At 44.5% G+C, this 141,520-nt stretch overlaps 5 protein-coding genes across 11 annotated transcripts; 3 read left to right on the forward strand and 2 right to left on the reverse strand.

Annotated features, from left to right (window-relative positions):
• The first annotated feature begins 14,722 nt into the window (after positions 1–14,722).
• On the forward strand, positions 14,723–24,980 carry MATK (megakaryocyte-associated tyrosine kinase). Of its 4 annotated transcripts, none has more exons than XM_020971403.2 (13): positions 14,723–14,864; positions 16,927–16,977; positions 17,376–17,489; positions 17,663–17,781; positions 18,021–18,240; positions 18,904–18,997; positions 20,091–20,156; positions 20,469–20,568; positions 20,970–21,054; positions 21,545–21,618; positions 22,047–22,242; positions 23,867–23,953; positions 24,284–24,980. In XM_020971403.2, exons 2-13 carry the CDS (start codon positions 16,969–16,971, stop codon positions 24,512–24,514), a joined length of 1,395 nt encoding a protein of 464 aa, XP_020827062.1. In that variant the 5' UTR covers positions 14,723–14,864; positions 16,927–16,968; the 3' UTR covers positions 24,515–24,980. The 4 variants fall into 4 exon arrangements, 3 of the variants coding, with proteins under 3 accessions (XP_020827062.1, XP_020827063.1, XP_020827061.1); XM_020971404.2 differs by having other exon boundaries at positions 17,666–17,781; XR_002321483.2 differs by having other exon boundaries at positions 14,830–14,864; positions 23,797–23,953; positions 24,284–24,371.
• A 466-nt stretch (positions 24,981–25,446) lies between these two features.
• On the forward strand, positions 25,447–34,559 carry RAX2 (retina and anterior neural fold homeobox 2). 3 transcript variants are annotated; one of them, XM_020971407.2, is made up of 3 exons: positions 25,447–28,747; positions 30,135–30,364; positions 33,500–34,559. In XM_020971407.2, exons 2-3 carry the CDS (start codon positions 30,143–30,145, stop codon positions 33,908–33,910), a joined length of 633 nt encoding a protein of 210 aa, XP_020827066.1. In that variant the 5' UTR covers positions 25,447–28,747; positions 30,135–30,142; the 3' UTR covers positions 33,911–34,559. The 3 variants fall into 3 exon arrangements, with proteins under 3 accessions (XP_020827066.1, XP_020827067.1, XP_020827064.1); XM_020971408.2 differs by having other exon boundaries at positions 25,447–27,975; XM_020971405.2 differs by having other exon boundaries at positions 25,447–30,364.
• Positions 34,560–44,986: 10,427 nt separating this feature from the next.
• On the reverse strand, positions 44,987–48,861 carry MRPL54 (mitochondrial ribosomal protein L54). The gene is made up of 3 exons (XM_020971310.2): positions 48,707–48,861; positions 47,048–47,207; positions 44,987–45,450 (listed from the first exon to the last, which is right to left on the reverse strand). Exons 1-3 carry the CDS (start codon positions 48,822–48,824, stop codon positions 45,318–45,320), a joined length of 411 nt encoding a protein of 136 aa, XP_020826969.1. The 5' UTR covers positions 48,825–48,861; the 3' UTR covers positions 44,987–45,317.
• A 2,389-nt stretch (positions 48,862–51,250) lies between these two features.
• APBA3 (amyloid beta precursor protein binding family A member 3) lies at positions 51,251–60,098 on the forward strand. Its single transcript, XM_020971309.2, has 11 exons — positions 51,251–51,435; positions 52,332–53,052; positions 53,148–53,187; positions 53,671–53,816; positions 54,508–54,594; positions 55,653–55,808; positions 56,072–56,251; positions 57,356–57,568; positions 57,860–57,979; positions 58,259–58,399; positions 58,527–60,098. The coding sequence occupies exons 2-11, from the start codon at positions 52,405–52,407 to the stop codon at positions 58,596–58,598; spliced, it is 1,803 nt and encodes a 600-aa protein (XP_020826968.1). The 5' UTR covers positions 51,251–51,435; positions 52,332–52,404; the 3' UTR covers positions 58,599–60,098.
• Positions 59,787–110,029, reverse strand: TJP3 (tight junction protein 3). 2 transcript variants are annotated; one of them, XM_020971308.2, is made up of 21 exons: positions 109,881–110,029; positions 78,441–78,497; positions 77,878–78,002; positions 76,315–76,417; positions 75,674–76,040; positions 73,827–73,930; positions 73,328–73,490; positions 71,372–71,480; positions 70,028–70,065; positions 69,516–69,588; positions 68,781–68,937; positions 65,670–65,778; positions 64,872–65,097; positions 64,288–64,502; positions 63,966–64,061; positions 63,360–63,430; positions 62,865–63,075; positions 61,812–61,912; positions 61,218–61,472; positions 60,411–60,457; positions 59,787–60,061 (listed from the first exon to the last, which is right to left on the reverse strand). In XM_020971308.2, exons 2-21 carry the CDS (start codon positions 78,486–78,488, stop codon positions 59,959–59,961), a joined length of 2,721 nt encoding a protein of 906 aa, XP_020826967.1. In that variant the 5' UTR covers positions 78,489–78,497; positions 109,881–110,029; the 3' UTR covers positions 59,787–59,958. The 2 variants fall into 2 exon arrangements, with proteins under 2 accessions (XP_020826967.1, XP_020826965.1); XM_020971306.2 differs by lacking the exon at positions 109,881–110,029 and adding an exon at positions 88,910–89,145.
• Positions 110,030–141,520: the final 31,491 nt, after the last annotated feature.

Here is a 141,520-nt window from a genome sequence, read left to right on the forward strand (position 1 = left end):
GGTAGAATGGGGTAAATTATCTCACACACACAAAAAAAACAGAAAAGAAAAGGCTCTTACAGTGGAGGGGAAACAGGGGAAGGTGAGAGGGAATGAGTGAATCTTATTCTCATAGGATTTGGCTTAAGGAGGGAATAACATACACACTCAATTGGGTATGGAAATCTGTCTTACCCTATAGGAAAATAGGGGAAGAAGGGGACAAGAGAGCAGGGGAATGATAGAGGAGAGGGCAGATTGGGAAAGGGGGTAAACAGAAGCAAACACTTCTAGGGATGGCCAGGGTCAAAAGAAAGAATAGAATAAATGGGGTCGTGGGATAAGATTAAGGGAAATAGAGTCAGTTTTCCACAACATGACTACTATTGAAGTATTTTACATAACTGCACATGTATAACCTATATTGAGTTGCTTGCCTTTTCAATGAGGGTGGGTGGGAGGGAGGAAGGGAGAAAATTTGGAACCCAGAGTTTTAAAAACACATGTTTAAAAAAAAATGTTTTCACATGCAACTGGGAAATAAGAAATACAGGAAATGGGGCACAGAAATCTATCTTGCCCTACAGGAAAATGGGGAAGGGGATAAGAGAAGAGGGGGGAGATATAGAAAGAAGGGAGGGCAGACTAGGGGAAGGGGTATTCAAAATGCATGCCATCTTGGAGGGGGGGAGGGGCAAGATGGGGTGAAAATTTGGAACTCAAAATCTTGTGGAAGTAAATGTTGAAAACTAAAAGTAAATAAATTTTTAAAAAAAATTTTAAAAACACACAGGCAAGAATATTAAGAGTCAGAAAAAAGAGAGAACTAGGAAATAATGACTTAGCTTTACCAGATTTCAAAATGTAATGAATAATTATACTTAATAAAATGTAATCAATAATTACAAAACCGATCTGGTACTAAAAAAAAAAACCAAAAACCAAAAAAACAAACCAAAAAATGGCAATGGAACAGAAATAGAGCCCAATGTACATAAGAAGTTAGTGTCTGGTAAACCTAAACTTAAAAAACACAGGGGAATGGAATAACTTTTTTAATGAATTGGAAAGATCAGACAATCTATCGAAAAAACTGGGTTTGGGCCCATACCTTATAATACTACACCACACACACACAAAAAAAACCCTCTAATTGGATCAGAGATCTAAACATTTTTAAATCATTTTTAAACTAGAAGAAAAATGAATAATATATTTGACTGAACTACTGAGAGGAAGCATTTTTTTTTTATCAGCAAAGCAAGTGAAAGAAATTATGAGAAACAAAGTTGACTGGTTTACGGCTTCCAGTTTACTGGTTTCCCTTCTTCTATAGAATATAGTCTGTACTATTTCACTAGGTGATGTCATCAGTTCCCATGGATTCAGTTATCATCTCAGCAGATGATTCTTTCTTTTTTCTTATTGAATTTACCTTACTTTTAATAGTATTTCCCAATTACATGTATAGATAATTTTTAACATTCAGTTTTTTAAAATTTTGAGTTTCCAAATATTCTCCTTCCCTTCCTCACCTCCCCCTTTCCTAAGATGGTAAGCGATTTTATGTAGGTTACATATGTGCAATCATGTAAAACATATTTCCATTTTAGTCAAGTTGTAAAAGAAGGAACAGACCAAAAGAAAAAAAAACCATGAAAAAATAAAGTGAAAAATAGTATTCAGCAAATGATTCTTTTATCTATTTGTCTACCTCTAACCTCACTCCTTACATTTAGTCTCACATCTTCAAGTGCCTATTTGACATCTCAAACTAGATGTCCCATAAAACTCTCAAGCTTAATATGTGCAAAATGGAACTAATTTTCTTTCCCTCCAAGCTAGCAACCTATTATTGTTAAGGGTACCACCATTCTCCTGGACCCCCAGGCTCGCTCCCTAAGTTTCATCCTTGATTCCTAACTCTTTCACATCCCCCCATGCCCAATAAATGGTCAAGTTGTGTTGATTCTACCCTCCTGATATCTCTAGTTTACTTCCCTTTCTCTCCTTTAGCACAATCACCACCCTAGTAAAGGCCTTTATCACGTCATGTCTGGACAAATGTAATAGTCTACTGGTTGCTCCGTGCCACCAGATTCTTCCCATTCCAGTCCATCCTCCACTCGGCTGTCATATTGATTTTCCTAGAGGAATCTGATCTGACCATGTTACTTAAACTCATCCTTCCAAACTGCTCCCATTCAATCAACTCTAGTCACTCCCCATCATCTCCGGTATTGCATATAAAATCCTCTTTTCTTCATATACCTTATTCTCTTAGTTCAAATCTTGTGGTCCTTCAGCTGAACTATTACAATAACCCCTGCCTCTCTCTCTTCCCACCCCCCCATCCATCCTTCACATAGCTGCCAAAATAATCTTCCTAATGCATAAGTCTATGTCATTCCCCTGTCCCCAAATCTTTGGGGCTTCCTTTTGACCACAGGTTAAAATGGAAACATCTTAGCTTGTCGTTAAAGGCACTCTTAAATTTGGCTTCAACCTATCTTTTTAACCTGATTTCACATACTGGGTGTTCAGCCAAACTGAACAACATCACTTCCTAGACATCATTTCCATGCTACAATACTACATACCACTACATACTACAATCCAGCCATCCTCCTCATCTATCCCTACCTCTTCCTCCCAACCATAACCTTATATTCTGCCCCTGGTATATGGAAATTTGAGAGATGAGCTTTTGCCTTACCCTACTCACTCTGGAATTTCCCTCATTTACCTGGGGCCTTCTCACCCTGAAATGTCCCTTCACCTCTGTCACTGGTGAGTTCCTCTTGGGGTCTCCATTTGGGGAGAGGGGCCTAGGCTGGCCATGCTTCATTTCCTCCTGGATCTGCTTTTGTCTCTCTGGACTTTGCCCCAATCCTCCCATGTGAGTACCTTTCTCTCTCCCTTTAAGCTCTCTATAAGTAGTATGAAACTCAAATGGGATAACAGATGTAAAGCACTTTACAAACCTTATTGTTATTGCTAGTGTTGTTATTATTATTAACCTACAGTCACCAGGTCTCCAGTCTGGGATGACTTCATTACTCGAACCTTCTTGTCCTGCTGCTACACTCATGTGATGTTTATAGAATAATAGAGGGGTCCACAGGTAAATGTTTAACAACTAGGCTTTCTGAAAAAAAAAAGTATCCATATATTTCAAAGTTTAATCAGCATTATCAACATTATCTTAAATCTAAATAATCAAAAGAACAATAAATCAAACCCTGATTTGCAGATTACCAATTTTTGAGGTGTAAGTGCTCTCATTGAAAATTTAACCATCCACTTTCACAAGCTCATAGAATTGACTCCAGCATAGCTCTACTCTTTCCCCATTAAGTTTTTAGAGGAAGCTGTTTTTCTTTTTGCTTGTATTTGGATTCCTAGCCCATAGCACAGTTTTGAGCACATAATAAGTGTTTAATGAATGCTTGTTTCCTGCCTTACCCTGAACCAGACCTTCTCTGCCCCCATCCCTGGCCACCATTTCTACGTCATGACTTTGTCCTCCCCTTCTCTCTAATTTTAAATTCCCCTTTACGTATTGTCTTCCTCCATTAAAATATAAGCTCCTTAAGGACAGGAAATGTTGTGCGTATTTGCATTTATACCACCAGTTAGCACAGGGTCTAGCACACTCAATAAATGTTTTATCTATCTTTCCCAGATTTGACAGGCCGTATTTTGTTTTCTTGTGATAATGAAGGATGTTTCTTCATACTTTGCATGTACTCTCCCTTCACATTTAAGTTGTCAGCAAACATTTATTAAGCACTTACTATATGTGAAGTACTGTTCTAAGTGCCCCAGATATGAAGGAAAGCAAAACCAGCCCTACCTTCTTGGAGCTGACATTCTAACTAAGGAGGCAGCATGCAAACAGCTACGTACACACAAAATACATACAGGGCAAATTGGAGACTCTCAGAGAGAAGTCACTAGCATTAGGTAAGACTTGAAAAGGCTTCTTGCAAAAGGCAGAATTTGAGCTGAGTCTTGAAGGAGGACAGGAGGCAGAGATTAGGAGCAAGAGTATGCCAGGCATGGGAGCAGTCAATGAAAAGACGGAGTCAGGAAATAGAATGTCACGTTTGAGTAACAGCAAGTGAGTCAGTAAAATGTAAGAAGACTGAAAATGGAAAGATGGACCAGGTTGTGAAGGGCTTTAAAAACCAAACAGAGGATTTCATATTTGATCCTAGAAGAAATAGAAAGACACTGGAGATTGAATATGGGTATGCATGGTCAGACCTGCAATTTTTTTTTTGGCAATTGATGTTAAGTGACTTGCCCAGGGTCACACAGCTAGTAAGTGTCAAGTGCTTAGTCTGAGGCCAGATTTGAACTCAGGTCCTCCTGACTTCAGGGCCGGTGCTCTATCCCCTGCACCACCTAGCTGCCCCAGTGAAGCATAATCATTCTTGCACTAGTTATCATAAAGAGCAATTGTGAGACACAAATAAAATAGTGCATGAAATGTGTTTGGTAATTTTTTTTTTTGGCTAGGCAATGGAATTAAGAGACTTGCCCAGGGTCACACAGCTAGTAATGTTATGTGTCTGAGGCCGGATTTGAACTCAGGTCCTCCTGAATTCAGGGCCAGTGCTCTATGTACTGCACCACCTAGCTGTCCCTCAGACCTGCATTTTAAAAAAATAACTCTGACAGCTGAGTAGGTGATAGAGTGGAGTCAGGAAAGACTTGAAGCAGAGACACCTACTGATGGAATCCTAATAAAGCTGCCCCAAGTCCCAATATTCTAACTTCCTTATGGGCTTCATTGAACAGCACGCATGTTCTGATTTGACCCCACAATCTGACTTCAACCACACCACAGGCTCTTCGGACCCAGTATCCCAAATATACCTCATTAGGACAGCAGGCATGTCCATGTGATGGAATCCTAGCCACTGCATCTAGCTGGTCACTGCCCCCAGACCCAATTCTCATATTTCTCACAGAAACGGCAAGGGTGTCCATGCACTCAACCACAGCGACATCCATCTAATCTCAGACAGGACCACAATAGCCAGACAATTAGAAAGCAGCACCACCAGGATGCTTGAGCAAGATGTGGACCCCAAAACAATAGAAGGGATTTTCCCTAAGTAGCACAGTAATAGCAAAAGTTGCACTTTAGGTGAACTTATGATGTAGAAAGACTTATTATAATATCATACTTTATCATATCATTATTATAATATCAATATTAATATACATACATGCTCTTCCCCCATGGGTTTTTCTGTATGCATTATGGAGAATCAAACGCACAGTTGCACTGAGGCTGGAATCCCTCCTCTATTAACCAATCCCTTGACAAACCCCTCCTGCCTTTTAACATTCATATAATCTGTTATGTTATTGCATCTTTTGCCCTACAAAAATCCCCATCTCCCTCTGATAAGTTGCCAGTTCCTTTTGGAAACTAGCCCACTTCCTGAGAAACACCACTCTCAACAAATGCCTTTTGCTTGGACTGGAGATGGTCTGAGTCTGTCAATTTTTTCCAGACGACCCCCCACAACACACCATGAAACTATAACACTACCAGCAGCCTATTACAATAATCCAGGCTTGAGGTGATGAGGGCACCAGGACAACATTTATGTCAGAGGAGAGATGAGGACACATATGAGAAATGTTGTAAAGGTAGAAACAACAGAATTTTTGTTTTCCTTCAAGTTTCAGGTCAGGTGTCGCCTTAATCCTGTAGCCTTCCTTAGCCTACCCAGTTGACAATGCTTGGCACATGATAAGGAATTAATAAATACTTGGTCTTTTCTTTCCTTCCCTTCCTTTTTCCTCTCCTCTCCTCTCCTCTTCTTTCCTCTCCTTCCTTTTCCCTTTCCTTCATTTGCTTCTCAAATTTTCCTGGAGTATTTTGTATCTATACTTTGCTTCCATCACACCGTATCTTGCAGTATTATGCTTACTTCTAACGTTAATCCCTTGAGGACTTCAGTGTTAGGCAGTATCGTTATTTATTTTCTTATCACTGGTGCCATGAACCAAGCTCATCTTAACTGCTTAGCAAATAAATTGTTGTTGCTGAGTGGAAATTATTTGCTTTAAAGGTGCTCACATATCTGTTATGTCTGTGTGTGTGCATATTTGTTGCCCACCCCACCCTCTTCAGTTTCATCTGCAAGTGTTCTTGGAATAATCTGGTTTATCTGAGTTTCACCTCTGATTTTCTATAGGTTCAGTTCCTTTTAGCTGGTCTTAACTCTTTTCTGAAGTCACACTTTAAAAAAATAGCAGGCCATTCTCTTCCTCTGTAACAGTGTTTTGCCAGTGAGATGGCATCTAAACCTGTGTTGCTCTTGGCTACTGAATCTCTCTGCCTTTTCTTTGCTAGCTAGGATAGCTTCTGGATCTCTCATGACAACTATGCTGTATTGTCTTAAACTTCTCTAAGAAATGATAATAAAGTTAATGTCTACTTTCATCTGTGTTCTATTTTTTCAGCACCTACAGTTTGTTTCAATAGGATGAGTTGAAAGCATTGTAATTATATGCAATGTTTCTCTTACTTGGTATTTATTTTGCTTTTTGTTCTAACCAGTTGACAAAGTGACCACACATATACCACTGAATCTGAAGTGACTGCTACAGCTAGCATCATTCACTTTCTCAGACAGGTACATTTAGGCCACAAGTATTTATTAAGTGCTTATTGTGGGCCAGGCACCATGGTAAGTACTTAAAACACAAATACAAGCAAAAAGACAGTCCTTGCCCTCAAAGAGCTTACATTCTAATGGGGGAAGAAATACATAAAAGAACTTCCTGTCTATTAAAATATGGTCATTTCATTTTTTTTTAAAGTCATTCAATTCTCTCAACATCTAGCACCTTCTAACACTCTTCAAGAAAGCATTACTCATTCATGGGCATAGGGCTTCTGAAAACCCTAGAAGCCTTTATCCTCTTTTATTTCTTTTCTTTTTACTTACTTATTTTTTGTTTTCAACATTCGCTTCCATAGGATTTGGAGTTCCAAATTTTCTCACCATCTCTCCTCTCCCCCCACCCCAAGACAGCTTGCAATTTGATATAGGTGCTACGTATACATTCATATTGAACCTATTTTCACATTAGTCAAGTTGTAAAGAAGAATTAGAACCAATGAGAGAAACCATGAGACAGAAGAAATAAACAAAAAATAAAAAGTATCCTCTTTCATTTCTTGAAACTGAATTATATTTAGCATTGTCATTCAACTGAATTTATGCTCACCTTTGCATTAACGTGGCTAAGTACAAAGACATATATTGCCTCAGGAAGATTTTGTCAACTTTCTCAGAGGATTTCTCTTTCTTCATCCTCTGCTTCTACAGATTTTGGCACATGCTTCAGTACTTTCATGGGGAAAAATAAATATTAAGCAAAATTATCTGATATAATGACAGCATCTAACAATATAGATGATGTTTTATGCTGGTAGACCTCCACCTCCACCCCTGGAGTGAGTGGGGAGGTGTGCCTCACTATCTGTTCTCAGAGATCATTGGATTTTCAGTCACTTACACTTTTGGGGTGAATTTTGCTCGTTTCTTGGCACATAAATTGCAGCAATCTTAAAAATGTTGCTTCCATAAACTCAGGAGCCCTGCAAAGCAAAGTGACCTAGACAACTAAGCACCTGTTTTGTACAAGGAACTAAATTTAGGCAGTAGGGATAAAAGAAACTCAAGATACTTTCATCATCATCATTATCATCTTAATAATAGCTAACATTTAAGGCTTGTAAAGCATTTTTATAAATTTTGTCCTCATAACCTAAGAGGTAGATGGCGAGAAAATTTGGAATTCTATTATTATCCCCACTTTACAGATGAAGAAACTGAGGCAGACAGAGGTTATGTGACTTGCCCAGGTCCATATGGCTGGTAAATCTCTGAAGCCAGATTTGAACTGAGTCTCCCTGGCTGCAGATTTCATGCTGTAGTCTATCCAATGGTCCACTTAGTTGCCTCCATGTTCTAATGAGAGCTGACAGTAAATTCAGAGATAAGTAGATACAAGGTAATTTGAAGAAAGATAAGGTACCAACAACTGGAGGAATGAAGGAAGACATCCTGGAAAAGGGCTCACCCACCTCAGTTGAAACTTGGAAGAAGTATACAGGAGAGATGGCAGTGAAGACGGAATGCATTCCAGGCAGATGGCTCACATAAATGCAGGGACACGTGAGATGGAAGAAATCTGGCAAACAGCTAGTAGTCTAGGCTGGCCAGAAGATTGAGTGTGTGAAAGGGATGAATGTGACTTAAGGCTCAAAAGGTAGGTTAGAGGCACACTGTGGGGGCCTTAAATTCAACGCTGGGGAGACTGTATTTTCAGCAGAGAAGCTATCTGGTATTGATTGTCCTTTTATCTTTTCAATGGATAAAAATATATTTTCTCTCTCCCTATCCCCTCATTGAAAAAGAAAGAAAAACAAAAGCCTTGTAACAAATATGTATAGTCAAGCAAAACAAATTCCCACATCAGCCTCGTCCTCTCAAAGTATGTCTGTCTCAGTCTTGAGTCTGTTATCTTTCAGGTGATGGGCAGAATGTTTCATCACGAGTCCTCTGGAATTGTGATTCATCGTTGATCAGAGTTTTTAAGTCTTTACAATGTTGAAGTAAAAATTTGTTTCCTGGTTCTGCTTATGTCACTCTACATCAATTCACATAAGTCTTCCCAGGTTTCTCTGAAACTATCCCCTTCACCATTACATTCATTGTTGCATACAATGATACCAACTCTACTAATCCCTTTATTCAGTACCCTGTGAAGAACTTGGAAGCTATCTTTCCATTTGTATCTTATAATTTATTTTACAGCTAGAATGTCAATATGAATGGGGCTCGGTTCATTTCAAGCCTGGTGTCTCTAGATTCCTTCAAGTCCTGGCTAAAATCCCACCTTCTCTTGGAAGCCTTTACAGATCCTTCTTAATTCTAATGCCTTTCCTCTGTTGATTATTTCCAATCTATCCTCTACATAGCTTGTTTCTACATAGTTATTTGTTGTTGTCTCCTGCATTAAATTGTAAGCTCCTTGCGGGCAGGAACTGTCTGTTGCCTTTCTTGATATACCTACACCCAGCACAATGCCTGGCACATAGTAGATGCTTAATAAATATTTCAAGGACCATTTATTTAAATGCCTACTTGTGCAAGACCCTAGTCTGGGCCCTGTGTATACAAAGATAGAAACAAAACAGTGGATACCCTCAAGGGGTTTCTATTCCCTGGGAAAGTATCACATGTTCAGAAGTAACTCTATACATACATCAATTTGCTGGTTGTTTAAATGAATGGTTTTAGACCATCTAAGAGCTTTGTGACTTGTAGCTCTCTTTAGCCACTCCACCACTGTCTCTGGGGAAGCATAAAGGCATATTATAGCACTAAGGATCTTTTTGTACTACCACCAGATATGAAAGCAAAAAAAAAAAGTATCTCCTTGGTGGTCATTCTTATGGTGAAGTATCTATCCACCCATTAGGAATAAGGAAATGCAGTTAGTCATTGACTCTTTATTCAAACTTTTACAGACCCATAGGACTAGCCATCATATCAGCTTCAAGGACTTAGGGTCATCTTCCATACCATGAAGTACGGGGAGACTTTGGCAGAGGAATTAACTACTCATAGCTCTTATTTTCCTTTATCTTTCTTTGCAAGAAGACCATAGTTCAGTAGAAAGGGCATGTAACTTAGAGTCAGAGAACTTGGGTTTAAATCCTGAGTCTGCTGTTTATTAGCTACCTAACTTTGGGAAAGAAATATACTTTCTGTAGACTTCAGTTTCCCTTGTGTATCACTGAGAAAGGATGTGGGCAGCCACCAGCTTTCAAGTCCAGGGAGGGGGAGGAAGGGGGGAGAGAGACAGAGAGAGAAACTGAGAGACAGAGAGAGAAAGAGAGAGACACATAGAGAGAAACAGAGAGAGTGACACAGAGAGAGAGAGAGAGAGAGAGAGGAGAGAGAGAGAGAGAGAGAAATTTTCTGAAACTGAGATGAATGCACAGTTTAAGAATAAGATGCAAAATACTATGTAGCTAAATCTTTCCCACTCCAAACAAATGAATGAGAGAAAGTTTCTACAGTTAAAATATCACTCTTCCCAAGACATGTATCTTCAGGATGCCCACCTGGTCTTACTGACTTGAGGAGGAGACCCAGATCTCTTGAGAGTGTGTGAGCAGAGTGTTTACTCAAATTTTTCAGTTGATATTATATTAGTATTATATCAATGATATTGTTATCAATATTATTATATCAACACTAATTGATTAACTAATAAATATTAATCCAATCTGATTTTTTTAAAGGATGCTCTTGATATGGTCTGCTAATTTCATGTGAATAGGGTTCAAATGATTACAGAGATTCCTAGCTGATTTACAATAAGGGTTTCAGCAGACTGAGGCACATTAATTTTGAAAACATTGAATCATGTAGGAATTTGTTTCATTTGGCTATGCATATTTCTTACAAAGGTTTTCTTTTTCTTTTTTCCCAGTGAGGAAAGAAGGGAAGGAAGAAAAAATGCTTGTTAATTGAAAAAATAAAAATTAATTTAAAAAATGCACATTAGACCAAATAATCTGTAGGAACTCCAGAGTGAAGTGAAAATCAGGTTATATATATATGGAGGGAGTCATTCAGGATAATTTTTAATGGAGTTTTAGATCAAGCTAAAGATGCCTCCCTCAGGAATTTGGGAATGCCAGGGTTAGCTGGTAAAAAGGACACTTGGAAATAAGCTAATAAGCCCCACCATTGCTGATCAATTAAATAAATTTCTGAATCAACGAGCACAGTGACAAAGAACTCAATATGGAAAGCTATGGTATTTTTCAGGGGAATATCCCCTACCTATGGGACTTGCCATGGAGATGATTACCAAGAGATAACTAACTGGAAAGGGAAGTAACTTAGAAACACATTAAAGCCTCGTCCTACTGACCAAAATTTAGGGACTAACCTTAAAGTCTTCATGGCAAGAGCAAGAGAGGATAATATCTGAGGTCTGCTGAGACAGGGAATAACCTCCTCCATATGTCAGTGAACCAGCACCTATACCCTCCACAGCCAATGATGGCAATGGCTACTCCAAAGAAGCCAGCTATCAGACAAGTGGTACGAGGGGCTCAATATGGAAATTTGTGCCATTTTTCAGGGGGCATCCCTGGCCATCAGGCTTTGCCATGGATCTGATGCAGGAGTGGCAGGAGATTAGTTCAGAGAAATGTGAGAAACTAAAGGAGAGCCTCAGGAGATATTGCCTTTAACTTTCTTAGAGATGGTCCTTAGAGATGCAACACCCCACCTTTGCAAGCCTTGAGAGTTTACAGAGGCCAATCCAAGAGTTTGCTGGCCATGAGAATGCATAAGGTTGCTATGTGAAGTTCTTGATCCCCTCCAACAGGAGGGAGAAAAGACCTCCTATTTTTTTTTTTTTTATTGAGGTTGTAGGTCCAGATCCTAGTCTGTCTGTAGGGCTCATGGACCATACTAGACTGGTCCAAGCAATTAGAAGACTACTACATGAGGACATGCTATGGATGCAGCTATCAATGCCTACATGCTAAGGATATCCTCTTGTGGTTAATCAGGAAACAGAAATGACAATCAGATCATAGGCCCAGGCCTATCCCTATTACAGCTGTAGTAGGACAAGAATATATTACAGTGGGACTTTCAGCTCCCTGACAGTGGCTTAGTGGTCCAATGGATAGAGTGCTATGCCTGGAGTCAGAAAGACCTGAGTTGGGGGCAGCTAGGTGGCGCAGCAGATACAGCACTGGCCCTGGATTCAGGAAGACCTGAGTTCAAATACGGCCTCAGACACATAACACTTACTATCTGTGTGACCCTGGGCAAGTCACTTAACTCCATTGCCTAGCTTCCCTGCCCCCAAAAAAGAAAGACCTGAGTTCAAATTTGACCTCAGATATTTACTTCCAGTGTGATCTTGGGCAAGTCACTTAATCTCAGTTTCCTCAACTGTAAAATGGGAATAATAATAGCATCTACCTCTAAGGACTGTTGCAAGGATAATAAAATGAGATAACCTTTATAAAGCACTTTATAACTCTTACAATGCCATATAAATGGTAGTTATTATTATTATTAGATGCTTATGTTAGGTTTTTTGTGCAGTATATAGAAGTGAGACCTGATCTCAGGACAAATCTGTTCAGTTTATCTCAACCCTAGAGGGAGAACTCCTTTACAAAGTATTTGAAAGAGTGTGAGATCCAGAGAAAGAACTATGGAGTCTGAATACAGATCCAAGCATACTATTTTCTCTCTCTCTTTTTTCTTTGTTGTGTTTTTCCCTTTTGGTTCTGATTCTTCTTTACAACATGACTAATGTGGAAATGTGTTTAATATGATTGCACATGTATAGTCTATATCAGTTTACAGTGCCATCTTGGGGAGGGGAGAGGAGAGGGAGGGGGGAAATTTAGAACTCAAAATCTTATAAAAGTAAATATTGAAAACTAAAAGTAAGTAAATATTTTTTTTTAAAGAGGGTGGGCAGGTCCAGCAGGGTCTCCAGGACCCTTAGGCATGTCTCTGTGGCCCTAGCTGAAGGGCAGACTCAAGAAGAGACATTGGGAGGGCAACTTTCTGGTGCCTAGAGAATGGAAAGGCCTTCTGAGGAAGAAATTCAGTTCTAAAATTGGTGTACCCTCAGTTCTCCTATGTGGTTTGTGGTCAAGGAGTGACAGATACAATCTGCTTCAGAGTTTCCTGACCCTGCTGAGAACAGGCTCAGAGCTTTGCTCTCTCTGAGAAGGAGGACCTCAGGAACTACCAGAAGGAATTACTAGCCAATGACCTCATCACCACAGAGGCCTCATCCATAATGGTGGCACAAAAGAGTTTGAGAATATTTGTTCAGGGAGATTGAATATTTTTTCATGGACAAAGCAATCAGGCTTTACTGATGACAGAAGTAGATAAGAAAGATGGGAACTAGGGCTAGGTGGGTGAAAAACACATACTCAGCCACCTATCTATGAGACTAACTCTAAATTAGAGACCTACCTGGATCTCCCCAGACATAGGAAAGGTCTCATCTTAGCTTGGGGTCACGCTTAGGGGCATTCATTAGCTCTGACTAAAGAACTGCCACCCAGAGGTTATGAAGAGAAGAAGAGTACTTATTAAAATGCAGCCAGGACCAAGGCCTCCTAATCGGGTCTTCCTGCCTCAGGTCTCTCCTCTCTGCTACCCATCCTTCATGCACTGGCCAAAGTGATTTTCCTAAAGTGCAGGTCTGACCATACCACACCACTACTCAATTCCAATGGTTTTCTGTTACCCCTAGGATCGACTATCAACTCCTTAGTTTGACATGACATCTTCTTTACAACCTGGCTCCTTCTTATTCTTCCCACTCTCTTCTGTATTACTTGTGCACTCTCATCCAGCCATACTGGCCTTCTTCACCCACATGACATCACATCTCTCTATCTTTTCCCTGGCTATAGACAGGCCTGGAATGATCTTCCTCCTCTGCCTCTTAGAATCCATAGCTTCCTAGCATCTAGACACCAGCTGCTGCTGCTTTTAAAGTTACTTTCCATCTGCTCTGTGCATCTATCTTAACATACCTATTTAAATATGTGTTGTCTCTCCCATTAGAATGCCTTGAGATCAGGGGCTTTCCCTCCCCCTTTCTTTCTTTCTTTCTTTCTTTCCTTTCCTTCCTTCCTTCCTTCCTTCCTTCCTTCCTTCCTTCCTTCCTTCCTTCCTTCCTTCCTCAGGGCTTAAATGTTTGTTGATTAATGCAACTTCCATTTTTATTTTATATTCTAATGTTTATTTTCACGGTACTTCTTTCTTGGTTTTGTCTAAAACCATTATTATTATTTGTTTACTCAATCTCTTTTGGTCAATTTTAAACTTCTTATAAAAATTTGTCACTACTGTGTCTCTGTTCCACATTTCTGTTGCTATTTTTGAGAAAGCCTAGCTACAGCCTTACTGCCTTGTGGCCTTGCTCTGCTCTCTTCTGGGAGATTGTCGTTCTAGAGTACTAATATCTTTAGGTCTAAAGTCTACAGAGATATATTTGTTTTGCTTCCTGGGCTTTAAGGCTAGGGGCAAAGGTATGTGAATTACACAAACTTAGCCAGATCATCTACTTAGACACCAAATGCCTGAGCTGGAAGGGACTTTAGAACATAGACTATCCAGAGCCGAAAGTTTGTCTGCGTGCCCCTTGCCAGTGTGACCTGAACAAAATCACTTCCCCTCTCTGAGTCTCAATTTCCTCGTTTTGCAAAAATGAGGAGGGTTAAAACTAGGTGAAGGTCATGATTTTAGAGGCCGTCTCATTCAAATGCTATCTCTATATTTTTTTAGTTGTGGGGAAGAGACTTGGTCTAATACACTCAAGAAAGTCTCTGTGGGCGTCAAAAAGGAAGGGGGTTGGGATGCGGTAGGCGCTTCCCATCTACTCCCCTCCTCCCACTCCCCCACCCCAAGGCAGGCTTGAGCGGACGGAGCCGGCGACTGGGACCGCAGTGTATGCATCCGGCGCTAGGACCGGCGAGGGCCTCCTCTGGGCTGCAGCGCCACCGCCCCTTTTCCACCCTGGGAGGGGAGGGAGAGAAAATGAGGAAACAGAGGAACTTGCCACAAGTTGTGCGGCTGTGGCCACCACGGAGCGCAGTGCCCACGACTGGGGCCCCCCACTAGTCCCAGGGAAGGGAAGGGGCTAGGCAGGAGAGGAGCCGGGAGTGGGGCCCCGGCGGCCCAGTCTGGCTCTGCCCGCGCCGTCCCCCATCCCATCCCACCCGGTGCTGTCCCGTGCGGTCCAGAGCCCCGGCGGCCCAGGCAGGGCAGGTGAGACGGGCGGGATGCTGTCCTGGGGAGGGGGCGCGCGCGGTCCGGGGGGCCTCACCCGCCCCTCGCCCTCCCAGGATGGGAGAGCGCGCCTGCCGGGGGGCCTGGGGTCTGCTCCCCGCCTCCATCCTCATCCTCACCCTCATCCGCATCCCCGTCCCCGTCCCTGTCCCCATCCCAATCCGGCGGCCGCCGTCTGGGCGAGGGGGGGGGAGGTGAACTCAGGGATGCATCTCAGGGTCTGGAAGCAGCTGAGCCTGCGCCCAAGAGCGGGGGTGGTGAGGACAGCACAGATTGTGCTGTTCGAGTACGACAATCACTGTGGTGGCTCCAAGTGTGTGACAGTCGCTATATGTGACTGCCGGTGTATGCCTGTGTGATCTTGTGTGGGAGACTGACATTTTTTGTGTGTGTGACAGTCTGCATAATAGATGGTGTGTCAGGTTGTATTTGACTACGGCTGTGGTTGTGTGGGCGTCTTGGTGGGTCTGCCTAGGTGCGAACCTGGGACAGCGGAGCGGTACGTGAATGGTGCTGGGGGTGATTACTGAGGAGTTCAATTGGGTGTGTAATGAACATATGTAGGGTGTGTGTTGTGCATACATGTCGAGGGGGGCTGTTCACCAGTGTTCTCAAACCATGGTGTAGAGTGTGGGCCTTCTGGGAATGTGTGTGCTGTGTGCCTAGCTTTCTTGTTGGGTAAATAGTGTGTGTATTTGCACTTTTGTAGAAAGGTACTTGAACCTGAAAGATCTCTCCGTTTTGTATTTTGTGTGCCTAGGCTAAGGGTGAGGGATAATCTTCCCCCAAAGAATAAATCAAAAGCCACCCCAGCCATCTGAACCTTAGAATTTGGGGACACAGAGGCCTCCCCCTCCCAAAAAGCTGTGTCTTCTCCATGACTTCTCCTTTCAGCTGTCACTGGGAACAGAGTGGGTTGGAAGATATGGGGTTGGATAGGCAACTCTGACTAAGGCTAGGGAGCCATGGAGAGGCCCAAAGGAATCCTGTCTTGAGACTTACTACCTGAGTGACCTTTACCTTCCTGGGGGTCAGTTTCCTTTTCTGAGGTCTTGTCCAGCTCTGATTCCAGGCTCCTTTGAGCCTGTGCTCCCAACTGAAGCAGAGGCACCCTCAAATACCTCCGCCAGTAGGTGACCCAGCACCCTTGAAGGGGCAGTTGGCCTTCTAGCCAGGGCTGCCAACAAAGTCATAGATCTCATATAGCCCTGAAGATGAAAGGAAATGGGGACTGGGGGACTGAAGGCTCAGAGAACAGCTGTTGGCCTTCAAGTGCACCATAGGAGCTAAAGCTAAACCTCAGGCCCTAGAGGCCTCAGGCTGTAGACAGCAAGGGGAGAACCCTGAGCTGCTGACCAATGTCCCCTGTGTGGCTTCAGAAATGACTTTGAGTCATCCCTTCCACCCTTCCACTGCCCCCCTTCCCCTGCCCTCCACATATCTACCTTTGTAAGAGAAAGGGGAAGAACTGAGCAGAAGCTAAACGTCTGACCTCCATTCCTCTCCCCATGCCCCAGTCAAATGGTGCTGGAGTCACCCACCCACTCATCTTGGCTCCAGTTCCCTTTTCCTAGGGGAATGTCCTAGGGGCTGAACTAGGCCAGGAGGAGGGAAAAATAGAATCCTGGAATGTAAGAGCTGGGAAGAGCTCTTAGAACATAGAATGTCAGATCTGGAAGGTCTTTAGGGAACATCTAGCCCAACCCCCTGATCTTACAGACTGAGGCCCAGAGAAGCAAAGTAACTTTCTCAAGGTCACACAGCAAGTAGGTGGCAGAGGTGGGACTGTAACCCAAACTTGTGGGCAATAAGTCTGGTGCAGTTTCCTCGTCTGTAAAATGGACACACACAATATATATGTATATGTGTGTGTATATACATGTATATACACATCTGTGATTCGCCAGTGACGGTGCATGAAGGAAGTGGGTGACAGCACTCCTAGGACCTCTTTACCAGACTCTCTTCTTGTACCCTGGGGAACAGCTCTGGGGCATGTGGGCCCTGCTTACCTGTTGCCTGCACATTCCTCTCATCCCAGGTAAGCCCCAGTAATCCCTGGATCCTCCACATCTCGGCCAAGATGCCAACGGTAAGCATGGCTTCAAACTGGGGCCAGGAATTTCCCAGCTTCAGGCTCTTCGCTGCCTCCCAGGCCCTCCTGTGGGTGCCCCTTGGTTGAGGTTGACTCATGTTCCCTCACTGGCTTCCAGTGATTAACTTGACTTCCCCTGGGTGCTGTTGGGGGTGGGGGGAGGATGGTGAAGCTGGGGATTAAGTTCAGAGATAACCCTCTCCTACATAGCCTGGGGGTCGGTGTCCACCAACAGCAGCTGGCTGTCTGCCCCACCCCTATGCCCAGGACCCCTCCCTCTCTTTTCCCATCTCTACCTTCCCCTGTTTCTATTTTTATCTCTCTGTATCTCTCCCTGCTCTTGTGGCTCTCTGTCTCTGTCTTTGAGTCCCACTGGACGCTATCTCTGGCTATAGAGACGCTGGACACCTGGTACTCAGTGCATCACCAAGTGTGAACACATGAAGCCCAAGCCAGGCGAGCTGGCCTTCCGAAAAGGAGAGGTTGTCACCATCCTGGAAGCTTGCGAGGTGGGAGCTGGGCCCCAGGTGGGGATGGAAGGGGCCCCGACTCTGGGAGATGCCTCTGGGGAGGTGAAGGTCTGCGGCCCATGAGCCAGGAGCTCGTGTACATCTCAGGGATAAGACCGGGCACAGCTTCGTATTCCCTCCCTCCGTCACCAGCTCTGGCCTCATCCCCTCAGCAGAGCAAGAGCTGGTACCGGGCTAAGCACCATGACAGTGGTCAGGAGGGGCTGTTGGCAGCTGGAGCCGTTCGAGAGCGAGAGGCCATCCCCACTGACCCCAAGCTCAGCCTCATGCCGTGAGTAGACAACATCCTCAGTGCTCACAGCTCTCACTGCCTCCAGGTGCCACTGTCTGTGGGATCTATTTTCCAGTACCCACTTGTGACAGTACCAGGATTCACACTGCCCAATGCCCCTTCAGTTCCTGAAGTCCAGGGCATTCTTTGCCCAAAGTACCCACATCCCCCTCCCTCTTCTCCCATTACCCCCAGGACTTCTGCTTCCAGTTCTAGGCCCTCTCCCAATTCACCCACAGGTGGTTCCATGGCAAGATCTCAGGACAGGAGGCAGTGGCCCTGCTACAGCCAGCAGAGGATGGGCTCTTCTTGGTGCGGGAGTCTGTGCGTCACCCAGGTGACTATGTTCTGTGTGTCAGTCACGGCCAGGAGGTGGTCCACTACCGAGTGCTGCACCATGGTGGACGGCTGACCATTGATGAGAGTGTCTCCTTCTACAACCTTATTGACATGATTGAGGTCTGACTGTCTCATCCTGTTCATTACCCCTAGTAACCCTACCATCCCTCAGTCCCTTCTATTAATCCTAGGGATCCTTCTCATCCCTCCCTCTGGCCTCCAGGAATTACTGATCTCCCCCAGGAACCTCCTTTGAGGGGTACAAATCCCTATGAGTCTCCCAAGACTCTGGACTTGAGACCCCTAAAGCCTCAGTCTCCCCAGGAATCTCCTAGTTCCCAACAACCCTGTATGGAAGCTAGAGTTCTACTCCCACCAATCCTGAGAGAATTTTCCAGGGAATTCCACCAACCCCCCAGCTTATCCCTACTTCCCTGCCTCCTGACCACTCTTATCTCTCTACCTTCCCATCCATTTCTCAAGATTCTAACTGGGATCTCAGCCCAGCTTTGGTTTCCAGGGAAACCAATCCAGCCGTCAGCAACTAGTGTCCATGGGAACCAAGCCCCCCTGGCTTCTCCAGCCTCTCCTCAGCTTTCTGAGGGTCAGTGGTCACCTAGGAGGGAGCTAGAACCGGAAACCCTCTCAATTAGCCAGATAGCCACCCCCACAGCCCCAGGAGAGAGAGTCCAGGCCCCTTTCCCTAGGAGGCTCAATAGCCTGTACCCCATGAGCATGTCCCAGCTCAAGCTGCCATCTGTCTATCTGTCCATCCATCTTCAGCATTACATGAAGGACAAGGGGGCCATCTGTACAAAGCTAATGAAACCCAAGAGGAAACATGGAACCAAGTCAGCTGAGGAGGAGCTGGCCAAAGGTGGGGGCTATAGGGTAACCCTGGGAAAGGAGGATATAGAAGCCTCTTTTTTCCCAACTCCCTACAGGGTAGAAACCTTAACAAAAGGTCTTATTGGGCAGGGAATCATAAGAGGGAAGGGAGGAGGAAACAAGCATTTCTTAAGCACCTATTATGTACCAGGCAGTGTGCTAAGACAAATCCCTTCCTTTCTCTGGATCCTTATTTCTCCATCTGGAAATGGGTACAGCAATGCCTGCATCAAGAGGTATTATTACTATGCAGTGATTAGAGAGAGTATCACCCCTAAAGTTAAGAAGACCAGAGTTTAAGTTGTCCCTCTGACCCACAGTGATTGTGTCAACATGGGCAAGTGACTTAACTTGTCTGTGCTCCCAGGCAGTTCTTTAAGGCTGTGTAGTACAGATGAATTTACTATCTGAACTAGTGGAGGGAGTTTCCATGCTAAGAGTCCTACCCTGATGAAATCCCAGGACTAGATTAAAAAAAAACAACCCAAAAACAAAATCCCAGATCCAAAACAGAAGTAACCGCTACAATCCCAGAGGGCTGTTGTGAGGGTCAAATGAGACAGTGGATGTAAACTGGCTTTGTAATTTTGTGAAGTGCTATTTTTGTAGTAATAATGTGTCCACATGGCTGGGACAACCTGTTGTACTTGTTGGTAGCATTTATATAGCTCTTTAAAGTGTGCAAAGTGCTTTACTTTGCATCTATTTGCATCTGTTCCCTCAGTACTGGCTAGAAGGCTGGTCTTTAAGCCAAGACTCCCTGGGTGCGTGTCCTTCTCTAGCATATACTAGCTGTGTGACCTTGGGAAATCAAATATGACCTCTTAGTGCTCTGGGTGGCTTTCTAAGCTGCAGAGCAGGTGCTAATATGCATTGTTGGAGGGGGTAACCTATCCGTGGAGTTCAAGCACAGTGACCTCACAGGACCAGTCCCTTTTCCTGTCCCTGTCTCCTTATGTTCAACCTAGCTGAAGGAGGGGAGAAAAGGCCCTCCTTGCTGGGTGGATGAAGTGTCTGGAATAGGGCAGGCCACTGCAGGGTCCTGGATCCCCCCGATTCCTGATTGGGCTTTTTCCTCACAGCCGGTTGGTTACTGAACCTGCAGCAGCTGACCCTCGGCACTCAGATTGGGGAGGGGGAGTTTGGAGGTAAGTGGGAAGGAAAGGGGGGGGTAGGGGAGCGGTAATTCCACTAAGGGTCACTCAGCTTCTCTCCCTGGAACCCCTGCCCCTCACCCCCACACACCGCTGGTCCCAGAGGCTGTGACACACAAGGGGAGACCAAAACCTGAAGAAATTCAGTAAAGTCTGAGCTCAGGAAAGAAACCCAACCCCGGAGCCTGAAAGAGACGTAGACTGTGGTGGGGGAAAGGTTCTGGCGTGTGGAGAAGATGGGAGTGGGGGCTTGGATGGGACCGAGGCCAAGGCTCAGACACCTTCCCGGGCGTGGGCTTGTCCCAGCCGTGTTGCAGGGGGAGTACCTGGGCCAGAAGGTGGCAGTGAAGAACATCAAATGTGACGTCACCGCCCAGGCCTTCCTGGATGAGACAGCTGTAATGACGTAAGGCTCAGGACCCAACTTGGAAGGCGTGGAAAGAAGCCCCACCTTTTCCTTCCCCGACAACGTCCCAGGGCGTGGGGGAGGAGGTGGCTCCCAGCTCTGGGGCAAAGCAAATGAAGCCAACATTTAGGGGCTGGACGTTCTCAGGTGTGTTTGGTTTATTCGGGTCTTAGAATGCCTCAGCTGGAAGGGACCTTATGGGGAAGAGTGAGTCCTGGGCTCCAGTCCATGTCCAGACCTGGGCGTTCTAGCCCTGTTCATTTACTGGGTGACCTTGGGCAAGTCCGTTCGACTCAGTTTTGTCATTTGTAAAATGAGAGTTGGACCCAGGATGGATGTGTTGTGGGCACCCCCTCTCTCATATGCACGCAACCTCCATCCCTCTTCAAATCTACCCCCAGGAAGATACAGCACAAGAACTTGGTGCGGCTGCTGGGGGTCATTCTCCACCAAGGGCTCTACATTGTCATGGAATACATGAGCAAGGTCAGCTTGAGCTCTGTCCTCTCCATCCCTCTTCTGGGGAGGGCACATGCCTCCAATTTTTCTGCTCTCTTCCCAGCTTATTCATTCTCTCCCCATTGCTACCCCACTCTTCCTTGGGCTACTCGAAACCCAGTCTTCCCCATTGCTCAGATCCCAGAACCAGTCTAAAAGGGGATGGTGGAATCTAGAGGAGGGGACAGGGGGCTGAAGAGATCTGGGGAAGGAGGATGATGAATGGGAGAAGAAGAAAGGATAGAGGGATTTGAGGGAGGGGGCACAAAGGACTTGAGGAAGGGGTGAGGATTGAGGGAGGAGGTAAAGTACACTCAGGGAAAGGGGAAGGAAATGGAAGGGGGAGGATAGAGGGAAGATGAAGGGGAGTGGAGAAACTCAGGATTTGGGGGAGGAAGTGGAAAGAATTGGGGAAGGAAGGAAGGAAGCAACACAGCCTATAGAAACCCCCCTCCTCTGCCCAATCTTCCCTCCATAGGGGAACTTGGTGAATTTTCTTCGGACGAGGGGCCGTGCCTTGGTACACAAGGCTCAGTTGCTGCAATTCTCCTTGTAAGTGAGGGGAAGGGAGCTTGAACCTTCACAGACATTTTCTGAGTCCCCAGGGAACTGTGGGGCAAGGCAGGCCAGGCCCCAGAAGTGGCACATTGTACAAAGAGTGCTGAAGTTGAAGTCAGAGCACCTGGGTTCTAGTCTAATCCCTGCTCTGTTACTTATTATGGTCATCTCCTTGGACAAGACTCTTTCCTTCCTTGGGCTTCAGTTTACCTATCTGTAAAATGAGGTGGGGGAGAAGGGAGGGGTAAATGGGAGGTGGGGGGAGGGGGGATGGATGGACCAATGGAATCTCAGGCCCTTCCAATTTTAATAATCTGATCTTCAGTGTGTTTGTGCCTTGTGCTGGGACCAGGGCATGGGAGACTATGGTATAAAACTTACTCTTAATCCCCGACCCCTTTTTCCCCCACTTTCTGAGCCAGACATGTGGCCGAAGGCATGGACTACTTGGAGGGTAAGAAACTTGTACATCGAGACCTGGCTGCCCGAAACATCCTCATCTCTGAGGACCATGTGGCCAAGGTTAGCGACTTCGGACTGGCTAAGGCTGAGCGAAGGGGCCTGGATACCAGCCGACTCCCGGTCAAGTGGACTGCACCTGAGGCCTTGAGACATGGGGTGAGAAGGGGTGGGGATCAGGAGGATCAGTCAGCTGTCTAGGGGGCCATTGGAGTGGGGGTGGAGGTTAGGTGAGCCCTCAGCTGAAAGTCCTAGAATTTCAGAGTTGGAAGGGACCCCAGCAGCTATCTAGTACACCCCAAAGAACTCATACCCCGCCAAATCCCCACTACAACATACTTGATAAGTGGTGATCTGGCCTTTGCTTAAAGCCCCCAACCCCCTTCGGACCCAATCCACTACCTCCAGAGACAGCCCATTACACTTGGTAAGCTCTTTGGTGAGGGTTTTTTTGTTTTTTCCTAAAGTCAAGCCTAAATTACCTGTTTGCCTCTCACACTCCCTGCTTTTAATCCTGATCTTTGGGGCCAAGCAGAACAGCCTAATAACCCCATTTCCATGTGAGAGTCCTTCAAATACTTGAAGACAGCTTTCCTTCTTCTCCCCTTCCCCCCTAGTTTTGTCAGGTTAGACATCCCTGGCTCCTTCCACTAGTCCTCATGGGGCATGGACATAAGTGCCTTCCCCATTTTGGATGCCCTCCTCTGGACACTCTCCAGCTCATCAGTAGCCTACCTAAGCCGTGGTACCCAGAACTGAACACAGCAGCCCAGATTTAGTCTGACCATGGCAGAGCACAGCAGGACCTTCAGCCCCTTCTTTCTGGAAGTCAGGGCCCTTGTTGCAATTCAACATCTTATTAGCCTTTTTCCGCTGCCCCATCACAATGTTCCTCTGACATGCTATGTGACCTTGGGCAAGTCACTTGATTTCTTAATGAGAAAATTGTTATCACCTGAATTAGATGACTAAGTACCTTCCCAGTTCTTACATTCTGTGTCCTAGGGATGCTCCCACCTCTCTGGCTGTCTATAATCTAAGGCCTCTCCCAAATCGAACATTATCTGTTCTAAGGGCCCTCCCAGCTCTGACATTTGGTGTCCTAGAGGGCCCACCCAGCTCTGACTTTCTGGGTTCTGAGGCCTTCCCAGCTCTGACCTCTTGTGTTCTAAGGCCCCTCCCAGCTCTGACCTCTTGTGTTCTAAAGCCCCTCCAGCTCAGACCTCTAGTGTTCTAAGCGTCCTCCCAGCTCAGACCTCTAATGTTCTAAGGGCCCTCCCAGCCCTGACATTCTATTCTAAGCATTTATTGAGCACCTTCTCTGTACCCAGCCTAGTGTGTTCTTTGCTATGGAGGAGACACACGGTTTCTGCACTCAGGGAACTCACAGTCCCACCAGAGATACAGGACACTCAGAGAAAAAACACCAAATAATCCAAGCCTTTTTTTATTCTGGACAGATCTGTGGTAGATTTGGAGTGGCAGGAGACCAGAGGAGGGAAATCCTTTAGATGGAATGGGATCAGGGCATGTTTCCTGGAGGATGTGGGACTTGAGCTGAGACTTCAGGGAGAATTCCAATAGACAGAGGGTGTGATGTGAAGAAGGACACATGCAAGGGAGGTTCCTTCCCCTCCAGATCCCTCCTCCTGTTTCTACACACCACCCTCTAAGGTCTTTCTCCCTGCCCTGACCTTCCCTGATGATATATAGTCTAGGGTCAAGGGATCCCATAGTCTTCCCCTCATCTCACCGGTCCTCCACTTCCAATCCGGACCTGCAGAAATTTTCCAGTAAGTCAGATGTCTGGAGCTTTGGGATCCTTCTGTGGGAAGTATTCTCCTATGGCCGAGCTCCGTACCCCAAGATGGTAAGCATAGCAGTGAGGTATGCCCTAAGATCAATTGGGCCAGAATACTGGGGAAGAGTAAAGCTTCAAGTTCACAATGGCAGGGCAGGGACAGGATTAGATGGGGGAACCCTGGAATCACAGAGAGAGGGTGTGTGTGTGTGTGTGTGTGTGTGTGTGTGTGTGAGAGAGAGTAAGTATAGTCCAGGGACAGAATTAGTGGGGGGCGGGGATATTCCAGGGTCACAGTGATAGAGTGAAGGCCTAGATTGGGGTTTGGGGGAGAAGCCATGGAGCTGAGGATGAGTCCAAGCATCCTTCGACGTCTCCTTCTTGTTGTCCCCAATTCAGTCTCTGAAGGAGGTGTCTGAAGCTGTGGAGCAGGGTTACCGAATGCAGCCCCCGGAAGGCTGTCCTGCCAGTGTTTATGCCCTCATGGGCAGCTGTTGGGAGGCGGAGCCAACTCGTCGTCCAGCCTTCAGGAAACTCTTGGAGAAGCTGGCCAAGGAGCTGAGGAACACAGCAACAGAGCCTGTCCCTGAGGGAAGCTCAGCTGGACCCCAAAGCCTCCAGGAACCTTGAACCTCTGGCCCTTGTGCCCCCAAGGCTGCACACCAGACTGTAGGATAAAGTGGAGGACTTCCAAGGGCCTTGCCCAGCCCAACCCCACTGGGGACTGGAGGGAGATTGGAGAATGTCAAAATATCTCCTCCTATCTCTTGTTCTCCCTGGATAATTCCTGGGCTGAGAGAGACACCCAAAAGGGGCCTGGGGTTGGGTGGGAGAGTGCATGGGGGGGGTGGGGAATGTAGAGCTGTGCTACAGTTGATACGTGCCCTCCCCCTCCTCAAGTTTCTGGTGCAATCTGGCCTCAGTTTCCCTGGACTACAGTCATTCCTCTGCTGGCAGTGCCTACTTGGGGAATAGCCAGGGGATGTAGGTGTGGAGATGTCCCCAGATGGCCTATAGAAATCAAGAAGCCCAAGGGAGGGCCCTGGCAACCTGGGAGAAGGCGATAAAGGACATGGAGGCTTTATTATTCTGAGAACTGGCTTCTGTGTCTCTTTGTCCCCTGCCCTTCTTAACCTCCCCAGCAGAGATCCTTACTGCATTACACCTGTCATAGTCAGCTTGGTGCAGGATCCCTTTGTCTGGAGCCCAGCTCTCATATTTGGTATTGCACCAGGAACGTCCATCCCTTCCCTAAGATCTTCCTGGAATCTACCCTGAATCACAGCTTTCCATGATCCTGCACCCATGGTGATCTTCCTGGTGAAAATCTTCTCCCAGGATCCTATCATGGAGATCTGCTCCCCTCCTGGTGATCTGATCTGGGATCACATGTCTAATTTGATAAAGGATCTGTTCATGGGATCCCACCACCCTCTGACTAGCAGATATCTTGGATCCCGTACCCACAGTGATCTAGCAAAGGAGGGCTCTCTTTCCTTCTGGAACTCATCCCAGGGAAGGTAATGCAGTGACTTCCCCCAGAGCTCCTGGAAGCCAGTGGGTCGGAACAGGCCTTGGAATGAGCTGGATGCAGTGCGATGAGCTGGAGAGGAGCTCACTGGGGCTCTAGGAAACAGAATCCCAGAGTTGAAAAGGATTTCAGAGGCTGCCTTATCCACCCTGCACCTGAGCAAGGAGCGTCTCCAGCAACTGGAAGGCTGAGGAGGGAAGCCTAGTGCTTCCTGAGGCTGCCCATTCCTCTTGGAGTAGCAGCAGCTCTAAGGAAGTCTTTCCTTTAACTCCCCCTCACCCCAAGTTCTGCCTCTTGGGCCCAGCAGAGCAAGCCTTCTCCTTCTTTCATAGGATAATCTTTCCAATACCTAAAAGATAGGTCTCACGTCTTCCTAAAGTCCTAAGCATTGCTAAATCTTTCAAAGGAGGCCCTTCTCCATCTTTTTCACCTGGAAAGACATAAACCATGCCCTCGCTTTCCCTTTGGAAACCTTGAGGCTCCTTCTGAAGAAAGCCCAGAGGATTGGGGTCAGGACTGGGGGCAAATGAGGGGCCATCACAGCACTGCACCCCAGCTTGAATGGCACCACTGCCTATTGGAGCACAGCCTAAGGGTCACCTGTCCCCTGTCCTTCAGGGGCCCAATAATCTGTGGGTTGGCCTTTCTCCTGCCCCCCCTCCAGGCCTCTAAGCTGACACAGCTGTCTGGGAGCATCAGCCTCCAGGGCATAAGAGGCTCAGGCTGGGGCTAAAGCTACAGAATGCCTTAACCCTCCCTGATACTACCAGCCTGCCCTCTTAACCAATTTGTGGCCAATTAGTGTAATTGGGAGACTTGTAAAGATGAAGCTCGTTAATGTTTTAAAGTGATGAAGCAATTAGGGGCCTCGCAAGGAGGGTAATTATGGAGGGGGCTCCCCCTCCCTCTCCCAGCCTGCTCTGATCTCCACCACTATCTCCACTGTCAGCCTGGACATACTGGCAAGGGCTATTGTGGATACAGAAGGTCAGAGCAAGAAAGGGAGACAGTCGAAATCACATAGGCCTGCTTTTATAAAGAAGGAAACTGAGGTCAAAGGAAGAAGACGCGAGAGCCTGGGCTTGCATGCTAGAACTAAACCCCAGGTCTCCTGACTCACAGCCCAGTGCATGCTACCCAAGTCCAAGCTTCCTCCTTCAGGAGGATGGCATGGTGGTCAGACCTGGGTTTGAATGCTGCCCTGATAATCTGTTAGCTATGTGACCTAGAGCTCTTTCTGGATGTCAGCTTCTTCATGAGTCAAATGGGGATAATAACACCACCTGTCACGATCCACACCACAGGTTGGTTGTTGGGGAAATCTTTTACAAACCTTCAAACCTGTTTATTCTTCAACCGACAAGTGTTTTACAATGCTGGCTGTCAGGCAGTGCTGAGCAGTGGAGAAGTAAAGATAGAAGCGGCCTTAGGCACCTGGGTTTGCTCTTTGGGGTAGTTGGAGGCCTGGATCTGGGGTGGAGACACATAATGGAGGTAGGCAAACAATTACCTAGGTTTCTCTTTGGCCTTGCACTATAGGAGGGTAACTCCCAAATATCTGGGTCCCAGACCCTAAGCCCATCTCTCCAGAGTCTCTCCCTGTCCTCCCTGTCCAAATCTTGGGGAGGCTGCTGGAGTCATCTGTGGTCTCAGTGGGAGGTAGTGAATGCAGCCTCTCAAGGCGGTTGGGGGTCGGGAGATGTCAGGATCTCTGAATCTGCCTCTTGGCCTAGCTACTAACTCGTCAGTGACCTTAGGTGAATCTCTGTGGCCTCAGTTTCCTCCTCTGTAAAGTGTGACTGCTTCACATAAAGTCCTCCTTGCCTTCTCTAACTTCCCTTGGGGTTAATGCCTCATCCTTCGAGTCATGCAAGCACCCTAGCTTCTCCAAGGCCAGATGAGCGGAGCACAAACTCTGGTGAGTCGTGTTGAGAAGGAAAGGCAGTGATGGACCATGCCAGACCATCCTGGCTACATTCAGAGAGGTGCAGTATGGTGGCTTCAGGGGGATGAAATGTGTCGGCTCAGCAAGTCTTGAAGACCATCTATCCATGGTGATCTGCTTTAGGTCCTTGGACGACTGAGGTTCAGGAACCCTGGGCTCTGATCTCATAGAAAGGATTCCTAGTCACAGACCAGCCCTTTCCAACTCTGAGATACTGTGATTGACATGCTCCCTAATGGCTTTCCATCCATTAGTCAGAGGGACTGGAGGCACAATGGAGGAAGTCTGCCCCTCTCCTCTAGTCTCCCACCTGTCTTATATCACTCTATAAGCTGCCTGTCTACCAGGACTTCCCCTTTGTCCATTCTACTCAGTTAACCACTTCCCCCACCCCCTACCACCTTCTAGACCCAGGGGGACATCAAGGGGTAGCAGCTGTCTGTCATCCTTAAAGGGGAAGGCCTCCCAATTAATCACTGGCTCTAATCTCTCTTCCAGTTCTCCTCCCATTGCTTTCTAGTCTGTAAGGGCTTAAGACAGGGGTCTGTAAAGATCTGCAGAGACAGGTGGGTGTCCCAGGGAGGAAGACTTGACTGGAAGAGCCCCCTGTTCCTGGTGAGTGCCATGTGGCTAAGGGGGTGGCTGAGACGGGATAGAGGTGGGAAGAATCGGGTGGCTGGCAGGAAGTAGTGTCAAGGGGATGGTTTGAGGGGACCCGGTGGAGTCAGGATCCCCAACAATGTGCCCCCCTGAAGACAACCCTGAGAGAAAGACAGACAATGGACACACAGGGAAAACAGATTGAGCCAGATAGAGACAAAGAATTAGAAAGCAAAATGGAGACAGATATTTGGTGGCAAAGAAAGCCTGGGAGCCAGAACACCTGAGTTCTAGCGCTGTGGAAGAGGGAGCAAATATCTGCTTTTAGAATCACAAGATCTCAGGGGCAGACAGGGTTTCAGAAGGCATCTACTCCAAGCCTTTCCATTCTTAGAAAAGTTGTCATCCAGTCTATAACTGAAAAGCTCCGGTAACAGCCACTTCCGGGGGCTTCCCATTCTGCTTTTGAGCAGCCCTGATTTATAGGAGATATTTTCTTTTATTGAACCAAAATCAGCTTCCTTCCACCCTCACCCTGTGGCTTCTTTCCTTTATTTCTTCCCTTTGTGGCCATAAAGAACAAGCTTAATTCCTTTCCCACATAGCCCTTCAAGTAATTGAAAACAATTAGCGTATGTCCCCTGAGTCTTCTTTCTCCAGGCTAGATGTCCCCAGGTCCATTAATTTCTCGTGTTTTCCAGTGCCCTTCCATCCCAGCTGCCCTCCTTTGGAAATGTTCTGGTTTATCAGTGTCCTTCAGATGTTGCCCCAGAACCACGAAGACGAGGTCTGACCGGGGTAGAATACAGTTGGATATAGAATACAGTGTTGCCTCTTTCTTTATAAACGCTCCACCTCTGCTAATGCAGCCCGGGATCAAATTCCCTTTTGGGGGCTGCCATGCTGAGGCCATGAATACACCTTATCCTCTAGCATTTTCTCCACATCAGGCCATAACCTGTAATTGGGCCCTTGAGTTTTTGAACTTGGTGGCATGTTTTTTATAATTATCCCTAAATTTGATCTTGTTAGATTGGACCCATCATTCTAGTTTATTGATATTGTTTTGAATCCTAATTCTGTCATCCAAGGCATTAATTTAGGCTCAGAATGCAGAACCTAGCCTACTGAGGAATATCTGCGGAAATAAAAGAAAGAACTAACAACTTGCAGCTGTCCAGCAATTGACTGGGCTTCCCTAGGAGCGAGTGTGTGTGTTTTTATTTAAACGCCTGAGCAAGGTTTCCAGGCGGTGCCTTTGCCCCTAATCCAGCCTCAATACCCCTGGAAGATCTCTAGTCTGTGGGATCAACAGCTTAGCCCCAAGCTGGCTTCAGAGAGAAAAGGGCTATTAAGGGGCTTCAATGATTAGCTGGCAGTGGGGGAGGGGATAGACCAGCCCCTTAGAAACATCCCATTGAACCTTAGACTCTCAGAGCCAAAAAGGCCCTTTGGAGACCCTGTAGAGTCCAACTTTTTTATTTTACAAATGGGGAAACAAAGGCTCAGTTTAAGTGACTTGTTCAGGATTATATTGTGAATGAGTAGTAGATTCTATTTGTAGTTTGCTAGAACTTAAGGCTAAACTGAGGGCCATAGAGGTCAAGTGATTTGGCCAAGGTCACAGGATTCAATACACACTTATTAAGTGCCTCCTATGTATACTAGGCACTGTGGATAGGAAAAGGAAAAAGTGGCAGTCCCTGTCCTCAAGGAAAGAAACAAGCAATTTATTAATTGATGACCTTGGCAGATAGGTGCTATTATGATCTGAATTTAACAATTGAAGAAACTGAGGTTAAGTGGCTTGCCTAGGATCTTGTAGTCAGTTAGTGGCTGAGGCTGGATCTGAACTCTGGTCTTCCAGATTCCAGGTCAGGAGCTCTATTTACTGCACCACCCAGCTTGCTTACATTCTTCTAGGGGATATGACATATGTACGTGTAAGCAAATGAAACATAATTTGAGGAAAGAGAGGGCACTAGTGACTGGGTTGATCCAGAGGGCCATCATGGAGGGGGTGGTACTGTGCTCAGCCCGGAAGGGAGATAATGACTCTTTTCTCCAAAGTGTTCTTCAGACAGGCCAGGGGTGGGCAGGGCTGGGGGCAGGCTGCCCATCTTCCTTCCTCTCCCTCCCCCACCTAATCTTCTCTTCTCCCACTGCATGCTTAGGTGGGGCAATGTTTCTGAGCAAGTGTGAGGGGGAGCCAGCTGAGGGAAGGCCCCCAGGCTCCTTGGAAGCAGAAGAGGCCCCCAAGAAGAAACACAGGAGGAACCGCACGACCTTTACGACCTTCCAGCTGCATCAGCTAGAGAGGGCCTTTGAGCGCTCCCACTACCCTGATGTCTACAGCCGAGAGGAGCTGGCCACACAGGTCAACCTTCCTGAGGTTCGGGTGCAGGTGAGACTGAGAGCAACGTCCCTCAAGTAGCTTAAGTCCTAACTGTCTTTCTCCTGCACTTCAGGTTGGGGGTGGAGGGGGCACCCTCTATAGAAGACAGAGACCCTGAATCCTGCCTTCAGGGAGCTCTCAATCTAGGTGAGAGACAAGACTTAGAGTTGTGAAAGAATCAGAGCTCAGGACAGGAACGGATACAAGCGAAGACAAACTGAGCCAGGAATTCAGAAGAGAGAGATATTGCTGGGCTGTGGTAGTCATGGGTGGGTCAGGAAAGTGTCCCTGGGTAGGTGGATAGGCAAAGCAACAAACTGGTATTAAGTGGTGATTATATGCCAAGCCCTGCGTATAGAAATACTAGCAAAAATAAAGATAACCCCTGCCCTCAAGGAGCTTACAGTCTTAATAGCACTAGGTATTAAGGGGGAGGCGCTAGCATTGGGGAGATCAGAAAAGGCTTCTTGAAGAAGGTGGGATTTTGGCTTAGTGGGACTGGAAGGAAAGCAGGTAAGCCAGGAAGCAGAAATGAGCAGGGAGAGCCCTCCAGGCATGGGGGGGCAGTCTATGAAAATGCCTAGAGTCTGGAGACGGAGCTCTTGTTTGAGGAACAGCAAGCAGGGAAGCTGGCATCACTGCATTGGGAGGGTGGGGGGGAGGGAGAGTGAAGTGTAAGAAGACTGGAAAAGCCATCTCCGGTTGTCCTGATCTATATCTTGTCACTGGACCCAGATGGCTCCAGAGGAGAGAGTGAGGCCGGTGACTCTGCACAGCCCGCTCTCACTCACATCCAATTCACTTGCATGTCACCACATCACCTTCCTGATGTTATGGTCCTCTTCAAGGGGCAAAGGGGGCAGCTAGGCGGCGCAGTGGACAGAGTCAGGAAGACCTGAGTTCAAATTTGGGCTCAGACACTTGACATGTACTAGCTGTGTGACCCTGGGCAACTCACGTAACCCTGATTTGCCTCACCCCCCCCACCAAAAAAAAAGAAAAAGAAAACAAACGACAAAGAGAGTTTATATTTGATCCTGTAGGTGATGGGGAACCATTGCAGTTTATTAAATAGGAGAGTGGTGTGGCCAGATTTGTGCTTTAGGAAGATTATTTTGATAGCTAAGGAGGGGATGGACTGGAGTGGGGAGAGACTTGAGACAGACAGACCAATCAGAAAGCTATTTCAATAGTCTAACTGAAAAGTATTGAAAGCCTGCCCCAGGGTGGTAGCAGTGTCAGAAGAGAAAAGAGGCAGTATATGAAAGATGTTATGAAGGTTAAATCAGCAGGACTTGGCAACAGATTAAATATGGTGGGAGAGAGGCAAGGGAGAGTGAGGAGTCCAGAATGAGTTGTCTTCCCCCATTGGACTACATGTAATGCTGCTGTTGATTCTCTCTAATTTACCCCGTATGTATCTTTTCTGCATACCGTTGTCTTCATGTCATCTTCTTCATTACTGTGAGCTTCTTGAGGGCAAAGACTGTTAAGCAACATACAAAAGGGAACTGGAAAGTAGGGGAGAGGAAGGGGCAGCAGGAAGATTCTAAGACAGAACAAAAGCTCTAGGTTGGGAATGAACCTAGGGGGCCTAGAAGAGGATGAGGAACCCATCTTGGCAGCAGTCGACGCAGTATTCATAGCGGAGCAGGGAGGGAGGAGACTGTAGATTAGGGCCAGAGGATGGACCGTATTGGGGTTCCTCTTGTAGACAGTGGGAACAACAAAAGGTGAGTGAGCTTGGGGAGGTTGTGAGCAGTGTGGTTTTTGGAGGACGACTGGCTTACCTGTGCAGGAATGACTGGAGGAAGAGAAAATGGAGGCTGCTGAGGAGGAAGTTGGGACAGACAGGATCAGATGGGGGCTAGACAGTGGTGGGGCTAGAGAGGAGAGGGTAGAAGTTGGGGACATTGTGCAGGGAGACTCATAGAATGTCATGAGTGGAAAGCACCTTAAAAACATCAAACAGAATGCCAGAGCTGGAAGGCCTCTTAGACAACATCTGGGCCGGAGTTCTTCACCTTGTTTGTGTCATGGACCCCCTTCTCAGAATCATGTTTTTTAAATAGTTGAAGAAAATGTTAAATTTTGTGTAGATATTAGTGAAAATGAAAATGTAATTTTTTTTCCCCCAGCCAAGTTCATGGATCCACTGAAATCTTCCCTGGACACTTCGGAAGTCTGTGGATTCCAGGTTAAAAACATTGGATCCAGATAAATCCTCTCATCATACAGAATAGATAGATAGATAAATAGATAAAGCATTTATTGAACACTTACTAAGTTCTAGGTACTGTGCTAAGTGTTAGAGGTACAAATACAAGCCAACAAAACAGTTTTTACTGTCAAAGAGTTTACGTTTTAAGGAAAGGAAGACAACATATATAGAGCCGCTGGAAAGTGGGGGTGGGGGTATGGATAAGGCAACTGGCAATGAGTCAGAGAAGTTTGGCGAATGAATCAAGCCAGAACTGAAATGAGAATGGTTGGGGCCCTTCAAGAAATAGTGAACCAGGGTAGGGAATCACCAGTCAGGAGAGTGAGCCTTAGGGTGGAAATTTCTTCTGGGTAAGAAGGCAGCTGGTGAAGCGGAGAAATTGAGGCCAGGAAATGCCGAAGAACTTCCCCAAGGTTGAGGCGGTGGTGGAGCCGTTATTGGATGTTGGGGTAACTGCTGTGAAGAGTAATAGGGAGGAAATTTGGGCTCTCCTAGATACCCCTTCTCTCCCCATGTTCATCAACCATGCCCCATTCCCACCCGACCCCAAGCCCTCCAAGAGGAAGGCAGACGCTTATAGGGACCGGGAGGCTGGGAGGTTTCTTGTCTGGGTTGATCTGATCCAGAGCCAAGAGCTTAGAGCCTAAAGATGAAAGTGACATGATTATCTGCCCTGCTCCCTGAAAAGGCTATTGTGATTGCCAGTATCCTTCAGGGAGTTAGAACTGTAGCAGAGGAGTTAAGTTTGATGCTAAGCTGAACTTTCCTGACTGGGACAACCTTGGAAAAGGTGCCTGAGGCAGAAGGGAGCCTCCTTTCCTGGTCTGAGGCTAGATGATATGGGATGGGCCACAGAAAGTCCCACTTAGATGCTAGAAAACAGGCACAAAGACTCCTATCTTCTGTCTCCACCATCCTTCTAGGTCTGGTTCCAGAATCGTCGGGCCAAATGGCGAAGGCAAGAGAAGCTGGAGGCCAGCTCCACAGCAGCAGTAGCAGCAGCAGCAGCTGCCACCAAACTTCCCGAGGCCCCCATGCTGGCCTTTTCTCGGCCTCCCCCAGCTGCCTCACTCCCCCTGGACCCTTGGCTGACTTCAGGTCCCCCAGCCATGCATGCCTTCCCAGGCTTCCTGGGACCAAGGCCTGGTCTACAACCCACCTATGGGCCTCACGCCTTCCTCCATACCTCCTCAGGACCCCCTCCTTTTGGGGAGGCCTTTGGCCCCCTGGCAGAAGCTGGGGATGCCCACGCTCGAAGCTCCAGCATTGTCTCTCTTTGTTTTCGGGCTAAGGAGCACGTCCAGACTCTTGATAGGACCTGGCAGCCTCTCTGACCCTTTGCTTGCCCTTTTTTGCCTTAGACTTCACCGAGGATAGCTGGGCTTTCAGGATCCTCTCTGCTGTGCTCTCTCCTCCTGCCCCAACCCACTTTGGAGCCCTTCAGGGATGCCCAGCAGGAGCCAGGCCCCGTGAACAACTGTTGACAAGGGCTTTGACCATGTTAAAGATGGAGCAACTGAGAACCAGAAAGCTCAAGAAACTTGGCAAAGGCAACACAGCTAGAAAGTCGTAGGGCCAGAATCCAAGAAGCAGGATTCTTCCCAGGGGAGGGCTGGTAAATGTTTAATAACCAGCTCTCTAAAGACAAAAAAAGTACGCATCCAGTCCTTTAAAATTGGATCTGAGTCATTAATGTTTTCTCCATGACTTTCCTAAGGCTAGATGATCAACCAATCAAGCTCCCATTTGTAGGGTTTGCCCATTCCTGACGCGTAAATGTGCACACTGAAAATTTAGCAGTCGGCTAGAGCTGCTCGAGTCACCTCCAGCAGATCAACCCTGGTTCATGGGGGGGGGGTGAGTGGGGACAGTGGAAGACAGGCCATTCGTTGGTTCCTTCCCATCTCTTCTTGCTGAACGGCAGGGGAATGGGGGCACCCTGTGTTCATGCTGCCTTCCCAATAAAGTTGGGTATGTACGAAAGGGTGACAACATGGCTCTCTGTCAGGGGACTGACTCTGGGGCAACCATGGGAAGGAGGCCCTAGAATGTCAGCAGAGAACTCGGGTCCTGAGTCTAACTCTGGCGCTCCGCCCTTTATGGCCCGCTACTTTGCAACACTGATCGTCAAAGCTAGAAGGGATTTCAGAGTCCAATTCACCCGTTCTCCTCCTTGATTTACATGGGAAAACAGCCAAGTAGGGAATAGATTCACCCAAGGTCATACATTGAAGCAGGGGCAGTGCCAGGGCTCAGGTCTTCTGGCTCTTGGCTAGGTATCATTTCACCTCTGGGAATGTGTCAAGCACTAAGTAAGGAGGAGGAGGAGGCAGGATTATTCCCTCCCCCTCCCCCACAACCGTAGACCTCTGCTATCCCGAACTTCCCATCCCAGCAGCCCTAGAGGTGTATGGGAGGATGAGGAATCCTAGAGTGGCAACAAAAAGGAAAATGGAGAAGTTGAACAGACGGCAAAGTGTTGGGAAGGGGAGTTGGGCAGCGTAAGGTACTCAGTGTCACAGAGCCACCAATGACACTTGGAGAACGTGGGCTCAAAGGGAGTTGGTGATTTGCCTTAATACGTATCAACTAGGGACAAGAGTGGAGAGGTAGTACCCTGGCATGTGTGCTGGAATGGGTCAGCAGAGATCAGGATCGGAATTCCACTTCCTAGACCAGCCCACTTTCTATCCTAGCCATGATCTAGGGATCATGGGCAATACATTTGATCTCTCTGAGCATCAGTTCCTCATCTAGAAAATGGGCATAATAGGGCAACTAGGTGGCGCAGCGGATACAGCACTGGCCCTGAAGTCAGGAGGATCTGAGTTCAAATATGGCCTCAGACCAAACACTTGACATTTACTAGCTGTGTGACCCTGGGCAAGTCACTTAACCCCAATTGTCTAAAAACAAAACAAAACAAAAAAAAAACAAAAAAAAGAAAAGAAAAGAAAAGAAAATGGGCACAATAGTAATACTTGTAGGATCTACCAAAAAGTGATGTCAGGTTCAAACAAGGTAACACATGTAAAGAGATCTGCAAACCTTAGATCGCTACAGTATTAATACAAATAGAATCTAGTCATCCTGGCTTCCAGTCCAGAACTCATCACTCCTGCTGCCACACCAGCTGTCTAGACTGAGGTGGCCCCACTTACATCCTTAATGACTAATTAGGTGGAAAAACTGGGGCCATCCTCTCTTGGGACGATGCTGGGGACAATGAAGTCAATGAGGTGGAAAGAACTTGTCTTGATGTATGTCCTGGTGTTACCCTGCTGCTTATCTCTTGGCCTGGCATGGGGGGGGGGCTACCCTCGGCTGTGGCAGATCCTGAGATTCCTTACTCAGAGGAAGCATCTCCCCTCATTTCTGCACTCACCACCACTTGGAAACACTAGGGATCCTACCCTTACTTATCTGGACTGAGTTGGAGTTCAAGGCCGGGGCTAATATTGATGAAAGCCTTTTACATCTTGACCCTCAACACCTCTACTCACACCTGTCTCAACCTATGGTCATGCTTGGGTGTCTTCACACCCATGTCCACAGCTGAGCCCCGATTTGTATTCACTATTCACCCCCAATCCTGTGTCCTAATTGTGTAAAATCGTATTTCAAGAACTGGCCCTTCGATTCTCTGTTCACATCCAGACCTCCATACCCTGGTTGCTCTGAACATATGGAAGTGTATGTGGAGGTGGCGCCATCCCCTTTCTGCCCTTGTGGACAATCAATCCCCCGGCAGAGGGAAGGGAGAAACAATGTCATGAACACCTGTTACCCAAATTGTGCCATCTTTTTGGCAGTGATCACCAGCTAGCCAATCAAATTACTTACTTTATTTACACTCTTGATGGAATTAACTCATCTACCCATAATGTAGTGGCAAAGTGGCACAATGCATAGAGTGCAGGGCCTGGATGCAGAAAGACCTGAGTTCCAATCCAGGCCTCAGACACTTGCTAGTTGTGTAACCCTGGGCAAGTCACTTAGTCTGGTTTGCTCAGTTTTGTCATCTGTAACACGATCTGGAGAAGGAAATGGCAAACGACTCCAATATCTTTGCCAAGAAAACTTCAAACGGGATCATGAAGAGCCAGACTGAAAAATGAATGAATAGTAACAACGACCAGTCATGTCTCACCTGCCACCTCTTCCCCATGACCCTTCTTTCCTCCATCTCACTGAGGGGTATGGTGGCTCAGGAAATCTCTAGCCCTGACGTGCTTGGTAAGTAGGGGAGGTAAACCCAGGGACAGGGGAACTTCATGAGACCATTACAACCAATTCGCACAATAGTCTGGGAACTCGATGGATCTCAAAGGTTCTTACTTGCATTCAGCACACAGTAAGCATGTGGACCAGGGGCTGAGTGAATTAGGACCAGGCTGGAGTGGGAGCTACCACCTCCTCCCTCAGAAATGCCAGATTGTTGATGGTTATTTGTTTTTCTTGACTCTGCCTATTTGTTATGAGGGTCTTGTCTTTCTTCCTCCCTTCCTTCCTTGCTTTTTCTTTCTCTGTCTCTCTTTCCTCCTTCCTTCCTTTTTTTTCCAGGGGGAGAGTGAGGGGAAAATTAAATGCTTGATGACTGAAACAGATAAAATTTAATAAAACTAAAAATTGGTTGCAGCTTTGATGGTCTGCAGCTGACTCAACCTGCCCCATTCCTGAATGATAAACAGTCATTTAGAAAATTCTTACCTAATGCTCTCCTCCTGTAAAGTAAAACCCCTCCCCTGAAGCCCTCCTTGGTAACTGAAGTTTATTCTGCAGTATTGTGTAATGGTAGGGGGTGGGGGTGGGGAAAGCAACTTCTGGAGATGGTAGACTTGGGACCTCTATGAGTGTCATTTTCATCTATAAAATACGGATGATGAAATTTGCACCCCCTACCTTGTGGGGCTGATGTAAAGAAAGCATTTTGTAGACCACCGAGTCCGAGAGCAACATTGACTAGAGAATGGAGACCAGCTCCTTTCTATTTAACATTGTCTCTGAGCTGTCGTGGAGGTGATGTGGAGTAGTGGAAAGCACACAAGATCTGGAGTCACAAGACGTGAGCTGCTCTTGTTTTTATTCACAGCAGTCTTATTGTTCCCACCAATTCTCCCCTTCCCCCCTCTTTTATTTATCTTTTCATAGTCAAGCAAAACAAGTTCCTGCATTGGCCAATCCAGAAATGCATGTTGGAGGTGGAGTTGGAGGGAAGTGCCTCATCCTGCACCCTGAGTGAATCACCTTTCTGCCCAGAGGTATGCAGCTGACTTCATCACAGACCTTATGGAATCCTCGCTGCTTGGTCACTGTGTCGATCAGAGCTCTTAAGGCTTTCAGAGTCATTTGCATTTATAATGTTATTATAGAAATTGTTCTCCTGGTTCTACTCATTTCACTTTGCATCAGTTCGTGTCTTCTAAGGTTTTTTTTTTTTTTATGAAATCAACCTTTTCACCATTTCTTACAGCACAACAGTATCTTGTCACATTTCTATAGCTTCAGTGGGTACCTAGGTGGCACAGTGGATAAAACTCTGGCCTTGGAGTCAGGAGGACCTGAGTTCAAATCCAGCCTCAGACACTTGACACTTACTAGCTGTGTGACCCTGGGCGACTCACTTAACCCCCCCCAATACCTCACAAAAAACAAAAACATCATTTCTATGGCTTAACTTGTTCAACTATTCCCCAACTGATGGGAACTCCCTGAGTTTCCAATTCTTTGCCACCCTCAGAAAAGCTGCTATAAATATTTTCATTCATGTGGGTTCTTTTTCTTTCCCTTTGATATCTTTGTGGTATGGACCTAGTAGTGGTATTCCTGGGCCAAAAGGTTTCTTTGCTTTACACAATCAGTAGGTCTCTGAGCTGGAAGGGACCTTAGATCCCTAAGTAGTATCTAGTTCATCCTATACCTGAGAAAGAATTCCGTCTTTACCATCCTGTGGAAGTAGACAAAGCCTTCTCTGCTCCCTCTTTTAGAAATGTTAAGAGATCATTAAAAACTATCTTATTCTGAAGCTAGGTGGCACAGTGGATGGAGCTCTGGGCTTGGAGTCAGCAAGACCCAAGAGCTTCAAATCTGACCTCTGACAGAAGCCATGTGACCCTACCAGCAAACTGACAGTGGCAAGTGACAATCTGGATTAACAATAAAAAGTCACTTTACAATAAAAAAAGTCACTTAATCTCTGCCTCAGTTTCCTCGATTATATAATGAGGATCATAATAGCACTTAACCTCGCAGGTTCAAATGAGATAATATTTCTAAAGCACTTAGCAAAGTGCCTGGTACATAGAAGGCACTCAATATGTGCTTATTTCCCTCTCCCTTTGGACAAATGTAAAAGATAAACACATATGAGTCTTTCTGTCTCTAAATCCCAATTCCAAAAGAGTGTTTCTCTCTGATCAGCCCAGGAAGAACCTTTCCTGAAATAACTAGGGCAGTGACAGGACAAGGGAAAAGAGCTCTCTTGACTGATCAAACTAAGAGCCATAAGATGAGTAACTAACTGCCTTTTAACTTTCTTAGGATTCCCAGCATTAGCACAGTGCCTGGTACACAGTAGGTGCTTAAGAAGTGCTTGCAGATTGATTGGCTCAAGAAGTTCTATAGTGTTAACATCAGAAGCAAACTGTTGACTGAACTGTTATATAAATTTTGTTCCCTTGCTCAATTGTGAGTCCTATAATTTAAAAAAAATTTTAAGTAAAGACTATATGAGTCCTATAAATTCACTAATAATTAAAGAAATACAAATTAGGCAACTCTGTGACTCTATTTCCCCTCATGTTTGTCTGAGTTGACTGTAAAGGTGGTCTCTCAGGTGACTCCCTAATTCACAGGGTCTAATGACAAACCACATCTACCTCAGGAGTTTTAAAAGGTTGGGAGAGCAAGTCACAGTAATCAGGGAGCCAGAGTCCAGGCTGGGTTTCTCAACTAATGCACCATCAATCCTTAGAGTTTGGGGGCCATAGCACATTGGTAGCTGAGATACAGGTTCAGCCAGCTGAAGCACCAAATTTGGACGTGTATTTGGTGGGACCAGTACTATGTAGGAAGTATGCTAAGTTCTGATTCTACTTTCCCAGAGAATGAGGCGAGTAGGAGAGAGTATGAAAAGGAAATGTGCGAATGCTTTTTATCTGTGAAGTAAATGTCCCTTTGCAAACGCTAATCAGTGGAAAATGGAGCTGGGGCATAAATCACTCTGGCCCCTAATGATAGGGGGAATGCAGCCAAATGGGGCTCGTGCTAATGGCAGGAGAGAAAAAGCCAATCACAAATGCCTCAAACAAAGAGGAAAAGAACCTATACGTATAAAAGTATTTATAGCAGCTCTTTTTGTGGTGGCAAAGAATTGGAAACTAAGGGGGTGCCCATCAATTGGGGAATGTATTATAGTATGTGAATGTAATGAAATACTATAGGGCCATAAGAAATGATGAATAGGATAGTTTCAGAGAAACCTGAGAAGACTTGTATGAAATGACACAGAATGTGAACAAAAGCAGAACAGTTTGTACAATAACAACTTTATGAAGACAAACAACTTTGAAAGACTTAAAAACTCTGAGTAATGCAATGACCAACCAGGATTCCAGAGGACCCATGATGAAATATGCTGCCCACCTCCTGACTCAAGGTGCAGACTGAGATATGTATGTATGTATTTTCTAAACGTGGCCAATGCAGGAATATGTTTACCTGACTATGCATATTTGTTACAAGGATTTTATTTTTCATTTTTTCAAGGGGGAATGGAAGGGAAGAAAGAAAATGGATTTTTCTTAAATTTTTAAAAATTAAATTAAAAAATTCTATGATTTGGGACTTTAAGTTTATTTGTATTATCAATGGATTTGGGGGACATTTGCTAATTTGGACATTTCTCTAAGCACAGGAAATGACAAACTACTCCAGTATCTGTGCCAACAAAACCCCATGGACACTATTAAAATGATAAAACAGATGACACTGGGAGATAAGCCCCTCAGGTTGGAAGGTATCCAATTTGCTACTGGGCAAGAGGAGAGGATGACTACAAGTAGCTCCAGAAAGAATGAAGTGGCTGGGCCAAAGCTGAAAGAAAGCTCAGCTGTGGGTGCATCTGGTAATAAAAGGAAAGCCTGATGCTATAAAGATCAATATTGCACAGGAACCTGGAATGCAAGATCAATGAACCAAAGTAAACTGAATGTAGCCAAACAATTAGAAAGATTAAACATCAATATCTTGGGTGTCAGTGAACTTAGATGGGAATGGGGAAATTTAATTCAGCTGATCACTATATATACTGTGGGCAAAAATCCCTTAGAGGAAATAAAATAGCCCTCACAGTTAATGAAAGGGAGAGAAAAAGCAGTACTGGAGTATAATCTCAAAAATGACAGAATGATAACTGTTAGAATCCAAGGAAAACTATTCATCACAGTAATACAAGTCTATGCTCCAACCACTGATGCCAAAGAGGCCAAAGTTGATCAGTTGTAGGAAAACCTACATCATCTTCTAGAAGCAACACCAAAAAAAGATGGCACATTCATCACAGGGGATTGGAATGCTAAAGTAGAAAATCAAAAGATAACTGGAACAACAGGCAAGTTTGTTTGGCCTGGGAGTACAAAATGAAGCAGGGCCTCTGCTTAATAGAGTTTTAATCAATCACTAATAGAGTTGTCTTAAGATAACTCACTGATCATAGCAGACACTCTTTTTCAACAACCCAAAAGGTGATGCTACATATGGACATCACAAGATGGTCACTCCTGAAATCAGATGGATTATATTATACTTTGCGGCTAAAGGTGGAAAAGCTCTATACAGTCATTTAAAACAAGACCTGGAGCTGAGTATTGCAAAATTCAGACTTAAATTGAAGAAAGCAGGGGAAAACATTAGACCATACAGGTATGACCTAATGAACATTTCTTCTGAATATGAGTAATGAATAGATTTAAGGGATTAGATCTGGTAGATAAGAGTGCCTGAAGAACTAAGGACAGAAGTTTGAAATATTGTGCAGGAGGCAGCAGTAAAACATCCCGAAGAAAGCAAAATGACTGATGAGGCTTTACAAATAGCTGAGGAAAGAAGCAAAAGGTAAAGGAGAAAGGGAAAGATATGCCCAACTGAATGCAGAATTCCCAAGAACAAGGAGAGATGAAAAAGGTTTCTTAAATGAGCAATGCAAAGAAATAGAAGAAAACAACAGAATGGGAAAGGCAAGAGATCTCTTCAAGTAAATTAGGTATCAAGGGAACATTGCATGCAAAAATGGGCATGATAAAAGACAAAAATGTTAAGTAGGGACTTAACAGAATCAGAAGAAATTAAGAAGAGGTAGCAAGAATACACAAAAGAACTACATGAGAAAGCTTAACATCACTGATAACCAGGATAGTGTGGTTACTGATCTAGATCCAGACATTCTGGAAAATGAAGTCAAGTAGGCCTTACGAAGAAATGCTAACAATAAGGCGGTTATGGAATTCCAGCTAAATCCTTAAATTTAAAATCCTGAAAGATGATGCCATTAAAGTGTTGCACTCAATATGCCAGTAAATTTGAAAGACTCAACAGTGGCCACTGGATAGGAAAAAGATCAGCTCATGTCCCAATCCTAAAGAAGGGTAATGCTGAAGAATGTTCAAATTACCAAACAATTGTGCTTACTTCACATACCAGCAAAGTTACACTTAACATTCTGCAAGTTAGGCTTCAGCAATATGTGAACTGAGAATTACCAGAAGAGCAGGCTGGTTTTCAAAGAGGCAGAGGAACTAGAGCCCAAATTGCCAACATTCACTGATGGTGGAGAAAGCAAGGGAATTCCAGAAAAACACCTCCTTCTGCTTCACTACACAACAGCATTTGACTGTGCAGATCATAAGAAGTCTCCTGAGGAACCTGTATGAAGGTCAAGAAGCAACAATTAGAACCAAACATGGAACAACTTACTGGTCTAAGGGTTGGAAAAGGAGTACAACAAAGCTGTACATTGTCACCTTATTTATTTATCTTATTTGCAGAGTACATCATGCAAAATGCCATGCTGGATGAATCAAAAGCCAGAATTAAGGTTGCCAGGAGAAATATCAACAATCTCATATATACAGGGGGAAAAAAAAGCTGGCTTGAAGCTAACATAAAAATAACCCCTAAGATGTTGGCTACTGGTCCCTGTGATTTCCTGGCAAATAGAGGGAGAAGAAATGAAAGCAGTGTAAGATTTTATATTCTTGGGCTCAAAGATCATTGCAGAGGGAGACTGCAGCCATGAAATTAAAAGATGCTCCTTGGAAGGAAAGCTATGGCAAATCTAGACAGCATACTAAAAAGCAGAGACATCACCTTGCCCACAAAGGTCCATAGAGTCAAAACTATGGTTTTTCCAGTAGCAAGGTATGGCTATGAGTTGGACTACAAAGAAAGCTGAGTGTTGCAGAACTGTTGCTTTTGAACTGTGCTGTAGAAGACTTTTAAGAGCCCTTTAGACAGCAAGGAGTTTAAGTCAGTCAATACTTGAAAGAAACTAATTCAGGCTATTCACTGGAAGGTTAAATACTGAACTTGAAGCTTAAAATACTTTGGCCACATAATGAGACTTGGACACAATGCCTCAATTAAGAAGCCTAAAATTGTATTAGCCTTTTATAGAGAAAGCCCAAAGGAGTGAGGGAAGGAAAGTGATCTGAGTGTTCTTCAGTCTCAGAAGAAAGTCTGAGAGCCACTGCTTTCTGATGTCATGAGTACCATCAGGGATAATGACTGGCTTAATAAATACTTGTTTGATTAATGAGGTAGGGGTGAGGGGTGTAGAAAATAGACAAAGGATAGAAGGGGTTGATATTTCAACCCCTCTGATGGTATACAGTCAGATAAGAAGCATTTAATGAGTGTTTACTATGCAGCAGGCACTGTGCCTTTTCATTTTGATGATCACAACTGCTTCCTTCAAGACTCACCTCAAATCTTAACTCTGCAAGACGCCTTTCCCAGGCCCTCTCCTCCAGTGGCACCTTCCAAGATTACCTCAAATATACATCGTATATATCCTCTAGCACAAGGGTGCACGTGGTCTCCCCCATCAGAATGTGAGCTCCTTGGGAGTAGGAAGTACTTTTTCACCTTTTTTAAAAATCCTCAGCACTCATCACAGTATCTAGTACTGGACTGTAAGTGTTTAATAAGCAAACCCTTACTGATAGACTGAGTGCTAGGGACACGCAGGTTGGTCCCAGCCTGAGAGCTTGGGCAGGAGGAGAGACAGGCTTGTGCTTGCCTCCTGGAGGGGACACCAGGGCAGGCAGCAGCTCTAGCTTCTCTCTTCCAAATGACCCATCTCATCTATCCTGGGAGGCAAGGCTCAGGTTGGAAGAGGATCATGACATCAGGAAGGTAATACCACAACTTGCAAGTGAACCTCACTTTCTCGACCCATCTGGGCCCAGTGGCAAGATGTAGATCAGGAAGACTGGAAATGGCCCCCCCAAAGCTCATGAATCCTAGCCTGGCCCAGTCCAGATCTCACCAATGTGGCAGGGCTGTAGGAATGCTGGTCCCTCCATCTCCCCTGTCATCCATCACATAATCGACTTATTTACCTCCATCCACCTAGCCTAGATGGGAAGGTGGAAGAATGAAAAGCAGGGCAGTTTAGACAGACAGTCTTCCCTTACTTGCACCAGTCCAGGCCAAGGACTTTCCTTGGCCAGCACAGCCTGGCCAGGGGAGACAGGCTGAGAGGGACTTCAGAGCCAGACCCCCCCAGTTCTGGAGTCCAGTGGGCCCAGGAAGCTTGTAAGATAGCATAATCACATCCTAGGAAATGCAGCACCTGAAGATAGGTAGCAGCACAATACAATGGAAAGGGACCACAGAGTCAGCAGACCTGGGGCCTGGTATAGCCCCCATAACTCTCCACATGACCCTGGTCAAATTACTGAACTTGTTTCCCCTTTCTGTAAAATGGGGATAATAATCCCTGCTTTGTTAACCTAACAGGACTGTTGGGAAGAACAGCTGCAACAAGGTGATAAGTCTTTGAAAGGTTTAAGCCTCACAACATATCAGTTAGGGTTCAGCATCACTAAAGCCCAGCCACGTTTCCCCAGGAAAACACCACCCACGCCAGGAGCTGGACGACTCTTCAGTAATTACCAGACACTCCAGGGAAATTGGGGTGGGTTGGTTCACCAAGAAGGTAAGAAGATGGTGTCTTTGGGGAAGCAGAGGCAGAGGAAAGGGAGTGGGCTGTTTCATTCTGTGACTAATGCCTGCCATTCCTGCCCCATCCCTGTGGGTTCTCTAGGAACTAGAACGACGACTCCCAGGAGAGATGATCTCCCCGCTCCCCAACTCCAGGGTCAGAAGAGATGACACTGAGTGAGTCACTCTGCACCCAAAAAACTCCTGGGAGGGCTTTATTCACCGGCCTTGGGCCCAGGTCCTCTCAGCCAGCCTCACAGCACAAGGGGCTGCTGGGAACCCCAGAAGGCAAGATGAGAGGTGAGCTTGAAGCATCATGGTCCAAGAATAGAAGGGAAGGAGAGCTCTCTTCCACTTCTTGCCTTTTTCCCCTCAAAAACCACAAAGTTCTTGGAAGAAAACCCTTTTCTCTGTGGCCTCCTCCCCCTCCTGCATCTGCTGCCCAAAGTCCTGTCCTGGGGAGGCCCTGGTCAGGTCCTCAGGCGACCTCCTGTCACACATCCAGACCCCGCTGCCTCCTCACAGATTCTTGTTCTTGTTTAACTTGTTTTGCCTCCAGATGTTCTGTTTCCGCAGCAGCCGCCAGTACTCCCGGCTTTCAGGGTCTAGCTCCTCCAGGGTCTTGGGTGGCCCCAGGTTCATCTCAAAGAGCCTGAGGAAGAAAAGCCAGTCATTCCCCTGATCAATGACCTTCCATGGCTCCCCATGGTCTACAGCAGGGAGGGACAAGAACCCATCTAAGAATGGTTTTTACATTAAAATGTAATAAAGCTTTATCTAAAATATATTAAAACCATTCTTAGCTTGCAGCTTTATGAAAAACAAGCAGGGGCTATATTTGGCTAATCCCTGGTTTACTGGATAAAGACCAGATACCTGAGCCAAGTATTTGAGGTCTTCCAGTCAATTCCTGTCGCTCAGCAGTGCTACATTTCCCCAACCAGGCCAGCCTCCTTACCATCCCCTACACAGGCCAGGACAATGTCTGCTCTTTTCCTCTATCCAAATCCTCTGAGGTCCAATTCTAGTCACACCTGCTATAGGAAACCTTCAATCCACCTCAACAAGCAGTCATTAAGCACCTACTATGTGCAAAGCACTCTGCCAGGTGCTAGGAATACAAAGACAAAAAAACCAAACCAAAACAAAAAAAACCCAAAAGCCATTCCCTGACCTTCAGGAGCTTCCATGCTACTGGGGGGACGGGACACGACATAACATATAAACAAATGAGGCGCTACCAAGTAATTGGAGGAAAGAGAAAGCATTAACGAGTGAGATCAGGCAAAAGCCTGATGGAACAAACTCCCCTAATCCCTTAATACCCTTGTCCTTCCAATAATTCAGGTTTACAATCATAGAGTCATACTCAACTATTCCCTCTCCCTCACCTCGAATATCCATCTGGCTGCTAAGTCTGGCCCGTTCTGCCTCCATAACATCTCTCACATCCATCCCCTTCTGTCCATTCCTATAGCCCTCAACCTGGTTCAGGCCTTCATCCCTTCTTGACTAGACTATTTCAAGACCTGCCTTATCAGACTCCTGCTTCTCCCTTCTCCAATCCACCTTCCACACAATCATCAAAATAATCTTCCTCAAGAAGTATGACTATGTTACTCCCCTGCTCAGTAAATATGAATGCCTCCCAATTGCTTCTACAGTAAAATACAAAATCCTCAGTTTGCCATTTTAAGCCCTCTCCAGTCTAGCTCCAGTCTGCCCTTCCCAGGCTTACTGGACATCACTCCCCTTCACTCCCTCCCCATTCTAGCCAAACTGGACTCTCCATGTTCCTGGCATTCCATTTCCCCTCTCCTTGCCTCTGCATGGGCCATCTATCTCCTCAGCTGGGAGATGGATTCATCTCCACCTTTTACAGTTCCTAGTTTCCTTCAAGGCTCAGCTCAGGAGCTACCTCTAACACAAAACCTTTCCATTCTGAACTGGATTGGAAATGAGCCTCGAAGGAAACAATTTCTTTTTTAATTCCATAGATATTTATTAAGCACCCACGACATGATTCTAAGAGGTGGGAGCGTACACTGCAGCCATGGATGAAGAGTCTGTGCAAAAGTAGGAGACAGAAGGCTGAGTTTGGGGAACAATATCCGGCTAAGTGATTCTTCTCTCCTTTGAGCTCGGACAGCCTCCAGGTACCAAGCGATATACACTTCCCTGAGGCTTTTATGTGAGGCTGGAGGTAAGAAAAGAGGAAGCTATGCCTCAGGGGGCTCCCTTCGACTCACCAACGAGGATACTCAGAGTCAGGCTTCAGGGCCACTTCAGGGCCTTGTTTGTAGATGTTGACTCCCATAGCATGTGTAGTGAGCAGAACTGGGTCCTTGCACACATCTGGGTCCTTCAAGGCTTCTGCAGGTGAAGCTTTGCCTTTGCCTCCTTTGATGACTGTGAAAAGAAGGACAACTCAGCTCAGCACTGCGCCAGAATATCCCAGGGCGGGTGAGAAGCATTTATTAAGCACCTATTATGTGCTGCAAAAGTTAGAAAAGGTTAGTCATTTCCCTCCCCCCCTCCAATATTCATTCAGCAAGCACGAGGTGTATGACAATGATAGCAAACATACAGTAGTGCTTACTATGTGCCAGGATATATGCTACGAGCTTTACAATTATTTCATTTGATCTTCATAACAACCCTTGCCGGTAAACGCTGTTATTATACAGTTGAGAAAACGAAGGCAAACCATGGTTTAAGTGATTTGCCCAGGATTACACAGCTAGTAATATCTGAAGCCAGAAGTGAACTCAAGTCTTCCTGACTCCAGGTCTGGTGCTCTATATACACGAACTACCTGTCCTGGGGTAACTCTTTAGTCTAGCTTCCTTCCAGCTCTGATATTCTATATCCTAATACGGGTCCCTGGCAGCTATGACATTGGACAGTTAAGTGGTAAAGTGGATGGAACAAGCTGGTCCTGGAGTTGGTAGGACCTGAGTTCAAAGCTGGCCTTAGACACAGGTGACCCTGGGCAAGTCACTTAACCCTGTCTGCCTCAGTTTCCTTATCTGTCAAATGAGCTGGAGAAGGAAATGGCAAACTGCTCCTGTATTTCCACCAAAAAAAATTCCAAGTGGGGTCATGAAGAGTAGAACACTGCTGAAACGAGAGCTCTGATGATTCAATAAAATCTAGCTCGAGGCCACTTAGTCAGGGTCACAAAGAACAACGAATTTGGGAATTAGAACATCTGAGTTCGAATCCCAGCTCTTTTACTTACTAGTTGTGTGACCCTGGGTGGGTAATTTCACTTTTTCTAAAATCAGCTTCTTTTGTAAAATAAGATAATTAGCCTAGAAGTCTCTTTTGGTTCAAAATCCTGGGTCCCATCCTTCTGAAAGTCTGGGTGCCCACAAGCTACGAGGATCAGTTACTGAAGCTTTTTTTTCCCCTTTCTCATCTCCTGGTTTGCATTTACCACCTTCCCACCCCCACAAAACACACACAGGGGATTGAGGGAAGGGAACAAGCATTTATTAAGCATCTGCAGTGCGCCAGGCACTGTGCTAAGCGCCACACAAAGATTATCTCAATTGATCGATTAGTAAATCTCCTACCTTAGGCCAGATGACCCCCCAATGCCTCCATTCAGACAAGAGGTAGGAAAGGTGCGTGGGCATGACCAAACATCACCTAAGGCGGGGCCTTCTCAGACTCCAGTCCCGCCCTCACTCCCTTTCCACATGCCTAAGACCACAACCGGCGCCTGCGCACTACGTTGAGCGCGGTGACCCAGGCCCACAACGAGCGCCTGCGCATTGAGCTGACAGACTCCGGCATCCTCAGTGAGCCCGGTCTCGATCTCGGTCCCGCTCCTACAGCCCGAGTCGGTGCAAAGTCGAGGCTGGTCCCCGAGCTCTGTTATCGCCCAGTCCGGGCCAACTCACCCGGCCTCTTAGCGTATTCCCGAAAAGAGAGGCTACAGGGGGTGGCGGGACCCCGTAACGAGGATCCCCACAGACTCTTCCAGCTCCGGGAAACTCCGAAGACAAACCGCGCGGCCATGACTTCCTCAGGTCACGCGGACTGTATTCGTCACTAGGAAGCGCCCAGAACTGAGGTGGCCGCACAGCATTTTGGGAAGTGTAGTCCTTGCCAAGAAGCTTGAGTAGTTCCCAGGTTATGGAGCTGGGAGGGGTCTGAGGGCCATGTAGTCCAACCTCTAAACAAAATTGTGAATCGGACAGAAATCTTCAGTAGCTCCCAAGTAACGTTCACATTCTTTTTTTTTGGCATTCAAGGCCTTCCAGAGTCTGGTAACTTACACTACCTTCCCAGCTTTATTATTTTTTTCCTTCACCACTCTCCAAAGAACCTGTCCTATTCCAAACTATAGACTCCACTTTTCCGTATTTTTATTCATGCTGTGCCTTCTGCCTAGAATGCATTCCCTCTCTGCCTCCTGATCATAGGATTTAAGTTAGATTTCTTACTTTACAGACGAGCAAAATGAGAAACCCCGGGAGTTTTTTAGTGACTGCTGACGTCTTTCTTATCCCTTAAACCTGACTTAAGTAGCACCTCTTCCAGGAAGTATTCCTTGTGAAATACTGACCTTTAAGCGCTTTGTTACGTACCTCCAACGTCACATGAATGAAGAACATTTATTAAGCAGTCATATGCCAAGCACCGCATTTGCCCTCCTCCAAAACTTATGTGTTGTTTTCTGCTGTAGTTATCTAGCAGAGGGCGGGTCTCTGAAAGCCGGGATCCCCAGATTAAGTCCTGTCTCTGACTGACTTGGTATGTGACCATGGGGAATTTCCTTAGGTTCTCAGTGCCCGGGAAAGCCTCTAAAATTGTAAAGAGCAGCAGCTGGTCATCTGATGGATCCTTTCTACCCCTAGAGCTCCCTACACCAGTGGAAACAAAATCAACCTGCTGTTGCCTCTCCTCCCAACTCCCCAAGATATCTGTGTATGGAGAAGTATGTAGAGGCAGCGGGGTGACAGTGGATGGAGGACGGGACCTCAGTTCAAACCCAGCTTCAGACACTTACCAAGCTATGTAACCCTGAGCAAGCCACTTATCTCTCTTTCTCGGTTTCCTTATTTGTAGAAATTTAGGCGCTGTGCCCAAAAGGAATGTAAATCTCAATCTCACTTTTTTTTTTAACCCCAAATCACTGTTGCTTTCATTGATTGGCGAAACATATATCCCTGGCTTTACTTGGTTATTATTTGGGCCGGTATGGGGCAGAGTGAACGTAAATAGTAATTGTTTCTCTTTTGGCCGGAAACCCCGAGGGTCTTCCCTTCCCAGTTTGATTTTTTTTTTTAATTAAAGGGGCCATCCTTTGACTCACTTCTTAAAACAGCGCTTGTCTCTGAATAGGCATAGCCTCAGTTGAACAGAGACCTGGGAAAGATCTTAGTTTAAAAAAGCCAAGGTCTCCCACTTCATCCTGAACCATTTTCAGTGGACCCTCGTGTAGTAATTTTGGGGTCCCAGCGCCCCTAAACCTCTAAACCTCAATAGTCCTGATCTCTATCTAGCCACTGGACCCAGATGGCTCCAGAGGAGAAAGTGAGGCTGGTGACTCTGCACAGACCTTCCTCACTTAACTTTAATTCTCTTGCATGTCATGGTATCACCTCCTTGATGTCATGGTCCTCTTGGAAAATGAGGGGCAAACAGTAGCAACCTCCAAGGTTGTTCTTAGATGCAAGTGAAAAAATATTTGTAAATTGTTTTGCCAATCTTAAAAGTACTATATAAATGCTAATTATTAAGTATTGAAGAATAAAATGTAAAGATATGGCATGGAATTGAGGCAATTCAAATCTGGCATTTGAACAAGCTGTTGACAGTAGAAAAGTGATTTCATTTCATGAAAAGTAGTTTTTGTCTTTTGTCCCAAGTTTCAGAGGCCCTCCTTCTGGCAAATAACTATAATACAAACTAAGGTACTTAAAGATACTTAAAAGGTGTGCTTAACAAGTTCCAAAACATCCCTGTGATCAGTGAATTGGGAGTTAGGGTACTTGGGTTCCAGTCCTATATCAGCAGCTATATTGCTTTAGGGCTTGGGGTAGTGTGGTGGAAAAACTCTGAATTTTAAACAACAGTAAATATTTTTTAAAAAATTTACCCCTATTTTCTAAACGTCGTGAATCATACCTAACCTTTCTTTTTGGAGGTGCTGAAAGTTACCAAGAGACGCTCTGAAACTCAGTTTCCTCATCTGCAAAATGGGCATAAAATGGGCATACTAATACCCGCAGTATTCATATACCATAATCCTCAGTCCGGAGACTCAAGCAAGATAAGCGATGTTAAGCAAGGGGCTTTGCAACGCTCAAAGCGCTGTATAAAGTTGAATAGTTCTTATCTCAGCCTGGACTTTCTCCCATTCATCTCTCCTGGAGAGCTACACTTAGCCAAATCGCCCTAACTTCTCAGGAACTACATTTCCCAGCAAGCCCCTGGGGTGGCGCCTGCGCAGTGTGGTGTGGGGACTTGGCCTGGCCGGGGCTGGGCTGGCAACGTTGACGGTGGCGGAGGCAGCGATGACCCAGTGTAGGGGTCCGGTGGAGAGCCCGGCGCACCGGATCCGGGACCAAAGCCGGAGCCGCCCCGCAACGCCGACCTCGCGGGAACGCGCCGCTGCTTGCAAGTAATTGTGGGGACAGAATGTGGGCCAGTCAGGCCTGGGACCCTAATCAGGGAAATTGGGGCAGGGGTGTCAGGGAAAAGAGGAGGGGGCAGTGGAGGGAGTTGGGCTTTTTTTGGCGTGTGGGGAAAGGGCCTGGGAAAAATTGAAGGGGAAAGGAGGTGGGGGGAGGACTGACTTCTGTTACCTCCTCTGATGCTTAGTAGCTGTTTGACCCTTCGAGAATTCCTTAACCACTCAGCCTCAGTTTCCTCATCTGTAAAATTGGGGCAGCCTGGTGGCGCAGTGGATAGAGTGTCAGCCATGGAGTCAGGGATACCTGAGTTCAAATGCAGCCTCTGACACTTACTAGTTGTGTGACTCTAGGCAAGTCTATTAACCCTGTTTGCCTCAGTTTCCTCATCTGTAAAACGAGCTAGAAAAGGAAATGGCAAACCACTGCAGTGTCTTTGCTGAAAAAACCCCAAATGGTGTCACAGAGAGTCATACATAGCTGAACAACAACAAAAACAGGGGATAATGATATTACTTGTACCATGTGCTTCCTGGGTTGGTTACAAGACTCAAATGAAATGACTCTTGCAAACCTAAGGAACTATGTGAATGCCAGTTACTATTAGCTAGCTAGGCATTTCTGTCATGCTGTAAAGTTTGCAAAGCACTTTATAAATGTTATTTCAGTGGATCTTCGCAACAGCTCTGGGAGGTAAGTGCTATTATTAATTTCCTTTCAGAGATGCAGTGATTTGCCCAGGATCATACAGCTAAGTGTCTCAGGTTGGATTTGAACTCTGGACTCCAAATCCAGTACTCTATCCACTGCACCATCTAGCTGCCTTATTATTCCTTCTGTTACTTACTATTATTTCTGTAATTAACCCAGCCTTCTTATTTTACAGATGGGTCAACTGAGACTCAGAGACTTAACTTTTGCAAGGTCACAGAGCCCAGGACTCAACTCACCTGGAGAAGATGGACTCTGATGTGTGTTCCTCAGAGGCTCCGGCCATGGACCTGGAGGAGTCAGAGGCCTCTGTTCTTCTCTCTTCTTTTGATTCCCCACCCTCAGTTGCTACTCCCTTAGGACCTACTTGCCCTTGGGACCCAGCAGTCCCTGAGGCAGCTTCAGCCAATGATCTTGAAGGGACAGGGCCCAAGGGTTTGGGGAGTCTGAACCTGATGGACCTGGATGAAGACCCTAGTGAACAGGAACTTCAGGACCTGGTAGACCAGTTCCAGGCCCTGCCTTCAGACTTGCCAGAAGCACCCTCCCAGGATGGACACCCGTGTCCCCTCCACATTGCCACTGGCCGTGGCTTGGCCACTCCAGAAGCTCCAGAAAATCATGGACTTTTGTCATCTGAAGCCAGGCATGAAGACCTGCTCAGTCTCCTGTGCAGTGAGGGAGAAACACTTCTGTCCCAAACAGCCCCCCCAGGCCCTGAAGGCCCCCAAGACCCCATCCCCTGCCTTCTCCAGCCCCCAAAGGACTGTGCCGAGAGGACAGAGGAGAGGCCTGTGGATGGAGAATGTAGTTCTAGTAGCTCCCCAGAGCCCTGGATGGGACCCATTCCTCTGGCCCATTCTCAGGAGCTGTCCCCTGATGCTGGCACCACCCAGGTAAATAGGATTTTCCCATCTTCCTCAGCAACACCTAGAAGCCAAACCAGGAGACCTTGTTGCTAAGCTTCCTCCTTTCTCATGTTTCTTTCCAGACCCCTGAAGCCTTAGCATCCTATCCTGCCTTCCAAGAAGGTGAGTGTCCTTTTCCTTCTCCATTCTACCAATTTGGGATCTGAGGGGCATGTCAAAAGGGAAGGACAAGGGTTGATCTCTGCTTCTGAGATGGCCAAGCTAGAAGGTAGGTAGGTGCTCAGCAGACCTGGAGGGAAATGGAGAGTTCTAAACAGGGAGGTCTAGACCACTCAAAATAGACTTTAGTGAGGCTATCTGTGCTCCCAGAACCCATCATGGTTCTCTAGTTGAGTACTGCAAGCTGTTTTGGGCTTCTAGAGTAATATGTAGGTCAGACTATTCACTGGCATCTGGAGTCATAGGTGACATGGGTTGCAGTTATAGACTTTGGAGGGGTGGGGCGACAGGTTTAGGATCTATAAGGTTCACGGTGCTGTGATTACCCCCAGGGCTCCCAGAGAGAGATCTGAGAAGTGAAAGTGAGGGCTACAAGGACTCACCTACTTGACTCTTGTCCCTGCCTTTCTTGTTCCTGTGTCTTAGTGGCAGGACCCTGTGACCCAGAAGACCTGCTGGATGGAATCATTTTTGGAGCCAAGTATCTGGGCTCCACCCAGCTTGTTTCAGAGCGGAACCCATCGACGAGTGCCCGCATGGCCCAGGCTCAAGAAGCTGTAGACCGGATCAAGGTAAGGCCAGGAAGGACAGGGAAGGAGAGAACAGCAGGAGGAGAATGATAGGGTGAGCTTGTTACCCTTGGTGACAAGGGTCTGGAGATAAGGGACTGAGGCCTGGAGCTGGAGCTTAGCCTTCACCTCCTCCTCCCCTGATATCTGGTTCCCTTGCCTTCAGCTCATACACACCTTTGGGGAAGATTGTGGAGGGAGTCTGGGGCCTTATTCCATTAGGGCTCTGCCCCTGAATTGAGTCAATAGGGCAGGTGTCACCCAGTGAATTACTTGGCTATATTTCCCTTCATTACTGTCTGATAAGAGTGGAATTACCCTGTCCCAATCAACATTTTCTCCACACCTGCCCCCCTACTCTCCTCTCCCATTCTGTTGGTGGGAAACCTGAGGTTAGGGAGGTTAAATGTCTTGCTCAAAGCCAAACAAGTAATAAATGGGAGAGCTGGGGTTCCACTAATGCCAGTCCAATGCTCTTTTCCCTCTACCTCTTATTTGGTTCATGTCAGAGGCCAGGGACATTTGGGTCCCATGGAGAAAGTAGAGAATTGTGCTGGGGCTCTCTCCAGGGCTGCCTGGCTCCCAAGAAGAGAAGAGGGAAGCTGGGATGAAGGACGGTTTGGGCCGGCCCAGCCTGCCCCAGGAACTCAAAGTTCTCTTCTTCTGTGGCCCTCACTCCTGTCCTTATCTGCAGGCTCCTGAGGGAGAGACTCAGCCCATGACTGAGGTTGACCTCTTCATCTCCACAAAGAGGATCAAAGTCTTGACAGCTGACTCCCAGGTACTGGCCCTGGAGTGTTGGGGAGGGAGAAATAGCATGGGTGGGACAAGGAGCACGGTGCATTCTGGGGGCTGATGGGCTGCGGCAGGGGTGGGTGGCAGGGGATGATGGGCCGAGAGAAAGAGAGTGGGGCCCGGTCAGGGATGGCTTCCAAATGCCAGGGGAAAAGCTTGGACTTAAGCCCTGGCAAGTCACTTAAACCCTCTGGGCCACCTTCCTTTTCTGTAAAATGAGGGAGTTGGGCTGGAAGGCCCCCTGAGGTCCCTTCCACTTCTGACTCTTTGAACAGATGGCTCTATGGGCAATGTGGAGCCATTGTAGTTTCTTGAATAGAGAGTGATTGAAAGTGATGGGCTGGGCTGAGCTGAGCTGGCTATCAAAGGAAGAAACGGGAAAAGGGGTCATCATAATGTGCTTCCATAGTGGTTGAAAGCCTGCAGAGTCCTTTCCTTGCAACAGTTTTGTATGGTCAGTAGTACACATGTTATCCTAATTTTTTAGATTGAGGCAGCTAGAGGTGGATAGAGCCCTGGGCTTAGTCAGGAAGACCTGAGTTCAAATCTGGCCTCAGACACTTACTGGCTGTGTGACTCTGGGCAAGTCATTCGACTGCTGTCTGCCTCAGTTTCCTCACTTGTACAATGAGATAAGAATAGTTCCTACCTCCCAGGGTTGTGTTGGGAGGTCCCAAAAAGGTAATATATAGTGATATGTAAATGTATTGATTATTGTTAAAGAGGAGAACATAGAGTGATAAGTGATTGTTATTAAAGTATGTGAATGATAGCTGTGATTGTTATTAAAGATGAGGAAGTTGTGGCTCAGAGGATAAAGGAATGGTCACACAACTACCTAGTGTCCTAGTGAGGATTTGAATACAGGACTTCTTGGTCTGGCCCAGCCTGCCCCAGGAGCTCGGAGTTCTCTTCAGGTGTGTGGCCCTCACTCCTGTCTGGACTTCCTGCAGGGAAGACCAGAGATCATCCCCGTAAGTACACCCCACTGCTCTCCGGCCACCCTGCTCTGAGACCCTTCTCTCTGGCTTTCGTCCCCACCAGGAGGCTATGATGGATCACTCCCTGCAGACCATCTCCTACATTGCTGACATTGGCAATGTGGTGGTGCTGATGGCCCGAAGGCGTCTGACGCGGCAGCCTGGCTCGCAGGAGCAGCGTCTCTACAAGATGATCTGCCACGTTTTCCACTCAGCAGATGTGAGCTGCCTGGTGGAGGAGGGTTCCATGGGTCAGCATGGGGTTCAGCAAGGAGGGGCCTTGAAGGGCACCTGGCCCTAGACCTGGCCATTTACTTCTCTTAAAGTCCCAGGCCAGGCCCTTGTCCCCAGTGGGGAGTCTGTCTTGGAGGAGGGATGATTCCAAGAATGCATGGACAAGTGGGGCTGCCCAGTGGTTGGGAAATGCCCAGGGATGGAAGCTTAAGGAGGGGGCAGGCTCTTAGTGCTATCTATGCCCCACAGGCCCAGCTGATTGCCCAGGCCATTGGACAGGCTTTTGGTGTGGCCTATGGTCAGTTCCTTCGGGCCAGTGGCATTGATCCTAGCCAGTTGAGTGCCCAAGAAGACTGTGGGAGGCCAAATGAGGCGGACCTTCACAATGGAGACCTGGCCCACTTCTCAAATCAGGAGAACTGCAAGGATGTGAGTGAAAGTGAAGCCTTCTTCTCCCCGGCTAAGCTGTCCTCCCCCAGCCCTTTTCCTCCACAGCCCACTCTCCCAAGATTTCCCCCTCCCTTTTTTTGTTCTCACAATTTCCACACTGAGGTCCTTGGACCTCCTAAGTCCCGTCTGACCTGTTACTGCTCCTGACTTCATCTTCCCTTGACCTTTAAACCCCTCACTACATCATGCTGCTTTCAGGCCATCTTGAAAGAGCGGTGAGATATCCCTACCCTTCCGGGCTTCATGTTGCCCTATCTGTGAAGTAAGGGGAGAAAGAATGGCTTGGATGGGATGATCTCAAAGGCCCTGCTCAGCTCAAGCAATGGATGATTTACGGTCTGAGCTTCCTCTCAGCTCTTACAGTTTATGTTCAGGAATCTGAGGTTATTTTCAGCCTAAAGATCTGATGAGTTTTGAAATAACAGTAGCTGACATTTATATGGAACTTTAGTGCTATACAAATTACAAAAATGTGTTCTGTCCATGATCTCATTCCATCCCTCACTGCCCCAAGTATTAATATCCCCATTTTACAGATGAGGAAACTAATGCAACTTACCCAAGGTGAGACGGCTAGTAATGGGCAGAGTTGGGATTCACACTAGGGTCTTCTGAGACTAAATCCAGTGCTCCATCCATTGTACCATAGCTGCTTCTAGAAAGCCATTTGATTTCCCTTCCCACCCCCTTAAGGCAGCGTGGTGTATTGGCAAGAGCCCTGGATTTGGAGGCAGAGGATATGTGTTCAAATCTGGACTCTGCTGCTGGACCCTGTGTGATCTGGGACACGCCCATTAACTGTTTTGAGCCTTGATTTATGTGGCTGTAAAATGAGGCGGCTGGCCTAGGCATTTAAGGTCTCATCTAGCTTAAATCTGTGATCTATAGCATTATTGTAGAAGTATGGAGGAAGTGATTATCTTATGCCATAAAAAACTAAATGCAAAAGGAAAGGCTTTCTCTTCTCTCCTGAGCTCATCCAGTCTCTTGTCCCTCCTGGTCTCTCATCCCCTCTGCTCCCCAGTGGGGAGGGAGGGGTGTATGGCTCTGTGCCTGACATCTTCTCTTCTTCTCCCCTGACAGGTATGTATTGAGAAACAGCGGGGAGAATGCCTGGGTGTGGCCCTGGTAGAATCTGGCTGGGGTTCCTTGCTGCCCACAGCCGTCATCGCCAACCTGCTGCATGGTGGGCCCGCCGAGCGCTCTGGGCTGTTGAGCATTGGGGACCGGCTCACTGCAGTCAATGGCACCAGCCTAGTGGGGCTGCCCCTGGCCTCATGCCAGGCCATAGTCCGAGTAAGTGTCCCTTAGGGTCTGGGCTGAGGGCCTGCTCTAGACTCTGAATCAAAGTGAAGTGCATAGCCCATGTCCCATTGGGCTAAGGGCTGGGAAGGATCTTAGAAATTATTTAGACCAACTCCCTCATTTTTCAGATGGGTAAAGCCCCAAGAGAGGAGGTGACTAACCCACATCACATGGTAAAGCCAAGATTAAAAACCAGGTCTCTTAGTATCGAGTTCTTTTCCCCCTTCTTCCCCCATACAGCTCTCAGGATCTAATCCTGGTCCCTGCTCCTCTCCTCAACAGGAACTAAAGTCTCAGACTTCAGTAACACTGAGTATTGTGCACTGTCCACCAGTCACCACAGCTATCATCCGCCGACCTCATGCTCGAGAGCAGCTGGGCTTCTGTGTGGAAGATGGCATTGTGAGTTCAGGGGCTAAGGGCTGGGATTGCTTGTGCCATGAGGTGGTGGGTATTTGGGAAGGGTGCTGGGAGGACCAGGGCAGGTTGGGAGGCTCACTCCGTCTTCTGGGAAGAAACAAGTGTACTGGTGGGAGTCAGTGAGGATAGGCAGATGGCTGTCTCTGCGTCCTGTGTTTGCAGGTGCCCTGGGGCCAGGGGTTCAATAGGCTATCCTGTGGGACCTAGATCTTGGCCTGTGGGTAGGGCCCCATAGGCCCCATGTCATGTTTCATCCCTCAGATCTGCAGCTTGATGCGTGGAGGCATCGCAGAGCGTGGCGGAGTCCGAGTTGGACACAGAATCATCGAGATCAATGGGCAGAGTGTGGTGGCCACACCCCATGACAGGATTATCCAGCTGCTTACCCAGGCCCATAATGAGGTAGGCACCTTTCTCAATGTTCCCCATTTCTCCCCCAGGCCTTCTTATTGGGGTTGGGTGTGGGGAGTTTTTCCGTGTGGTTATATGCACCTGAGCCTTGAGCCTCCAGCCTCCTCTCTCCTACCAGGTCCACATTAAGATGATGCCAGCCTCCACCTACCGCCTCCTCACCGGCCAGGAGCAGCCCATCTATCTGTGACCTGGGCGAGGGGAGCCTGGCTTGGCCCCCCAGAATGATTACTTCGGCATCCATACTCTCAGACTCAGGGGAAGAAATGATCCCCAAACCCTGCCTCTACTGGGAATCCTCATGGCCAAGACTTCTCTTCTGGGCTTTGCCCAGTTCAGTGCCTTATGCTCTTGTGTGCCATCTTGGGCCTCAGGTCGTCATGGCTGGAGCTGCTACAATCCTGGGCACCAGGGACCTCTCCCTATCTGGCCTGGGCTCAGTTTGCCTACTTCCTTCTACCCACCAAAGAGTTATGCCCGCTTTCTGAAGAGTGTGGGGGGAAGGGGCCACAGAAACAGCTGCCACCCACAGAGGTGTTTTTTAAACCTATCATTTTAGCTGGTAAGGATTAAACTAAGTAGTGAAAAGAGACCGACTGCAGTAGTGGACAAGGCATTGGGTTTGGAGTGAGGCTATGAGTTCCATGTCATGTTGGGCCCTGGGGGAGCAAGCAGGATGGAAGGCACAGAACTCTTGAAGTGGCCTAAATGGATTTGGAGCAAGGAGGAGCCAGTCTCTATCCAGACACTACCACAAGCCCAGGGTAGGGAGTTAAGCTTTTAGAAGCTTACAGGCACTTGGACCTTAGATCATACACAGTGTATATACATATACTGGGCGTCTGAACCCCATCATACAGGGGTTGTATCATACAGATCATTCTGTGACGCCTTCCTCTATTCCCACACACTTTGACAGTCTGCTGAAGCTGATGGACTCCTTAGAATCATAATTTTAAATGAACAAAATAAAAGATGTAGGATTACAAAGGAAACCAATTCTATTGAAGTACAGTTATCCAAGTATTTTTTAAAAAGTTCACAGGCACCCAGGTTTCTTAAAAAACCCTTGTTCTAAACTAACATCGTTCAAGACCTGGGTTAAGTCTAGAACCTGACACAAGTTGAATGACCCTTAAGTTTCCCCACCCACAAAACTAAGAGTTTCAGTCAATGATCTCAGTGGTCCAGTCTAAGTCCTGAGAGAGTGAGAACACATTGTTCTGGGACAGCTGGGGGCAGGGCTATACTGGAGGGGCTCATGGGGATGTTTTGTGACATTGACAACCAAGCCCAGAGATGAGGGCGTAGGGGATGGAATAGGATGACCTGTCTTCCTTCCCTGGCCTGCAGTTTCAAAAGTAGGGGTGGGAGGAAATAAAAATCCAATTTCCTTTATTAGGAATAGGCAGGTCTAGAAATGGCCTTCCCAAATGAGGAGGTAGAAGCCAGAGTGAGTCTCCTTGAAGCTGCTGGAGTAGGGCAGGTAGGTGGAGCTTTCACATTCCCTGAGGTGACCTTGGTGTTGGGCTGACCAACAGCTCCCAGGGTCACAGGTCAGTGGCAGGCCCCCAGTCATAGCCTTCATCCTCATCCGATTCATAATTCCGGGCTCGGGTGAATTTTTTTCTCAAGGCTTCTCGCTCATAGGTTCTGGGGAGGGCAAGAAATAAAGAGATCCTGATGATTATGTGACTGTAGACAACCTCTCTGAGTCAAAATTTCTAAGCTATAGGAGTCTAAGGATGAAGCTGTCTGGAAATTGCCATTTCTTCTGGAGAGAAGGCCTATCTACCAGTGGGGAGACCAGTATGATGGAGTGGAAAGAGCATTGGGATTTGGAGTACATATGCTACTTGTGCTGTGCCTTTGGGCAAGTCACTTCTCTTTTTTGGATTCATTTTTTCACCTTTCACCCTGCCCCTATAGCAATATACTCCCCAGAGGGCCCTCAACACCAGCTGCTCCCCTCCCATCTGCCCATTGCAAGACATGGTCTTACCTCATGCTGTCTTGTCTCCACTGGCTCTGAGCAGGTGGATCCCTGGCCTGTAGAGAGCCACTCAAGGTTAACGGGGCAGGACAGCAAATTTGCAGTGGAGGTTAAGTTGGGGAAATGTGGGAGACTGGATACCCATCCGCCCCCCAAAAAAACCACAAGTTGCTAACAAATGCAGATAAACCTGTCAATGCAAAAGGGGCTAGGGCATGATAAAGGAGGCGAGTTTCCAAGCAGGGAAGAGACATGACCTTTAAACAGAGAACTGACCTCCACAAAGCCTAAAGCAGGGAAAAGGAAGAGCCCCCAGCTTTGGGAAGAAACATACCATTTTCAACCAAGAACCCTGTGAGTAAGAACTTAATTTTGAAGGAGGGGTAAAGAGAGAAGAAAACATTCCCCCTTCTCTGCTTTAAAAGTTAAACACCAGACCTTCCCTCCCCCACACACACTAAAGAGAGGGAGAAGAGGATCGATGAGGAAGGGAGATAGAGACAAGAGTCAAAAGAATGTTAGGGCAAGGAGGGATCTTGGAAACACCCAGGAAGGATAAGTAGCTTGTACAAGGAGAATGAGAAAGAGACAAGATAGAGATGTGGAAAGAGGGACAGTGAGAGAAGAAAACCTGACCTTTGTGAAGAAATATTACCCCTACCTCTTGACCTTTACAAACCAAGAAAAGAAAATTGTATTGTCTTTGTGTCTTGTTAGGTGTAAATGGTATCATTCTGCCCAAGGGTAGCCCCCACACCTATGGGGCTCTGGCAAAGCCCCTCCGTTCTTCTTGGGGTGGAAGGAGCATTGGCTTACCTGGGCTCTTGGGTATGTGGAGGCTGGCACTGCCTCTTCCCTCAGATTCTCTACTTCATCTACTTCTACTGGTTCTGATGAACGAGCCAGTGCAGGCTCTGCGGGTTCCTCATCCATGTCATTGTCCGTGTAAAAGCTACCCTCTCCGTCTGTCTCATAGTCACTGTTGACACGACTATCACAGCTGAGATAAGCACTGCTCCCCTCAAAGTCCTGGTGGGGCAGGTCGAGGTTCTCCTCGGTTGTGTTGTCCAGCTGGGGGAGGGAATAATAGAGGAGATGGACACAAATGGACTAGCCTTGGGAACACCCATTCAGCAGATAAGCGGTACGATCCAGCAAACAGATGTCCCTGGTGATTCCTGTTGTTGGGTTTAGCTATAGGATCATGACTCTCTAGTTTTTTCCCATTGGGTCATCATGCTTAATTACTCAACAAAGAAGATATGCCAGTCTTATAAATTCATATTATGAGGCAGACTAGTGAAGAGGGTGTGATAGAGCTGGTCCTGTCACCACAGTAAAGTTGTTTTCTTTCCCTTCTTAGACTCTTAGGGCATGTAAGAAGGGTAGACCCTTGGTAAGTGGGTTTACCTGGTCTTCAGCTGTCCAGATGGGTTGGGATTGCTGGGTTTTGATAATGTCTTTGAGCTCCTGATACCAGCCATTGCTGTTCCCCTGAAGTTGAATGGTAGCTAAAGAGAGGTGAAGTATTGGAGGTAAGAGAGGTATAACTCTCTTCCAATGACAAATCTGTAGGGATCAGTCAATTAAGAGAGTTCTCTGACATCTGGCAAGATCACTATAAGAATAGTAGATATAGGGGCAGCTAGGTGGTGCAGTGGATAGAGTACTGGCCCTGAAGTCAGGAGGACCTGAGTTCAAATCTGGCGCTAGACCAAACACTTGACATTTACTAGCTAGCGTGACCCTGGGCAAGTCATTTAACCCCAGTTGCCTCAAAATAAAAAAAAAGCTAAATAAAAAGAAAGAATGGTACATATAATGAAAGTTAATGATGAACCCTCTGCCTTAACACCTACATCTCGTTTAATCTTCATGAGCCTCTAAGACTTGGGTCTGGATTCTTTATTAGCATTCCCATATTGGGGCTACATATTACATAAGGGGAGTTCTCTTCTTTCCCCACATCTCAAGAAAAAACAGCCAAATCACTTAACCTCTCGAAGCCTCAGTTTTCTTCTCTGTATAATAAGGGTATTGGGCCAAGGTCCTTCACTTTAATAACCCTGTGATCCCATATCAAATACTATCCTGCTCTTTTTATAGGTAGAGAAACAAGCCCAGAGAGGACAATGTCATACAGCAAGTCAGTGGTGGAGCCAGAAATAGATCCAGGGTCTCTCGGTTTCCAGCCTAGGACTCTTTTCTCTCTAACACCCTTCCTCTCCCTCCCTCCTTCCACCCCCTCCCCCATCCCAACTTCTGTTTATCTGTTATATCCCGTCCCCCCACCTAATAATAGTCATTTGCTATCACAGCTCTGTGAGGTGGGGGAGGAAACCAAGGCAAGCAGAGGTAGACTGACTTGTCACATAGCTACTAAACATCTGAAGAGGATTTAAACGCAGGTCTTCCTGACTCCAAGTCCAATACTATCCATCGAGTCACCCAGCTTGGTCTAACCTGTGAAGAGATGGCTGTGGTACTTCCTCAGCTTGGTGGCTTGGGCATAGAGGCGCCGAGAACTCTTCCGGGAGGTGGGTACCAACCACTGGCGTAGGGATTTGACCCCTGTCCGGCTTTCAGGGGCAAAGAACACCACTATGGGGTAGTACTGCACATAGTTGAGGCGCTCCACGGCAGAGGGCGTCACATCCAGCAGAGTGTGCTTGTTCTGGGTCAGGGAGAGAGATGGAAGCAACAGAAGCCCAAGCTCGGGCCCTGACCATGCCAAGAGGCCCTGACCTCCAGGTTCTCCTCTGTAAAATGGGTAGGCTGGACCAGATGGCCTTCATTGTACCTTCTGAAGTCTGTTCTGTCCACAGATCCATCCTGGTGCCAACATTCTATGCTCTAATGTCCTTCACAATTGATATTCTATACCCTGTGTCCTAAGGCCCATCCCCTTCTCTTTTTCCCTTTCTGCTCTTCATCCCTCAGTTCTAGGCTTGGACTCACCTTCTCAGCAATCACCCGCACTGTGTCCAGCTTGACAACCTTTGAAGGGCCCTCGGTCCTTGTGACGCTCTCTGTAGGGATGAATGTAGCTCTTTCAGCAAGAGTCAGGAAGGGGGCAATCATTTGTTCTCCCTACCTCTGCGTACAATCTGCTTATTTCAGCCAAGATGGAATCAGCCCTTAGAAGAGCTCTCCTGGAGCTCTAAGAACCCAGGAATTGGGAAACTCCTGAAAACACATGATGATTAGGATTTCTTAACCTTATAGCTCCTTGACAAAACCTTCAGTGGCTCCCTATTGCTCAAGGTTAAATCCCAGGTCTTCAGATATGTGATCTGCCTTTAGTTCCTGTCTCCAGCTTCATTTCAATCTCGCTCCTGACTCTCCAGATGGATCAGGCTCCTTCCTGACACCAGCATGTGACAAGAAAACCTCAGGCTCTTCCCTAAATCCTCTCCCACCCTTCAAATCCTACCTCCAATCCTAACATCTTACCAACCATCCTAACCTCCATATCCTTCTGTGGGTTCCTTCAGCTGAGGGTAGAGCAGTTGGTGGAGAACACATGTGGTATGTGGGATCAGAGCGGGGGCCCAGCTACCTCACCTGCAACTTCAAACTGGTCAGGCAGCTCAGAACACAGCTTTTGCATGGCAACATCAGCCACAGGGCCCATGATAACCACAGGGCGTTTGAAGCTGGCTGGGACAGAACAGGCAGGGAATCAGTAAGTACCACTCTTTTTTTTCTCCATCCTCCTCTTACCCCTAACTCTGATTCAAGACTCCCCAGCTGCTATTTATTTAGCATATATTTAAGTCACTTAGGTGTTCTACTACTTGATCTCAAGAGATAATTAAATGTTCTGGACTCCACTGTCCCAAGTCTTCCCCCTTCCTTTTTTTTTTTTGTCCATTCTGCAACTAACCTTCCCTCAGCACTACCCGCTCATAGGGTGGATAGTTGCCCTGCTTTGTCAGCGCAGACAGGTCCTCACGGCTTTGGCGCATATACTTCTTGATACCCTTCCGCAGGCCTCGAAGCTTCCAGAACTCAGCTCGGGCCCCTGTGGTAGCTGAGGAAGAGAAAGGCCCTGAGCCCACAGCCCGCTGGGCAGCCTCTAGTGATGCCAACTGCTCAGCCCTGTGAGACAGAAAGAGAGGGTTAGCCAGGTCATCAGAGGCTTCATGAACCCCAGAGGCTGAGGCTGTGATCCTCTATTAAGTCATTGCTCACGACTAGGTCCTATTCCTAACACTGCCCCTGAGAGTACCACATGGGAGCAGGAGGCAGGCAGGTTCTCTTCCTCCCCCAAACCCAGGGGAAATGAACACTCTGAGCTTATAGGAAAAGGACAGGGTAGAGTCTCCCTGCTTAGATGCTTCTCTCCTTCATCCTCAGCCTCTTCACCTCTCCCGTGTGACTATTAGCTTGGCCCCTTGCTTTTTCCCTTTCCTAATTTTTGGTGTTCCCATCCGACCACTGGTCTAACACACTGACACAGGGCCTCACCTGCTTTGGTTGGGAATAATGCCCCGTTCCTGCTCTGTCAGGTCTCGGCCCATACGAACCGCCAGCCAGCTGCCACCCCTTCCCTTGTCAGAGTACAGTGTGTCCAAAACGTGGAAGACGTCCCCTCGGGTGAAGCCCAGGCCCTTGGGTGGACTTGGCTCCAGCTCAAAGTGGGTGCGAACATAGAAAGAGTCACCCACGCCTGACTTGACCATCTTCCTAAAGACTAAGGTTCAAAGGAAATAGGTTAGATGGCTAGCATTTATAGAGTGCTTTAAGGTTTGTAAATACTTTACATGTGTTATCTCACTGGAGGGGAAACTATGTGTAAAGTGACCTAGAGAAGGAGTGGCCCAGCATCTCCTTATGTACTGACACGAACTATGTTGGAGCTTTGGCTTCCCTTTCCCATCTGGTCTTTTTCTCTAGACTTGAGTGGGTGTGGACACGCAAGCTTTCTCCTCTCTCCTAGGAACTGCCTCATGCATTACGGGGTCAAGAGGGAGAACCAGGAGAGGCCTGGGGGAGCCAGGGTCCTATTCTTGGGGATTCATGGGGGCTGAGTCCAGAGCTTCTGGCCTCCCATGATGGTAGGAACAGTGCCAAACTCCATGCTTCCACTTCTTGAGTTGATCATGGGGGAAGTCTAAGGGTGAGATGGCCATGGCACATGGTCTCTTGGTCTGCTCTTAGGCTTAGAACACCCCATAAGGGTTCCCTGCCCTTTGCCTCTCCTTCTGGTCAGATGTCTTCAGGCTTCCCACAGCCAGGATGGCCCACCACCCCAAACACACTTACTATCTTGCTTGCTCTGAGTAAGCATCTCCAATTCCTCTCCTCGGGGCAGCTCCACCAAGTACTGGAAAGCTTCCTCCCTAGTCAGGCCCTGGAATGGCTGGTCATTCACCTATGGGTGGGAACAGGGCGGGGAGAAAGGGGAAGGAGGATAGAGCCATGACAACTCCAGGGCCGGCTGACAATGGGGCAATCTCCACCTTCAGGCAAGGTCAGGGTAGAGCTTGGCAAGTAGGTGCCAAATGGAGACATGGAATGTTGGACTTGGAGTCGAGAAGACCCAAGTTCAAATCCTACCTCAGACCCTGGGCAAAGTCACTTAGTCCCTCAGCCTCAGTTTCCTCCTCTAATGTAGAATCATAATAGCCCCTACCTCCCAGGTTTTGTGAGAATTAAATGAGATGATGTGTGCAAAGTGTTTTACAAACCATAAAGTACTATATAAAGGCTAGTAGTTGTTGTGGTTGATTATTATTATTATTATTATTAATGTTAGTATTATTCCTGGAAATGGCAGGCCTTGGGAGGGAGGGAGAAAAGAGAATGATATGACTGGTAAGTCTTAAAGGACATCCCAGAGCGTGGCCCATAACCTTTTTCATCTGTATTAGAAAAAGAGAAGAGGGTCAAAGAAACACAGGATCACTCCTCTGGATGCCCCAGGGAGATGGAAAGATGATAGGAGAATACTGAGCTGCCCTGGATGTGTGCAAGTGACCAGGTCCAAGTGAACCACATCTGAAGGCACCAAAAGACCCACCGGATGTGATTTCTGAGTCACTGTCAGAGCCCTTGAGAGACTGGAGAATGGGAGAGGTAGCCCAGGACCAGAGAAGGGCAAATGACATGAAGAATTGACCGGCTGGAGGCCAGTGAGCTTGACTTCATTCTCCTGGCTAAACTGTTGAATGTTAAAGGAAGGAAATAAGCATTTGTTAAGCGCCTAATAAGTCTCAGGCACTGTGCTAAGCATTTAACACATTATCTCACTTGATCTTCACAATAACCCTAGGAGGTAGGTGCTATTATTATCCCCATTTTACAGATGAGTAAACTGAGGCAAACAAAAGTTCAGTGACTTGCCCACAGCCACACAGCTAGTAATTGTCTGAGGCCACATTTGAACTCAGGGCTTCTTGACTCTAGCCACCAGGCCACTTTGCTACCTCTGAAAGGCTGGTTCATGAACACTGAGTATTCATGTGACAATGACAAAAAGCCAGCCATGGCCTCAACAGCACCAAGTTGTGCCAGACCACTAGCCAATCAATAAATATTTGTTAAGCATCTAATATATGTCAAGTACTGTGCTAAGTATATTGAAAAAGGCAAAAGACAGTCCCTACCCACAAGAAGCTTACAATCTAACGGGGGAGGAAACAAGTAAACTAATATATGCAAATGAGCTATACACAGGATAAACAGGAAATGAGAGAGAGAAAGAGAGAGAAAAGAAAGAGAGAAGAGAGAGAGAGAGAAGAAAGAGAGAGAGAGAGAGAATGTACTAGAATTAAGGAGGGGTTAGGGGTTGGGAAACACTTCCTGTAGAAGATAAGATTTTAGGTAGGTTACTAGACCAGTTAACCAGGAGAATGCTAAGAAGTTTAGATTTTTGGTAAAGCATTTGAAAAAAATCTCTCATCCTATTGAAGAAAAGATGGAGATCTGTGGACTGAATAACAATAAAGTTGGATTAGAAACCAGCTGAGTGAAAAGACCCAAAGAGTAGGCCTTGAAGGTTTCATGTCAATTTGGAAGCAGGGTTTCAGGAGATCCATAGATGTGTACTTTCGCCCTCTGCTATTTAACGTTTTTATCAATGACTTGCTTGAAGGATGGCAAAATTGATCAAATTTGCAGATCATGCAAAACTAGGTAGGTTAATTAACATTTTAGATGATAGAGTCAGGGCCCCTAAAACATCTTGACAGGCCAAATCTTATAAAAATGAAATGCATAAAGAACAAAAGTAAAGAGTTTTTCTTTGCATGTGGGTTAAAAACAAAAACAAAAACAATGTCACAATTACCAGATGGGGGAAGGCATGGCTAGACAGCAATTCATTTGAAAAAAATCTGGGGGTCTTAGTGGACTGCAAGCTCAATGAGAGTTAATGGTGTGCAATGGGAGTCCAAAAAAGCTACTTTAACAAAGGCATAATGTCTCGGGCAATACCAATGTGTACCCTGCAGGAGTGCCTGGAATGTTGTGTTCAGTTTGGGGCACACACCACAGGAAGGAAATGGATAAACTGGAGAGTATTCGGGGGTGGCAAACAGAATGATGAGAGGCATCTACTTCATGCCATGTGAGAATCAATTGAAGAGACTGGGAATTTGTTAAGCCTAGAAAAGACTGGGAGTTGGGGTAAGGAGGGGACATGATGGTTTTCTTAAAAGTGTTGGGTGCGGGGCAGCTAGGTGTCGCAGTGGATAGAGCACTGGCCCTGGATTCAGGAGGACCTGAGTTCAAATCCAGCCTCAGACACATAACACTTACTAGCTGTGTGACCCTGGGCAAGTCACTTAACCCATTGCCTAACCAAAAAGAAAAAAAGTGTTGGATGGGCTATCACATGGAAGAAGGATTAGATATTTTTTTCTTCTGCTTGCCCTGAAAGGTGGAACTATTAGCACTGGGTAGAAATTAGAGACAAATATAGGCAGTGTTGAAAATGACTTCCTAATGCTCAGAACAATCTCAAAGTGGAGTGAATGACCTCTGCCTCCAGCTGGTTCTAGCAGGGAATGGGTTCCCTGCTCATTGGAAGCCTTCAAACAAAGTCACGATGGGTATGTTGTAGAGTAGATTCTTGTTCAGGGATGGGTTGTAATAGATGGCCCCTAAGGGGCCTTTCAAGTGAGAAATTCTAATTTCTGTATGGTTCTCTAGAGAAAAATGGGGATGGGGCATCACATATCCCCCAAACCAAAATAACTGAACTGACAGCCACAAATGCTCAGTAATCTTGCACCATCCTCTGGTCTGGTCCAGCATGGAACTTCTACCAGGCCCTCATCAAGTTCTCAAAGGACAAGACCTTTTCCACAGACAGAGATTTCTTCTAGTTTCCCATTGCCCCATCCTCCCTTGGCCCCAAGCTAACCCAATTACCTGTAGGATCTGGTCTCCTTCCCGAATTCCTTGTGCATCCGCTGGACTCCCTTCTTGTACGCTTGCTATGAAGATGCCGACATCATTGCCCCCAGCTAGACGGACCCCGATGCTGGCACCCTTGGTGAAGCGGACCACCTGAGTATCTGGGCTATACCTGGTACCAAGTCCGGGGTGAGGGTGCGAAGGTGAGATTTTGAGATGAAGGCTCACCAGGCACTCAGAAGAGGCTTGGACTAGGAGTCAAGAGACTGGGGTTCTAGTTCTGACTCCAACACTGACTCTATAAGTGACCCTAGGTAAGTCCTTTCACACAAAGTGAAAGTGAGACAGTTTCCTCATCTGAAAATTGAGAGGCTGAGTCTAGACAATATCTTCTTGACTCTTTTTGACTCTCACATGCTACAGGGCCCTTTGGCTTGGACGGGGGGGGATGGAATGTTAGAAATAGATGGTACTTTTCACAACCTGTGTTCTCCCTGCTAAGCCTGTTCCCCCATTTGTAAAATGAGGGGTTTGGACTGGGAGATCTCTAAGGGCCTTGACTACTCACACAAGGATTCTTTGGCCTCCAAGAATAGGTGACCCAGAGTCCTTTTCTGCTGGGTAATAACAGTAATATAGGACTGTGAATACGTGTGTGTGTGTGTGTGTGTGTGTGTGTGTGTGTGTGTGTGTGTGTGTGTGTGAGGGGGGGGTGGTAACACAGCAGGGACCCTAGACCTAGACACTTACCCATAATCTTCTCTTTGGCCATCGGAGACCCGATAGATGTCATAGCTGCTTTTTCTCATGGCCTCCTGGGTACCTACAGGAAGAACCAGTCCCTCCACTCCATTCTGCTTCCAGTCACCCATTTCCCCTTTCTTTCACAGAATGCCATGTTTCTCCCTTCTTTTCCCCCATCCTAGTCCTCTCTATTCCCCTAGGCCTGGCTCAGGCCCCACACTACTTCATGTTCTGAGCAATGCCATTGCTAGGGCTTTATGTTTTTTCTTTTGAGCTCTTCATAGTTTTTAAGGTCTGGGCTACACAGTGCCCCCGGCCAACTTCAAAACCAAACTAGATGGTCTGGGCCTTTGCCCTTGAACCCAGGCCATTGGGCTGAATGTCCAGACAGCTATTGCTCCCTCTTTACTCAGACTAGGACCACTAGGGCCCAGACACTTCAAACACGCCAGGATAGAGCCAGGTTGAGGTCCAATGGGCAAACTCTATAAATACCACATAGCTGCCCTCTCACTCACCTGATATCCGAGGGGATCCTGGTTCCACTGACTCCTCCCTGGGGCAAACAAAGGATTAGAGTTAAGCTGGTTCAGGGTCAGCTTCCATAATACCCTAGGTGTGTGAGGAGGAAAGGGTTGGGAGGAGGAAACAAATTGAGGTCAGCAGTGACCCAGAGAGATGATCTCTGAACAGATCATTTTGATTGATAACGGAATAATTATCCCCTTACTGCCTTCCTAATATCCCTTTCCTCCTGGAAATCATTGTACCCCAAGCTTCTGAAAGGTTTTCCATATAGCTTTCTGCCTGTTCTGGGTCCTTGCATTGGGGCTGATGGTATAGTCAACCAAAGGTTCTTTAGAACCTGGGGGGCAGGACACAAGAATTTGTCCTACCTTGCTAGAGGGCCCAGGTTTTTTTTTAAATTTTTAGGCAATTGGGGTTAAGTGACTAGGCCAGGGTCACACAGCTAGTAAGTATCAAGCATTTGGTCTGAGGCCAGCGTTGAACTCAGGTTCTCCTGACTTCAGGGCCGGTGCTCTATCCACTTCACCAGCTAGCTGCCCCGCTAGGGCCCAGAGTTTCTAAGCAGTGTTACCTCTGTTCATGAGGATGAAGGACCCCAGGTAAGACAGATGCCTTCACATACAGATTCTTGCACTGTGGTTCTAATATCTGCCAGACCTTGTTATCATAGCTCCCTAAATATTGATATCCCTCCATGGGGACCCAGGGAGGGTCCAAGGGCCCAGGGCACAACCTGTCTGACCAGCTGCACAGGTTAGGGATCCCTGCCCCTTTCTTATCCTAGCACCTGCTCTCTCCCCACAACCACAACTCAAAACTTAATTCACCTGCTCTGAACACAGCTGTGGTTTGGAGGAATACACCAGAAATCCTGAAACATTGTCTTGTCTCAAATTGTCCAGCAAACTCCACCAGAGCCTTTCCCCTTACACACTTTCTCTAACTTACACCACTCAGCTCAACTTCAAACTGTCTCATCATAAATTGACCACTTTCTCAAACTAAATGCTAACATTCAAATCTCTAGGCGTTTAAAGTCTCCACCTTGTCACCGAAACCTCAGAACCAGGCTTCTTTCTAATCTCTTTGGGTCTCATATCTGGCGAGTGGGGATGGTGGCGTTCTGTGAACTCCCTTCCACACTTCAAAGAATCTCTATCACCTGGTAACAGGTGCAGAGGAACCGGGCTAATGTTTCCTTGGAGACCAATCGTTGACAGGCGTTACTGAAACAGATTACCCCACCCCCAACTGTTGACTAACTTGAGGATGCCAGGGGCAGACAAACTCCAAGACATTAGAAACAGATAAGAGGGTGTGGTGCTGGCACTTACGGAGGAGACTCTGTCCAGCTGGCATCAGAAACCCGCCGCTTGCCACGAGGTGGTGGGGGCACGTGGGATGGGGGTGCCTGGGAGAGCTCAGAGCCAATGTCAGAGATGTCTATAACAGCAAAAGGTCGTCATCACAAGCAATCATTCCTTGTCTGGTTTCCCCAGCCTTCCAAAAAGACAGCTACAGAAGGGAATCAATGCTACCATACGCAAGAGGATAGAGAGCCCCCAAAGAAGCCATTTTCTCAACAGATTTGTAACTGAATTTGATTTGATAGAATTCAAACACTTTTAAGGTACCTAAGTGCACAAAGCACTATGGTGCTCAGTGCTAGAGAAAAGATACAAAGTTTACCCAAATCTTAGTCCTTCCCTTTCTGTCTGCTGTCTTGCAGAGGGATAAAAGACAAACACAGAACATTGTATCACATCACACAGATCAGGAGGGCAAAGCCAGTGTTGTCTATGTGAGGTCTCACAAGGAAGATCATTACCAGCTGTGGACAGCACAGAACGCTTCCTGTACTTGAATCAGGCTTTCAACAGGTTGGGGTTGGACAGGGGGCCACAAGGCTGCCTCCAAGAATCAGGTATCCCATTAGCAAAGGCAGAAAAAGTGCACAGGACACAAGCACCTATGCAGAGTAGCCCAGGTTAGCTAGAATGCTGATAACAGTGTAAGATAAGGCTGGAAGAGTAGAGGAGTGCCAGATGGTGGGGGCCCCTGGAAGCCAGGCAGGGGAATCTGAACTTTACTTGGGAAGCAACCAGGAAGCTGTTAAAGGATTCTGAGGGAGAAAAAAAGTGACAACATGAAAATTTATGCAGAAGGAGGATTAGTCTGGCAGTGAGTGAAGGAGTGTTATTATGCAGAGGGGAGAAGGAAATCAGGGAAGGTAACAAGCATTACCAATGCGCTAAGTGCTTGACAAATATTATCTCTTTGGTCCTCAGAATAATCTTGGGAGGTAGGTGCTATGATCCCCATTTTACAGTTGAGTCAGTCAGTGAGACAGTAAAGTGTTATTAAGTGCCTGCAACATGCCAGGCACTGTGCTAAGTACTGGGGACACACACTGAGCCTATTAGAGATTCAGTGACTAGCCCAGGGTCCTAAAAGTAGTAGATGTAAGGGATAGGACTTGAACCCAGGTCTTCCTGGCTTTGAGGCTAGCTCTTTAGCCATTAGGCCCCACTGTCTTTGGGAAAAAATATACCCAAATCGTAACTCTTCATCCCTGACCTCTCTTCCTAGCTACAAGCCCACATTTCTGTCTATAGAACATCTCCACCAGCATGTCCAACTAATATCATATAATTAACAGGAAAGAGGACTGGATTTGGAGTTATTCACGATCTGAGTTGGGGTGGGGGGTGGGAGGAATCTTTGGCCTCGAGGCCACGTGTGGCCTTCTAGGTCCTCAGGTCCTCAAGTGCAGCCCTTTGAATCCAAACTTTACAGAACAAATCACCTTAATGAAGGATTTGTTCTATAAAACTTGGACTCAGTCAAAAGGCCACACCTGAGGATGTAGAAGGCCAGATGTGGCCTCAAGGCCGTAGGTTCCCCACCCCTGGGAGTGCTCTAGATAACTTCCAGAGAGTATAAATTACAGAAAAAATGCCTGTTTGCATTATTAGGAGTTTCCCATGCAATGAAATCACAGGTCTATTAGATAGCTAGCAGGTGAAAGCTCTGGAATGATCGAGATTGCTAAAGGAGAAAGCAGAGTGAGAGGAGGAAAGAGAACAGATCTTTGAGACACACAACCTTACGAGGCTGGGGAGCAGTGAGAACCATTGAAGACAGAAAAGAAAAGTTAGAAAGGTAGGAGAACCTGGAGTGTGTGGTGTCTGGGAAGTCAAATGGAGAGATGCTGAAGAGCAGGGAAGGCTGACTGGGGGTGAAGGTGTATTTGGGGAACTCCCCACTCCCTCTGTTGACCCCCTCATTACCATCCAGGCCAGAACTCTCACTGTCGCTGTTGACTGCTGGGGGGATGTTTACGAGGAACTGCCGATGATCCCTGAGTACCAGTAGGGTCAGAGTCCCCTCTGACCTCTCAATCAAGTCTCGGGTGTCGTTCAGGGACAGGTTCTGGCTTGACACTCCATTTATCTGAAAGGTCCCACCAGTTTGGGTGGGGGGGGGGTTTGGGGAGAGGGACAAGGCTAAGGCTTTGAAAATGTTCATATATGGATGATATTAGAAGAGACAATCTCCTAGGAGGACTTTAAAACACAAGACCAGACAAGGAGTTCTAGCCACTGGGTACAGACCCATGGGCAGTGGAGTGGGGGTGGAGGGGTGGGGCACAAATGGTGCTGACTGGGCAGCCCCCACATCACGACTCCCACTGGCCGGGGGAGGGTAGAGGTGGGTGAAGAGGGCACAATCCCTCCCCCCCACCGGTTCCCACCCAGGAAGTTCCAATTCACCCCTTCTTGAGCTCACCTTAAGGACGAGATCACCCTCCTTCAGCCCCCTGTTCTTGGAGGCGAGGCTTGAGTCTGTAATGTGCTTGATGAAAATCTGACTGCCAAGCTTCACGCCAAATTCTGTAGAGGCCTCAGAGAAGGAAGGAACAAAGTGAGGCAGAACCCAGGGGGTGGTGAGAGGTAGGGAGCAGGGTGACCCTATGGGAAAGACTCCCCAAGACAATCTTTAGGAAGCTGAGAAGGATTGAGGCCTCCCAGCTTCTGAATGGTAGTGGAGGTAGGGAAGATTCATATCCTCAGATGTGTCTGGGAGTTTGGGTCCCAGAATGTGGGCTTCCTCTAGTCTGAAGTCCCACACCAGGTACCTGAAGGGTCAGAGAGAGCTCCAGACAGGGCTTTAATGTTCACTCAAAAGGTTGAAGAGGTCTGGTCCTGCCCTTTGAGTAGATGGAGGATGGCCAATGTTCCAAAACTGCTTCCTAAGGGCCTTCTGTCAGAGGCAGAGGCTTGGTGGTGCTAACTGTGCGTAAGCTGATATCAGGATGTTTCTGAAGGGTTGGGACCACTCATAGGAGAGGTGGAAAAGACCTCCAAGGTAATCACTGTGCAATGGTAGAAGGAGACACAAGGCCTGGGTTCCAATTCTACCTTTGATATTCACTCCCTGGATGACTTGGGCAAGCTATTTCCCATCCCCGTGCCTCACTTTCTTTCTTCAAAAGGAGGGGATTGGCCCAGATGACCTTTTGGTCCCTTGCAGCTCTAATCCAACTCCTTTATATAGAGCAGAAGATGTAGAGCTGGAAGGTACTGTAGAGATTATCCAAGTCCTTATTGTTTTACTGATGACTAGGGAGGTACCCCAGTGACTTGCCCAAGGTCCAAATGTGAGTCGCTGATAACAGCTGCCAGTCTTCTGATTCTTAAACCTAGTATTCTTTCTACTCTCCTTGTTACTCTGTCTTTGGTTTGATGAGGGTTCCAGCTCAATCTCAAACCCCTTTCTTACAGGATAGGCTGAGGGCAAACTCTCTGAACCACCCCCTCACCCACTTTTGTGAGCCATGCCCTGACATAGCCAGACCAGTTTGACATGGGAGCCTGGGTAGTACTGAGTAAGAGGGGCAGGGAAAGATGTTTTCTTTCCAGCCAAAGACCTAGGGGAAGGCACGCAGCTGCGTCCTGGGGCCCCAACCTGGTCTCATCAAGATAAAATGTAACTATGGTGAACACAATTCTCTTCCCAGCCTTAGGGAGAATGACCCAACAGGACACTGCATGCCTATCATATGGACACTCCCCTGGCATCTAGAGCGATAACAACTCACCCTTCTCCATTGCTTTAAGGCTTATACAGATATTTCCTCAAAATAACCAAGAGCAGTAGGCTAGACCCATTTTACAGAGAAGGAAACTGAAGGTTAGAGGACAAATGACTTGCAGACACTAGCAGTGTGATCTTGGACATACCAGCCTCAGTTTCCTCATCTATAAAAGTGGGAATAACGGCACTCATCTCACAAGGCTGTTGTGGGGATCAAATGAGAAATCCTGTATAAAGTGCTTTGCAAACCTTAAATTGCTATATAAATTGGAGCTAATCTTATTATTGCCCCAGGTCACAATTAATTGGCAGAGCCAGGATTCAAATCTAGGTTTTTTTAACTCTCAGGCCAGGGCTCTTTGGCTTGAGGGTGGGCAGCTGGGCACTGATCATTACAGCACTTATACCAAGGTCATGATGTGGCCACTGACATTCTAGTGCCTATTCTTACGTCCCCAGAGGGGACTGATGTCAGATACCACCACAGCAGCCCTTTAGGCCACTTTCAGAGCCACCCATAAGTCCAGAACCTTCCTCACCCTCGCTCTCTTTCTTTTTCACCAACACTGACTCCACTGGCTTCATCAACACATCATGTCTGGGTAGTCTCTTGAAGCCAGACACCAGGGCCAGTCCATTGGATCTGTCTGGCTGATCCAACCTGCTCTCCCGACTGTGACCTCTGCGGCTGCCAGCTCGACTCCGTCTCCGGGAACGCTCAGTCCAGCTGTGGCCTGAGCTGCGCTCACTGGATGAGTCTCCGTCATAGCCCCGATTATGGTCCAATTCCTCCTGGTCCTGGTGGCCCCGTGGTGGCCCCTGGTTCTGTGGATTGGGGCCTAGGCTTGAAGTGGGATAGCTGGTCTTGGTGGTAGGCAGCTGAATTTTTCGAGGTCTTTTTACAGTCTGGTTTAGGTGCATGAGGGAGAGGGAAAAGTAGATAGAAACTCATGGCTCACCCGGATCTCAAACCTATAATCCCATAATTCTTGCCCCTTAAGCACGGACCTCTGACTACTGGATAATTCAGTCACAAGCCATAACTTGACTGTTTAGGGATGGACCCTGTAGCCCAGAATAATCTCAGATGGGAAGCTTAGAGCTCTGATACTGTACCTTGCCTGTCTACCCACCATCCCTGTCCCTAATGTCCTCCCGCCTAGGACTGGGGCCAACTCACAATATTGGCAAATTTGGTGCAAGCCTTGAGGGTCTGTATGGCAAAGGTCGAAGATACATTCTCCATGGAAACCCCATTCACCATGACAATATGGTCTCCAGTCCTGGCAGAAGGAGACACAGGTCTGAGAGGCAGCCACTGGCAAGATAATTGCTATTTCTTTCAAGATCCTGGTTAGGGAGTTTTGTGGATGAAGGTTCCAGGGGCAACAGAGAAGAGACCTTTTTCTCACAGTGCATTTCAATCAAACTTTCTCTCCTTCCATTTCTGCCTTAGTTCTTCATCCCCAATCTTTCTTTTTCCTTCAACCTCTTTTTCTCTTTTAGTTGTTCTTTCATTCAACCCTTCTCACCTCTCTTCTGTTCCCTTTTTCTTCCTCCTTCTCTCTCTCCCCCCATCTCTGTCTCTCTGTCTCTCCCTCTCCCTCCCTCCCTCTCTCTCTCTCTCTTCTCTCTCTCTCTCTCTCTCTCTCTCTCCCTCCCTCCCTCCCTCCCTCCTTTTCTGTGCCCCTCTCCTTCCCCTCCCTCTCTGGGCCCTTTTCTTCTCTCTCCCTGTTTTTCTCCCCCTTCCTTTCTTCTCCCTGTCTTCCTTTTTTAGTTCCATCTTTTCTCATGCGCTCACTCATTTCCTCTCCCAAGGGCTTGTTTACCAGTTCTGGGCCAGCTTGGCAGAGCAGGACCAGGCCCATGTCACCACTATGAGCCGGCTGCTTTGATGACCTCAGTTACAGTGAGTGATGTCAACTGATACCCCAGTTTCTCCCAGAGGCCCTCCTGGTAGATGTGATAGAAGTGGAAAGAAGAGAGGTGAGCCTGAGCCTACGCATTCCCCTAGGACAGTCCTAGGTTGACTGTGATTGAGAGAAGACCTTGCTGCTAAAGAAAAGCGTTTCAGGGACTCCTGCTTCAAATGCACCTCCAGACCCTTCTCTTCTCTTGTTTGAAAATCCTTGAGGAAGTGTTCACTGAACTGGAAAAATGCCATGTAATGGAGCTGGGAGGGGCCTTAGGACACAGAATATTGGAGCTAGGAGCTTTGGAATGTAGATTGTTGGATTTGAGAGGGGCTATAATACATAGAAGGTTAAGCTGGGCCCCACCCCTCCCTTAGAACCTAGAATACTGGAGTTAGGAGGTACCTTAGAACACAGAATAAATGAATGTCAGAACTGAGAGACCTTAGAATGGAGACTGTTGGAGCTGGAAGAGCCATGAGAACACAGAATAATCAGACCTAGATGAGACCTTAGAGCAGAGAATGTCATAGTTGGAAGGACCTTAGAATGGAGTATGTCAGAGCTGAGAGGGAGCTTAGAAACATAGAACATGGAATATAGGAACCTTAAGGGCTCTTAGGGAAAAATCTAGTCTAATTCTCTTATTTTACAGATGAGGGAACAGATGCCTAGAGAGAGGAAGTATCCTGTACAAGGTGACAATGTCAGAGACAACCCTAGAACCCAGAATTCCTGAATCCTGCTCAAAGTCTCTTTTCCCTGAACTAATATCACATTCTCTCCTCCCACTGGCAACAGACTAGATTATCCCCCACCCAGGTACTCACTGCAGTCTGCCCATAGCTGGTCCTCCTGGTACCACATCTGATACCACCACGGATCCATTATTCCTGGCACCACTTGATCGGTCACGGCCTCCTGAAATGGCAATCCCAAAGCCCCTCCGAGGATCCTGGAAGACACAAGGAGGAGCTTCATAAGAATCATAGGATGTGAGAGCTGAAAGGAACCTTAGGTAGGGGCCCCCTTACTTTATAGACAGGGTAACCAAGGCCCATGGAAGGGAAGCAACTTGCCCAGGGTAGCAGAATTAGTGTAGAACCAGGGCTAAAGTCCAAGTTTCCTAATTCCAAGGCCAGTGGCTTTTCTGATTTACCTCCATTTTCCTCAGAAAAACCTGTGTCCTTCAAGGTTAGGCTCAAGCTCTGGTTCCTCTGTGACAGTCCATTCTTCTGAGCCCTCATGGTGCTATCTGTGTTTCTCACTGGGTTATAAACTGAGCAAAACCCAAGGCCTGAGACTTCAAGTCAGGCTAGGTGTTCCCTATGGGCAGGGCCCAAGCACCCTAGAGAGCCCAGGAGGGGTCTGGTGGCCATCCACTTTCACTCACCCTGCTCAGTGTGGTGGTGTGCTGCTCCCAGATGATCATCTCCTCCATGTCCAACACCTGGGGTCACAAGAGAGAGACAAAGGAGCACACATGAGGACATGAAGGCTCGGGACCATCCCAGGGAAACCCAGTCCAAGTTCTTCAGGCACTTTCTTCAAGCTGGGAGGAACTAGGAGGGGAGGAAGGCGACAAACGAGAAGGGTAAGGGAAAAGAGGAGAGTGAAGGGGATGATGGCTTTCAGAACTTCAGTGGCCCAGACATGGACCTCTGCAGGTTCTGTCCGTTGCAATCAGGCCACTACGTCCAGCTGCCTTTAACTCAGCACTCTAGAGCCAGCAAGACTCAGGGCCCCTGCTTACCACCAAGTCCAGATCAGGAGGTGGACATCTTCAACCTTTTATCCACAGAATGATAATCAAATGAGCTTAATTTTGAGGTCAGGGGATCAGCCCCAATTGCTACTGAGAAGGGTATAATAATCTACAGTTTTATGGCTTGCAAATTGTCTCTTTTTCTTCCTCTCAGATGCCCGGGTAATTCTGATCTTAAGGCTGCCTAGGCAGATGCTTCCCTCCCTTGTTATCTCAAACTCGCCCATGTCAGACCTACCTTTCCCATTCCATATTTCATTCTACCCTTCCCCTTCCACTATGCTCTCTGGAATCTCTGTTTTATTAGCAAACTATCTTTCAGATTAGACCTCTTCCTCTCAGGCTTCCTCCAGAAGACATTTCTGGCTACCTTCTCCAGTGCTGAATATGCACCTTATCTCTTGCCCCTGGATATTCTGGGTCAGGAGCAGAGGTAGACATGTTCCTTGCTCTTCGCTGCTACTTCCAGGCCCTCTTTCTTCCTATCACTCGGCAACTTCTTTAAGGTTCATTTTGCCCAGATACATTATCTTATTCAGTTCCTGGTAGCAATTATCTATAGACTCTCAGATAATTCTCCTTCCTTCTGACTCCTCCTAGCCCTGTTCCCGGCCTTCTTCACTGATGGCATATATTGGAACTTTGCTCAATGCCTGGCCCCCTTGCCCTGGATCAACCCCCTGCAGCCTGTTCACCCTGGAACATTCCTCTGTGAGGGCCGCCTGCCCTCCCTTCTGCTACGGCTTCCTTCCTCTCCTACCTCCTTTTTTCCAGTTTTTCAGTTTTTCATGGCCCGCTTTGTTTTTGTCACTGTACCCTCAGCACCTAGCACAGTGCTGGCACACAGTAGATGTTTAATAAATTTTACCAAACTGAATTGGAGATCATTTAATACAATCTCCTAATTTTTGCAGGTGAGAAAACTGATCCCCAGAAAAATTAAGTGAATTTGTCCAATATCACTCCGGAGATAAGTAGAAGAATCAAAAGCTGAATCCATATCCCTTAACTCCAAATCCAGTGCTCTTCCTACCAAAATTTCAAGAGTATCAGAAACTTGGATTTAGAGCTCTAAGAAACCTTGGAGATCACTATTTTTTCATATTTTTATATTTGAGAAAATGGGGGTCCCAGGGAATAATAAGTGATTTGCTCAAGGACACACAGATAATTAGCAGGAAGGCTGGGAGGGATTTGAAACTAGTCTTCTTTCAATTAGTCAATAAGCATTTATTAAGAGCCTACTCTGTGCCAGGTCCTGTGTTACATACTGGGGATGCCAAGAAAGGCAAAAGACAGTCCCTGCTCTCAAAGAGCTCAGTTTAATGGGGGAGACGTGCCAACAACTACCTACAAACAAGACATAGAGATAATCCACAGAGGGAAGGGCACGAGCATTAAGGGGGATCAGGAAAGGCTTCCTGTAGAAGGTTGGATTTTAGCTGGGACTTGAAGGAAGCCAGCGAACCGAGAGGTGGAGATGAGGAGGGAGAGCTTTCTAGGCCTGGGGGAGAGTCAGGGCAAAATCAGAAAGATGGAAGATGGCAGTGTTTTGTTCCAGGAACAGCAAGGAGGCCAGTGTCCCTTTCTATGAACACTTAATACCCTTTCCATGAGACCATATTGCCTCTTGGCTTAATTCAAATCACAAGCTTGTGAATGAGGAAGACAACTCTTTGGAAGGGATAAATGTAAAATCCTACACTTGGGTTGAAAAAATCCACTTCAAGTAAGTCCAAGATGAGGAAGCATCTGGTACTTCAGTTCTGAAAAAAAAAAAAAGAAAGAAAAGAAAAAAAAAGACTTGGGTGCCTTGGTGGATTGTATTCTCTAGGTCAGGAATGCAATATGGTAGCCCAGAGAGCCAATTCACTCTTTTTAGGTGGGAAACCTGGGACCCAGAGAAGCGAAATCATTAGTCCGTAGTCCAGTGAGTCTTGTGGCCCTTAGTAAAAGTCTGTGTTTTGTTTTTCTTTAATAACCAGCTGCCCTTTCCTGACCAAGGTGAGTTCTCCTTTCAGGGTGGGATCTAATCAGTTCCTTTATCAGCTAGGACTGGCTGCTCACCAACTCTCCCTAGGCCTCACCCTGTTGGGTTCACTGCCCTCCTACCTCTAGCCTGGTCAGAAATGCATGCTTTGATAGAGGCCCTACAGCCTCCCTTAGGGTGGTGGTGGGGGGAGGCAGGGGTTGTTATTTTCCAGCTTCACCTTTCCCTACCTTCCAATCCTTTCCCTGAGTCTTCCCTTCTCAACGAATTATAGAAGGGACTTCTATGGGTCACAGAATGGGAATCTCCAGAGCTTCCCTGACAATTGATCATTGGTGGGGAAACCTGGGGCCTCAAGGCCTGGTGGGACTTAAACTGAACCATAAAGGAAGTTGGGGGTTCTAAGTGCAGGTGAAGAAAGAGTGTGTTCCAGGCATGGGTGATCACCTGTGCCAAAGCAGAGATGAAAGATAGAAAGTCACATATGGGGAACACAAATGGCCGGTCTGGCTGCAACACAGGGTGTGTTTAAGACTTGCCTCAAGTCCTGTCTTTTCTGTGAGCCTTTCTAGATACTTCCTTTCCCAGCTCCCTCCTCCCATCACCTTGGACCTAAACAGGCACACATTTTTCTCCCTCTGTAGAACACAAACTCCTACAGGGAAGGGATTGTTTTGATCTTGTCTTTTATCTCCAGTGCCTGGCACATAGGTAGGGCTCTATAAATACCTGTGGATTATTTGCATGAAGAAGAGTCACGTACCATAAGGCCAGAGGTAGGTTGTGAAAGGCTTTGCTTCAAATGCCAAACAGGGGGGTTTGTATTTTATCTTATAGCACAATAGGGAGCCCCAGGAGCTTCCTGAGCTGAGGAGTAACACATGTGCTTTTGGAATATCACTGATAACTGTGTGGAGACAAGGTGGCAGGGGGCAATAGCACAGGCTGAGAGGTGGTGCCTGGGAACACTCTTTCTTTAATTCTCTCTCATCCCTCTTTCCTTCAAAACCTCTTTGAGTCTTTTTTGGGACTGGACTTCTTACTGTATAGGGAAGTGTAGGGAACACTCCATGTGAGACTTTGTCCATCAATGTGGATCATTACTTCGGCCATTTTTAGCCTTAGAGAGATGCCTGGGACCCAGGGAGATGAGTGGCTTGTCCAGGATTATAGAGCAGTACAAGCATCCAGGCCTTATCCACTGTGTCATGCTTTCTTTTCTTTTTCTTTCCTCTCTGCTTTCTTCATTAGATTTTTCTTCCCTCCGTCTTAGAAGATGAAGTGGACCTCTTCTAGACAAAACCTTATGTGTCACTGCCCTCTTCCCCCCCGAACCCCAACCAGGAGTGTGCTGGTAAATGCTGGTAAAACTGGCTCTCCAGATTAACATTTTGCTAGCACTTTCTTAAGTGTCTACCAGGGGTGGGGAACCTGAGGCCTCAAGGCCTTCTAAGTCCTTGGGTGCAGCCTTTTGACTGAGTCCAAGTTTTACAGAACAAATCCTTCATTAAGGAGATTTGTTTTGTGAAGTTTGCATTCAGTCAAAGGGCCACACTTGAGAACCTAGAGGGCCACATGTGGCCTTGAGGCCACAGGTTCTGCACCCCTGCTGAGTCTAGACAAACAATAAAGTCCTGATCTAGAACCTTTATAATTTTGGTGGTATAAATGCTCACACTGAAAATTTAACAGTGGGCTCTTACTGGCTCCAGCACCCTCATTCCCACCTTGCCCCCCCCCCCCATCTCATCACGTTAGTCTCTTCTGGAAGTCTGTTCCATTCATTGGTAATGTCCTTTGATTCTGGAAATCCTTCAATCTCTCCCGTTCCATTGCTTCCTTTCTCTCTGCCTACAGTTATGCATGAGGGGTTCCCCCTTCCTGCAAACCCTTAATGTGATCCTGCTACCCCTTCATTCTATAGCTCATCCCTTTTACTGCCCAAGGTCTGGAGTCCCTCCTGCCTTCAGCTTCCTCACCCCTGTCTCATTCCCTGTCCTCTCCCACTATGGAAACTTCTCTCTCCCATCGCCAAAACCCCCTAATTGCCAGGCCTAAAGGTTTTTTCTTACTCAGTCCTCATCCTACTTTCCCAGCAGCATTGGACAAGGCTGACTAGCTTTTCCTCCAAAACCTTTTGCTTTCTGAGACACCACTTTTGTTCTCTCCTCCTGTTCTTTCCCTGGTTCCTCTTTTTTTTTCTCCTGGCCTCTAAGTGTATTTGTAGGGGGAAGGGTAGGATTTCCCCAAAGCTCTCTTTGACTCTGTTCTTCCATCTCCTTTGGCTAGCTCATCTAGTTCCTTGGTCGCAATTGTCATCTCTATGTAGATGACCCCCAGGTTGATATTTTCCATCCTGATCTTTTCTTTGAATTCCAATCCTGCATTTCCAATGATCCACTGGGCACCTCCCAGAGGAGAATCTTACCAGATCCACAAAATGCAACATATTTCAAACAACACATATCTAACTTCCCAGCCCCCAGCTTCCCTATTTTGCTGATGGCACCACTCTCTTGTATTGTTCCCTCTCCCTCAGTCCCAGACATCAGAACATTTGCCAAGCCTATCAAATAATCCTCCATCTTTCCTCTCCAGCCACAATGCTATTACACTAACTAGTTCAGGCCCCTCCTCACTTTAGGAGCCTTGCCATCCTCCAATTCATCCTGCATGAATTGCAATAGAAAAAGGACAACTGAATTCTTAATGCCTAAGTGGTGTATAGCATAGCATGTTGATCTTGGACCCAGGAAGACCAAGGTTCAAATCTTGCCTCTGACACTTTACTAGCTGTGTGAGCCCAGCAAGTTATTTAACCTCTCTCAGTCTCAGTTTCTTCTTTTGTATGATGGGGATTGATAGCTACTTCATAGGGTTGTTGTGAAGACCAAGACTGGATGTCCCAGAGACATCTTAAACTCTACTTATCTAAAATGGAACTCATTATCTTCTCCTAAACCCTCTCCTTTTCCAATTTTCCCTACTTCTGTCAAAAGCACCGCCATCTTTCTGGTCTCCTAGGTTTATCACCATAGCATTATCCTGGATCTTCATTCTTCCTTAACCCACACATTCAATCAGTTGCTAAGGCTTGCCATTTCTACTGTTATAACATCTCATATTTGACCCCTTCTCTCTACTCAGCCACCACCTTAGTTCAGGCCCTCATCACTTCTCCTCCAGATTATTAGAACTGGTCTCCCAAACTCATTCCCCCCCACTTTTTGGTCCATTATACACATTGCTGCCAAAGTAATTTTCCTTAAGCCTAGATCTGACCTAGACGTAACTCCCTTACTGAACCAAGTTTGGTGGCTTCCTATCACTTCTAGGACAAAATCTAAATGGCTCTATTTAGCTTTTAACATCCTGCATGACCACACCCTAGTCCTTTCTAGCCTCAGTGGACACCACTGCCCCTCTCATTCTTCAGTATGGCCAAGCTGACCTTCTGTTTCTCACTAACTAAACTACATTTCCCATCTCTTTACTCTTGCACTGTCTGACCCCTTTACCTATCACACACTCCCCCTTACCTCCACCTCAAAGTTACCCTGTCTTCCCTGAGATGCAGCTCAGGCACAGATGGTTTCCTGACTCCCCCCCAACTGCTAGTGGCCTCCCTCTCAAATTATCTTTACTTTGTATGGATTCATAGCTACTCACTTTCTATATATGCTGTATATATTTTTACATGTACAGTCAGTTCTGCTATAATGCTTGTTTTGAAAATGTGAATTTGTTGCAATGCAATTGATATATGAGAGAACAGTTTGAGCTAACTTGAATTTTGAGTTTGCTTATGTACAACTTTATCCTGAAGAGATGGAGAGACAAGAGTACAATAAATTACATCCATCTGCATCCGATGTTGCAACTTCCTACCTGATTTCAGATCACCCTGATTCCCCATTCACAATGCCTCACAAGCTACAACCCCTTCTAATGCTCAATTCCACAAACAAACTTCGGGTCTTTTTCAAGGTAAAGTGCCATGTCTAGATTTTGTCAGATATTGACTCATAGGAACTAGGGCTAGAGAGTGTCCCAAGGCAGCAGATATGGCCTCTATTTATTGTTGTATTCATGTATGTTTTAACCATTTAAACATGTATAAAACTGTGCTACCATTTTTATTAGGTTCCTATCATTTAAAAAAAGCTTCAGGGGTTCCTCATTGCCTATCAAATAAATTACATGTGTCTTAGCCTGGTACATAAGGCCCCCTGCAATCTACATTGAAACTATCTTTGTAAACAATTTATACTCCTGCCCAGTTGGGCTTGCTGTTCCTTGACCTTGGTTCTATGCTCTCCTGGCTCCAGATCTGTGCCTGGAATAGATTTGCTCCATTTCTGCCTATTGACATCCTTCAAGTACCCTCCTGTTCCATGGCCTCTGCCCTGACTCCTAAGCCCTAGGCATGATCCCTCCCTCCCCAATCTCTCAGGCCTCTGCTTGACCCAAGCACTACCTAACTTTCTAACTTGTCTCACAGCATAGCAAGATTTAATATGTTTGAACTGAATGGTTGAATTGAATTGCAAGTTCCTGAAGAGCACAAGCTGATACTGTCATCTTTGTAATCATCAGCTTCAAAGAGGGGTCTACAAATCACACAGTTTGTGGAACTAATCTCAGGGAGAAGGCACTGCAGGGAGCCAGAAGGTGGGAGAGGGAAAAGGAGCTCTCATAAGCATCAGAATCTTACCCCAGGGGGCCTTATTTTTAAAAGAAGCCACTGGAAGGCCCATGAGAAAGCAGGTGCCAGGTGTTTTCTCCTCCCCTCCTCATTTCCCTACCCAGTGCTCAAGCTACTGAGCTCCTGGCCCCAGCCCAGTGTGTCACCCTCTGGGTTGACTTGCCCAGGCCTGTTTCCCATCCCCGGGGATGTCAGCTTGAGCTCCTATTGTGCCAGATTGGCATACCTCTCCTGCCTAGTTTCCCTGGCAGGTCTTCACTCTCTAGCTGGGGGGTAGCTGACCATAGAGTTAGGGGGACTGGGGCCCGTGAATGGTAGTGAGAAATAGATCTCAGAAGCAACCAGCGTAGGCTGTGGTGAGAAAGAGGCAGAGAATGGGCACTGGTGTCAGTAGTAGTGATGGAGGGAACAAGAAGAGGAGTGGTGCCTAGGTTTGGCCTCAGTAATTCCAGGGAAGGGAAGGTGGATGACATAATGGGAAAAAGAAAAAAAAAAGGTGAATTGTCAGCTATAGCAATGTTAGCTACAAATGGAGAAAAATGAGGCAAAGACAAAGAGAAATAAGTCCAAAACAGACAAAGGGAGACACAGGAGAAACTGAGATGGAGGGAGGAAATAATTGTTTATTTAATGAATAAGCGAGAAAGAGATGCAGAAAAGGAAAGACAGCTCATCTGTGATAGAATGGCAAAGAGCACTGGGTTTGGAATCAATGGACCCGGGTTCAAATCTTGCCCCAACCATTTACTTAACTAAGTGATCTTGGATGATTAAATCACTTTTTTCTTTCTATGCCTCATCAGTAAAATGAGGAGATTGGGCTAGATTATAGACAAGGTCCCTTTTGGCTCCGAGAGACATGACAACAGAGAAAGAAATACACAAATGAATGGATATACAGAAAAAAGGAAAGCAAAAGAGTAGCGGAAAAAAAACACAGTGAAAGTAGAGATACAGAGATGCTGAGACAGCATGCATTTGGGAACCTCAAAACAACTCTATTAGCGAGAAGTGCAAGTCTTAATTCTATTTTACAGTGGAGAAAACAGGGTCTTAAAAGAAGTTAAGGGATTTTTCCAAGGGCCCATAGCTAATAAATGTTACGGAAGGCTGGAAGAGTGGCTAAGATACAAATCCAGGCCCCAACTCAGAAACTAGTGTTTTTCTAAATTTACCATATACAGCGTCAGAGCTCAAAGGGCCTCAAAGCACAGACTGCCAGAGCCAGACCTCAGAGACCAATTCCCTCAATTTACAAAAGAGGAAACTGCAATTTAGGGAAAGGAAGTAACTTGCCCAACATACAGTTAGTTGGTTGAAGAGGTAGGATTGGAATCCACCTCTCAGGGCTCTGTTCTGTGGGCTACCTCTGGGGACATTATTAGTTATCTTTGTGTAAAGTAGGTTTTTGCTCTTGTTTGTTTTCAAAGAGAGTTTGGGACTTTTGCATAGTTTTATGAAAACTGATCCCTGAATACAGTGGTTTGAAAAAACAAATCAGTCCTGCCTGGGGGGAGAAGTGTTTGCTGCCTCCCATTCCCACATCCTGAAAACTGCTTGGTACCCACAGGGGCCATGTTCAACTCCACATCCCACTTAGGAAGTGGCCACTTGGCCCCTCCTGGAGATGTAGCTCAGTAAGTATAACAAGCTTTTAAAAGGATCTCTTTTTGGTCTCTTTGTCTATGTACCTTTCAAATAGAAAACAGTAGGATTTTTAGAGTTTTGGTTGCACCCTCCCTAAAGAACTATAATTATAGACTCATAAAATGGCAATAGTCCAGGTTAGAGAGGCTGTGATGAGATAGGCACACTAATTTATTGTTGGTGGAGCTGAGAATTGGAGCAACCACTCAGGAAAGCAATTTAGACATACAAAGGGTGGAATGGACTAAACTGTCCTTTGACCCAGAGATTCTACTGCTACCATATGGTGCCTCAAGTTATTGTTAAAAAGAAAGACTCTGTATGGACCAAAAGGTTTATGGCAGCATGTTCTGCAATAAAAAGAGCTGGAAACAAATGGACCCGGGATTGGTAAAACAAATTGGTGGTACATGTATGTCATGGAATATTACTGGACTGTAAGAAATGATGAACATGACGAATAAAGAGAAACAATGAAAATATTTATATGAACTGATACAAAGCGAAGTAAGCAGAGTCGGGAAAACATGAGCGACTTTACACAATGAGGACAACAATGTAAATGGAAGGAATCACTAACACAAAATAAGCTTAACCCCAAAGAAGAAGTGTGAAAAGAGTTTCGCAGAGGTAGGGGTCCATGGGAGGAACATTGCATGTTAGAATTTTTCAGCGTGTTGGTTTTGCTGTTTTTCTCTTCCGCACAATTTTTTTTTTTTAAAAAGGGATAGCTCGCTGGGAGGGGGAGGGACACTGGGGAAAGGAGGAAGAGGTAAGAACAAAGGATAACAATAAAAGTCTATTTTTTAAAAAATCACTTCTCTCTAAGTCTGAATTTCCTCATAATCAGGGATAATAAAATTACTCACATTCCAACAGAGATTTCTTTATAACCGCCCAGCGAAAGGGTAATGTGACTAGGAATGTAAAAGCCCTGCAGAACTTGTTACTGTCTTAGGGAGGATGTGACTTGCTCAAGGTAATATAACGAATATGCCGTCTACTCTGGGCCTCAGGACTCCCGACTGTCCGTCTGGGGGCTCTTTCCTTTAGTTTTCTTTCTTGGGTATTCCTGGAAGTCTAGAACATTCCGGACGCCCCAGCCCCACAGCCTTTTCCTCTTCCTCCTTCCCTCCCACCATCCTTATTGAAATTCAGGTTTAGAATGCAGCTGCCCAGGAGGGGAAAAAGCTGGAAGGTAGAAGGGGGCGGGACAACAAAATTTGGAACCCTTCCTTACTACAGGTTCGACCGAACCCGGGATTGATTTTAGGATTTAGAGGTGAGAGGGACCTGGGAGAGCTCAACCTCTTCATTTTACAAATGAGGAAACTGAGGCTCTAGGGAGTGACTAGCCCTAGGAAAGGCTTTTTGGGGGGTAAAGGGAAGCTCTGAAAAGGAGGGGACTGGGTTGGGGAAAGAGCCAAGAAAGGAGGAACTGGGAGCTCTGAAGTATATTCACCATTTTAACCATAATTGTGTCCTCAGGTAATTTCCTTTTTCCCTTTTGGACTCAGTTTCCCTAGCTGTAAAACGGGCCTGGACTAATGAAATGATTTCAGTCTTTTTCCGCTCTAATACTTTGGAATTCTAGTTACTAAGGGTCTTTGTGGGTGTGTACTTGGGGGAGAAAGGAATGCCCCAAGAGATTTCCCCTGGCTAAATAGCTACAAAGAGGTCAGATTATTCACCCCTCCATCCGTCTCCAATGCCCTAGGGGCTCAACTCCTTTTTCTTATCTGGCCAGGCACTCACCTGAAATCTCACCGCCATCATCCACCCAGGAGGTCCTTCAGATCCCCAGCATGGTGGGTGGCTAGAAGCACTAGAGGATTTCCTTTGGGACCCCAGGAAGCTGTTAACACTGCGATACTGGGGGGAGGACGGGGGTCCAGAGAAGGAAACTAGGCGCGAGGACCCAAAATTCTCGTCCCTGTCCGTTTCAGTCTCAGCTACACCTGCTCGTCTTCCTCCTCCTCCGCCCCTGCCCGGGCTACCTTGCCCCGCCCCCGTAGGAGCCAGGGACACGCCTTCAAGATGGCCAGGGCCCTTCCCCAGCCCCAGGGCCGGCCCTAAGTTTGGCACCTGTACACCAGGCGGATGGAAATTCCAGGCCAGGTTTTCCCTTTGCTACTGGCCCAGGGCCAGGGGAGGGGGTGGAGTAGACAAGCCTGGAGAAGGAGTGACTGCAGGGCTAACCGCTGGACCCACCTGGGACTGATTCAGCCCATTTGGGGATAGTCTCCCACTAGTCAGGTCACCTGAGTCACCCTGGCTCCGAGGTGAGACCAGAACTTAGGGGAATGGGTCTTTCTTTGTCTGATGCTCGGTCGGGAACGGAGAGTGGGTGGATTACCTTTAGGGGTTTCCCGGAAAAAGCTAATCGGATGGTCACTGGAGGCTGGGAGTCACGATGCGGAGTTTCCCTTGGCTCTGTCAGCGACTGGATGTGTGACCTTGTGCAAGTCCCTTGCCCAGTCTAGGCTTTGAATGGCTAGGGACAACCTAAAATCAACCCTTTCATTTTTACAAATGGGGACCTAAGTTGGTTCAACGAGCCAACCTTACCCCTTCTGTGCTTCTCGAAAACCTCCTTAAAAAACGTTCACTTGGCCCTCTTATCTCCCCACTCCCACTTTCACTCATTTCTCAACTCTTTGCATTCTGCTTTCTAACAGCACTCAACTGAAAGAGCTCTTGCTCTCCAGGACTACAAGAGGCTTAGTCCAATCAACAGGTATTTTTTCATCTTTCTTGTCCAGTAGTGTCGGGCTCTCTATAACCTCATTGGGGATTTTCTTGGCAAAGGTGGCTTGCCATTTCCTTCTCCAATGTACAGATGAGGAACTGAAGCAAACAGGCATTAAGTGACTTGCCTAGGGTCATACAGCTAGTAAGTGTCTTTGGTCAAATTTGAACTCAAATCTTCCAGACTCCAAGCCTGGTGCTCTATCCACCTTGCCACCTAGCCCAAAAAAGATAACAGTTCCTGCCTGCCCCAAAGGAGTTTACATTCTTGGGGAGTAGGGAGGGAGGAGTGGCCTGTGCAACTCATACAAGAATAAGTAAATAAAAAAGCTCCATGATAAGCAGGGTGTGGCTCTAGTACCAAGGGTTAAATCTGCAAAGAAGTGGCATTGGAGCAGAGCTTAGAACTGTGCTAAGGATTCAAAGAGACAGAAGCCTGCTATGTGTCAGAAGTGAGGGTTTTGAGGTCTGGGCCAGGAGTCAGGAACACCAGAGTTCAAATCCAGCCTCAGGCACTTACTGTGTAATCTTCTGCTTCACAATTAACCTATGCTTCAGTTCCTCATCTGTAAAATGGGGATAATATTACCCCTTCTAACTCTACTTTTGTGACCTCCTATTTCTCAGTATTGTGTCAGGTCATTATCTCTCTTCTGAATTCACTTACTTTCCTTTCCCATCTTGGTTCCACAGTTAACCAATTCAACTCCACACAGTTGTCTTCTTATAGACCCTTTGCCTGTCCGTCCTATGATTCCTCATGCCTTGACAGTCAGTCAATAAACATTTATTAAGCACTTACTATGTGGCAGACATGTGTTAAGTTCTGGGGATACAAAAAGAGGAGAAAGACAATCCCTGCCCTCAAGGAGCTTACAATCTAATGAGGGAGACAACAAGCAAACAAATATGTACAAACAAGATGTGTGTGTGTGTGTGTGTGTGTCTGTATCTGTGTAAGAATGAATAGAAGTAAGGCACTTAGAATTAAGAAGGGTTGGGAAAGACTTCCTGCAGAAGTTGGGATTCTAGTTGAGACTGGAAGTCAGGAGGTGAAGATAAGGAAGAAGAGTATTCCAGGCATGGGGGACAGCCAATGCAAAGGTAGAGTTGGAGTGTCTTGTACCAGGGAACAGCAAAGAGGCCAATGTCACTGGACTGAAGAGTATGTGCAGCAGAGTAAGCTGCAAGAGACTGGAAAGGCAGAGAAGAGCTAGGTTACAAACAGAGGATTATCAAACAGGATTTTGTATTTGATCCTAGAGATGATAGAGAGGCATGGGAATTCATTGTGTGTGTGTGTGTGTGTGTGTGTGTGTGTGTGTGTGTGTGCATGCATGTGTGGTGTGACATGATCAGACCTCTTTAGGAAAATCACTTGTCAGCTCAATAGAGGATGGATTGGAGTGGGGAGAGATTTGTGGCAAGCAGGTCCACCAGCAGGTCACTGCAATAGTCCACGCATGAGGTGATATCACTATCAGAGGAGAGAAGGGGGTATTGCAAAGGTGAAATTGACCGGTCTTGGCAACAGATCCAATGAGTAGGGACAGCTAGAGATGACACCTAGGGAAACACCTAAAGTAGATAAATCTAGGATTGGGAGGATGGTGGTACCTTTGGCAGTAATAGGGAAGTTTGGAGGAGGGAGGGACTAAAGGGGAAAGATAATGAGTTTAGTTTTGGACATACTGAGTGTAAGATGTCTTCTGGACATTCAGTTCAAGATATCTTGAACGACAGTTGGAGATACGAGATTGGGGATCAGTAGAGAGGTTAGGGCAAGGTAGGTAGATTTGAGAATCATCAGCACAGAGAGAGCCGTTAAGTCCATGGGGCCTGATGAGATCACCAAGTGAAGTAGTGGAAAAGGAGAATAGAAGAGGGTCCAGGATAAAACTCAGTGGACCACTTGGGATTAATGGGTGAGACCGGGATAAGGATCCAGCAAAAGAGACTGAGAGGTGGTCTGAGAGGTAGCAGAATCAGGAAAGAGTGGTGCCCTGAAAACCTAGAGAGAAGAAAGTATCAAGGAAAAGAGTGTGATTCCACGATGTCAAAGGCTGCAGAGAGGTCAAGGAGAATGAGAATTGAGAAAAGGCCATTGGATTTGACATGTAGGAGATCACGGGATCATTGAGAAACCCAATTCAGTATTTTCTCCACCACCCACTTTCTGGGTTCCTATTCCTGTGCAACTTAATTCAGCTGGAGGATGCCAACTCTTCAAGCTCTCAGCTAAGGACCTCACCTTATTCTTTACCGAGAAACTCAAGGCCATTATCCTTGAACTCTCAATTTCCCTTTTCTTCATTTTAAAATCCCTGGACATTATCCCTGACTCAGTTCTTCTCTACTTTACTAATACCTAGGTGGTTGAGACCAATCCCACCCCCTCCAAGTACTTGTGATCTCTTTCTTTTCTGCAGATTGTTCTTTCAGTCATCCCTCTCTATCAAATCCGCAATTTCTCCCTATCTTTGGGTCCCATCCAAGGCTTAGCAATCAGTAAAAACCTTCACAAGACCCTACCATTCCCTCAGCTATCAGTTGGAACCTTGGACTCTGCCCCAGGACTCTGCTGCAGAAGCAGCAGGGCGGGATGCTGCTGGCTGTAGGCACTTATAGGAGAGCTGAGTTCTTGGTCTCAGTTCCAGACCAGAGGGGAGAACTGAAGGTTATAGCTACTGGAGGGTTCTCAGGGAGCAAGAACATTCCTGCATAGTTGTGTCAAGGAGCCTCCTGTGGCTTGGTGGGGGAAAGGAGTGCAGGGGTTGGGCCCAGGACAAAGCTCAAAATATAACAGTAAGAAGAACCCGAGGCCAGAGGCACCATCTCCCACGCCCCAGGATAAGAGGTGATTACAATAACAAGCTGCTAAAAAAATTAAAAAAGCCTCTCCTACCCCAAAAAGTAACGTCAAATGGTCACCTGCGCAAAAAGAATTCATAGAAGAACTCAAAAAAGACTTCAAAAATCAAATAAGAGAGATTGAGGAAAAAAATTTAAAAGTAAGAACAATCCAAGAAAAACAAGAAGATAGTGAAAAGAAGGTCAAGCAACTGGAAAAGGAGATCCAGAATCTTAAGGAAGAAAACGATTCCTTGAAAATTAGAATTGGGCAAGGGGAAGCCGGTGAAGTTATAACAGACCAAGAAATAATAAAACAAAATATAAAGAATGAAAAAATTGAAGAGAATGTGAAACATCTTATAAGAAAAACAACTGATCTGGAGACCAGATCAAAAAGAGAAAACATAAGAATAATTGGACTACCTGAAAGGTACTATCAAGAAAAGAATTTTGATACAATAATACAAGAAGTAAAGAAAATTGTCTTAAGTGTTAGAACAAGAGGTTAAAACAGAGATAGAAAAATCCACTGATCACTGCCTGAAAGAGATCTTAGGAGGAAAACCTACAGGAATAGCATAGCCAAATTCCAAAAGCCCAGGTGAAGGAGAAAATATTATGGGCAATAAGAAAAAAAACAAGAACAATTCAAATATGGTGGAGCCATAATTAGAATTACACAAGACCTAGCAGCAGCTACACTAAAAAACTGCAGGTCTTGGAACACTGTATACTGAAGAGCAAAAGAACTGGAGTTGCTGCCAAAAATTTCATACCCAGCCAAGTTTCCTGAACAACAACAACAAAAAAGCACATTCAATGAATTGACCGATTTCAGGATTTTGTTGCAAAAAGATCAGAACTTAATAGAAAATGTGACATACAAGATCCAAGAGAAATGTAAGGTAAATGTCAAAGACTAATAAAAGACAAATTGTTTACTTTTTATACATGGAAATATAAATCATATATCTAAGATTGTCATTAGTAAGTGGGTAGTTCAAAAGAAAGGCAGGGTAGAGCTGAGTGCGATGTGGCTCTAAAAAGCAAAAAGGTGTAGGAAAAGGTAAAAAGAGTGATTATCTCATATAGATGAGGAAGAACTGATACAGGCGAATTTGATGGGGGAGGAGGGCTGGTAGTTCTGGAAACCTACTCTCATCGGGAAATAGGTTAGAGAGGGAACACTACATATATATCTAGAAGGGTATAAATGTCTTCTAAATTCAGGAAGAAATGAGGGTAAGGGGTTAGGGAGAGGGGAGAGGATAAGAAAGGGATAGGGAATAAGATAAGGGGGGAATATAGAAAGGTATATGGATTAATGGGAATGGAATAAAGAGGGAACAAGATATATATCTAGAAAGGTGCGAAAATCTCCTAATTTCCGAAAGAAATAAGAGTGTAAGGGGATATGGTATAGGGAGAGGATAAGGGAGGAATTCTTGGAGGGCAGTTAGGCTAAGGAATAGGAGGGCAAGGTAGTGGATAGAAGTAAAGCAGGGGGCAGCTAGGTGGTGCAGTGGATAGAGCACTAACCCTGGAGTCAGGAGGACCTGAGTTCAAATTTGGCCTCAGATACATAACACTCACTAGCTTGTGTGACTCTGGGCAAGTCACTTAACCCAATTGCCTCCCCCCTCCTCCCCAAAAAAGTATATTAAAAAAAAGAAGCAAAGCAAACATATGAGGAGGAATAGGAATAGGGAGAAAAGGATAGTGAGGAAAACAGGGAGGAAAATATACAAGTAATTATAGCTTAAAATGTGAATGGGATGAATTTACCCATAAAATAGAAACTGATAGCAGATTAAAATTTGAATTCAACAATATGTTGCTTTCAGGAAATGCTATAAAAAGGACAGATATGTAGAAACATAAAATAAAGGTCAGAAGTAGAATTTATTATGTTACCTAACTAATCTATTTATATAATGCCATCCTGATTAAATTACTAAAAAAACAAAAAAAATTATCTTACTAAGTCAGAAAAAATAATAACAGGGTTTATTTGGAAGATTAGAGGGTGAAGAACTTCAAGGAAACCAGAGAAAAAAGATTTGAAAGGACTAGATTCAAGAGTATCAGACCTTAAACCATATTATTTTATTTGTTTATTTTTAGGCAATTGGGATTAAGTGACTTGCCCAGGGTCACACAGCTAGTAAGTGTCAAGTGTTTTGTCCGAGGCCAGATTTGAACTTAGGTCCTCCTAACTTCAGGGCTGGTGCTCTATCCACTGTGCCACCTAACTACTCCCTTAAACCATATTATAAGATGAGAACAGTGTTGAAGTGTAAATTGTATAATTTTGATTATTTTAAAAATTAAAATTTTCCTGTGTAAATAAAACCTATGTAGCCAAGCAGAAAATTGGGGGAAAAAAACTTTCATAGACAAATCTCTCAGGTAGAATGTGATTGGATTGGAATATTGTTGTGGTGTAGGAAATGATGAGCTGGTCTGTTTAGAAAAATATGGAAAAGACTTGAACTTATGAGGGAAGATTCTATCTGCCTTCAGAGAAACAGATGATAAGTGGAAAAAAGCATAATATGGTCTTACATATATGCATTTGAGTATACATGTGTATGTGTATATCTATATCTACATCTCTATCTCTATCTCTATCTCTATCTCTATCTCTATCTCTATCTATCTATCTATCTATATATCCATGCTTAATTGTATACCCTTCTTGGGGGGGGGTAGTGGGAGAGGAAGGGGGAAAAATAAAGTACACAGCAGAGGACAAAAGAAAACCTACAAGGAATGCAAAGAAAAGATGGATAGCTTTGAAAATAATCTGTAGTATTTATTATATGGGTTTTCTTGACGTGGAAATTTATTGCTTTATGTTGAATCCTCTCTTATGTTCTGCTGTGTACATGGCAATGGTTTTTTTTTGCCTTCTGATTTTGTATTTATGTTTAAAATAAATTTAAAAACTTAAACAAAAAAAGAAGTGATGAGCTTATCTGGAAGGGATGTGGAAAGGATCATAGGATCATAGGATCATACATTTAAAACTGGGCAGGACCTTAGAGGTCATTATACAGATGCGGCAACTGAGGCATAAAAAGTTAAATGACTTGCCCGAGATCATACAGGTGAATGAATAGCAGAGCTGGGATTTGGCTCTAGGTCCTCTGATTCTAAAAACAGTGTTCTTTCCCCTGTCTCTCAGGTAAATAAAATAAATGTCTGGTATGGAAAACAACAAAAAGCTCAGTTTGGCTGGAATCTTTAGTTTGTGAAAGGCAGAAATGTATAATAAACCTAGAAATGTAGGCTGGAGCCAGGCGGGAAAGGGCTTTAGAAGCCAAATTATATTTTCCCAGAGAAGACATCAGAAGCCATTGAGTAGGAAGTAACATGGTCAGATTAGTGTGTTAGTAACAATCATTTTGTCAGCTGGAGGAGGGATTGGAGAGAGTAGAGAAACTAGAGGCTGAGAAATCCATTAGGAGGATGTTTGGTGCAAGGGGTCCAGGTGAGTGGTAATGAGTATCTGAACAAAGATGGGGCCATATAAGTGGAGATAAGGAAATAGATAGGAGAGATGTGAAATCAGGATGGAAATGCCTCACTGGGGATGAGAAGACTGTGGAGTCAGAGATGACCCTAAGACTGTGAACACGATTCACTAGAAGGATGGTAGTAACTTCACAACAGGAATAGGGAGTTAAGAAGATGAGTAGGTTTTGGGAGAAACCTAATGATTTATTTTTAGTCTTGTTGAGTTTGAGCTGCCTATGGGATGACTAGTTGGAAAAAATCAGTAAGTAGTTGGTGATGAACTGGAACTCAGAAGAGAGAGTAGGACTGGATATAAATGTACTGCAGGTGGATGGAAGGTATATTCACTCAAAACTCTTCCCAGTTTTTCTGTGCTGGAGTTCATATCACATACATACACACATTAGCAGCTCAGAATGGTAGCCCAGAGAGGCTGCCAGTACCTTACATATAGGGTGGTTTAAAGATGAGAATTGAATCCATAGAACTAATGAGGTCACCAAGAAAAAAGGGGCAGAGTGAGAAGAAAAGAGAGCCTAAGATAAAGTCAAATATGGACAGCTTTTCTGTCCTCATTTCTCTTTAAAACTGCATATCCTTTTATTCCATGAAATAGGATAGGTAGCTGTTGACTAAACCCTCCTTCTGGATCCTCTCTTGTCCCTGAGATTTCATGGTACTGTTGTTCTCTCTTGCTTTTACTCTTACCAGTCTGGCTATGCTGTCTCATTGTCCCTCTCATTAGTATCATCTATGTCTCTCTCCCTTGGATCTTCTCTCCCTCCACCATGGCTTCATCCCAAGGCTCTAATGTCTAATGGACCAAATGTCTAACGGACATCCCCAAGTAGATGTCACATCTGGACCTGTGATCTCACTGGTATGGAGAAATCGTGAGTGAAGAAAGCCCCTCTAACAATTCAGGTCATTACTTTCTCTGCAGATAGTCTTAGACGGTTTCCTAGATTATAAGCAAATTGCCCAGGACCACACAACTCGCATGTGCCAGAAGTGGGACTTGAACCCAGGTTTCCAGGCTGGCTTAAACTATCCAAAATGCATTATCTTTTTTCCCTCCTCTCTCCTACTCCCCCTCCCCCACTCTTCTCTTCCTTAATCCTGTGAAGGGCCCCCCCCCCCCATATTTCCAATCTTTTTGGTTCAAACTTGCAACTTCAGAATCATCCTTGACTCTCCCCCCCTTTTCCCCCTTACCCTTCATATCCAATCCACAGCCAAATCTTTGCAATTCGACTTCAACAATATCTCAAAACCTCATTTTATAACCTTTCATCTGGATTACAGAAATAGCCTTTTGACTGGCCTCACAGCCTCAAGTCTCTCCCCGCTAGCTGCCAAATTTCTCAAGTATAGGGCTGATCATGCCTCTTCCCTGCTCCAGCAGCTATTATCTTTAGGCAAAAATAGGAAACTTTAGAAAACTCCCTAAGACTATCTGCAGAGAAAATGATGACCTGAATTATTAGAGGGACTTCCTTCACCCGTTTGGCATTTAAAGCCCCTTCACCATCTGGCACCAGCCCCCCTTTCTGGGTTACTGCACACCTTCCTCTTTTGGATGTTCCGCATTCCATATTGGATGTTCTATATTCCAGATAATCCAGCCAGCTTGCTGTCTGCCATAATGTCTCCCCTCCCCTCTGTGGCTTTGCACAGGTGTTCCCTGACTCAAAGGCTGGGGGGTGGGAGCAAAGCCCTGCACTGCATTCTGTTCAAATCCACCCAGAATCCCCAGCTTCCTTCAAGGCTCAGCTCCAAGAGCCACCTCCTACATGAAGTTTATCCTGGTTCCCCCCAGTCTCCAGGGCTCCCTCTACCCCCCACAATTACTTCACAAATATTTTGTCTCTACTCAACTGTGCATTTGTTTTTCATGCCAAAAGAATGTAAATTCCTTGAGGACAGGGACAATTTCATTTTTGTCTTTGTATTCCCAGGGTCTAGCTCAGTGACTGTGCTTAATAAATGCTTGTGGAATGAACGAATGGAACCAAGATCTCCTGGCTGTCCGTCCAGACCTTTTCCCACAGTATCATATGGTTTCCTCTTTTGTAGAAGGACAGAAATGATGTTTTACTTCCCTGTCTTCCCAGGAAGCATTTGGAAGATCACAGAACAGAATGAATGGGAAAGAGATTTGGGAAAGTATAAAGAATTCTACTTTGGCAAATTCCTGTTACCGTGATCTCCATGGAGCTAGCTATGCCACTCATGCCACCTCAGGGTGGTACAGTGGCACCAGAACTGGATTTGGATTGAGAAGATCTTGTTTGAGTCATGGCTCTGTTATTTTCTAGCAAATCACCTGATCTCTGTAAGGCTCTGTTTCCTCAAAGAATGGAGATAATAATAGTTGCATTACCTCCCTCAGAAAGGCTGCTTTGAGAAAAAAAAATGAAATAATGTTGGTGGAAGGGCTATACAAATCTAAGCGGTTGTTATTTCCAACAATATTATTTCCTAGAAGACTCGCCAGAGCTGACTGAGAAAAATTTAGGAAGACATGATTAATATCTTCAAATATTAGTACAAAGTGGTAGACATCAAAATGATTTGATACTGATTAAAAATATAGAAAAGTAGATCAATCACATTCATCTTGCTCTCTGCTTACCTCTACTCACTCTATTCACCTCTACTCACAGTCACCACCCTTGTACAGACTTGGATTGCTTCTTGCTTGGACCATTCCATTCCTTCAAAACCTGAACAATGAGCTAGTGAGGCTTGGGCTGGAACGTGTCATTGGCCAATCAGTGAAAGAGAGAGTGACTTGAGTTTAAAGACATAGTCAAGTAGCTCCATTTGAATTACAATGAGCTTTACAAAGCCTGGTTTTTCAGAGCTATATTTCAAGAAATCATAAATGCAAACTACCAGAAACAAAAGAGTTAATTGTCCCAGGGCAGCTGAGTAGTACAGTGGATAGAGCACTAGGCTTAGAATCAGGACTTGTCTTCCTGAGTTCAAATCTGGTCTCAGACACTTAACTAGCCATGTGACTCTGGGCTTAACCCTACTTGCCTCAGTTTCTTAATCTGTAAAATGAACTGGAGAAGGAAATGACAAACCACTCCAGTATCTCTGCCAAGGAAACCCCAAATGGGGTCACAAAAAGTCAGACACAACTAAAAATGATGGAACAACTACACATTGTCTCTAGGATAAAATATTCCTCTGGAATTTATTTCCATTTAAAATCCAGCTGCAACTTATTCTAGATTAATTTTATTTTTACTATGCCTCACACACTCTACAATCCAATTAAACTGACCTATTTACTGTTCTCTGTATACAACATTCCATCTCTGTCTTTGTATAGGACACTTCCCATGCCTAGAATGCTCTATGTTCCCCGGCCTCTTGGAATTCCTGGCTCCCTTGTGAGATTCAATTCAAGCCTACTTTTCACAGATAGTCTTTCCTGATCTCCCCCACCCAGTTGTTCCCCTTCCCCTAAAAACCACTTTAAATATATTTCACATATTTATTTATCCAGGTACCTGTTGTTTCTCCTAAAAATAAAAAGTAAGTACTTTGAAAGCAACGAAAGTCTCTTTAAAAAATTCTTTTTATCCTCAGTGTCCAGTAGAGTGCCTGGCACAGAAAATACATTTAATAGATGCTTGCTGAACTGAATCAGGAGAACAGACTAGATGAAGCAAAATCTAGAAGGAAATGAACATAGAGGCCCAATGTCCAATAAACCCAAGAATACAATCTACTAAGGGAATTTTGGCAAGACCCAATGGGGAACCTGGAAATCAGTTTGGCAGAAAATTGGTTTAGGCAGCATCTTATACTTTTGCCACTTGACTGGAAGACTGCTTGAGTCCCTGAATTTTTCCCAGACAGCTCTGCCCTGTACCTTGGCATTTTGGGGTCCTTGTACCCCTAAACCTCATCAGCACCAACTTCTCAGGGTTGTTGTGAGGATTAAATGAGATAAATTGCAAAGCACTTAGGATATTACCTGGCACATAATAAGTGCTATATGTTAGCTGTTACTATAGTATAAAATTAAAAAGCTTTTTACATAAATGAAACAAACACAAGTAGAGTAAAAGATTAGTCAGAGATCAGGAAAACCTGTTGCATCAAACATGGCTGATAAAAGTTTAATTTACAAGATATATGAGGAATTGTCACAAATAGGTAAGACCGAGAACCATTCCCCAGTAGATAAGTAGGCAAAGGATATGAACAAACAATTTTCAAAAGAAATGTGAGCTATCAGCAAATATATAGAACTTAGTTGCTTGGTTTTTTTTTTGATACTTTTTCTTTACCTGGAATTGGAGGAGAAGGCATATTGGAGTCCCAACAGATAAGGTCGGTGTTAATTGTATCTCTTTGTTACAAGACAGAACTCTCTTGTTGGGGATGGGGGAGGAATTATTGGGATGAGGCAGCGATATTTTTAAAAGCATCAATAGGGGCAGCTAGGTGGCACAGTGGATAGAGCTCCGGCCCTGGATTCAGGAGGACCTGAGTTCAAATCCGGCTTCAGACACATAATACTTACTAGCTGTGTGACCCTGGGCAAGGCACTTAACCCCACTACCTAGCCAAAAAAAAAAAAGCATCAATAAAATAACAGGAACAAAATTGCCTTTAAGCGCTTGCTGAAAAAAAAAAAAAGCATTGTGAATGTTTCTACAGAACTTTCTTCTCACCTACCTAGGGAAATAGGTAGTTCAAGTATTATTATTCCTATTTTAGATGGAGAAGTTGACAGGGAGGTTAATGCAGTTAGTGACAGTAGCCAAGATTGAAATGAGGTTTCACGTTTAGTGCACTTTCTTTATACCATGCTGTCCTGCCCTCTACAGGAAGAGGGATTTTACTCATTGCTAGGTCTCAGAAGGCAGAACTAGGACAGGGGAGGGGGTGGTGGTGTGGGTGCTGATTTTGGGTTGATAGTAAAGAAAAACTTCCTAACAATGAGAACTATCCCAAAGTGGAATGGGCTGCCTTGAGTGTAGTGAGCTCCCTATCACTGAAGAGCTTCACATGAAAACCAGATGACCACTTGTGAAGATGCCATAGAGAGGATTCATGCTTGGGAGTAGTGGTAGTTAAACTGCATGCCCCCTAACGCCCTTTCCAACTCTGAGAAGGCACTCTGGCCCCCTGTCAATTTCTCTTTTTCCTCTTAACACCATACCAACTGGTTGTTCTCTTTCATTACTTCCTGAACAGGCAGGTTGGTCTCCCTACCTCAAGTCCTTTCCCACTCCGGTCCATCCTCTATTCCTCTGTCAAATTGGTCTTCCCAAAACCCAAGTCTGACCAAGTCAACCCCCTCTCCTCCTTTCAACAAACTCTGCTGGCTTCCTATTACCTCCAGGATCAAATATAAAATTCTCTGTTTGGCTTGGAAAGCCCTTCACACCCTGGCTCTTTCCTACCTTTCCAGTCTTCTTAAGCATTATTCCTCTCAACTTTTGGTGCAATTCAGTGACACTGTTCTCTTTCCTCACAAAGGACGCTCATCTCCCCACTCAGCTTTTTTACTGGTTGTTCCCCGTGCCTGGAATGTTGTCCCTCCTGTGGGTTTCCCTGGCTTCCTTCACATCCCACCTTCTGTAAGAAGGCTTGAATCTTAGTGCCTTCCCTCTGAGATTTCCCCAATGTATCGTGCACATATATGTCTGTACATAGTGGTTCGCATGTTGTTGTCCCACGCCCCCCTGCCCCCATTAGACAACAAGTTCCTTCACAGCAGAGACTTCGTATTTTTTGTTTTGATTTTGTTTTGTTTGTTTTTGTCTTTCTTTGTATGCCTAGCACTTAGCACAGTGTCTGGCACACAGTAGGCACTTAATAAATGCGAGCTGACTAATCACAAGGCTTGGAACATTCCAATTGAGCTGTTTTACCTGAGCCCTGGCTCCTCCAGCAGATTGGTAGTGGGAGGAGGGGAGGGACTTTCTAGTCTTCCCAGCACAAAGGGACTGGGGTGAGGACAGAAGGGCTGAGCTGAATTAATATTTGAGGCAAAGTCTTTGGGCCAGCTGTCTCCTGGACACAATCTAGCTAGCTCTTTCCTCTTTTCCCTTGCTCTTCTTTTCTTTGGTAAACCAAAGTAGGAGGGAGCTCAAGGACTATCTAGTTCAGCCTCACCTATTGCTTAAGGATTAATAATTCAATCAGCATGCAGAACTCATATAGCTACTGTCTTCTGCTCAATGGCTCCTCTCAGAAGGGCAATTTTGAAGCTCTGCTCTCCCCCCCCACCTCCCCCCTTTCTACTCTTCATACCCATCCATGACAACCCCATCCCTCTCATGTCCCTGGCCCATGATACTCTGCCATTCTTTTGTGACCCCCAAAATCCCTGTTTTATTGTTAACAAACTTGCCTTTATATTAGACCTGGGTCCCTTTTGCTAGAAATTTTTGCTGTTCATTTGGTTCAGTAATGTCTGACTCTTTGTAACCCCATTTGGAATTTTCTTGGCAGAGATACTGGCATGGTTTGCCATTTCCTTCTCCAGGTTATTTTATAGATGAGGAAACTGAGGCAAACAGAATTAAGTGAATTGCCCAGGGTCACCCAGCTAGTAAGTGTCTGAGGCTGGATTTAAACTCATGAAGACGAGTCTTTCTGACTTCAGGTCTGGTACTCTTTCCAGTGGGCTGCCTAGCTGCCCTTCCCTGAAATTACTTGTATATATTTTGAGTTTAAATTCTTTTGTCACCTACATATAATTTTGCCAGATAGAATGTAAGCTCTTTGAGTGCAGGGGCTATTTGATTTGTCTCTAGCAAGTCTCCTCTAAATGCTTGCTTGCAGGAATTGTAGAAGCAGAACTCCCCTTGCCCCCAATTACATTTAGGATAGGTAGTCTCCAACTTTCTCTCGAACCCTTTGAGGGACAACGAACTTGTTATTTTTCTAGGTGGCCAATTCCACTTTTGGACATCTTGAATGGTTAGGAGGCAGTGGGCCACCATGTTGGAACTAGAGTCAGATGGACCTGTTTCTGATCTAGCCTTTGATATTGTGACTTTGGGCAAGTCACAATCTCTCTGAGCTTGTTTTCTCATCAGTAAAATGAGGTTGTTGGATTAAATGGTTTCTAAGATCTCTCAGGTTTAAATATATGATCCTATGAAATTCTTCCTTTTAGTGGAATAAGCATGATATTACAGATATGATCTGATCAAGGCAGAAAACCCTCAGGACACACAGCACTGACTAACCCTTACTGACAGTGTCATGTGGGACAACTCAGTGTCATTGGGCCTCCATTTCCACATCTCTACAGTAAAATGATGGGCTTGGACTAGATTGCCTTTGAGGTCACTTTTCACTCTAGAGCTATCATCTCAGATGTTACCGATTTTTGTTTTGATTTTGTTGAAGAATGAGACCAGGGGTGGGGATAATCTCCGGGCCACATGTGGGTGAGCCCTTTGCTTAGTAACAGAAGAAAGGTATCTATATCCTTTTTTTCCTGATTGAGGTAAATACCTTTTGGCCCAACCCAATTCCGGCTAGTTCCCTACTGTCCTGAGGCAAAAAAGCTAACTGCTCCTTGGGCTAAACCTTCTTATGGGTGGGGGCAGTAGGGAGAGAGGTATGGAGGAAAGGGACAAAGCCAGCCTTAGAGAGGCAGAGGAAGAGGGAAGAGGGAAAGGAGGGCAGCTGTTTGGAAGGCCTAGGCTGAAAGGAAGAAGGGAGGAAGGAGTATGGCTGAGAGGAAACATTGGGGCAAATAGGTTAGGGCCTCTGACCCTTCCCCACCTCCCAACAATACCCCCTAGGGTTCACTAATGTGGGAATCAATCTATGCTTAGAAAAAGTTAGTGGGAAAAGTGTAAAAGGGAAAAAAATTTGATCTTGCATTCTTACTAATTTTGCTATTACTAATTAGGTCACTGGTTTGGCTCAATTACTCTTCCCTTTGAAGGCCTCAGTTTTGAAGGCATTGGACTAGATGCTCTCCAGAAATCTGTAGTCCTATGAAATTCCACTCACCCTGTGTCTCCATATTGGCCCCAGAAAGCCCTCCTTGACTGCTCCATTCCCTTCTCTGAGCTTTAGCCGCTGTATGGGAGCCACTTAATAAAAAAATGAAAAGAGTCCCATATTGCTTTAACAATTTCCTGTGTTTTCCTAACAATAATACTCAAGGAAATTTCCTCCAACTTATAGATGTGAAAACTGAAGCCCAGAAAGGAAGAAATTCCCCCCATTTTATAGATGTAAAAGTGGAGGCCCACAGAGGGTAAAAGATTTGTCAAAGGTCATGCAGTCAGTTCATGATGGCCAGGAGTTGAACCCTGTTCCAAGACCAGCGCCTTTTTGGCTCCATTATGATTGCCTCGCAATGCTCTACTACCAAGGTGACTGATCAGTTCACTGTCCATCGCTGAACCTCAGTTTCCTCATCTGTAAAATAGGGGCAATGGTACTTGTACTAGGGGAAGCGGCTTGGCCCAGGAGGTGGCAGGCCACGGAGTTAGGAAGACCTGGATTTAAATCCCCACTGACACACCCTATGTTTGTCACTCTGGGCATTGTCATTTAATAACATCTCAGCCTCTTAGGCAAGTCTCTCAGTCAATTAGCTGTGGGTAAGCAGGTGTAGCTCTATGTAGGCAGAGGGAATTTTCTCATTGGGAATTTCTTTCTACCAAAGAAATCTAGCTCTGGTCCAAAGAAAAGACTCGTGCTTCCTCTCCCACAGGATTGTGAGCTCCTTGAGGGCAGGGATGGGCCTTTTCCCCTCCTGTGTATCTGCCAATGTTTAGCATAGTGCCAGCTCATACTGGGTAGGTAATAAATGTTTGTTGACTGACTGTTGTAGGGAAAGTTTGTTATAAACAAACTTTCACGTGTTTTAGAGACAGGAGCAATTATAAGCAACAATGATATGCATCATTCTTAATTATGGTGTGATGGTATTCCAGAAGACCCCCCCCCCCATTTTAGAGAGGAAACAGAGGCCCAGAAATGGGATATGACTTGCCCAAACCACTCCTTAGCTGGAGAGCTAGGGCTCTATCCCTCCTCTTTCTTCTTGTTCCTATTATACTATGTTGACTCTGAGCCTGACTGGGGGATTTCCTGGTCAGAGGAGGATGGAGTTAGGGCTAGGAAAAGTTGCCTGCATAGATTAGACTATATGGCCAGCAGAGGGCAGGGCTGGCCTGCCTGCAGGAGTGGGTCCTTTTGGGGGAAAGCAGGCATCAGCGAGAGCCAGGGGCTGGAATCCAAAAGGCTTCCTACCCCCAGGGGTTATTGGTTCTGAGGGCCATGGGAGGCAAGAGCCAGAGGAGGAAGTTAAGCAAAAGGTTTATTTACTTTCTAGTTGACCCAGGAACTGCCAGGCCAGGACTGCCTCCTCAGGGCGGGCTCTCTAGCTCTTATCTCACAACCAAACAAGTTTGACAGGAATCCAGGAACCCAAGAATGAGTCTGAGAGGTTGGGCATTAGGGCTAGCAGGCCTCCAGAGTTCTGGAGCTGGCCGTAGGATCATCAGATTTAGAGTTTGGAAGGACTTTAGAGATCAACTGATCTAACCTCTTCACATTACAGATGGAGAAACTGAGGCCCAGTGGCAGAGCTCAACATGTGAACCTGGGTCTTCTGACTCTAAATTGAATCTTCTTTTCACTGTACCACTGTACTTCATGAATGAGGAAAAATGCCCCAGTAATTATCTTGGCCCTACATGTTCTCCAGGCCATATACCTTTTACAGAGGCCAGAATAAGAAAAGCCCAAAGTTGGAAGGGCTGTCAAAAGTCATATAGGCCCCCTCTCCCCAAAGGATCTTCTTAGGTCTCTGCTTGAACACTTCTAGTGGTAAGGAATTCACTACCTGTTGAGTTAGCCCTTCCATTATTGGACAGCTTTAATTGGAAGCTGAAGAGGTTTGGAGCAGGGATGGGGAACCTTTGGCCTAGAAGGCCACATATGGCCTGAAGGCCAAAGGTTCCCCACTGCTAGCTTGGAGTATTGGCCTGGGGATGGGCTCTGTGTCTGTAGTCTGAGGATCAGTCTGTCTGAGTTTTGCATTTTAGCATCAAAGTGGTTCTTTCTAGGTGATTAACTTGGGTCATGAAGTTATCTATCTTCTAAGATATTGCTAAGGCCATCTCTACTGGTGGAGAGAATGCCCATAGCAAGGAAAACAGAAATCCTTCAAGTACACACACACACACACACACACACACACACACACACACACACACTGCACATAGCAAACACTAAATAAATACCCTATCTCTATCTGTCTGGACAGGGACTGGACTAGATTCTATCGGTACAGAGAACTCCTAGGTGAGAACTTTTGTCAATGCAGGTCAGCACCTCCTCAGTAACTTAGTCTTAGAGAGTTGCCTGGGCATACTGAGATTTTAAGTGATTTGCCCAGGGTCAAACAGTCAATTTGGGTCAGATATGGGGCTTGAATCCAGGTTCTGTCTGTGAAGCCAGTTTTCCAACCACCCTAAGATACCACCTCTCATTCTTTCTTCTGCTGAGCTGAAATGTTTCCTTCTCTATGATATGTTGGTAGCTAAGTGGTGCAGTGGATAGAGTGCTGGGCCTGGAGTTGGGAAGAACTGAGTTCAAATCCAGCCTCAAACATTTACTGGCTATGTAACCTTGGGCAAATCACTTAACCCCTGTTTGCTTCAGTTTCCTCAACTGTAAAATGGGGATAATAATAATACCTCTCAGAGCTGTGAGAATCAAATAGGATAATATTGATAAATAGCACATAGTAGGTACTTAATAAATACTCGTTCCTTCCCTCACATTGGTCCCAGAGAGGGGTATTGGACTAACTCTCAGAGGTTTCTTCTAACTTTAAGCCCAATTAACTGAGCACTATAGTCCAGCAGGAGTCTGACCCAAGCAGGTGCTTCCCCATAGGAAGACTACGGCCCAAGCTCGCCTTTGATTTGATTTACAATTGGTTTTTCAGAAGTCAAGACGATTCAGTCACCAGGCTGCAATGGCCTTCCTCCTGGAAACAAGAAAAAGGTCCAGTCCCCTAGCATAGGGGTTGTTAGGCCAGGCCCATTCCAAAGTCTGGCTCCTCCCTAACCAAACACACAGTTGGAATCAAAGCCCTCACCATGGACTTTCCCCCACACCCCTGCCACCAGAAAGTACTCAAGGCCACTACTCCCCTCTGCAGGTCACCTACACTGGTCCGGCAGGGATTTTAGAAGCTATGGAAATGGGACTGGGAAGTGGGGGATGGGTAGAAGGTTAGGGGACCAGCCCCTCCCCCCCCAAAAAGCCCATAGATTCAAGTTCACAAACCTCTTCCTCCATTTGGTCACTAATAGCTCTGTATTTTGAGAATTGCCAGTCTTGCTGTTTGATTAAATATGTCTCTAGAGCCATGTTTAATGTCCAGCAAAAGAAAGCTCTCTTCTCCATCCTTCCCCCCCCCATCACTTTACTATCAAGTTCCCTCACTGAGGACCCTCTTTCTCTTCCTTTTTCCCCCCTTACCTCTTGCGGTTGGAGATGAGCCCAAGTGAATCAATGAGTAGATTCCCTCTCAGGTTGGATTAGATAAACTCTGTAATCAGCCCCTTTCACCTCTGAGATTCTGTGTTTCTCTGTGATCTGATAGAATCACCAAATTGGAGGGCTGGAAAAGGCCTCCGGAGCCATCTAATCTAACTGATAGTTCTGGCCTTGGAGTGAAGAGGCTTGGGTTCTGGCCCTAACCACAGACAAGTTATTTTACTTCTCTGAGACTCAGTTCCCACATCTATAAAATTGAAAGGGTTGGATTAGATGATCTCTAAGGTTCCTTTTGGCTGTGAAATCCTATGATCCTGTGATTGTCCTCTGGGCCTCAGTTTCTTTCCTTTGTAAAATAGGGGTGATATTCCTAACTCTAGTTACCTCCTAGGGCTATCTTAGGATGAAATAAAAGAATGGATGGGAAGGTGCTTTAGAAATTAGGAAACCCTACAAGGAGGTGAGGGACGGTTGGTATTAAGCCCAAGGAGGGGAAGAAGAGAAGACTCTGGCACTGGGACAAGAGGGGAAAATCCACTGGGAAGGGGGTTCAGACTTGTGCCTACTGTCGAAAGAGACCCTGAGGAATGGTGTTCAGACCCATGGGCACTCTGCATTCTGAGAATAGGAAGAGGAAAAGGAAGAAGGGCAAGGAAAGATCTCCCAAATGAGAGCTTGGAACCCAGGACTGGAAAGAGGAGAATAAGGCCTCATCTCAGAGCAAGAGGCCTAGGAAACAGCATTCCCTCAGAGACGGTTAAGCCTGGGAGCTGAGCTAGGTCTCTAGATGGGTCACAGGGATGATTTCTGGCAGCTCTAAGGTCCCACATCCCACCAGATCCTGATATAGAGGTAGAGGCTAACCTGGGCGAACCTCTGCCCAGAGGAAAGCCTGAGTCTCCATTTTCCCATCCCTGGTCCTGGGCAGAGCTAGGCCTTGACTAAGTCCTCATCCCTAGACTTGTGTCCCTAATACTGGCCCCTGGACTCCAGTCACCTTAGAACAGAAAGGAGGTGCCTTCCTGAGCCTCCTTGGTGCTGCCTCCTCTGAGGGCTAGTGCAGGTCTCTGTTGACCATGGCTTTGGCGGTGACTGTGGTCAGGTTGCACCTCACAAAGCCAGCTTGTGATTGAAATCAGCTGCTTCTCCCCAAGGGAGCTACCCCAAGAGCTTGCTTTGTCTGAACTATTCTCCTGACAGTTGAGGCAGGGGCCAGATTGGATATCAATCCAGACCGCCTGGCTCCTTCCCAGCACTAGTTTGGGGCTCCCCACCAGAGGACCTAGTGTCCTCCACCTTGGGGGTTGAGAGATAGGGTTCCCCATCAATCCTAGTTCCTTTAGGGCAAAGAGCAGAGTATCCTTCATCTTGCTTTCCAGCCAAATAAGGGTATTTTCTATACAGAAATTGAGACAGAAAAGGTCACCCCAACAGTGACGCTCCACCAATCTCCACCTCTCATGCCTGCTCCCGACTCTCCAACTATCATATTCCTAATCTAGGTCACTTTTCAGGGTGGTATTGGAGGGGAGAAATCCTGTGCATCCTTCACTCCCCTTGTTACCTCGATCCTGCCCTCCCTCTCCCCTTGGAGCCAAGTAACTCTGTTTGGAGCCAGAGTTGCTAGGAAGATTCCAGGAGATAGGGTCAGCCTCCCTTCACCCTTTGCTAGGTCCAGTAGCCATTCCCCATTGCCCACCTGGAACCCTTCCAAGATGTCAACTAGCAACCAGCAGCATGGAGGAGGTGAAGATTCTGGTTCTCTAGTCCCGAGCTCCCCGGCAGGTTGCCCCCTTACAAAACCATGTCAGATGCCGGGCAGGAGTCTCCTTTTCCTCTTTGGGAGAGGGGGTTGGAGGACTGGGAAGGACTAGGGTCGACAGAGTTAGTGTGTGTGCCTGTGAGGAGGGCGGAATGCAGAACTTCCGTCTCAGGCAGGGACCATCTCCCACAAACTTGGAGTGGGACTGGGGGGCAAGATAAAGATGGGAGGAAAGGCATGCGTGTGTTTGTGGGGAGGGAGTGGTATGCGCGCGCCTTAGAATGTATTTGGAGGGTGGAAGTGCTGGGAAAAAGTTCTTACCTGTTTGGAGAGATTTCGTCTGGGCAGGCAGGAGGGGGACTGTGCCTGAGCGGGTAGGGGGAGTGAGAAACCAGGAGGCTCCCAGCTGCTGCACTTCCCTGCTGCGTCTCCTTCACCAAGATGGATCAGGTCTAGGCAGAATCCGCTCCAGAGGAGTGGCAGTGGGGGCGTGTGAGTTAGCTGGGGAGGGAGGGGCTGCTTTTTCACAATTGCTTTCACTTTGAAGCACCTGATTTTAACCCCTGACTTCCCAGAGTTCACTTAATTGTGGTTTCTCTCTGCTGGCAAAGGAAAGGAGCTGGCAGGGTGGGTGAGTTGCAAATCTCTACTTCTGTCTATAGGGATGGAACCCTGAAGCCTCAGCCCAGTCTATCCACCTCCTTCCTTTCACATCTTTCCTCTTCATTTGTCTCAATTCCTTTTTCGAAGCTGGAGAACTAAGTCTGGGCAAGACACTCATTTATTCTCCTTTGGGCTTTTATCTATCTATCTATCTATCTATCTATCTATCTATCTATCTATCTATCCATTCATCCATCTATTTATTTATTTAGGAGGTATGTGGAGGTGTGGGAGGAAAGTTGATCCTTACGTATAACTTTGTTATTAAGTGGGCCACTTCTGCATTTGCATACAATTTCCATGTCATCTACAGGAGTCAATCAAAGGCAGAATGGTACCATGGAAAGAGCCCTAGATTGGTAGGCATGAACTTTGGTCTCCTGAGTGATCTTGGATGAGTCACTGGAACTCTTGTTTCCCTGTTGAGGTCTGAAAGATTTTGATCCCTCAAGGACAAGAGTATAGGACAGGGTCATCTGGAATGAATTCACAGACTCAAGCATTCTTAAAGTCAAGGCAGCAAAGATTTATTGCTATGCTATACTGAGGACAGAGGTCCTTAAGGTGCCATGGTGGGTAGAGCTCCTTAGGGAACTTGAAACCTAACAGGAATGATGCTAAAGTTTAAATAGGAAAAGTAGTGAATTATATGCTGAGTATGTTAATTAGGTGATTACATACACCTAAGTCATTCACTACCAGGAGAAGGGAAGAGAGAGTTCCTAAAGGGTATATTTTTGGTCTGTTATGTCTGTAACAAGGTAGTTTTGTTTGGGAGTTGACGTCTATAGCTTGACCTCTGGATTGTATATGGTAACTGTGGGCATCAGTACTTGATAGCAAGATTGTACTGTTCATACAAGGGAAATTCTACAGAAGTCAGCTTGTTCTTGTAACAGGGAGAGACAGTTTGCCTCACTGGGCCCACTCGTGAGTCTCTGCCAGAGATAGGGTCCTTGGGCTGGAGAGAAACTGTCAGGGATAGTGTTTCTGAGGCCAGGGAGAAATTGGGGTCCAAGCACAGGCACCCAAGCACTCTATCATCCCCATCTTCACAATGAGGGGTTGGAATTCTCTGATCTCTAAAATCCCTTCCAGCATATTCTGAGGTCTATTTCATTTTAAAGCAAGAATTTAGCATCGCTTCTTCCTCAGGATTGTCACTTCATGGATCATAGGACTGCTCATAGGATTCAGAGCTATATAGACTACCAGTCCTTAAAAGAGGCCCTTTGACCTAGAGGGCCACATGTAGCTTCGAGGCTGCTGGTTCCCCACCCCTGGTCTAGTCTAATCCCGTCAGTTTAGAGATAAGGACTGTGCTCACTCACTACAATCACTGGGCCAGAGAAAGACCAGGGAAAGGAGAGACAATGGACATTGGTGGGGTGAGAGAAGAGGTGTTGGGAATGAGGAAGACAACTGAGTCTTTAGATGACAGCTAAGAGATTGGCTGTCTCAGGTACTTTGAGACATCCCTTTATACATATAAGCCTATTCATACATATAAGTGTTTAATTGTTCTCTACGATTAGTTCAAAATAGCAGAATGTGGAAGAGAAATCTGTATTTTGTGTTTTAGGCACAAGTCTTTTAGGAAACTTATTTTAAATTTAGATTATTTGAATCTAAACAATTCTGTAAAGAGGGAAAGATAGGAGAGAGAGGGAGAGGGAGGAGAGGGGGAAAAGGGAGGGAGAGGGAGCAGAAATTGAGCCATCCCTGGGCTCTGAAAAATGTCTTTATAAGCCTAGCTCTTTAGCCCTTTTGTAGTCACATCTATTGCATTCCAGGATAACAAACACACACACACACACACACACACACACACACACACACACTTCCACAATGAGATAAAACATACAGCACTGAGGGTAAAACTCAGTTATTTTTTTTTTGTTCAGCAAAGAACAATAGTGACTTAACTTTCTGCACCATCTCGGAGAGTAATTTTCCAAAAAAAAAAAAATTCAACACCCTCTTTGACCCACTCCTTTCAAGGATTTGCCTTTACAACTGATCAAAGGTGAACCCAAGATATATTTCAATCTGAGACTTCCTTCTTCTCTTAGGCTGCTCTTTTGCATTAACCGGGTCAAGTGAATCAGCCCGGGGTACCCTGCCCTAGTCTGGTCACTACCCTAATTACTTGTGGGAGGAGTCTTTCTTGGTCTATCTGGGGAGAGTGAACCAAGACATTGTTTCCTAATTGATAGTTAAATCAAGAGTGAAAAGATTTTTCTCTTTCAGATTAGTTCAAAGGCTTGAGTAGTGTAATTTTTAAATGCTTTATTAATATTTCTAAAAGGAGGGGGGCTTTAAGTCTATTTCCATGATAGTACCAAGATTTGCAATAGAACTCCCACCCCTCATAAACCTATGGCACATTCTTTCATAATATAAACACCAGTAGTGGGGAGCATAACAGTAAAGCATGAATAGGGATGAAGTATGTGAAATCAAATGTGAGTCCCCACATGGGATTTACACATATGGAGGGGGAAACAGAGCCATCCCCATCACAGAACCATACAGTCTCAGACTTGAAATGTCTTTGAGGTTTACTTTAAAAATAGTATTAAAAGTTTAACAATAAATACCAATACAATCAACCAAACTTTCCTAGTAATGATTTTCATTTAAACTAATTTATTTTAGCTAACAATATAGCCTAATAATTTTTGAGTCACTATGTCTAAATCTGTATCAGGATTCTATGTCCATTCCTTCTTTCATTTTTCCTCTCAATGTAGTTTATTCTTCTGGTTCTGGTTTTGTTTTTTTTTTTTTACTTTGCATTATTTCATAAAAGTCTTTTCAGATTTTTTTCATTCTTAGTACTTGTTGGTCTTAATTACTGTATAACATTTTTTTGGGGGGGGGGGGGCTAGGCAATGGGGTTAAGTGACTTGCCCAGGGTCACACAGCTAATAAGTGTCAAATATCTGAGGCCTGATTTGAACTTAGGTCATCCTGACTCCAGCGCCGGTGCTCTATCCACTGTGCCACCTAGCTGCCTCTTGCAGCATTTTTTTAATCCACCTCCTAGGTAGAGTTCCTATGTGTGTAGCCATAAAATACAGTAATAAGTGAAAAGCCATAAAAACTTAAACTCTGTGAAAGAGAGAAGCCCTGGACATGGTGACCTGTTAGAAATCTTAACTTAGATACTAAATCATAACTTAGACACTGAGTCATAACTTAAGATATGAAAGCCAAAACAAGAATATCGTGACCCATGTGTGACTGGTACAAGATCAATATACAAGCTTATATTTGGGCATAACATTGGCTGAAAGCCCAAGTTCATTGCTAAGCAGAAAACCAAAAAATATCCACCAATCAGCAGTGATGCACTCTCCAGCTCCTGCTCCCTTTGTGTTCTATAATTTTCCTGGGGATTTTTGGGGTTCTCTAAACAGGGATTCACTGATTGGTCTTCCACCACCCCAGATTGAGGATGATTAATATCTTGGCAAGGATCCATCACACTGGCCCCTAATGTAAGTAACCCAATTGATTAAACTACTACCTATAATCAGTTTGGAGTTCCTTGGCCTCTTCTTTTGGTATAGAACTTGTCCCACTGTTTGAGGGGAGGGGGAGATGAAGGATTTTCTAGGTGGGGAAATTCAGGTCCTTACACCATGTATCACAATTAATTCAACCATCTTATCCCCTTATTCTTGCGCATTTAGGGTATGCCCAGTTTTTTTTTTAAATCACATGTAGTACTGCTGAGAGGCAATTCATTAGAATGCATAGATGGCTAGCCTCAGCATCAGAAAGACTTGGGTTCATGTCTCATTCTGAAACATACTAGCTACGTCATGTGGAGCAAGTCTCTAGGACCTATGCAGGCAATACTTTCACACTACAAATTAAAGAGTAAATGATCTGTATTGGTAGCTAGAGTTTCCTTACAGGAAATTCTCTATACCCAGGTCTGGCCTTTTCCCTCTATGGCCCTACTTCCACCTCCAATAATACTACTTTGGAAATATTGGAACACTTGCTCTTTAAAAAAAAAGTCATTTTCAGGAATTATTGAGTCAAAGAATATGATTTCTTTCTTTCTTTTTTTTTTTTTTGGTAACTCCATCTATGTATTGCCAGAGTGCTCTCCTAAAGGATTTGCAATTCCTAAGAGCCATGGATGAAAGTCCCGGTCTTCTGAATCGCAGCAGCAGTGCATTTTGTTGTTTTTAATTATTTTTGCCTGTTTGATAGTGGGTGGAAATACCTTAGAAGTTGACTAAATTCGAATATTTGGGATTCCTTGTGATAAAGGGCACTTCTTTCTTTCTTTCTTTTTTTGTGTAACACAATTGGGGTTAAAGTGACTTGCCCAGAGTCACACAGCTAGTGACTTATTTCTTCTTTAAAAATTTTATTTGGAACTTTACGAATACTCAATAAAATGAACATTTCCATGTTCCTAGTAGAATAGACAAGACAATTGTATACAAAGTATAGATCTTTATTATGCACAGCTGGATTTTCTTTTGAAGTAGATAATGAATTAATCTTGAAGGTTTTAAAGCTGTCCTGCTTGTCTGTGCTTCTTTCTGGCCTTTCTTTTGTTTTCTTTATTTTTAAAAAATGCCCCATGATCCTCTTTTTTTCCCCCTTCCTTTTCATATTTCTTTTCCTTTTCCTGTGACTAACCTATCCTTATCACTCCTGGTACTCCTACCTCCACCCACATTAAAAAAAAAAAAGAAAAGAAAAACAAAGCCCCTGTAACAGATATGCATAATGAAGCAAAATAAATTTTCATATTGGCCAAATCTGAAAATGTATCTTATTTTTTCATCTTGAATATACCATCCCTTTGTTAGGAGGTGGCTAGTATGCTTCTTCATTAATCCTCTGGAATTATGGTCAGTTATTGATCAGAGTCCCAAGTCCTTTAAAATTCTTTTTATTTAGAAAGTTGTTACTTATATATTGTTCTCCTGGTTCTGTTCACTCCAATCTGCATTAGTTCATACAGGTCTTCCCAGGTTTCTTGGAGGCTATATAGTCTATAAAGGCAGCTAGGTGGTGTAGTGGATGGAGCTCTGAACCTGGGTTCAGAAAAACTAGAGTTTAAATCTGGCCTCAGATACTTACCACATGTGTGACCCTGGGCAAATTACTTAACCTCTGTCTGCCTCAATTTCTCCATCTGTAAAATGAAGATACTAATAGCACCTACTTCTCAGGGTTGTTGTTAGGATAATATTGTGAGAATAATAAAGCAATCATAAAGCACTTTGCAAACTTAAAGTGCTATATAAATGCTGGCTATAATAATCATCATCACCATCATCATTGTAATACAATATTCCATTATATTCACATGCCATAATTTATTTAGCCATTTCTCAATATATGGGCACTCCTTTAGTTTCCAATTCTTTGCTACTACAAAAAACAGCAGCTATAAACATCCGTGTCCTTTTCTTCTTTCTTTGCTTTCACTGGGGTGTGCCTACTGCCAATCAACTGTAACTTATGGGCCAGACAAGCCTAGATAAAACAGCAAGTTACCCTGAGGGAGAGAAAGGAGGAAGAATGTGCCAAGCCATCAATCACCAGCACCCTGTCAATCACTATCTCTCCTCAGATCCTGATGTAGATCACTTAGAATTATCAGCCCCAAAGCCTGGAGATTAGCAATGGGCCCCAGACCATCGATCAGCCAGCCCTGCTTTCTGCCAGTGACTCACCACCATCATTCCCAACAGTAGCTACTGAAGAATGGGAAAAGAAAGTTCTCACCACCATAGTCCTTGGCACTGTTAAACGGCTCAACATTAGAAATGTATGTGATTTTATCAGTTGAAATGACGTTAAAGATGTATTATCATCCGTTTTACTATTGTCCTCAAGGACCATGGGACCTTTCCATCTGACTTGCAGCTGCAATATAGATGTTGTTTCCCCCATTAGGATATGAATTCTTTGAGAGCAGGGAGTATTGTACTCTTCTCTTTATATCCAGAATTCTTTGCATATAAAAAGTTACTAATAAATGCTTTTTCATTCATTCAATAGGTGTGTCAAAGCATAGTTTAGTGACTCCTTGGACACATTTTCCCAAATCAAAGTTCACCAGCAGTGCATTAGTCATTCATTAAATCAACGAACATTTATTAAATATCTACTATGTTCCAGTTACTATGATAAGGGCTGGGGATCCAAATAAAGGCAAAAAATAGTCTGTGCTTCCAAGGAGTTCACAATCTAATGAGAAAAACATGAAAACAGCAGTGCGCAAACTACGTAGGGGATCAACTGGAGGCAATTAGCAGAGAGAAGTTGTTAAGGGGGCTCAGGAAAGTAGAAGGTCGGATTTTAGCTGGGACTTGAAGGAAGTCAAGGGAATCCAGGATGCAGAGATGAGGAAGGAGAATATTTCAGGCACAGAAGATAGCCAGTGAAAACGATGGTTTGAGGAATAAGCAAGCAGCCGGTGGCACTGGATTGCAGAGTATATGGAAAGGAGTCAGAAGTAAGAAGACTGGAAAGGTAGGGAGGGGCAAAGCTATCAAGGGCTTTCAAAGCCAAACAGAGTTTTCTATTTGATCCTGGAGGTAATGGAGAGCCACTGTGTATTGACTAAGGGAGCGACATGATTAGGCCTGTATTTTGACATCTGAAGGGAAGATAGGTTGGAGTGGAGAGAAGCAGAGAGACCAATCGACTCAGTCCATAGGCTGAAGAAGTTGTGATATATGAGCATGATGAAATGCTACTGGGCTATAAGAAATGATAAGCTCAATGATCTTAGAAAAACATGAATAGACTTGCATGAAATAATGAAGAGAGAAATGAGCAGAACCAAGAGGATGTTGGTTTTAAGCAATGTTGTTTTAAGAACAACTTTGAGCAAATAAATCATTTCAATTATTATAAATACCCAAATTAACTACAAAGGACATATGAAGGGAGACACTATCTGCATCCAGAGAAAGAATTGATAAGTAGAAGTGTGTATCGAATGATTTGACACATATAAACATATTTGTGTCTAATGGTAGCCATCTCTAGAGTGGAGGGAAGAAAAAAAGGGGAAAAAAATTTCCATGATAACTTTACTATATATTTAAAAGGAATAGGGCCAGCTAGGTGGCACAGTGGATAGAGCACCGGCCCTGAAGTCAGGAGGATCTGAGTTTAAATCCGGCCTCAGACCAAACACTTGACATTTACTACCTGTGTGACCCTGAGCAAGTAACTTAACCTCAATTGTCAAAAAAAGAAAGAAAGAAAGAAAGAAAGAAAGAAAGAAAGAAAGAAAGAAAGAAAGAAAGAATTAAAGACCTGAATTATGAGTCTTGACCTCTTTTCAGAGGTGAGGGACCTCAACAAAAAGGAAAATATCTGGAAGGAGTTTGTTCTCTCTTCATCTCACCAGTTGATACGGTTCTCAAATTGCTAGTCCCAGCACCCTACAATCCATTTTAGCTTTTGGCCCTGCCCTGGTCACAATAGGTAGAGGCTTGAGTCATATATAGCTATGGCTGCCATGCCTGAAAATATCAGTCTGGGCACAGTGGCCTCTAAATACCTAGTTGGCATGGCTTACAGAATGTGTGGACTTATCTTTTTCCTTCTCTCTTTTGTGCCCCAAAATTCACTTTGGAAAGTCTTCAGTGGGAAAAGATAAGGAATCTCAGGGATATGGGGGGTATCTTTAGACATTTAGATCACCCTTTCCTTCCACTCGTGCCTTACCAATCTCTTGCCATACCAGCACTTTCACAGGGGCATTAGAAACACTTATCGCACACAAGTTTTATCTGGATTTTGTTAAGTTTCAGAAAGAAAGCCGTTGGAATTTTTTTATGTAGATAGATTTGGTTTCTTTGTCTGAAAACTGCCTGTTTGTATCCTTCGACCATTTATCAATTACAGAATAACTTGTATTTTTATAAATTTGACTCAATTCTCTATGTATTTGAGAAATGAGGCCTTTATCATATACATCAAGATACTTGTTGCAAAAATTTCCTCCCAGTTTTGTGCTTTCCTTGTAATTTTGGTTGCATTGCTTTTGTTTGTGCAAAGCTTTTTAATTTTATATAATCAAAATTATATATTATACATTTTGTAATTCTCTCTATATTTTCTTTGGTCCTAAATTCTTCCTTTACCCATAGATCTGACAGGTAAACTATTCCACGCTTTCCTAATTTGCTAATGATATTATCCTTTATGTGCAAATCATGTTCCCATTTTTGACCTTATCTTGGTATACAGTATGAGAAGTTGGTTTATATGTAGTTTCTGCCATACTGTTTTCCAGTTTTTCCAGCAGTTTTTGTCAAATAATGAGTTTTAGTTCCAAAACCTTGGATCTTTGGGTTTAGCATATACTAGTTTACTGTGGTGATTTCCTAAAATGCAATTTGTACCTAATCTATTCCACTCATCCACCACTGTGTTTCTTAACCAATAACAGACTGTTTTGATAATTACTGCTTTATAATACAGTTTGATATCTGATACAGCTAGACCACCTTTTGCATTTTTCATTGATTCCCTTGATATCTTTAACCTTTTGTTCTTCCAGATGAATTTTATTATTATTTTTTCTAGCTCTATAAAATAATTTTCGATAGTTTGATTGGTATGGCATTGAATAAATATTTTAATTTAGGTAGAATTGTCATTTTTATGATATTGGCTTGGCCTTCCCATGAGCAATTAATATTTTTCCAGTTGTTTAGATTTGACTTTATTTGTGTGAAAGGTGTTTTGTAGTTGTGTTTATATAGTTCCCATGTTCATCTTGGCAGGTTAGACTCCAAAGTATTTTATATTGTCTACAGTTAATTTAAATGGAATTTCTCTTTCTATCTCTTGTTGCTGGACTTTGTTGGTAATATATAGAAATGCTGATGATTTATGTGGTTTATTTTGTATCCTGCAACTTTGGTAATGTTGTTAATAATTTCAAGGAATTTTTTAGTTGATTCTCCAGGATTTTCTAAGTATAACATCATATCATTTGCAAAAAGTGATAATTTTGTTTCCTCACTGCCTATTTTAATTCCTTCAATTTTTTTTCTTCTCTTATTGCTATAGCTAACATCTCTAGTACAATGTTAAATAATAGAGGTGATAATGGGTATCCTTGCTTCACTCTTGATTGTACTGGGGAGGCTTCTAGCTTATGCCCATTACAGATAATGCTTGCTGATGGTTTTAGATAAATATTACTTATAACTTTAAGGTAAATTACAATTTATTCCTCTGCTCTTTAGTGGTTTTAATAAGAATGGGTGCTGTATTTTGTCAAAGGCTTTTTCTACATCTATTGAGATAATCATATGATTTCTGTTGGTTTTGTTACTGAAGTGGTCAAAACTGCATTCCTGGTATAAATACCATCTGGCTATATTGCATTATCCTCATGATAAATTGCTGTGATCTCTTTGCTAACTTTTTATTTAAAATATTTGCAACAAAATTCTTTAGGGAAATTGGTCTATAATTTTCTTTCTCTATTTTGGCTCTTTCTGGTTTAGGTATCAGCAACATATTTGTGTCATAAGAGGAATTTAGTAGGACTCTTTCTTTGCCTATTTTTCTAAATAGTTTTTATAGTATTAGGATTAATTGTTCTTTAAATGCTTGGTAGAACTCACTTGTGAATCCATCTGGCCCTGGGCATTTTTTCTTAGGGGGTTCATTTGATGTCTTCTTCAATTTCTTTTTCTAAGATTGGGTTATTTAAGTATTTTGTTTCTTCTTCTGGTAATTTGGGTAATTTATATTTTTATAGATATTCATATACTTCATATAGATTGTCAAATTTATTGGCATATAATTGGGCAAAATAGCTCCTAACAATTGTCTTAATTTTCTCTTCATTGGTGGTGAATTCACCCCTTTCATTTTTGATGCTAGTAATTTGGTTTTCTTCTTTCCTTTTTAAAATTAAATTAACCAACGATTTATCTATTTTAATTTAACTCTTTTTGTAAAACTAGCTTCTAGTTTTATTTATTAGTTCAATAGTTTTCTTCTCTCAGTTTTATTAATCTGTCCTTTGATTTTCAGGATTTCCAATTTGGCGTTTAATTGGGAATTTTTAATTTGTTCTTTTTCTAGTTTTTTTTTTTAGTTACATGCCCAATTCATTGATCTGCTCTTTCTCTGTCTTATTGATGTAAACAATTAGAGGTATAAAATTTCTCCTAAATGCTGCTTTGGCTGCATCCCATAAATTTTGGTATATTGTCTCATTATTTTCTTTAATGAAGTTGTTGTTTCTATGATTTGTTCTTTGACCCACTATTTTTTAGGATTAGATTATTTAGTTTCCAATTAATTTTTAACCTCTTTCCATTATCCATTATTGAATGTAATTTTTATTGCATTGTGATCTGAAAAGGATGTCTTTACTATTTCTGCTTTTCTGCATTTGGTTGTGAGGTTTTTTATGTTCTAATGCATGGTCAATTTTTGTGTAGGTGCCATGTGCTACTGAGGAAAAGACATATTCCTGTCTATTCCCATTCAATTTTCTCCAGAGATTTACATACCTAACTTTTCCAGAATTTTATTCATCTCCTTAACTTCTTTCTTGTTTTTTTTTCTTTTTGTTAGATTTATCTAGTTCTGAGAGGTAAAAGTTGAGGTCCCCCATTAGTATAGTTTTATTATCTATTTCCTCCTGTAACTCATTCAATTTCTCCTTCAAAAATGTAGATGCAATACCATTTGGTGCATGTATATTTAATATTGATATGACTTCATTGTCTATGGTACCTTTCAGGGAGACATAGTTTCCTTCCTTATCTCTTTTAATTAGATCTATTTTTCCTTTTGCTTTGTCTGAGATCATGATTGCTACTTCCACTTTCTTTGCTTCAGCTGAACCATAATAGATTTTGTTCCAGCCCCTTACCTTTACCCTGTGTGTATCTCTCTGCTTCAAGTGTGTTTCTTATAAACAATATGTTGTAGGATTCTGTTTTTTAATCCATTCTGCTCTCCACTTCCATTTTATGGATGAGTTAATCCCAATTACATTTATAGTTATGATAACTGTGTATTTCCCTCCATGCTATTTTCCCCTCATTTATCCTTGTCTCTCTCTTACCCCCACCTTTCCCCTCCTCACAAGTATTTTACTTATGATCACATCCTTCCCCAATCTACTCTCCCTCTTATCAATCCCCACCTGCCTTCTATTATCCCCATCCCTTTTTTACTTCATTATAGGGTAAGATAGATTTCTATATCCAAATGGGTGAGTATGTTATTCTCTCTTTCAGTAATTTTGATGAAAGTAAGGTTTAATCTTTGCCCACCCCCTCCATCTTTCCCTCTATTATAATAGCTCTTTCATGCCTCTTTTATGTGGGATAATTTACCCCATTCTGTACTTTTTCTTCCAGTGCAATCTTCTTTGTCACCCCTTATTTTGTATTTTTTTGGGGGGTAATATCCTATCAAAGTCACCTTATATCCACACCTGTCTACATATCCTCCTTATAATTATCCGTACAGTAATAAAGTTCTTAAGAATTACAAATATTATCTTGCCATATAGAAATATAAATAGCTTAAACTTATTGATAATGGCATGTTTTTTCTTTCATTTTTAAGAAATCTTTTTATGTTTTCTTTAGTCTTGTACTTGGAAGTCAAAATTTTTATTGTGCTCTGGTTTTTTAATTAGGAATGCTTGAAAGTCCTCCATTTCATTAAATATTCATTTTTCCCCCTGAAAGATTATATATAGTTTTGCTGGGTAGGTGATTTTTTTTTTAGTTGTGTAGCCCTTTATTAGTAACTAAAATAGAAGGTATCTGTTGTACAACACGTATAGTAGTTGACTATGCCGGAGATTTATTATTTTATAATACAGATCATTTATAAATGCAATTTCATTATTAAAAACTTACACCCTTTTTGTTTGTTTACAATTTGCAAAACTATTCTGAAAGCTGAATACATGTACATAGATCTGCAAAGAGTGCAGATTTAGGATATGGTAAATGCTTTACAGGTTGTATTTGAAGGACCATCTGCTACTATGACTTTATATTCATCATCACTTTTTTTTTTTTTGGCAATTAGCATTAAGTAACTTGCCCAGGGTCACACAGCTAGTAAGTGTCAAGTGTTTGTTCTGAGGCCAGATTTGAACTCAGGTCCTCCTGACTTCAGGGCTGGTGCTCTTTTCACTGCACCACCTAGCTGCTCCCATCATCACTTTTTTAAATCATAAAATATTTTGATGCCAGCCTTCCTTCCTTCCGTTGTCCTAAACAAGAAAGCATTTTGTCATGAGTCAAAATTAAGGAAGGACTACACCTTGGGTAGGTGATTTTTGGTTGTAATCTTAGCTCCTTTGCCTTCCAATATACATATTCCAAACCCTCTGGTTCTTTAATGTGGAGGCTGCCAAATCATGTGTAATTTTGATTGCAGCTCCATGATATTTGAATTGTTTCTTTTTGGTTGCTTGCAGTACTTTCTCCTTGATTTATGAGCTCTTGAATTTGGCTATGATGTTTCTGGGAGTTTTCATTTTGGGATCTCTTTCAGGCAGTGATTGGTGGATTCTTTCAATTTCCATTATGTCTTCTGGTTCTAGTATATTAGGGCAGTTTTCCTTGATAATTTCTTGACAGATATTATCAGGCCTTTTTTTATTCTTCTCATGGCTTTCAGGTAGTCCGACAATTCTTATATTATCTCTCCTGGATCTATTTTCTAGGTCAGTTGTTTTTCCAATGAGAAATTTCACATTTTCTTCTATTTTTTAAAAAAAATTTTGTTTTATTGTGGCTTGATATCTCATGGAGTCATTAGCTTCCGCTTGCTTAATTCTAATTTTAAAGGAATTATTTTCTTCAATGAGCCTTTGTACTTCCTTTTCCATTTGGCCAATTCTATTTTTTAGGGAGTTATTTTCTTTGGGAAAAGTATATCTTTTTCCATGCTGTTGACTCTCATGATTCTCTTGCATTAGTCTCATGTCTTTTCCCAATTTTTCTTCTACTTCTCTAATTTGCTTTTTAAAATCCTTTTTAATCTCTTCTAAGGATTCTTTTTGGGCCTGAGACCAAATTGTACTTTTCTTTGATGCTTCGCATGTAGCCATTTTGACACTGTCATCCTCTTAAGATTGTGCCTTTCTATAGCCAAGTTCTTTTTTTCTTTGTTTGTTATTTTGTTCATTTTTTTTTCTTACCTATTTTGTGACTTGATGCTTTTATGTGAGAGTTGAGCTCTGGTCCTGCACTGTCCCAAGTTTTTGTCCTGGGGCTCAGGGTCTTACTGTGCTCTAGGGCCTAACTACTTGCTTTCACCAGAAGGTAGGCTTCCCTTCTGGCTTGTACTTGGGGGGGAGGAGGGCTCCCTGTTGGCCTCCTTTGGGTGTGGGGTTTAGTAGCTGGCCTGTCCCTGGGATGGGGCCCTGCTGCTGGGTTGCTATGGAAACAGGGTCTATCTGCCCAGGTCCCAGGGGCAAGTTTTTCTGTTGTTCAGCCTTGAGAGGGGGGCCTCACACTGGTCAGCACTGGGATCGAGGCCTGGCTGGTGGCTTGTGCTGGAGGTGGGGCCTTACTGCATTGTACAGACTTCTCACTTGCCGCCTAGGGGGCTGCTGGCTTGCAGGAGGGCAAGGCCTGGGTGGTGGAATTCCCCAGGCTAGGAAGCTTGCTGCAGGCCCCCTGCTGTGCGACTGGCTGCTGCTCTTGGACATTGCTCCCCTCCCTCCCCAGTGAGACAGACCTTTCCTGCCCTGCTGGTAGGCTGCTTCCCTCCTCCTAGATCAATTCTGAGGCAGTTTTCTAGTCGTTTGGAAGGGAATTTGGGAGGGCTTCAGAGTATTCCTTCCTTACTCTGCCATCTCGGCCCCAGAATTTAGCTGTTTTTAAATAGGCACTTTGTATTTCCAACTATATTGATTACCAAATAAATGTTTGAGAGTGAATTGTTCTTTTATACTCTATTCTGTTTATTTCTGTTCTTTTCTAATCTCCCATTTTTGTTTTCCTTCAGATTATTACATTGTTCTTTTTCTAAGGCCTGTGAGATAAAAAAATCTTACTCTTCGGTTTAGCTAATGTAAGTCAAAGACATTTTTATTTTATATTTGAGTAGTTTGCTTGGACAGAGATTCTGAGGAAGAGAGTTCCCCCCGTTAATCAGAAAAATGCTTTGATGAAGCAATTGTTGTTGTCCAGGCCCTTTTGTGACCCCATTTGGGGTTTTCTTGGGCAGAGGTACTGGAGCAGTTTGCCATTTCCTTCTTCAGCTCATTTTACAAATGAGGAAACTGGGGCAAACAAGGCTAAGTGACTTGCCCAGGGTCAAACAACTAGTAAGTGTCAGAGGCTAGATTTGAACACAGGAAGGTTTGGTCCTCTATCCACTGCCCACAATCAAGCAATAGCCAATTCATATTTTATAGTAATTTTGGGGGGAGTAAAAGATGAACAAGGTCCCCAGAAATGAAAAACAAAAGCATACAGTTTTTAGATAAGGGTTCTGAATTATTTATCCAACTGAAAAATAGTAATGTGGGCACAATCTTGGGGAAATCTGTCTTCTCAGAGAACTTTCTTTTCAGTCAGTCAGTCAACAATCATTTATTAAGTACCTACTACGTGTCAGACACTTTGCTAAGTTTTGGGGATGCAAAAAAGGGCAAAAAACAATCTCTTGTTCTCAAGGAACTTAGAGTCTAGTAGGGGAGAAAACATGCAAACATCCATATATAAACAAGATACATACAACATAATTTGGAGGTAATCAACAGATTATTATCTCTTATCTTAATACCTTAATATTATCTATTATCTGTACCTAAGAAACTAAGGAAACCTTATGATATTAATCCTTAATTTAAAAAACACAACAGAGGCCTTCAAGCAGTAAGCTTCCTTATTCCCCCTCTTTTTTGTTCCATGTTCTTTCTATCGTCATTAATTCTAGCACAAGAAGTACCTCTGTGCTCACTCTCCCAGAATGAGACCAGCTACATCCCCCATAAGGTTCTGGGGAGCCCTGGGGTTGAAGTATCTTTCCTCTAGGGGCTATCAACTCTAGTCCTAAAAGATTTTTCTTTTTTCAGCAGTGGTTTAGCACCACAGTTCCATCTACACAATTTAAAATCATTTAGCTTTACAAAGGCATATTTACTTTGTAGATACAAGAAGAATAAAAGTACAAACATCTCCCTCTAACACCTTTGGTCTCTGCTGACAGTGGGCTCAGACTTAGCACAGACATAGTCCCACCAAGTTCAGTGCAAAGAGGGCATCACTTTTAGATGGGCTGGAGGTCAGCCTTGAAAGTCACTCCTTGAGGTATAGTTGACTATAAAACCTTTCATGATACAGGTTATACATGTATAGGCATGCAAAACACTTCCACAGTAGTCATGTTGTGAAACATTAAGTATACTTCCCTTCATCCTATCCCGCCCCCCATTTATTCTATTCTCTCTTTTGACCCCATCCCTCCTCAAAAGTGTTTGAAGAGCTATGTCTTTGGGAGGAAAGAGAAGCAATTCTCATTTGCACATTTTGAGTTTGAGATGTAGAAGAGGAAACCTATTTAGGACACCATAACAGCATGCTAAGTGCCATGATAGGGTTGACTCAGTGCCTTGAATACTTGGCAGTTTATGTCAGTGAAGGTACAAAAAAGAACTGTTCAGTGGGTGCAGAGAAAGACCCACTGTTACAAAGCAAACATATTCTATAAAACAAGATTTTAAATCTCCATTTCTTTAATGCCCTGAACAATAGATAGAACACTAAGCAGGTTACTAAAACGAGTAAATGGTTTTGGGATCAGGGTGGCATAATTAAAGTGAAAGAGTAACACTCTACTGTCAGTTAGGAAACCAGTAGGTAGCCTAATTCTCCTTGATGATAGCTTTTATAAAAAGGACATTCTGAATTCTACTACTGATTTCTCCAGAACGACTATTGTTGGCCCAAAATACATTTTGTCCAGAGAGGGTACTTACTATTCCTTGTCCAACACAATAGACCTTGTTTATCATAAGCCAAAAAAAGGACCCCCCATCTCTAATTTTCCTACACACTTCATTTGAGGTGGTTGTAAATAGCAGAAAGTCCACTGATTTCTCATTCTATATAAATTATCTGATGTTATTCCAGGAGCAAAGGAATGAATCAGTGAGGCTCTTTTGAGAGTCTGATTGTCTGTGAATCATGGTGAATTATTTATTCCTATATACATAGCCAGCCCCAGGATCTCAGTAGGATCCTTTTTTTTTTGTTTTTTTGGTGAGGCAATCGGGGTTAAGTGACTTGCCTGGGGTCACACAGCTAGTGTCAAGTGTCTGAAGCCGGATTTGAACTCAGGTCCTCCAGACTCCAAGGCCAGAGCTCTATCCACTGTGCCACCTACCTGCTCCCACAGTAGGATCCTTTTAATTGGGGCCTGGATTCCCTTAATGAGGCTATAGGAGTAGAAGGTCCATTCTAACTGGTGACATTCTCAACCTGAAAACGTCTAGGTACAACTCTCTGGTTGTAGAATGAGAGGGACTTCTGAACAGCTGTTTAAACTGCTAGACCAATATTGATGAGTGAAGTCGTTATGAAAGCTTGGACTTCAGAAGAGGATCTGTTTAGTTCGAGTGCATTGACTTGTTGGACAATATTACTCATTATTAATAAGGAGAGGAGTGAACTCGGGTTGTTGCCCAGTACAGAAAACGATGTGGAATTCACCTTGATTCACTTGGACTTGATTCAATCGGGTTCTTGTCATAAGCAATGCCTTGCTTTAATTTTCCCAAACAGTTGTCTCTTTCTAGGCTTTTATGCAAATTCCAGACTGAGTGTTAGCAGTCTTGACTCTATCCACAAAACTGACCAGTTAAATCTCACTTGTTTCTCTCAGGCAACAAGGATGCACAGGGGCTAGTCAAGGTTTGAAGCCACAACAATCAGAGAGTTATTGTGTTGAAACAAATAGGATGCTGGGAAGTAGTGTGAAAGGTTGTCAAGGAAAGGGTAAATTTAATAGCTCATGGTATACAAATATGGGGGTGGTGGTGAATGAGAGTCAGGAATCAAGAATGAAACCTAGGTTGTGAGTGTGGGTGACTGGGAAAATGGTGGTAATAAGGATGTTAAGCAGTTTGGGGGGAAAGAATGAATTCAGTTTGGGGCATACTGAATTTAAGATGTGTATGGGATATCCAATTCCAGATGTCTGAGAAGCAGGGGCAGCTAGGTGGCACAGTGGATAAAGCACTGGCCCTGAAGTCAGGAGGACCTGAGTTCAAATCCGACCTCAGACCAAACACTTGACATGTACATGTGTGACCGTGGGCAAGTTGTCTAACCCAATAGCCTAAAAAACAAAACAAAACAGATGTCTGAGAAGCAGTTGGAAAAAATAAGCCTAGAGGTTGGGAGAGAGGTTGGGGTTGGACAAGTGAATTTGAGAGCCATTTGTGTTGAGATAATAATTGAATCCATGGGAACTGATGAGATCTCCAAGCAAAATAGTATAGAGGGAGAAGATGGCCCAGGACAGGGCCTTGAGGGACACCTGCGCTTATGTGTGTGATCTGGATAAAGATGCAGCAAGAAGAGGCTAAGAAGAACTGGTTGGTCAGGTAGGAGAACTGGGAGAACAGTACTGTGAAGGGAAGAAAGTATCAAGGATATGAGGCTGATTGACAGTGTCAAGGGCTGTGGAGAGATCAAGAAGGTTGAGTATTGAGAAAAGGTCATTAGATTGGACAACAAAGAGATCAAAGGTAACTTTGGAGAGGGGAGTTTCATTGAATAATGAGGTCAGAAGCCAGACTTTAGGAAGTAAAGAGAATGAGGGGAAAGAAAGTGAAGGCATCAATTTAATTTTATATGGCCTTCTTAAGAATTTAACCACCAGAAGGTCAGTGCAGAGGTGATGGCCTATGAAAGAACAGAGAAGTGGAGGCACTGGAGGTCATGGTGAGAATGAAGAACAGAGTTAGGGGTTACAAGGCAGGAGAGATGGTGTGACAAGAGATACTGATCAGATAAAGCAATTTCAGAGTTCGAGTACATGGAAGTGGAACACTTTGGGTGATATCAAGTTTGAGGGTGTGGTCATTTCTCTATATGATTGAGGTGGAGTAGAGGAGAAGGTCTTGGAAAATAAGGAAATTGAGAAACTAAGAATTTGAGTGTTTGAAGGGTTACCAGTATGTATGTTGAATTCTCCTGGTATGCGTTCAGGTATTGGGGAGGAAAGACTGTGAGCCAGCCACTGAACTTATTCAAGAAGAAAGAAATGTCCTGAAGTCCAGTAGATTAAAGCTACCAGAATCTTGACTGAATGACAAATATGGATTGAATGAACCTCAAAGGAGGAGAGGTTGCTAAGTAATGGTAGTAGGGGGAGAACCTGGAAGTAGCTGTAGAGAGCAAAGAGTATTCTAACTCCCCTACCATGTGGCTAGTGAGTTGGAGGTGGAAGTGGGGTGGTGGTATGTGTGAAAGTGTACCTAGTGGTGGAAGGAATGGTCAGGAATCTGAAAAAAGAAAAATCTTAAGATAAAAACTTGTCTGCAGGACAAGATATTAGCAGGTTTGGCACAACTGAGAAAATAGGAGGAAACACAATTTATAGCCATTAGAACTTGGACAAACCAATTGGTGTCCTTGACAGGTTTTATAACAAGAAATGAGGGGTTTTACAAAGGCCATTACTAGAATTGTTAGATCTTATTTTAGAAGGTCAGAAATAATTGACCTGATGCCATTCTCCCCCTCTGGGTATAGGGAGTCGTAGGGGACTTATCAGTAAGGACTTTTCCAAATTCCAATGAAACTGACCATGTGTCCTATTTTACTTTCTTGCCAGGACTACAGATTGGGTACATTTTGTTTAAGAAGCAGCTTCATCAGTTGCTCAGAAGTTGCTTAAGGGGGAGATAGCCATCCCAACAGAGTTGTCAAATGATACATTCATTTTCTGCTGGAGAATGAAGAAAAACTTTGCCTGGAAAGAATACAAGAGACTGTGCATTCATTTGGAATTATGCCCAGAGGACTATAAAATTGTGCATACCCTTTGACCCAGCAATGCCACTGACTAAGTCTGTAGCCCAAAGAGATTTAAAAAAAGGAAAAGGACCTATATATACAAAAATATTTATAGTGGTTCTTTGTGGTGGCAAAGAATTGAAAATTGAGAGGATGCCCATCAATTGGGGAATGGCTAAACAAGTTGATGGAATACTATTGTGATGATGATGCTTGTAAATGATGAGTGAGATGCCTTCAGAAAAACCTGGGAAGACTTGTATGAACTGATGCAAAGTGGAATGAGCAGAACCAAGAGAACATTATACACAGTAATGACAATATGATCAACAGTGAATGACTTAGCCAGTCTCATGAATACAATGATCCAAGATAAATCTAAAGGACTTAAGATGAAAAATGCTATCTACCTCTGGAAAAAGAACTGATGGAATTTGAATGCAGATGGAAGCATACTGTTTTTTAAACTTTCTTTATTTTGTTTTGTTTGTGTTTTCCTTCACAACATGACTAATATGCAAATGTGTTTTGCACGACTGCACATGTATAACCTTTATCAAATAGCTTGCATTCTTAATGATGGTAGGGGAAGAAGTGTGAGAGAGAATTTGGAACTCAAAGTTGTAAAAAAAAAAAGAATGTCAAAATAGTTTTTACATATAATTGGAAGAAATATTAAAACTTTGAAAAAAAGAGACTGTACATTTCAGCTTGTAATAGGATCTATTCTAAACAAATTGGCAGGGGAGAAGAGACTGAGTCAAAAGGCATGCTGGTTGGAAATAGATATGATACCAACAGAATTAAATTCAGTAATTAATTTGCTTATTAATGCCTACAGCACTGATAGTATTGTCCAAAAGCTGAAGGTCAGGGAAATCTTGGATACTGAGCAGGGAGCTGTTAGCTCTGGTATTACCAGCCGGGAAATTTTAGAGTCATTTACTAAGTATTCACCATAGGCCACCTTCATCAACTGGTAAGAATAGGGGGTGATAGAGCAGCAATCCTCAGGTTATTCCAGTGGGGAAAGTTTTGAGGATGGGGTGGAGGCTCCAGCTGTTTTTGGATTATTAGGGGATTCCTTTTTCCAGTGATCAAGTTGATTGAAATGAAGCACACAATGTATTTTAGGGGGCAAAGCAATCATAGGATCATAGTTTTAGAGCTGACCACCATATTCTCCTCTTTTTATTGAGGATGCACAGAAAAATTAAGTGACTTGTTCAGGGTCACACAGATAATAAGTATATGAGATAGAGTTTGAACATAGGTCTTTCTGACTCTATGTTCAACACCCTCTCCACTCACTGCACCATATTGCTTTATAGATCTAGAACTGGAAGGGACCTAAAACACCATCTTGTCCCACTCCCTCATTTTACAGGTGAGAAAACTGAGGTCCAGAGAGGTTAAATGGTTTGTCCAAAGTCACACAGGTAGCAAGAATCAGAGGGTATTTGAACCCAGGTCCTTTGGCTCTAGAGTTGATGAGTGCCCTGTCTCCTGTGTCCCAGTGTGGTATGTGTCCCTATTTCTAATTCCATTTGCATATTTTTTTTCTATTCATTCTGTGATCCCTGATTTGATTGGACTGGAGTCTCTACAACTGAAGGGCCACTAATTGGGTTTCAGAGGTTATCCTCCACCCTACCCTGCTCCTTTTTTTCTGATAAGTACCACCACTCATTCTTGGAGATCCTTAGTCCACTACACAATGCTGATGGTTTGCAACTGTTCCTGAAATCTTGAGAAGTGATCTTACGCATACATAGCTGTTCCTGATTCCTTGGCATTTCTGACTGGATCATCAATGCAATGGTGCCTTTTGAAAACTTCCTTTAGACAATGAAGCAATCTGCCGACTAGTCATCCTTATCCTGCTTGTAATTATTAAACTCCAGATCTGTTTCCATGTTACAGACTGTCAGCATTGCACTGAGCAATTCCTGTAAAGCCAATATTGGGGGATTCATTAATGACATTGTGGAGTTTAAGGGATGTAAACTGTGACCAAATCCCTATCCTTTCCTAGAAGCCATAGTCACCAAGCCATTCCTTTCCACTAATTCATTATACATGTAACAAATGTTGGTGACTCCTAATATGATCCACAATCAGGCAAAAGTCCTGGGGAAATAGTAGAGTAAGGGAAGGTGGTAATTGTAGAGGGGTAGAGGGAAGGTGTGGAGGGACAGTGGGAACCTATGCTGTACCATTATTTTCAATTTTTTTCCATTCCAACCAAATTAGGAACCAGAGAATAAAAAAATTCCAAAAGGTCCTTTCCCATTTTCCCCACATTGGTTGCAGTTAACTGAGGATTGAGAGAAATAACATGAGAAATGGATTGATTAGGAACATACTTTTGTTTTAGAGCTTGGAATTGAGTTTTTATTTATTGCAGTCATCAAGACTCCTGACTTGAGATTTGACAGTCTTTAGAAATTTCAGCCCATTAAGCAAAGGAAGCTTACTATTCAGTTTAATCTTATTCCTGCAAGATTCAAGTGTTAATTTTTAGAGGTACAATTTAATTTAAATCAACAGATCCTTCTTTCTGAAACTGTTTACTCAGGTCATCTCTAGCAAGGTAATTCCATTTGTTTAAGAATTACAAGTTTCATGCCCATAGTGGGTCTATATTAAAAGCAACCCCCCAAAAAATGTTGGCATTCCTATCCTTAAATGCTGTTTCCCATTCTGTGGACTCCACCAAACTTTTGGTTGGCCATTCCCCACTTTTTTCCCCTTTGCATAATGGGGAATCCAGTCTCAAAGCTAACTAATTAGTGGGAACTTTGGTTTGAGCTTAGCACTCCCAGGGAATCTTGCCTTATATCTTTTCTGGCTGGCAGGAACCTGGTTTAAGTCTCCACCTGAATCATTCTTATAGCCTTTCTGCCATCTTTTCACATCTCTTGTGCTCTCTTTTTTATGACCTTTGCAGCATCCTGCTAACTGTCTGAATTTAGACCAGTGGTTTTCAAAGTGGGCTGCATGAACCCTGGGAGGGATGCGAGATGATCCGTAGGCGTGCTTGGAAACATATAAGAATTCAGAAGAATAGTATGGATGTTCTGTCTTCTTGCAGCAGCTGTCTTCCTCTACTGTTCAATTTTCCTAGCTGGGCTGGATGGTGAGTTCTGCTACACTCCTACTCCAGTCATGAAGGCCAATGGACATTGTGGCATAGTTGTGATCCTTATCTTTTAAATATTATCAGTTTCTTCTGCTTTCTTCTGTAACCTAACCATCAGCTCTTGGAGTCATTGTTTTAGAAGTAGAAGAGGTCTTGGAACTTATCTAATCCCACCCTCTCATTTTGCAGACGGGGAAACAGCCCTGAGAAATGAAACACCTTGCCCCAAATCACCCAGGTCATTAAGTGGTAGAGCTGGGATTTGAACCTAGGGCTTCTGGCTCTAAAGTTACCTCACTTTCCCACTGCCATGATATTGCATCCTAATTGTGTAGCAGATTGTTTTTCAGTTTCCTTTTCATTTTATAATTTTTGTTAATTATTTTAATTATTCTAATTTTTTGCACTATGGTCTGAAAATTCGGTATGTATAATTTCTACCTTCTTGAATTTATATAAGAAATTATGTAACAAAGTATGTGATCTATTTTTGTCTATACTTGAAAAGAATACACATTTCCTGTTTAGTTTTCTAACTATGTAGCTATTTGAACTGAAGTGATTTCTTTGATGTTTATTATTTTTAAAAAATTTTTATTTATCACATTCTAATATGGGACTTTTGAAGTCTCTTACTACTACTATTGTGGAAGGAAAACTCTATACTATGCATTTTTTTTGTTTTAGCAAATGTCTTTCAGAAATAGTTTATCATCATACAAGCATTATTACTTTGAGGGATAGCCTAATCAGCAGTTTCCTCTGCTAACTGGTATTCTCTCTCATCTAAACAATGTCTTCTTTCATTTAATAGTAACCATCTAAAAGACACAAATTTCACAGCAAGATAAGAGGAGACAAAGCTTAGATGAAGGCTTTTGATTTGCCAAACAGAACTACAGAAGTGTTACTATTGCTACACCCTAGGAGAAAATACCTTCCAAAAAACCTGTTACTCCTTTAAGTAATCCCTGAAAGGATCCCCCTTCAATCCTAGCAGAGAGGAATTTCTTAATTGGATTAAGCACAAGAGGTTCCCATTCTTAGTTTCATCACCCACTCCAATCTTGAATTCAGGGAATCCGGATTCCTTCCTAAACTTTACTGAGTCTTCTACAATGAGAAAAGATTGGGTCTTTGATAAGAATGAAAGCAAAGACTTCAGATAAGGATGTTGTCTGGTGAGTATTGATTAAACCTTCCGTTCAAGGGTTACTGAGAAGAGGTTTTTATTAAGGAGAGACCCACAGCTTCCAGGATACTGGATATAGTTTAAATAAATGTTTATTGACTATTGACTGTCATAATATTTTTTTTAATGCTTCCTTTAAGAAAGAGAGGCTTTATTGAAAACGTTCCCACATTTTGTTTCTGGGGCTTCCCCCCCCCCCCGTATTGCTATTAATCTTTCTTTTCTAGGATTTTCTAGGCAAAAATGCTCCTTGAGGGTAGGAACTGTCTGGTTTGCTTGAATTTATATACCTAGGGCTTAGGACAGTGTCTTGCACTGTTTAATAAGGGCTCTATCCATTCTAGGTATACATATTGATGGATGAACTCTAGTCTATCCAATTGTTTAGACAATAGATAGTATAGACAATAGATCATAATTTAGACTATAAATAGTTTAGACAATAAATATTCTGCACTTGGGATAGCTAGGTGGTGCAGTAGATAGAGCACTGGGCTTGGATTCTGGTAAGACTTATCTTCCCGAGTTCAAATCTGGCCTCAGGCACTTACCAGTTATGTGACTTTGGGTAAGTCACTTAATCCTGTTTGCCTCAGTTTCTTTATCTGTAAAATGAGCTGGAGAAGGAAATAGCAAACCACTCCAGTTTCTTTACCAAGAAAACTCCTAATGGGGTCATGAAGAGTTGGGCATGACTGAAAAACAACTGAACAACAAATTATTCATTTACTCGATTTTTCCTTCATCAAAGATGTGGTATGATTATGAAACTCATTTAGGAGATTCTGCAACATAGTAGTGTTTGCTACTATTGTTATTTACAACACCAACAACAAGCATTTAATTTTTTTTAAAGGCAATTAGGGTTAAGTGACTTGCCCAGGGTCACACAACTAGTAAGTGTCAAGTGTTTGGTCAGAGGTCATATTTGAACTCAGGTCCTCCTGACTTCAGGGTCCGTACTGTATCCACTGTGCTGCCTAGCTGCCCTAACAAGCGTTTATTAAGCATGTACAGTGCCAGGTATGGGGCTAAGCACTGGAGATGTGTAGGAAGAAAGACAAACACAGTCCTTGCCCTCAAGAAGCTCACATTTGAATGTGGGAGACCACGTGTAATCGCCTTTTTACAAACAAGATGCAAACAGGATAAATTGGGAGTAATCTCAGGCAGACCACACCAGCATTCATGCAAGATGAGACTTGAAGGAAGTCAGAGAAGCCATGATTCCGAAACAAGGAGGCAAGGGATCCAGGCAAGGGAGAAAGCCAGTGAAAAAGCACAGAATTGGAAGGGAGCGTCTTCTGTGAGGAATAGCAATAAGGCTAGTGTCGATAGTTTGCAGATTAGGTGAAGAAGAGTAGAGTAAACGGGAAAGGTAGGAAGGGTCCTGGTTGTGAAGAGCTTTAAAAGCTCTGTAATTGATCCTGGAGCTACTGGAGGAGGGGTGTGACATGGTCAGACCTGCGAGTTAGGTAGGAAGATCAATTTGACAGCTGAGTCAAAGATGGACTGGAGTGGGGGGAGACCTGAGGCAGGGAGACCAACCAGCAGGCTATTACAGTAATCCAGGTGTGCAGTGATGAAGGTCTGTACCAGAGAGGTGGCAATGTCAGAGGAGGGAAGGGGGCATAGATGAGATGTTACAAAGGTAGAATTGATAGGACTTGACATAGATTGTAAACGGGGGGGAGGGGGGGAGGATGGGTGAGAGTGAGGAGTCAAAGATAACACCTAGGTTGTAAGCCTGAAATAATGGGGTGGTCTTTGATTGAGTTTCCTCATTTGCATAATAAGGGGGTGGGACTTAATTAAGGTCTCTAAGATCCCTGCCAGCTCTGATATTTCATGCCAGTTAGTTTCAATCTTGACTCTTCTGGTTACTGCCTTAGCATTGCTATGGACCTCTGTGTTTCACTTTCCCTAGCTATAAAATGAGGGGGTCGGATCATAGATTAGTGCAAGAAAGGATTTTAGAGGTTGACTCTTCCAGCCCTCCGATCCCTTCAAATTGCAGATGAGGAAAGGAGGTCTAGAGGGGCTAAATGATTTGCCAGAGGTTACCCAGTATGTGAGAACTTGAATTTGAACCCAGGATCTGGTGTTCTTATCATTATCACACTGCCTCCTAGGAAAATGTATTGGATTCCTTCTTGATTATCTTAAAGCCATCGTCTGAACTCGGGACAGCTAGGTGGCATCATGGATAGTGCTAAACTTGGGGTGATGAAGGCATTAAATTCAAATCCTGCCTCAGGCACTTCCTGGCTGTGTGACCCTGGGCAAGTGACTTAACCTCTCTGTGACTCAGTTTCCTCATCTGAAAAGTGATGATAATAATAGCACCTTCCTCAAAGGGATGTTGTAAGGATCCAATGATAATATGTGTAAAATGCTTTTGAAGCCTTAAAGTGCTATATAAATGCTATTAATAATAATATATTATTATTATTATTGCCATGACAACATGGATTTTTTGCTGAGATAAGACTTTCTCCTGCTTCCCTTTTCTAACTCTCATTCCTATCTAGCTCAGTCCTATTCTTTCCTGGACCTCAATCTCCTCTGCCTGCTGTTGTCATCAGATGGTGTGGTGATAGATATTCCTGGAGTATGTGCAGCTTTTCAACCAGTGGTCCTTGGACTGGGTTTGGCGATGGCTGGAGTTTTGCTACTCTCTGCTGCCATCTACTGGTGTTATGTTGAACTTCAGCTGCTTTGTAGCCTTAGTGAAGGGTCTCAAAGCTTTTAGTAACAAACTGACTAGTATTTTAGCTCTTTCTGTGGGGTCAGTCACACAACCACCCTCATCTAGAAAGTGGAAGCTAGTGGAATTGGGCTTAGATTTTGAGCTTCTTTGCTTCTCAGCCTCATCTTCTATTCCTTTATTTCAGTCTGCTATTTGACTTGGAGTGAGAAAATGTCTTTCTTTTCTTTTTGGGTTTTTAAATGTTTTTTTAAAAAAATTCTAATCTTAGCCAACATAAAAAGATCACTTCCATGTACAAAACGAATACAAAAGAATTGTATATGAAACTATTAATCTTGGTTTCATGCAGAGTACTTAAAAATAGTAATAAATTCAACATTGTTTCAAAGTTGTCTTCTTGAATTTCTGTTCTGTGAATTAAAAAATGTTTCAATTTCCATTTTTTCTTTTTAAATGTGTTTTTTAATCATCACTATCACTAGTTCCCCCCTTCCCTCCCCTGCTCCGCTCCATTAAAAAAGAAAAATAAATAAGCATAGTCAAGCAAGACAAATCCATGTAGTGGAACCGTCTGACAATGTTTGCCTCTTTTTGTACCTTGAGTCCATCATTTCTCTGTCAATTTGTATGTCAATATGCTTCAACACAGGTCCTCTGGAGTCATTGCAGTCATTGCAATGATCAGAGTTTAAGTCTTTCAAAGTCATTTTTCATTACTATATTATTCTTTTTGTTTGAATTGTTCTCTGAGTTATGCACATTTTGCTCTGAGCAGTCATACAGATATTTTTAGTATTCTCTGAAATCCTATCTTTGGGCACTTATGGTATAATAATTGTATAACATATTAATAACATAATAACATACTATAATTTGTTCCATCATTCCCACAATTAATGACCACCCAATTAATTTCCAGTTCCTTGCTTTTCTTTCCCCCCTCTTAAGCCTTCAGAATCATTTTCCAGAGTTGAAGTTTGTTAAGCTTGTGGCTATTATCTCTTTTTTTTTCTTTTTTGGTGAGGCAATTGGGGTTAAGTGAGTTGCCTAGGGTCACACAGCTAGTGTCAATTGTCTGAGGTCAGTTCTGAACTCAGGTCCTCCTGACTCCAGGGCCAGTGCTCTATCCACTGTGCCGCCTACCTGCCACTATTTTTCTGATGTCTCTCTCCTTTTCCCTCAACAATTCTTTATGCAGTTTAGAGTGAGGTTTATCTGAATCCCATCCCCCTCACTCATTTCTCCATGTTTTCATACTTTTCTCCTGCATCTAGATTTTTATTACTTTTTTTTAAGAAGCCAAAAAGCTGATTTTGTTGCATAAAGCAAGTTGACTTTGGGTTTACATATATATGAGAGCTTTAGATCACAATAGTTCAAATGTCAATTAATCGTTAGAAAGAAAGATTCCACTTATATTTCAGCAAGGTTAAATCTAATAGCTACAGACATCCTACAACTCAATTCTAGCACAAAAGCAAGGTGAAGCCAAGTCAGTTGTGTTGGTGGGTTGGGGTGAGCTAGAAGATATTTTATTTCTTAGAAAGTGGAAACACATTAGCATTCCCAAGGATAAAATCAACATAAAATCTGCAAAAAGTCATGGGAGAGAAACAAATTGTAAAAAATCGAGACTTTGGAAATCCCACTGCAGAGGGTGAGACCAACCAAGATGGTAGAGTAGGAGGAAGCATAAACACGGCCCTCTTCACCATATCACTCCACAAAGATCGAGAAAACGCACCAGATTGAATTTTCACCTGGGAATCCTCTATCCAGCCACCAGGATGATTTTTCTAAAACACCATTTCAACCATGTTACTTCCATACTCAATAAACTTCAATGACTGCCTATTACCTATAGGATCAAATACAAAACCCTCTGTTTAGTGTTCAAAGCCCTTCATAATTTACCCTCAATCCCTATGCCCCCCCCCCCCTTTTTAGTCTACTTATACCTTATGCCAGCCCCTTCCTCCCTACTCTCTGATGCAGTGGCACTGGCCTCTTTTCTCTTCCATGAACAAGACACTCCATCTCTTAGCTTTGGCTTGGTTTTGCCCCATTCCTGGAATTCTCTCCCTCCTCATCTGTGCTTTATTAATTCCCTGGATGTTTTTCAAATCCAAGCTAAAACGTTGCCAGTTACAGGAAGCCTCTCCCAACCTGTCTTAATTCTACTGCTTTCCAAACTCTAGTAATTATTTCCAATTTCTCCTGTATATAGTTTGTTTGTGTATATTTGCTTATTTGTTGTCTCCTCCATTGGTTGGTGAGCTCCTTATGGGTGGGGACTGCTTGTTGTCTTCTTTTGTTTCCCCAGCACTTAGCACAATGCATGTCATATAGTTAGAAGTAAAAAAAAAAAAGGTTATTGAGTAATAGATTAAAAGAGAAAAAAATCCATTGGCCACCTTCTAAAAGAAACCTCAGAATGAAGACTGCCAGTAACATTAGAGCCAAAATTCAGAGCTTCCAGGTCAAAGACAAATATTGGAAGTAGCCAGAAAGAAATAATCCAAGTATCAAGGGACCACAGTCAGGTTCGGGAATGAATTAGCAGCCATTGTTGGAAAGGAGTGGTGGCTCAACAGCTTGGAATATGATATTCCAGAGGGCAAAAAGATTATATGTTTACAAACAAGCAAAACTGCTTATAATCCCGTAGGAGGAAAATGACCTTTTAATGAAATAGAGGATTTCTAAGTGTTCCTGTTGAAAAGATCAGAGCCGAGTAGAAACTTTGAAATGTAAACACAGGAGTCAGGAGGAACATAAAAAGGTAAACGTGAGAAAAAAGCATATGGGACTACACAAGGACAAACTATTTACCTTTTAATATGGATGATATTTAATAGATGATACATGGGTCTCCACTGTAAAAGCTTTTTCTTGCCTCTTTTGTGTGAGATAATTTACCCCATTCTACCTCTCCCATTCTCCTCCCCATTCCTCTCTTACCCCTTAATTTTGTTTTTTAGATATCTTCTCTTCACATTCAACTCGCCCTGTGCCCTCTGTCTAAATATATATTTCCTCCAACTACCGTAATACTGAGAAAGATCTCATGAGTTACAAATATCTTTCCATGTAGGAATATGAACAGTTCATCTTTAATAAGTCCCTTATGCTTTCTCTTTCCTGTTTACCTTTTCATGCTTCTCTTTAATCTTGTATTTGAGAGTCAAATTTTCTATTCAGCTCTGGTCTGTTCATCAGGAATGCTTGAAAGTCCTCTATTTCATTGAATTTCCATTGTTCCCCAAGAAGGATTATACTCAGTTTTGCTGGGTAGGTGATTCTTGGTTTAATCCCAGCTCCTTTGACCTCCAGAATATCATATTCCAAGCCCTCCAATCCCTTAATATAGAAGCTACTAAAGCTTGTGTTATACTAATTGTGTTTCCATAATACTTGAATTGTTTCTTTCTGGCTGACTACAATATTTCCTCCTTGACCTGGGAACTCTGGAGTTTGGCTATAATATGCCTAGTTTTCCTTTGGGGATCTCTTTCAGGAGATGATTGGTGTATTCTTTCCATTTATATTTTATCCTCTGGTTCTAGAATATCATAGAAAATCCTGCCTCAGAGCCGGAAGAGAGATCCCTGCAATCCCCCTCTGATTACCTACTTGATCCCCCCACCATCTGTGGGCTGAGAGTTCTGGAAGCAGCCACTCCCCAGGCCTGCACCAAGGCTGGGGCTGGACCATGCTCCTGTCTCACCCAGCTCCAACAGACCTTTCCTGCTGACTTTTTAAGTGTCTTTGGTATTTGTGGGCTCACAAGTCTGGAAACCACCACAGTTGCCCAGGATTCAGTCCCCTGAGGCCTGCTCCAGGTTCACTGGGGCCTCTTCTTTGCCTGTGCCACCCACACTGAACTGTGCTTCTTTCATAGCCTGGTGCAACAGACCTTTCCTATCAACCATCCAGGTTGTCTTGGGCTGGAAATTTGTTTTGCTCTGTTTTTTTGTGGGTTCTGCTGCTTTAGAATTTATTTAGAGTCATTTTTACAGGTATTGTTTGGGGGAGAGCTTAAGCAAGTCACTGCTTTTACTCTGCCATCTTGGCTGTGCCATGAAAATTTCTTTTAACTAAGCACTTAAATAGATAGAACTGAGGGACTCAAGGAGAGACAAAAAATGGAGTTGTGTTTCTATTTGAACTTCTATGATTTGCATAATTTAGAGCACATTACAAGAGCATACCTTATCTCAACCAGGCTTCTGTCACCTTCTGGGGCAGCCTAGTGGAGAGGAAGTCCTTCTCTGTGAGAGGCTTACCAATTATAGCACCCCTGGTAGATGGAGAACACAATAGCAGCTGAGGGCTGTAAGAGACTGAAAGAGCCAAAAATCTCTACACAGGTGAGAGTCATATTGACTCTATTATTCCCCAGGGGACCTTAGGGGTTTCTATCCATTCCTACTAGATAGTAGAGATAGCTGAAATAACTGGCTGATTGATCCATGGCTGGGTTTTGTTTCTGGGAAGCCTTAGATCTTCAAGGGCATGTTACATGGTGAATACCAGCTCCCCAAAAGGGCAAGAACCTAATGCTTTGCTCTGTGCAGATAGCAGAGGTAGCCAACTTGGACTTCCTTCTTATGACTATAAATAACGGGAATTTCTTCCTGGTGAGGATTGGTTTTGTGATGACAATATTATTACATTGCCTCAGAAGTCTCTGCCTCTGTTTCATTTGAATATCCTTTTTATTTCATATTAATACCATTGTTACCCATGTCGCACTGATTCTACTCTCCAGATTCACTCAGCACATCACCCCTGGATATCAATCCTTGCTATCTGTCGTGCTGCTGATCCTTCTGGGATATTCATGTTCAAGTACTCAAAGGGTTATCATGTGGAAGAGAGATTGTACTTATTCCACTTGCCCCCAGATGGCACGAATGAAAACTATAGGTATAAGTTGTATCAAAGGAGATTTTGGTGTGAGGATTATAATTGTCTAACCTACAATAAAAAAGACTGAAGTAAAGCTCTGCTCCAATGGCACTTTATTAAAAGGTCCACGGTCCCCTCTGATGAAGTGCACCTCAGATCTACCTCATGGTCTGTGATACCCCTTTCTTCCAGAGCCCTATTTTTATAAGGTTTGATACCAGATTTGATACCTGAACATTCTAAAGAGGCTATACAAAGTGCAGAATCCCATTGGTTGATAGATCTTGCTTTTCAGGCCAAAAA

This window comes from Phascolarctos cinereus, unplaced genomic scaffold (genome assembly GCF_003287225.1).
Source record: "Phascolarctos cinereus isolate Bilbo 61053 unplaced genomic scaffold, phaCin_HiC Scaffold_4;HRSCAF=312, whole genome shotgun sequence".
Taxonomy (NCBI): domain Eukaryota; kingdom Metazoa; phylum Chordata; class Mammalia; order Diprotodontia; family Phascolarctidae; genus Phascolarctos; species Phascolarctos cinereus.

Excerpts from the sequence above, each read along its gene's own strand:
- RAX2 (XM_020971405.2), top strand. The coding sequence starts at position 29,912 with ATGAAACATAATTTGAGGAAAGAGAGGGCACTAGTGACTGGGTTGATC. Across the intron at positions 30,365-33,499 it reads TTCCTGAGGTTCGGGTGCAG|GTCTGGTTCCAGAATCGTCG; the intron begins GTGAGACTGAGA and ends CCATCCTTCTAG.
- MATK (XM_020971403.2), top strand. Across the intron at positions 17,782-18,020 it reads CCCAAGCTCAGCCTCATGCC|GTGGTTCCATGGCAAGATCT; the intron begins GTGAGTAGACAA and ends ATTCACCCACAG. Across the intron at positions 18,998-20,090 it reads TGAGGAGGAGCTGGCCAAAG|CCGGTTGGTTACTGAACCTG; the intron begins GTGGGGGCTATA and ends TTTTCCTCACAG.
- APBA3 (XM_020971309.2), top strand. The coding sequence starts at position 52,405 with ATGGACTCTGATGTGTGTTCCTCAGAGGCTCCGGCCATGGACCTGGAG. Across the intron at positions 53,817-54,507 it reads AAGCTGTAGACCGGATCAAG|GCTCCTGAGGGAGAGACTCA; the intron begins GTAAGGCCAGGA and ends CCTTATCTGCAG. Across the intron at positions 55,809-56,071 it reads ACGTTTTCCACTCAGCAGAT|GCCCAGCTGATTGCCCAGGC; the intron begins GTGAGCTGCCTG and ends TATGCCCCACAG.
- TJP3 (XM_020971306.2), bottom strand. The coding sequence starts at position 88,930 with ATGATGGCGGTGAGATTTCAG. Across the intron at positions 73,931-75,673 it reads GAAAAAGAAAGAGAGCGAGG|AATTTGGCGTGAAGCTTGGC; the intron begins GTGAGGAAGGTT and ends AGGCCTCTACAG. Across the intron at positions 64,503-64,871 it reads ATTATTCCCAACCAAAGCAG|GGCTGAGCAGTTGGCATCAC; the intron begins GTGAGGCCCTGT and ends TCTGTCTCACAG.
- MRPL54 (XM_020971310.2), bottom strand. The coding sequence starts at position 48,824 with ATGGCCGCGCGGTTTGTCTTCGGAGTTTCCCGGAGCTGGAAGAGTCTG. Across the intron at positions 47,208-48,706 it reads GGAATACGCTAAGAGGCCGG|TCATCAAAGGAGGCAAAGGC; the intron begins GTGAGTTGGCCC and ends TTCTTTTCACAG. Across the intron at positions 45,451-47,047 it reads GACTCTGAGTATCCTCGTTG|GCTCTTTGAGATGAACCTGG; the intron begins GTGAGTCGAAGG and ends TTTCTTCCTCAG.